Source organism: Dryas octopetala, chromosome 3 (assembly GCF_963921425.1).
Source record: "Dryas octopetala chromosome 3, drDryOcto1.1, whole genome shotgun sequence".
Taxonomy (NCBI): domain Eukaryota; kingdom Viridiplantae; phylum Streptophyta; class Magnoliopsida; order Rosales; family Rosaceae; genus Dryas; species Dryas octopetala.
Window position 1 is genome coordinate 13900693 of NC_141368.1, and position 113825 is coordinate 14014517.

At 35.8% G+C, this 113825-nt stretch overlaps 7 protein-coding genes and 7 pseudogenes across 11 annotated transcripts; 5 read left to right on the plus strand and 9 right to left on the minus strand.

Annotated features, from left to right (window-relative positions):
* Nucleotides 1-3861: 3861 nt before the first annotated feature.
* LOC147291151 (B3 domain-containing protein Os04g0386900-like) lies at nucleotides 3862-16271 on the minus strand. Of its 3 annotated transcripts, none has more exons than XM_086238338.1 (4): nucleotides 16153-16271; nucleotides 15697-15874; nucleotides 15154-15427; nucleotides 3862-3979 (listed from the first exon to the last, which is right to left on the minus strand). In XM_086238338.1, exons 2-4 carry the CDS (start codon nucleotides 15826-15828, stop codon nucleotides 3975-3977), a joined length of 411 nt encoding a protein of 136 aa, XP_086094464.1. In that variant the 5' UTR covers nucleotides 15829-15874; nucleotides 16153-16271; the 3' UTR covers nucleotides 3862-3974. The 3 variants fall into 3 exon arrangements, with proteins under 3 accessions (XP_086094464.1, XP_086094463.1, XP_086094462.1); XM_086238337.1 differs by lacking the exon at nucleotides 3862-3979 and adding an exon at nucleotides 14545-14683; XM_086238336.1 differs by lacking the exon at nucleotides 3862-3979 and having other exon boundaries at nucleotides 14890-15427.
* LOC147291152 (protein NUCLEAR FUSION DEFECTIVE 4-like) lies at nucleotides 9132-13751 on the plus strand. The gene is made up of 3 exons (XM_086236475.1): nucleotides 9132-9674; nucleotides 12011-12957; nucleotides 13047-13751. The coding sequence occupies exons 1-3, from the start codon at nucleotides 9366-9368 to the stop codon at nucleotides 13525-13527; spliced, it is 1737 nt and encodes a 578-aa protein (XP_086092601.1). The 5' UTR covers nucleotides 9132-9365; the 3' UTR covers nucleotides 13528-13751.
* A 23024-nt stretch (nucleotides 16272-39295) lies between the features above and the next one.
* Nucleotides 39296-40811, minus strand: LOC147291153 (Nucleotide/sugar transporter family protein). The gene has a single exon (XM_086238660.1). The coding sequence runs from the start codon at nucleotides 40727-40729 to the stop codon at nucleotides 39440-39442; it is 1290 nt and encodes a 429-aa protein (XP_086094786.1). The 5' UTR covers nucleotides 40730-40811; the 3' UTR covers nucleotides 39296-39439.
* Nucleotides 40812-48624: 7813 nt separating this feature from the next.
* Nucleotides 48625-54251, plus strand: AUG7 (nuclear matrix protein). The gene is made up of 9 exons (XM_086237025.1): nucleotides 48625-48971; nucleotides 49085-49170; nucleotides 50171-50232; nucleotides 50793-50884; nucleotides 51064-51189; nucleotides 52133-52223; nucleotides 52898-53005; nucleotides 53397-53495; nucleotides 53848-54251. Exons 1-9 carry the CDS (start codon nucleotides 48838-48840, stop codon nucleotides 54043-54045), a joined length of 996 nt encoding a protein of 331 aa, XP_086093151.1. The 5' UTR covers nucleotides 48625-48837; the 3' UTR covers nucleotides 54046-54251.
* A 361-nt stretch (nucleotides 54252-54612) lies between these two features.
* On the minus strand, nucleotides 54613-55352 carry LOC147291155 (aspartic proteinase CDR1 pseudogene; annotated as a pseudogene).
* Nucleotides 55353-57560: 2208 nt separating this feature from the next.
* LOC147291156 (aspartic proteinase CDR1 pseudogene) lies at nucleotides 57561-59445 on the minus strand (annotated as a pseudogene).
* Nucleotides 59446-61004: 1559 nt separating this feature from the next.
* Nucleotides 61005-62504, minus strand: LOC147291157 (aspartic proteinase CDR1 pseudogene; annotated as a pseudogene).
* A 5348-nt stretch (nucleotides 62505-67852) lies between these two features.
* On the plus strand, nucleotides 67853-69181 carry LOC147291158 (aspartic proteinase CDR1-like). Its single transcript, XM_086238610.1, has one exon. It carries the CDS (start codon nucleotides 67853-67855, stop codon nucleotides 69179-69181), a length of 1329 nt encoding a protein of 442 aa, XP_086094736.1.
* A 1868-nt stretch (nucleotides 69182-71049) lies between these two features.
* LOC147291159 (aspartic proteinase CDR1 pseudogene) lies at nucleotides 71050-72387 on the plus strand (annotated as a pseudogene).
* A 1298-nt stretch (nucleotides 72388-73685) lies between these two features.
* On the plus strand, nucleotides 73686-77759 carry LOC147291160 (Tetratricopeptide repeat (TPR)-like superfamily protein). 2 transcript variants are annotated; one of them, XM_086238329.1, is made up of 3 exons: nucleotides 73686-76158; nucleotides 76539-76616; nucleotides 77346-77759. In XM_086238329.1, exon 1 carries the CDS (start codon nucleotides 73686-73688, stop codon nucleotides 75990-75992), a length of 2307 nt encoding a protein of 768 aa, XP_086094455.1. In that variant the 3' UTR covers nucleotides 75993-76158; nucleotides 76539-76616; nucleotides 77346-77759. The 2 variants fall into 2 exon arrangements, with proteins under 2 accessions (XP_086094455.1, XP_086094454.1); XM_086238328.1 differs by having other exon boundaries at nucleotides 76539-76594.
* Nucleotides 77333-77722, minus strand: LOC147291161 (TPD1 protein homolog 1 pseudogene; annotated as a pseudogene).
* Nucleotides 77760-84446: 6687 nt separating the features above from the next.
* LOC147291162 (uncharacterized) lies at nucleotides 84447-87850 on the minus strand (annotated as a pseudogene).
* A 1834-nt stretch (nucleotides 87851-89684) lies between these two features.
* Nucleotides 89685-100480, minus strand: TIC40 (hydroxyproline-rich glycoprotein family protein). 2 transcript variants are annotated; one of them, XM_086235598.1, is made up of 14 exons: nucleotides 100155-100480; nucleotides 99272-99380; nucleotides 99068-99125; nucleotides 98948-98965; nucleotides 97777-98122; nucleotides 97479-97588; nucleotides 97332-97404; nucleotides 96077-96146; nucleotides 95268-95308; nucleotides 94783-94828; nucleotides 93624-93718; nucleotides 93006-93109; nucleotides 92470-92517; nucleotides 89685-90289 (listed from the first exon to the last, which is right to left on the minus strand). In XM_086235598.1, exons 1-14 carry the CDS (start codon nucleotides 100336-100338, stop codon nucleotides 90224-90226), a joined length of 1368 nt encoding a protein of 455 aa, XP_086091724.1. In that variant the 5' UTR covers nucleotides 100339-100480; the 3' UTR covers nucleotides 89685-90223. The 2 variants fall into 2 exon arrangements, with proteins under 2 accessions (XP_086091724.1, XP_086091723.1); XM_086235597.1 differs by having other exon boundaries at nucleotides 96077-96155; nucleotides 100155-100479.
* Nucleotides 100481-112097: 11617 nt separating this feature from the next.
* LOC147291164 (F-box/kelch-repeat protein SKIP25 pseudogene) lies at nucleotides 112098-113230 on the minus strand (annotated as a pseudogene).
* Nucleotides 113231-113825: the final 595 nt, after the last annotated feature.

Genomic DNA, 113825 nt, shown 5'->3' on the forward strand with positions numbered 1-113825 from the left:
GCCAAGAGTGTGGATTGATCGACAAGGCAAAAATTGAAAAACATTGTACTACAAATCAATTAGTACCCTTTCATCACTTTAGTTTATGATTTAGTTTGACTTTGTCATCCGCCCAAAATTTTAAAACTAAATCTTAAATCCTAAGCTCTAAAATGACATTTTTTCCCCCTTAAGTAATCAATCCAATTGAAAATGAAATTTAAAATTAAGAAATAAACACAAAAACATTACAAAATTATTCGAGTTGAATTTTCTTTTCCAAGTTTTTCTTTGTTCGCATTTTTCTCCGCATCGGCATATCCTTCTTATTAATTAAAATACATTTAAAAAGAAATAATAGTATACCAATTTTCTGTTAAATTCTCATGGGCTTAACTCAACCTTAAAAACCAACTTAAAAACCAACTTGTAAGGAAATGATTATCCAAAGTAAATGCTAGGGATGGACCCCACCACACAGCATCACAACCAAGGAGTAAAATTTCGTTTTTTAGGAGTATGGAAATTTTAATACCATACCAAATTAATTTCGAAAAATTTCGCCGAAATTTAGCCGAAATTTCAATGTAGAGGCCGGAGAGAAAGAGGGGAGGCGGAGACCGGAGGGATAGGGGAGGCAGAGCACCGTCGCCGGAGGGAGAGAAGAGATCGGAGAAGGAGTTGCAGAGCCGCGCCGTCGTCGGTCGGAGGGAGAGAAGAAATCCGGGGAGGGAGAGGAGGAAGAGAAGGAGATCAGGGGGGGAGAAGAACTTCTTGGCTGCATGAAATTTCTGATCTGTGTTGGCTGCGAGCCTGCGGCTGGGAGAGAGATGAATGAAAGAAGGAAGAAGAAAGTGAAAGTGGAAGCCAAGAAAGAAAGGAAAAAAAGAGAAAAGGAAAGAAAAAAAAAAAGTCAATGACATCATGACATGACATGACTCAGGGGAGGGGAAGGGAAGGGAAGAAGTGGAACACGGGAAGGAAAGAAAAAAAGGAGAAAAGGAAAGAAAAAAAAAAAAGAGAAAAGGAAAGAAAAGAAAAAAAAAGAAAAAAAAAGAAAAGAAAAAAAAATGTTTGAGGTCTTTGAGCAATTGGAAAGAAAAAAAAAAAATTTGGGATTTTGTTTGATTCTTTTGGAATTTCGTTTGGTTATCTTTAAACTCTAAATCATAATACATTTCTATATAAAAAATAATTAAAAATATTCTAAAGGGCATAAATCTTAATATTCTATATCATATCCTAAAGAATATAGAGTATATAAGGTTTAATGTAATATCATGGCATATAAATTATAAAGTATAGAGTTTAGTGTATAGATTATAGAGTATAAAAAATATACTAATTTTATTTATTCATTATATTAATTTTATTTAACAATATTTGTCTCCAGTGCTCATTATATTCATCACATATCACATGAAACCTACCATATAATTTGGTTTCTTCAATGTTTTTTATCAATGCAGTACATAATATGTTAAATAAACATATAGTAAAGTTTCATTCAAAATTTTAGTATTTTGATAGTAATTTCCGTCATTTCCGTCTAATTTTTGTCGAAATTTAAAAATCTTCAACATTTCCGTCGAAATTTCCATCGAAATTTCCTCGAAACCTAAAATTTTATTCCTTGATCACAACCCAATAAATGGGTATCAATTAATGCCAAGAATACACCAGTTGGTCCGAAATTCCTAAGAATAAATTAGGCTCTAATACCATATTAGAGCCCCGAGGGGCTAACTCATCCATAAAAGCCAGCTTGTAAAGGAATGATGAGATTGCCCAAGATTTGTATATTGTACAACCCAATTGTATCCTCAAGATGAAAAATATTTAACATTTTCTATCAATCCACTTTCCCTCTAACACCCTATTTTACATATGCATAACATACCGTATGATACTTCTAACGCAATTTAAGCTCTTATAAATAGACATACATTAACAAAGTTGATCAAAATGTATATGTTGTAATTATTAAAAATGTTGTACTCAAACTAGACTCAAAACCACAAAGTACTCATGTAATAGTGCTTGTCATGATCCTTTTATTTTCTTTTTTTACTAAGGAAGATGTAATGGGACTGCGGAATATTTTGGTTGCATTCAAGGTTGAACAACCAATATGGACATATATATAAGGGCTAATTACAAAATATATCTCCCAGGTTTGCTGCCATTTTCAATCCCCCCATAAGATTACATACAATTTCAATTTACGTCAATGTCGCCGATTGCCAAATTTTCATTTAGTCAACTGTTAAGCGATGACATGACATGTACGGGATCTATTTTTTTCTTATGTGAAAATTCAATTGCCACTATGTGAATAATATATATTAACCATTTTTTGAGAAATATATGTAATATTTTAAAAATTTTAAAAATGAAATAAAATAAAATAAAAAACTAAAAACCCAAAAGTTTCCCACCGCAGACACCCACACCACTGACCACTGACCACTCCCTCCTCTCCCTTGCTCCTCATTCTTCTCCACCCACCCAAACCCCTTCAAGAGTCCCTCTTCACATCCCAATCACCCATATTATCTGAATGGAATTGCCTAACACATCAAGAAAGCCTACACCAAGGCTCATGAACCCAACCCTACCACCCACTTTGAAACCTCCACTGACATCGCCACAACTACCGCACCCGAGTTCAATCACAAAGAGGCACACCAATTAATGGTTCCAACTAGTCAAACTTAACGGAAGAGTTGCATTAGCTACATTGACTTAAATTAAAAACTACATGTAGTACATTGAAAAAATTAAAACCATATGGGGGAAATTGAAAATGAATGCAAACTTAGGAGGGGTACTTTGTAATTAACCCTATATATAATGAGCATTATTACTCACTAAAACCTGCTACTATATATATTTTGGGAATCATGCTCCTTGTTAATGTTGAAATGAAATGGACAAAATATCCTGAGGGAACGTTGTATATGAGGTGAGGTTGAAACTTTTTCTTTTTCGATACAAAGTTAAGGTTGAAAGTGAAACTTCATTTTTGTAATAATGGGGAAAAGTTAATAAAACAAAGAAGAGATTATGTATCTGAAATTAATAGAACTATATTTTGTTAACTACCCTAAAATTGGATTTGTGGGAGGACTAGTCGAATATGTGGCTTAATATGATTGCTACATGCATTATTATTAGGGCACATTTATTTGGGCAGAATCCAGATCAAGAATGTGAAATGGTTTTCCATTCCATAAAGATATGTTACTGGTTCACGGATTTAGGACTTGCAAATGTGTATGAAATTTCGTTCCAAATTTGGGTAAGCACACTCTTAAGAATGACTTACCTTTTATATAGGTATGAGATACCTATGAAAGGGAGAATTTGGAATTTGCCATTATCTTCACTTGGGAAAACATTTATTATGGGATCTTATTATCAAATTATCCTTACTATAATTTGAAAATCTCATTTTACTTAGTCAAGTATAAATAATTTTTACAATAAAAGAGTATTATTGGAAAATAAGTATTGATTTATATTACTCCCGTAACCAAACAATGGAATGGTAGCATTTTCAAACACTGAAATGGAAATTATTCGTTCCCATCTCTCTGAAATAAGTATGATTATGACATTTTCAATGAATTCATTTCGTCTTCACATCTCTCTATATTAAGCATGATTATGACATTTTCAATGAATTCATTCCGCAAACCAAACGGAGCTTAGCCAAGAAAATGAAAGTGCTCCGCAGCAAAGCAATTGTGCTGCCCATGGCTCCCTTGAATTCTTAGTAATAATAGCAATTGCCTCTTATGAGTTATGATTACATGCTGTTTGTCTCAGCCAATAAAGAGAAGGTTTGAAGTTCACATTTGGAACTAGCCACTGTACCTGAAATTATATACTAAAGTAATTGCACTGCTTGAATTCTATTGGACCAACAAGGAGGAGCTGCCAACTTCTTGTGGCTGTATAAAGACCAAGGTGTTGCTCCACTTCAATTCATTTCATTCTAAGAAAAATAGAAAGAGATGAACAGAAAAAGATTTTTAGGTTTAGGGTTTTCAATATTATTTCTGCTTAATTGATTAAGACCACAAAGTGTGGTTTATATACACGGGCCTATAACTAAAATACAGAATTAATAAATTACCTAATTAATTCTAATAATTACACAATAACCACATGGGTTGACTCACATCAACACTTCCCCTCAAGTTGGTGTATATATATCGCACATGCCCAACTTGTCTAGTGAGTCCAAAAACACCCTATTTGCTACGGCCTTGGTCAACACATCTGCAAGCTGATCCTCAGACTTCACAAATGGGAAGTTGATAATCTTAGCTTCAAGCTTCTCTTTAATGAAGTGTCGATCAATCTCAATGTGTTTTGTTCTATCATGCTAAACAGGATTATGTGCTATATCAATAGCAGATTTGTTATCACAAAACAAGTCCATAGGCTTGGTAGGTGGACACCCTAAATCAGTCAATAAATGTCTCAACCATAAAAGTTCAACTACTCCAAGTGCCATACCTTTGTATTCAGCCTCTGCACTTGATCTAGATACAACCGATTGCTTTTTACTCCTCCAGGTCACCAAGTTTCCTCCTACAAAGGTAAAGTAGCCTGAGGTAGACCTTCTATCATCTGCTGAACCACCCCAGTCTGCATCAGAAAAACCTTCAACATTCACATGACCATGATTAGCAAACAACAACCCTTTACCAGGTGCAGATTTTAAATACCGCAAAATTCGCTCCACAGCATCCATATGAGGTTTACACGGGGCATGCATAAACTGGCTTACTACACTAACCGCATAAGCAATGTCAGGTCTAGTGTGAGACAAATATATCAATCTTCCAACAAGTCTCTGATATCGCCCCTTATCTGCAGGCAAGGCCCCCAAACACTCGAAAAGTCTATGGTTTTGGTCCATAGGAGTGACAGCTGGCTTACACCCAAGCATACCAGTTTCAGACAACAAGTCTAAAACATATTTCCTTTGAGATAGGAATATGCCATGTTTAGACCGAGCAACTTCTATCCCAAGAAAGAACTTCAAGTCCCCCAGCTGTTTCATTTCAAACTCTCTAGACAAGTACCTCTGCAAATTAGAGATTTCCTCATAATCATCTCCAGTCATAACCATATCATCAATGTAAATGATAAGAGCAGTAATCTTCTTCCCCCTTTTCTTTAGGAACAAAGTATGATCAAAATTACTCTGCCGATAACCATAGTTCTTCATTGCACGGGTGAATCTCCCAAACCAGGCTCTTGGAGATTGTTTAAGACCATATAAAGACTTTCTCAGTCTACATACTAATCTTGTATTATCAAATTCTGGTATACCTGGAGGAGGATCCATGTATACTTCTTCAGTCAAATCACCATGGAGAAAGGCATTCTTTACATCAAACTGAAGGAGTGGCCAATCTTTGTTAGCGGCCAAAGACAACAGAACCCGTACTGTATTCAACTTGGCCACTGGAGCAAACGTCTACAAGTAGTCTATGCCATAGGACTGTGTATAACCCTTTGCTACCAACCTTGCCTTATACCTTTCAACTGATCCATCAGCTTTGTGTTTGACTGCAAACACCCATCTGCATCCAACTGTCTTCTTCCCCTTAGGTAGAGAAACCAACTCCCAGGTTGAATTCTTCTGTAATGCCGCCATTTCTTCAGCCATAGCCTTGGTCCATCTAGAATCTGCAAGAGCATCCTGCAATCTACTAGGAATAGAAACAGAAGATAATTGCAGAACATACGATTCATATGACTTTGAAAGCCTAACAGATGACACATGATTATTAATTGAGTACCTAACTTTGGCATTTGGATCTGGCTCATATTTAGCTGGTGGTTGTCCTCGGTTAGACCGAGGAGGAAGTGTAAATTTAGAAGTATTAGAAACAAGATTTGAACCAGAATGTGAATCGAGAGTATTGTTTGTTACCTCAATGGATGAAGAAGATTGATTCAATGGAGTAGGAGATATGTCGGTACTATCATGGAGTGGTGATTCCTCAGGCTCAGAATTCGTGGGTTGTTGTCCTACCATATCCTCAGTATCATCCCCAGTAATTTCCGCAATCTCAGTCTCATCCGCAGTAATTTCTGCAGTCTCAGTCTCATTCTCAGACTCAGACACTGGGTGATCAGTAGTCTGTTCTGACCCTTCCTCAAAGAACAACATATCATCTCGATTCTGCACTTCACTAGAAACCTCCCCCTGAAGGGTAGAATCCAATGGACGGGGAGAATAAAAAAGTTGATGTTCATGAAAAGTGACATCCATAGAAACATAGAAGCGCTGAGTAGAAGGATGATAGCACCGGTACCCCTTCTGGGATGGACCATAACCAACAAAAACACACTCTAAAGCCCGAGATGCGAGCTTGGATCGCTGATGAGAATGTAAATGCACAAAAAAAACACACCCAAAAACCCGGGGTTCCAAATGAAGGATACCTGGGAGAGAGACAAAATCCGAGAGAACATCCAAAGGTCGCCGAAAGTCAAGGACACTAGATGGGGTCCGATTAATCAGATAGACGGCAGAACTCAAGGCATCACCCCAGAACAAAGAAGGCACATGACCGCCCAGAAGAAGGGACCGAGTGACTTCCAATAAATGTCGATTTTTGCGTTCAGCAACCCCATTCTGTTGTGGAGAATGAGCGCAAGAAGTCTGATGAAGGATCCCCGCAGAAGCAAAATACTGAGTCAACTCTGTATTAACAAACTCACCGCCATTATCTGAGCGCAAAACCTTAATAGGACAGGCAAACTGGGTGAGGACCATATGATGAAAAAGGCGAAAAACAGCACACACATCACTTTTATGTTTCAGAAGATAAACCCAAGTCATTCTAGTACAATCGTTAATAAATGTCACAAACCATTTCATTCCTTTATGTGTACCACACGGGGCCGGACCCCAAACATCCGAGTGGACCAAAGCAAAAGGAACATCCATACGTGTAGCACTAGAAGGAAACACTGAACGATGGCTTTTGGCCAACACACAAACTTCACAATTAAAATTGGAAATGTTCAATCCACGAAATAAAGAGGGAAATAAACGCCGAAGATAACTAAAGGACGGATGACCAAGTCGGCGATGCCACAACCAAATCTTCTTCTGATTTTCGGAGGAACCATCACTAACTAGACTCACAATGCCACGACCATCTGAAGCGGAAACCCCACTATCCAGATAGTACAATCCACCACTCTTTCTACCACTGCCAATCTTCTCCTTGGTATGAATGTCCTGGAAAACACAATGGGTAGGAAAGAATGTGGCCACACAATTATGAGTTTTGGTTAGTTGACTAACAGAAATAAGGTTACAATTCAAGGAAGGAACAAACAGCACATTATGCAAAGACAAATCAGAGGAAAAGGATACCGTGCCATCTCCTAAAATAGGAGACGACACACCATTGACATTGACAATAAATGGCTTAGAATAGACAGACGAAAAATGACTAAAAACATAACGATCAGAAGTTATATGATCCGTAGCACCTGTATCAATTATCCATGCACCATCACTAGTACAAGCAGAAGTACTCAAAACAGAGTTAGAGATACCTGACTTGACAACAGACCTGGAAGAACTAACAGAGGTCACCCTGGAATGCATCATTTTTTTTTTCTTCTTGCACAAAGCAACACAGAGCAAGCAGATCACAACGAAGGCACACGCACAGTGGGAAACCACTCGGGCAGCAGGGGCACAAACTGTTGTCTCACAGGATGTCGCACAGGTGATTGGGCGCTGTCAAGACCGTCGCACAGAGCCGAGTGGGTGCTGCCAGCAGCAGAATTGGTGCACCAGTGATCGGTGTACCAGCGACCCACTGCCAACAGAAGTACGGCTCGTGCACGAAGATGAAAGACACAAGCAAGCAGAGTGCCCAGGCAGCGGGGCAGTGCGCACAGTCAGCCGGAGACTCACACAGGCAGGCGGAGGCGATGTGCGCTCGCGGCAGGCGGGTTGACGCGGCGTCTCTGGCGCACGAGTAGCAGTCGCACGCGCAGACAGACGAGTTGGAGCTTCGCACAGGCAGGTGGGGCGGCGTCAGTGTGCGCAGTCAGTCGGTGCAGACTGGGCAGCGCACAGAGAAGCGAATGGCGTCGGGTCGGCGTCGTTGCGACTGGACAGCGCACAAGGAAGAAGACGGCGTCGTCGCTGCGACTGGTCGGCGCACAGAGGAGACTGGTCGGCGTGGAGCAGTAGAGAGGGGGGTGTGCAGCGATCGACGATGACAGGGGGTGTGCAGTGAGCGACGGTGGCAGGAGGGTGCGCAGTGAGCGACGGTGGCAGGAGGGTGCGCAGCGAACGATGGTGGCAGGGGGGTGTGCAGTGAGCGACGGTGGCAGGGGGTGCGTGTGCAGCGGACGATGGCAGGGAAGGGGTGTGCAGTGGATGGTGGCAGCGGAAAGGAACACAAACAGTTACGTACAGTAACAGAATTTTTCTGGAAAAAAATTCTTCAAAAACCAGTTCGGTAGAGAACCATGCTCTGATACCATGAACAGAAAAAGATTTTTAGGTTTAGGGTTTTCAATATTATTTCTGCTTAATTGATTAAGACCACAAAGTGTGGTTTATATACACGGGCCTATAACTAAAATACAGGAATTAATAAATTACCTAATTAATTCTAATAATTACACAATAACCACATGGGTTGACTCACATCAACAAGAGAGAGGTTGGTTTTTAGAGAAATCAGTGAGTGAGTTCAAGTGTACAGAGACAGGTAGTGGTTGAGAGAGTCAGAGCAGAGAAGGGGTGTACTTGGGTTTTTGGGGCAGAGAGGTTGAGAGATATTGTATCCTACCATTTTGTTTGTTTGTTTTTTTTTGGCCACTGATCCTAACATTTTGTTTAAAGACTAAAACGCATTGAAAAAATTTCATGAAAGGTGGTTATGATGCAAATCTTGATTATGGTGCAAATTACAAATAAATCCCTCAGCTATATCATGCTTGCAACTGCCTTTCAAGGTTTGGTCCCCTCTGTCCCCAACCACCATATTATCCTCAACAAGCGTCAACAAATCAAAAAGCTTAAAACAAAAGCCATAATAATATATGCACACATAACGTAGCATATATAGATTGATAAAAGAAAAACAAAAATGAGGGAGACAACAACTACAACAACAACCTACCAATTTGCCAAATTTAGTTTCATCAAAATTCAAGACCACCCTCTAAACCCTCTCTCTCCCTCTCTCTCACCCCCCTCAAACCCATAACCGCCCTATACCCTTTTTCCCTCCCAACAACAAATTTCAATAACATTCAAACAAACAACCAAGATTGATTCCATTGATTGATTGATCATCACAAGAATCAGTCAATCAATCATGGTAGGCCAATCAAGAAAATGGATGATACTTGTGGCAACAACATGGATTCAGGCATTCACAGGCACAAACTTCGATTTCTCATCCTACTCCTCTGATCTGAAATCTGTGCTTGGGATTTCACAGGTGCAGCTCAACTATCTCTCTGTGGCCTCAGACATGGGCAAGGCCTTTGGATGGTGTTCTGGGGTCACTCTCATGTATTTTCCATTGTGGGTGGTCATGTTCATAGCTGCCTTCATGGGTTTGTTTGGTTATGGCCTCCAGTGGTTTGTCATTCAAAGAGTCATCTCTCTGCCTTATGTTCTGGTTAGTTTGACAACTCTTTCTTTAATTAATTCCTTAATTCTCTTTCTTGAAATTTTATTATGATCATGTTGTTGAAGTGGGTTTCTTTGTTTTTTTTTGGGATTTCTATTTCCTTTTTTTTTTTTTTTTCTTTCTTTAATTTTAGTCTTGTCTTTTCTTGGGGAAACCAGTGAAATTTTGACCTAAAATTGGTGAAGCTCTAACCGCCACACAGAACTACCACAACCACAAGCATCGAGGTTGGTGCATTGATTTCCTACTTTTTATAAGTCCTATATAAGTCAAACTGTAGAAAGAGACAGTTAACAAATAGCAAGTGAGACAAAACACATCCATCAGTGTCAATCTACCAGTTTTTTATGAAAAATTTCAAACCATTTAAGGTTGTGGAGCCACTAATAACTTCTATAGATTTTTTTTTTTTTTTGGTTTTTATTCTATAGTTTTTGTTTTTTATTGAGTTTTTATTCTATAGTTGTGTGCATAAAAAATTATAAACAACAAATTATATTGAAACTTCAAAATAATCAATCACCAATAATAAATTTTAATTTAAGTAATCAAATAAAATGAAATTTAAGATTTATTTAAGATTTAAAATGAAATATAGACTAGCATATGTCTGAGGCCCCTAAGGGTGCATATTTTTTTTTAGCAGAAAGAAAAAGAAATTTTAACTAAGATGTAAATAGCTAAATTATATTTTAGGTTCCTTAGAAGGGAAGTGTCTTTATCTTTGACATTTATAGCAAGTCAGTGTCACTCTTCTATTATACGATCCCAAATGTTAGTGAAACATTATCTTATGTCCTGATGTTTTCTCGAAATTAGCATCTTATAGATTAGAATAAATTCATTATTTTTATTCGGAAATAGATTAAAGATAGGACTAAAAAAATTAGTTGCACTGGTAAGTCAAATTTTTTTATTTTCTTGGTCTGTATAAGTCGAAGTTATTAATCAGTCAAAAATCCAAAAACACAAAGAAGGAGTTTTGCTAGCTATGAGCCATCGAGGGAAATAAAAAATATTCTATAACCGACACCTACATTTTATGTGTCTATTTATCTCATTATGTACTAAAATTGATAGATATGATGAATATATATCTATATATCTGGTTACATAAAAATTGTATCTATAAGAGCAAGATACAAATATTGTAATTACTAATTATATTAGATCCTGTCTCTTATAGAAATAAATTCAATTTATCAAATAAATGAGTCGTAAGACTTTATAGAGGTGAGACTTATACATGATGTAGATTTTATTTTTTTGAGATGTGATTATCACTGTTCCTAGTAAAATAAGGTACAAATAATTCTATTGGTCATTGACTCATTGGTTGATTCGAAACCGCATCAATCAAACAATTGTTATTTGTTAAAGTTATTGACCTAACAAAACCTTATCATGAAAATATAAAAAATTAGTAAAGAAAAAAAAAAATTACCTAGAAATTCTAAGGTTTAAAGAAATTACAAGTAGGGCTTAGTTTACTGTGGTGAGAGAAGAAAGATGAAGTTGAAGTAGTGAAAAATGTTGAGGGACAAAGATATATAGGCATATATGTAACTATGTAACTTTACTAATTTATCCTAATGACTTCATAGTTCATACCAAAAGAAATTTATTCTATGGACTTGTGTGAAGGTTGCCAAATTATCCTTCAGATCTATTGATAAAACAACTAGTTGTTTTGTTAAAGGAAGTTCTTAAAATAAATTAACAAATAACGTTTGGCAAAGCTTCAAAACTTCTCTATGAATTGAATTGGTTATATATATATATATATATATATACAGTAGATAAGTAAAGCTTTCATTTTGTAGACCATTATGAGAGACTTACCTGAAAAACACCAATCTCAAATAAGTCATCTGCAATCACAACCGAACTATCATTAATTATTTCACTTCGATCATCACTCTTAACTGTATAATCTGTCTTTCATGATTTTTTTAGTTTCAATTCTCTTTTTGTTCTTATAAGAATGTGGCCACAAAACAAGCCAGACCAAGATTTCCTCTTTTCATCTTCTAAAATGGTTAAAATATATATAGTTTAATGTAAAAATAGCAACCAACATTTGGAAACAAAACAAAAACAAATTAGTGAGGCTCAAAAAACAAGCTAGCTAAGCCTAAAATTCTTAATTTGTTGCAGGATTCCTAATCTTTCTGCTTGCACCATTCACATCCCCAAATCCTTTGCTCATGTGCACAATCCATGATGTGAACTCGAGTATTATGATCAACTGGAAATACATAGCATTCATAACTAGCTTTGCGTGACCCAAATCCAGAAGGTAATGTTAATTTTTCGTTTGGCAGGTATTCCTTTTATGCTTGTTGGCTGGATGTAGCATCTGCTGGTTCAACACTGTCTGCTATGTTTTATGCATCCGACACTTCCAAGCCAACCGGGCATTGGCATTGTCCCTCACAATCAGTTTCAATGGGGTAAGTGCAGCTCTGTACACCCTCATTGCCAATGCAGTAAACCCAAATGATGACACCATCTATCTCTTCCTAAATGCACTAGTTCCGCTCTTCACATCAGGTGTTGCACTCATCCCCATACTCTTCACATCAGGTGTTGCACTCATCCCCATACGCCGCCAACCCCCTATTCACCCACTTCCTGCAGAGGCCACTCGCCCTGACTCCATCATTTTTCTTTGCCTAAACATCCTAGCTGTGATCACTGGCCTATATCTCCTCCTCATCAACTCACTATCCTCTAATGCATCAACAGCTCGGATGCTCTTAGTGGGTGCTATTTCTCTCCTGATCCTACCTTTGTGCCTGCCTGGTATTGCATATGCTCGGGAGTGGGCTCGTAGGAACATCCCCTCGAGCTTCCGCTTTGATAACTCATCAACCTTTAATTTGGTTGACCCTGATGATCTTGAGCTCCATAAGGAACTCATTGCAGAAAGTGAAAGTGTTAATGCCACAAGTAACACTGCTTATGGGCTGATGGACAAGGAAGGCTGTTTGGGGTGTTTTGCTGGTTTTGGGAAGGTGATGGAGAAAGACAAGCTAACAGCGCTAGGTGAAGAGCATTCAGCTAGTTTGCTCGTACGCCGGTGGGATTTTTGGCTATACTATGTGGCATATTTTTGTGGGGGAACCATTGGGTTGGTCTATAGCAACAATCTTGGGCAGATTTCACAATCACTTGGATACAGTTCGCTGACTAGCTCTCTTGTCACACTATACTCTGCATGCTCCTTCTTTGGTCGTTTGCTATCGGCTGCCCCAGATTTCCTGCGTGAGTATGTATCTAGAAAACTATAGCTTTTATCAATTGGAGAATGAGAAAAGCAATATGCCATAAAAGCTAACCTGCTTCTTGCTAATGCAGTAAGGTCTATTTTGCAAGAACTGGATGGCTTGCAGTCGCTCTAATACCAACACCAATTGCCTTCGTTTTGCTTACTGCTTCAGGCAGTGAGGCTATGTTGCGTGCCGGTACAGGGTTGATCGGGATAAGCTCTGGGTTTGTTTTTGCTGCAGCTGTGTCAGTCACATCAGAGCTTTTCGGGCCAAACAGCGCCGGGGTAAACCACAACATTCTCATAACCAACATCCCAATTGGCTCACTACTATACGGCCTTCTTGCAGCTCTAGTGTATGATTCCAATGAAGGAAGCTCAACAACCCAGGTGAGCTTGTTAAAGGAAGCAACATTGTGCATGGGTAGATCATGCTATCGGCAGACATTTATATGGTGGGGATGTATTTCAATAATAGGATTAGCTTCAAGTTTCTTGCTATTCCTAAGGACCAGGACTGCTTACAATCGCTTTGAGAGGAATCGGACTCAGACACAATCCTCCTCTTAGATATGAATTCATAGGTTCTATGATCAGAACTTCTGGAAAAGCTCATATATGCGTGGAATTTGAATGAGAACTAAAGATATGATAGCGTAGATACCAGTGATTAGTGTATACTTGTTTCACTGACTGGGAAGATAAAGAGATTACATGTAACGTAGTACAAATTAAGATGTCAGAAAGAAAAGTTAGTAGAAAGTTCTGTGGATGAGTTTTAATCATCTTTCACACATACTACTGTCCTTTTAAGGGGATGACTTGGATATACCTACTCTAAACGAAGCCTAGCAAACAATTCTGAATCATGGTGACTCATCCAAGACCATCAGGGATTTAGTTGGTATGTTCAGAAAGATTGTCAATGGCTTGGTAGAAAAATAAATCAAGAGAGTCAAGGGGTTAAAGGAATAGATGCTTCAAAGTTCAAAGTACAATTTACAGACGTGTGAACAACTAAAGCATGACTGCATCTTTTTTGGTACATTGGGATAGGATCTAACCTATGACCTATCATAATCCTAACCATTTTCCCTACACCCTCACCACCTGGGCTAGCCCCAGACCTTACAAACTGATTTATTTTTTACAGATTAAACTACTGACGATTAACAGGACGATTAAGGTGTTTTAAGTTTGAGCTCCTAATCATTACATTTGACCCATGTTTGAGAGCCTAAACATTCTCGTCTAAAGTTGTCTTGGGAGACGATGAAAAAGCTTAATCAAGTAAAATTTAACTTCAGAAGCATCATAATCAATGGTAACTGCTAGAATCAATGAAAGGATACAATTGTTTTCAAAATGAAGATAACTACACTGTTGGTGGTAAATTACTAAATTAGAAATCAAAGTATGGGCTAAAACAAAGGCAACCGAGAGGCTTTTAATATATCAGTGTCATCCTCTTCAAGTTACATAAGCTTCAACAGATAACTGCCTTGAAGAAAATCCAGTCTTCTAAGGCACCTAGGCAAGAGTTTTCCTTTGATTTGGGATTTTCTGGTATGTGTCTGTGTGTTGATTTATGTGTGTGTGTAATTTATATCTGCTTCAAACAATCCATCGAGGAGGCCACATAACCTCCCAAGTTCCCAACTTGTTGGAAACAGATCTTATCTTTATAATAGTAGATTATGGGATCTTCAGAAATCATTCCTCAGGTCTGTAGATGCATTTTTAGACAGCAGGTCAGTTGAATGGTAAAAAATTGTTAAAGAGAACAGTTGTGGAAACTGGAAACCCAAGGGAGTCCCCTGAAAAAATTTATGTTCACCTAATTATTACTGCCATTTAGGAGGGGTGATTTAACTAGTTTATTAGTGATATAAATATGTATAGTCAGATTATAATTACGTACACGACTGAGTTAACTATTTTAAAGGTATCCAATCATGCATACAATAGATGCTCATGTTACAAAAACATCAAGTCAAATTACATCAGAAAACCTAGACTGAAACAGGTGGACCTAAACAAACATAAATGAAGCATTCTTAAAGGGTCTACTGGAAATCCATATATCCAAACTATATTAGCTCCTGACCAGTAATGCCATTCAAGAAATGAGAGCATCCATGAAAAGGCAATATGGTATATACTAATCTAGAACAAGGGGTTTTTCTACTGTCTCACCATTGATCTTGGCTAGAAATTCAGATGGGATGCCACCTTTGAGAATTTGAACTCTAAACACTAGCCCCGTGCTGCTGCACTCCATGAGTTCGAACACACATGCATCTCCAACCTTCAAATTGTTGTCGTTGACAAAATTTCTCCAGGATGGATCAAACCTTTTATGACTGGTGTGTGATCCATTATACATCATCTCCCAGTTCTTGCCCCGAAAGGTGATAACCGTAGGGATTAAGCCAGAAGGTAGTTTCGAATGAAGTTTGGTTGGGATCACCTATTCCAAAAAATGATTATTTCAGAAAACTAGACTAAAGCTAATAAAATGATGATCCCAAATTAGAGTAAAAGTAGCACACACTAGTTAGGGGATCTAAAGCATTATTGCCAATAACTGCAAAGACCAAAAAAAAAAAAAAAAGTGGCTCAGTGGGAGCCAAAGTATCTTTAGCTTAAAATTCAAATTGCAAATTCATTGCGTTCATTGAACAAATTGTTACTTCATTGCAATGGTCTATTGACAAAAAAGTCTGATAATGTGATTACCATTTGGTACATGGGTTTGACATGAGATTTTGCAAGAACAACATCAAAAAAGGGTTTCCCGGAGAGGGGCCAAAACTCATCCCCTTGCAATTCAATGGTGGCATTTGGTGTGGGTTGGGCTGGGTTTCCCATTTCAGGATCTTCTACTTCACCAAATGGAACTTAACCAAGAAATTATCTGCAAAAAATACAAATATGCTATCATGCTTTTGATGAAACATACCCAACAGTTCAAAACACACAAAAAAAACTATGATGAATAAGAAATCAGAAACAAAATGCATGATAAAAATATGAAAAGGAAAAGCTATTAGTATAAGAATACGAGATTATGAATAAGAAGGAGAAAAGCTTACGCATTTTTCATCTAATTGACAGTGCAATGAGTGCTTAGCATACTAGGTGAACGATAAAGCCTAGACATCAGATAATCTGTAACCAACTTGAAGGATGTACCTTTGAAGATCTGGCGGGGAGTGTTGTGCTAAGGTGATAGTAGCCGAGTTACTGAGAGAGCGAGGAGGAAGAGACAATCAGCAGCCAAAAGGGCAAACAAGTGAAAAACGAGAGGAAGGAAAAATAAAAAGACAAATGATACTTTTGGTTTACTTTTAATAAAAATTTCTCCTCTGGTTTTGTTTTGTTTTGTTTTTTTTAAACAATTCCAATCGTATAACTCATTAACTCCAATACGATATGAATTAAATCAACATTGTTAACACCGTTTAAATGGTTGACATAAAACTGGATATGCATCACAGATTCACAAGTGATTGACAATTTGGACGTCTTACTCCACCTAAATTTTTTATATAAGTCCTACTCTATATTGAACACAATTAGTTTGAAAAAAACTAAGGTTTTTTAATGCCAAATTGATTGGGGTTTAAAGGTAGGCAGAGACTTAAGTAGGCATTCAGGTGGTAAGATATTCGCACTCACGTGCTGCCACTTTAGATTTTCTGTTAATAATTTAAACGAGATTTATAAGTTGAATTTAATACTATCATATTGGAAATACAAATTACTAAAATATATATATGACTAAAATAAAAATTTCATGAAAGCACATGAACCAAAAATGCTATTTGACCAAAAACATATTAGAAAATATCATGAGGGTTTACTAGTAATGTTATTTGACCAAAAACATATTAGAAAATAGAGTAAATTACAATTTAGTACCACAATTTTACATGTTGTTTCAAGTTAGTATTCTAATTTTGAAAACTTGCAAAAAAGTATCTCAACTTTCATTTTGTGTCAAAATAGTACCTCCGTTAGTTTTTCTATCAATAAGGGCGTTATCTGCTGACGTGACACTCTTGTCGCCCACGCGTGGCGCTGACGTGTATCCATGTAAGCCCTTATCTGCATCTAACTCTTGCCACGTCAGATTAACATCATAAAAAATAAAATAAAAAATTCAGATAAGTGATGTACTAGAGCATGTCGTTGCAGGTAATCCTCTCTTTCTTCTTTCCCTCTAAGATTTTCTGTATTGCTTCAAAGAATGCAGCATTCATGAGTGAAGACCCATGAAATCCAAGCACCGAATAAAAGAGCAGGATCCAAATCAAGGGAGGCCCATTCTAAATCTAAGATTTTCTCCCTCCGAAAATTCCAGAATAGGTAAGTGATGGTGGTTGATTTGAAGATTTAAACCATTAATCTTCCTCATCCTCTTTCTCTTTTGCTTCCGCTTTCTCTTTCTTATTGTCTTAACTTGGTTTTTTTGTTTCTATTTTTTCAGTTCCCGTTTGTTTCAAATGGGTTTCCTTTTGGTTTTCATTTGCAACAAGGAGGGTGTCAGTTTTGGGATTGGATGAATCTCCCCATGTGCGAGCGTTCGAAGGTGATCATACCAGGACTTTCGAGGAGGTTAACCATTATTGAAGATGAATTGAGAATTGTTCGAAGGAGGAATAAAATATTTTGGGGCGTGATGGCGTTGTCTTGGTTGATTTCATTTTGTTTCTATGCTAAATCTGATTATCTTGTAGTGCTTTTTTTTTTTTTTGGTTCCTTTGTCTGTTTTGGCTCCACTAACATAACTCTACTTGGCACTGGCAGTAACGGGTTTTGGTTGTTTTGGATGTTCTTAACCCCTTGTAACAATGTAACTTATGCAATTTCAATTGCTGCATTTTCAATTTATGCAATTTCCTCATCATTATGCAAATTGAGTTAAGCTAATTTGATACAAAATGTACAATGAAATAACCCTCAATTGCAACGTACTGCCATTTTTATGGCTACTATTTACTTTTGATGCTTGCTATTTAATTTTGCTTCTGATGGCTTTGGATTACATATGTTGCTAAGTAGCTACACATTATGTATGCCGTCACATTATGCTGCTAAATAATAGATGAAGTTAGTATGTACACAAAATGATAAAAATTCACCTAATTGCACAATTCACTATTTACTAAACCTTGAAACAAAATTAACTTAGTTTAAGTACCTAATTAAACAAAGTTCTCCAAAATCAATAAAAGTTTTCTAATCGGACAAAATTTAAGTGCACCATTACTGAAATTACAACAAAATGAAACCAAATAATTTGCATAAAATGATGGACAATATATGGGTCAACTATATCCAAATACCCTGAAATTTAATCCAATAATATCCAAATTTGAAACAACAAATTGTGCCAAAATGTCTGCTCCAAACTAAAAGTACTTCCCCAAATTGTACCAAAATGCCTGCAAAGAAGATTCATCTACACCAAAAACAGTATCTTCCATTTAACATATATCCAAAATGTCAACTTCCACCAAGTTTCTATTCAAAAATCTTTAAACTGCTGCACATATATCCAAACTATCAAATCAGAATTAGTAAACCCCATTCATTATGATGGTTGTGTTGTAGGTGGTGGATCAAAGGAGATGGAGATTTGGGAAGAGCTAATTTCCTGGGAAGCACTTGTTGCTTGTGAAGCCCTTGTATCCTAAGAAGTCCTTGTTGCCTACATAAAATGAGAGAAAGACATTGTAAATGCATTGGTGACTGGTTTATGTCAAACACAAAGGCAAGTTAATGGTAATACCTTTAATCTTTTGTTCTTCCTCTCTCTTGTAGGAACAGACGTGCTTGGTGCAGGCCTTTCTCTAGGGGGCCTGTGCCTATGACATGTCCTTGCATTGTGCCCGGTATTATTGCAATGGCTACACTTTACGGTAACTTGCTCCTGCCTCCCTAGATTTGTGAGGTCACTTAAGTTTGATGTCTGCTCATTTGCAGATTTTTTTTCCTCTTCATTCGTGGCCTTCCTGGCTGCCTATTGTATTGTGGGGGAGATATTTTAACATTGTTAGTTACTTCCCACAATCCTGACCCATTCACAGGGTTGATCAAACACTGGTACGCCTCTAAGTATCTAGCCTTAGTATAGAAAGGGTCCAAATAGTCTTATGGTTTCAATAGCATAAACTTCATTGCTGCCACTGCATGGATGCATGGGATACCAGTTAAATCAAATCTTCTACATGAGCAAGCATGTGCTTTCAAGTCAACAATGTATTGAAAAGTTCCTCCAGCCCCCACTTGGTACCTATCGCCTCCATTCCAAGTGGCCACACATGATGAGCTGCCAACCTTGTTATCCTCTACCTTCTTTTTTATTTTTGGGCAGATACCCCCCACATAATTCATCATTTTGTCCCTTCTAACCTGGATCCTTTTCATTAACATTGTCCTAATCATTTCAAGCATGGTTAGTATTGGTTTGCTCCTAGCCTTCAAAATCACAGAATTGAAGCTTTCAAAGAGATTGTTTAAAAGCATGTCACACTTGGAAAAGGTGCTGAAATGTGACCTGCTCCAATGCTCAGCTGGTCTTGCCATCAACCAATTGTATGCACCATCATCCAGTTTTTTTACATCATCCATTGCCTTCTTGAAGAATATCGGTGTAGTAGCCCTTGCACAATTCCACAGTGCATCCTTCAACGCCTTACCTTTGTACAATGCATTGAAATTTGTGTACAGATGCCTGACACAAAAACGATGATGAGCGTTGGGCAAAACATCTTGTAGTGCTGGTATTAACCCCTTTTGTTGGTCAGAAATAAATGTCCAACCATTTGTATTGACAATCCCAATATCATATGCCAGCAAGTCCAAAAACCAACTCCAAGAGTCCTTATTTTCTATCTCAACATATGCATAAGCTATGACCCATGTTTCTTCATTCCCATCTACCCCAATTGCTGAAAGGAGTTGACCACCAAATGACCCCTTCAGATGGCAGCCATCTAGTCCAACTAAAGGTCTGCAACCTCTTATGAAGCCCTCCTTGCAGGCACCTAAACACATGTATAACCTTAGAAACTTGCCTTCATCCAATATAATCTTGCACGTGTTGCCAAGGTTTGTTCTTTTTATCTCTTCACAGTAATCCTTTAGTCTTCTATATTGCTCAGCATGGGATCCTTCAATTATTTTTTTGGCATGTTGCAATGCTTTGTAACCTTTTATCTTTGATACCTTCACATTCCACTCAGATTCAACTGTCTGTATGAATGAGTCCACAAGCCATGTAGGATTTTGCTTGATCCTCTCAATATATTTCACTGTTATCCATCTACAAAAAACATTATTGTTATCATGCATTCTCCCACATACATGATGTTTGTATAATTTTTTGATCTGCAAGCTAGAATGATTATACATCTTCCCAACCCTCATTTTCTAAGGGCAACCCTCTATACACTTAACATGCAGTTTAAATAATTCATTTCTAGTGAATCGTATTTTCGCAAAACCATTTTTAATTGAGTACTCTCTGACAGCAACTCTGAACACTTTTGCATCTTTGAGTATGAGTCCAATAACAAACTGTGGGTCTGCCATATCAGTTGCAGGGTTGAACTCGGGGTATCTTCTATGTTGAACATCCTCATCATCTGACCCATGTACAGACTCAAGCTCCTCAGTGTTGTAACCCTTCTCCACATCATCTAGAACCTCCAAATTTAAATCTTCCAATATCCTTGAACTTGAAGGAATATCTTTAGTAGTTCCTCCCTGAGTGGTCCTCGCATTCCCCTCCCCTTCCCTTGCATTATCATCAATTTCACATTGCTCATCCACAAACCTTCTAAAAGTGGGATGATCATCATCTAGACCATAATCCTCATCAAAAAAATTTGCTACTTCATTTGGGGCTGCTTCACCGATTACATATGTTTGAGGGGCTTGCTCACCACTAATTGCCACTGTTTGGTCACATATAGCATCACCAGCTGCCACTGTTTGGTCACCTTGCTCACCACCAGTTACCTTATCAACATATGACTTATGTCTTAATAAATTCTCGTCTGGGGTTAAGTGCTCAAAGTATAGGTTTATAATTGAACAGTCTTTCCCCAAAAAATTACTCATGTGCACCACATCTTTATCACACTCCAGACACTTCAGCCCATTTTCAAACTCAACCCTAGGAATCTTGTAGTGGTACAAGATAACTGACCCCCCATAACCCAACTTCTCAGCCATGTCATCAATGTCTGTTAATAACATCAGGTCTTTATCACAGTTGTCAACCCATGTTATATTACCTCCTTTATAATCTGTGTCTATCAATTCTCCAGCATGGTATAATTGAATAGAGAATCTTTCAGGAATGTCTATACACAGAAAAAACAAAAAACTAAAGTTAGGAACATTTGAAAGTTTAAAGTAGTGCACTGTACACACACATGCACTTTAATCACACACACATTCACTTTAATTAATCACACACACATTTACTTTAATTAATCACATTAATTAACACTGTACACACACATTCACTTTAATCACACACACACATGCACGTTAATGTTGCCACAATCATATTCAACAACCCTTTTTTAAAGTCTTTATCAGGAGACAAAAAAGACCACAAGATGGTGGTGAATGCAACACTACTGTTTTTAATCCTAGGCAAGACTTGAAACACAAATTAACCATATTTGAATGGTTACATAAATTAACCACACACAATTTATTCTATAGCCTTTTTTGTTTTGTTTTTTCTCAAGGGACAAGTAGGACCGCAAGACAGTAGTGAATGCAACAACATTCTTGGACCACCAACCAGTCAACACCCAATTTATTAATCCAACAACAAACAGCCAAGCATTTGACATTAAAAATTACACAACCAACATGAAAATACCCAAATACCCAGACACATGAGATGCATAAAACCCAGCACCGAGAATACCCATTACCAAACAAGCAACACAGACCACAAAGAAAGTCCATTAAACCTATTAAAAAAAAAAAATCCATTTCGTGCTTTGAAATCGTAGAAAAATGATTTGCTTACCATATATAACAATTTTGTTGTCATCTGTTGCTCGAAAAGCCCAACCCATGATGCACGACAATCAATTTCGTTCTAGGGTTTTGAATCGTCGATCGTGGGATTGAATTTGGGGTTTTTGGATTATGGGTTTTAGGGAATCAGGGATCCATGGTTTTGGGGGAAAAGAAGAAGGTCCAGGCGCGATTTGGTGGGGAAGAAGGAGGAAGTCCAAATGTGATTTGGTGGGGAAGAAGAAGAAGGTCCAACGAGATTTGGTGGGGAAGGTCGTGCGATTTGTGTTTAATTAATTCTCTTTCTTTTTTCTTTGTCTGTTTAATAATTATTTATTTTCTGTTTAGTTATTTAGTTGTTTTTAAACTACTGATGTGTAAAGATTTTTGGAGGGCTAAAGGCAGGTAAGGGCTGACATGGCAATTTTAGAAGAGAACTGTGACGATACATTAGCGCCATGCGTGGGCGACAAGAGTGCCACGTCAGCAGATAACGCCCTTATTGACAAAAAAACTAACGGAGGTACTATTTTGACACAAAATGAAAGTTAAGATACTTTTTTGTAAGTTTTCAAAGTTGGGGTACTAACTTCAAACAACATATAATGTTGAGGTACTAAATTGTAATTTGCTCTAGAAAATATCATGAGGGTTTACTAGTACCTTTTCGAGAAAATATTTTTGTCTAGGAACTTCAATTTGTACCCTAAAACCTGTTACTATATCCAAAATTATTTGTTTGTAATCTCTAAAACTCAATATCACCCTTTCTACAACATTAAAAAATATATATATATATATATATATATCAGATATGCAAAAACACCAAGTGTCCGGCAAGGTTGTAGCCTACCCTTATTCTTCAGCAAGATTTACACAAAGTAAAAAAAACTTTAAAATAATAAAAAGTAGGGTCTATTAGATTGTAGGGTCCGACAACTAAATTTGTTGGTGTAAAAGACAATCAGCCAAGTAAGTTGAGCTAAAAGCTAAAATTCAAATAAGGCTATGATTAATGGGTGAGAGTGAGAGTTAGTCTTAACTATCAGTAGTTGATTAATGGGCCGGAGGTTGAGAGTTAGACTAACAGAGGGTAATATTTGAGATTGATTTATGCAAAACTTGAAAGTGAGAGTTTGAGTGAGAGTGGGGTCCACCGAATAATATCACATGCAGATGGGGATGGCTGAGAGAAAGTGGGGTGGTGAAATTCCTTCCCAACCCTTCTGTCATAAATTTATTATTGTTTTATTGTGTTGGTATTAAATTAAATGCAAGGGGTAGATTTGGAAAAATGAGGAGATGTGAAAAGCAGCCAACAAGTGACTAGCCCATGTGACAGAAGCTGATTGACGCACCATGAGAACGCGTGCGTGACACGGACGGTCAAGATCTATGCACTGTTGCGGATCAACGGTCCAGATCTTTGGACTGTTTTTTTTTTTTTTGAAAATAGCCCTTACACGTGGCGCATATCTGACCATCTAAATTAATTACCTTTGGTGATTAACGACTGCAAATAAATGACTGTTATAATTATGATTACAAAATATATAAAAAATTCAAAAAAAATTCAAAAAAAATTCAGAATAATTTAATAAAATTTCCAACAGCTATTTCATCACCTGTCCTATAAATTGAGCATTCATATCTCATTTTTTTCACACATCTATCTATCATTTTCACTCACCCATATTGTAGAAAAATTTTCTTTGCAATTTCAATCATGGTAAAGGTCCCAATTGGTCTAATGGTGAAGAGGTAGCTCTAATTGAAGCTTGGATGAAGCTTTCTGAAGATTGTGTTATCGGCTCCCATCAAAGAAATGCCGGTTTTGTACAACCGTTAGGCCTTCCACAATGGGGATATCCAAATTTTGTTACCCAAAACCCATTTTGGGTCACAAATAGTGTTGTTACCCATTTCTCACAGTAATGGTGCTGTGACCCATTTTGGGTAATAGTATCTTACACATATTTAAAATATGGCTAATATTGATTAAGTGATATTTAATTTATAATTTAAAACTCAAATAATTATAAAAATTATACCATTGGTCTTATTTTAATGAGATCTTTAAAATAAGGTCAATATTGAATATATTTAAAATAAGGAAATTTCATAAATTAGACAACATAAGCCATACAACATTGGAACTTCAACAACCATAAACAACAAGAGCAACACGATAATTTAAAGAAAAAACAACAACAACAACTGCATTCAACATAACAGAAAATGAAGCGAAGTTCTTATTCGGAGTCCGATGACGAAGAATTGACACCCACGTAATTATACCAATCTGAGATCTTCTGTTCGGTTCCACACTCGTCACATGCTTGAACGGGAGGGTTTTTCCCACAAGTGCATGGCACGGGTGGTTTAGGCTCTGGTAGGTGGTTTAACCATTGGTGGTGAAGATTTGGGTGATTGACCAAATCCTTGAGCTCCAATCTCATGCAAAATTCACACAAAGGGACCAAAATAACATCCGAACACTTGCAGAACCTCCAGTCTGGTTCTTTTGCACGCTTCATCATTAAACAATAATCGCACAATGGAGCAGCACAATTAGGGAGGCACTTACACAAGCTTTGATCGCACTTTTGTTTGGAGCTCTCACCGGCGCCTTACTTGGAGCTCTCACCGACGCCTTGCTTAGAGCTCTCATCGACACCTTGCTCAGAGAAGGAAGCCATTTCTAAACGATAGTTATGTGGATGTGTTGGCCTACTAGTTAAACCTTGGTATTTATAGGGGAAAAAAACATGATAACTTGCCCATTGGATTCCCTAATGGATTCACAGATACTCGAATCTCACATGTGAAGCAACAATGTTGTGCATGGGATGAAGTGTGAAGTAAGTGTATGGTCTTGTCATTGGTTGAGTGAATTATTTTGCAAGCATGTGATGGTTGTGTCATGTCAAGTCAGCTAAGGGAAATAAATGTCTTTATTTCATTTCACAAACTGCAATTGACAAATACAAACACACTTAAACGGCAAACACAAAGACAAGAAACAAACTTCGAAAATAAACAACGAAGATTAACCTAACATACGAAGATAAACCTAACATACGATAATGAGAACAACATTGATGAACCATGATTCTGATCTCAATGTGTTGGTGCAAGTGGTTGGTTCCCTTCTCGGATCCAATGTATTAGTTATTTTAGTGTGATTTTCTTCATATGTTTGTCGTCGTTCGTTTTAAGTTTATGTACTTGTTCCAGTTTTTAGTTATTTTAGTATGATTTCCTTTATATGTTTGTCGTCGTTCGTATTATAAAATACAATAAATTGTGTTGTGTTTACCATTTTTTTACATTTTAAACTTTAAAAAATATCAAACAACTTGAAATATATAATTTATAATTTGGGCCATAAAATTATAAATCCAAATATATTCAATATTGACCTTATATTAAAGATCTCTTTAAAATAAAACCAATGATATAATTTTTATAAATATTTAAGTTATAAATTATAAATTAACCATCACTTAATCTAAATTAGGCTTAATTTAATTAGTTACAACTGTAATACTCTCAGCACCACTGCAGCTTCAGCACATATTACTATCACTCTCAGATCACAAAATCACTTTTCAGACCATAAAATCACTTTTCAGGCCATGTATTACACTTACTCTCACTCTCACCACTGTGGATAGCCTAAGAGCTAACCTAGTACATTTAGAAAAAAAAAAAATTAGTGAATCTGTAAAAATACAACAAGTACATTTACAATAATCAATGCATTTCCCCAAAAATGCCAATACATCTGTAAAAAATACCAGAAACTATCATTTACACAAACTTATTGAGTTAAGATTTTTCACATTAAGTTTATTAGTAGTTTGGTACTAGAATATAATTTACTAATAAAAAGTAAATTATTTTTTCCTATTACACTACACTATAGTATGGCACATCCAAAGGGAAAATTAATTTCCTTAATTAAGGGAAAATTAATTTCCTTAATTAAGAGAAAATTAATTAAGGAAATTGAATGTTAGTAGACGGCAAACCAATTCTCATGGGCAAGAAAGTAACTTTGGAAAATAGATTACTGACCATTGGATTTAAGCCAAAATAATCTTAGCCATTCGAACTAGAAAATAAATTTTATGATTCAAAAAATGTTCTGTTTTATTATATAAATGGTTACTATACATATAAAAGTTGAGGTTAATATATCTATAAAATCAACCAAAGAATTCAACAACGATGCGAGAGAGAGAGAAAGGAGAAGATTGGCCCAAGATTGCTCACATCCCTCACATACTGATTGATTTGAACCGCATATGATGTATGATGTCTTCATGGCCTCAGTTCTTGTAAGAGTACTGCTATTTGCACACCCCTAAATTTCTTTTTGCACACCCTTTCCTCACTTTTTCTCACTTCACACCTCCACACTCTTTCCACAATTAACATTTCTCATATACACACCCCTCCCAATTACCAAAATATCCCAACTTATACACACCCCTCCCAAAACCCAGACAACACACACCCCACCCCGACACCTCCCTCAGCCACCCCCACCGCCGGCAAGGTCGCCGGCGGCTCAACCCTTCCCTTCTCTCTCTCCCCCTCTCCTTTCCTTTTTCTCCTTCCATTTCTCTTCTTCCCTCTGCCATCCCCCTCCCCTCCCCCTGCTGCACCCCACAACCCACCCCCACAGACCACAAACTTCCATACACAGCCCACCCCCCACCCAACTTGCACACATGCATGCAGAGCCGCCAAGACCACGCCGACCACCCAACCTACACAGCTCGCCGAAGAAGAAAACCAAAAAAAAAAAAAAATTGGAGCGGGTTCAGTGGACCAGTGCCGAACCCGGTGGTTTCGTTCGGTAGGTACCCACCGAACAATCCTATTCTATTCGGCGGGTACCTGTCGAACGAAACCACCTGATTCGACATTGGTCCGCCGAACCCGCTCCAATTTTTTTTTTTTTTGGTTGTCTGCTTGGGTGAGAGGAGAGAGAGAGAGAGAGAGAGAGAGAGAGAGAGAGAGAGAGAGAATGTGGTGGTGGCTGTTTGTAGGTGGTGCATGCGGGGAGGTGGGGGAGAAGAGGAGGGGAGGGCTCGGGGGGATGTGGTTGGGGTGGGAGGAAGAAGAAGAAGAGAAAGGGTGGAGGGTGGGGCGTGGGCTTCCACGGTGAAGAAGAAAAAAAAAAGATGGAGATGGGAAGATGGGGTGTGTACGGGGGAGGGGGGGAGATGGGGATGGGGGTGTGTGGGTGTGTGGGTGAGGGGAGGGCCAAATGGTCTTTTCCCTTGAGTTTTTTTTTTTTTTTTTTTTTTTTTTTTTTTTTTTTTTTCAGAAAGGGTGTGCAAAAAGAAATTTAAGGGTGTGCAAATAGCAGCCCTCTTCTTGTAATTGTAATTATCCAATTCCCTCTCAGGTACTTTTATGCAAACTCTGCTTCTTTGCCATTGCATTTCGTAATTTATCTATAACTCTATAGGATTTTTGCATGCCATTTTAGAGCTTGGATTAATCAGACTTCCTTTTCCCTAGTTACTGTGTTCTGTACTTCTGTTCATTATTACAAGATCCTCAAAAATATATGTATTGGGCTTTTAGATTAATAATTAGTCCTTCCTAATGTTTGGCTGTAGATTATATGTATACAATGTGGGAACTAACCGAATACTAAAACCAACAATTGAGTACAGAGCTGAAGATTACTTATTTACTATAATATATGGGTACTAACCTTGCATCTACTTTCCATTTGCATGTGCCAGCCTGCGCAATCTCTTCTTAAAGCTTCAGGATAACGTAGTAGTACTACAGTTTTCAGGTCTTCTATTGCTGGTGTGGTGTGAGCTCTGGAAGTTGCAGCTATATAGATGCTGCTATGCACTAATGGTGCATTACTTAACTCCATAGTTTTCAATTTTTGTATATATTCTGAAACTGAAGAATGAAACCTTATTGTAATTTAGGTCTTGAATTGTACTTAGAAAAGCTGGCTAATGTATCCTCTTCATGCTCTATTCTTTGCATGCAGTATCTCAGTTACGAATTTTTTTTGGCGGCTATCAACTCGCAAACCCCTTTAGGATGCCTTGTAGAGCCACGAGAAGTGTCTTACTTGGCTGCATTTCTGTGCTTCCCTGCAGCCTCTTACGTAACTAGCCGGGCAAACTTTTTGGATTGATGGAGGGATGACTGCCAAAGGCTTCAACTTCTGAGGAGATGACTTAGAAGCAGCACAAAGGGCAGTTCCCACTTTGTTGTAGGCACATGATTTCTTTGTTTTTTATTTGAATTCCTTGTTAATCGATTCTGTAAAAAATATTTGCTTCAATTTTGTCCTCTGAATTGACATCCCCTTTAGAATTGAAATGCTTGCTCTAGAGATCGACTTCTCTTTGGAATTGAAGTTTTTAACGTTCATTTCACTTGTCCTGTTGCAACTTTGCTTTTCTGATTTGGGGGTACCTTTGGATTTTACCAGAATCCTTGTAAGTCAATATATGCAAGTCCAGTTTGTACCGAAGAAAAATATATGCAAGTCCATTTTGTGCCCAAAAAGAATATATGCAAGTCCAGTAATTATTTTTGCTTTAAAAAAAAAATTAATATAGTATGAATGTGATATACATAATTCTTCTATAATCAACAGGGCAACAGTTGAAGCATATATTATGGACAGCTTTAATTACAATTTGTGAACCATGATTAGCCACAACCCTCTTGAACACTTTTTTTTGTAGGCCTCAAAAGGCTCAAGAGGAGAAAAGCTACGTAATAAGGCATTGCTTAAGTACTTAAAAATTGTTGTAAAAGTATGTGAAAATTAGGGTTTGTGGAAGAGAGGAGGCAGAGAGAAATATGATCAGTCTGTTTCATTCATGTTATAAATATCCTTATATAGAAGTAGGGTTTACTAGGTTTTGAATATTTACTAGTATGCCCCTACAACTAATTACAGGAATAGCCACACACAATAATATATTTACAACACTCCCCCTTGGATATTCCATGTCATTAGTGTTGTCTCTGCTATGCGATTCTAAGTTGCCTCGTTAAAACCTTGCCAAGTAATAAAAACCCTGTGGGAACAAAAACAACCTTGGTCGAAGGAAAAAGAGTGCAACGCGCGTGAGTGTGGAGTAGTCGCATCAGAACCTCGAAAGTAGGTGAAGTCATATCTTCTGGATTATAAGCAGATAGTATGTCAATGGGAGCGGGGTGCATTAGAGTTGCTACACCAAAACCTTGCCCGGTAAACCCAATGGGAAAAACCTGTGGTCGAAGGGAAAAGATGAGCAAATGCATATACATCAGATCAACACATCTTCAGGATGTAGTATGAGTAGGGTGACCATGCCAAGATGTGCCTCATTAAAACCTTGCCAGGTAACAAAACCCAGTGGGACAAAATAACCCTGGACGAAGGACAAAAGAGTACACGATGGTCAAGCGAGTATGCTTCGGGATACTCCCCCTGATGTCGACTCCCCCTGAAGACTACATACTAGATAAATTAGCCAATCTACGCGAACCAATACCTCGAACATGCATCAAGAACGTGGACTTTGGTAGTGACTTGGTGAAGAGGTTTGCATGGTTGTCATGAGATCGGATCTACTTGACTTCAATCATCTGATGCTCTTGTTGCTGTTGATCGAAGAAGAACTTCGGTACAATATGCTTGGTGTTGTCTCCTTTGATGAAATCTGTCTTCATCTGCTGGATGCAAGCGGCATTATCCTCATAGATAATCGTTGGTTCATCAGTGGTAGAATTCAGCCCACACGTAGTTCGAACATGCTTGGAAACTGCTCTTAGCCATATACATTCACGAACTGCTTCGTGAAGGGCTAGAATCTCAGCATGATTCGAAGAGGTAGCAACAAAGGTCTGTTTCGTAGACCTCCAAGATATTGTTGTATTCTCAATGGTAAAGACATAACCAGTTTGAGAACGCGCCTTATGCGGGTCTGATAGATACCCTGCGTCAGCATATCCAAAAGGCGGGCATCATTCCGAGGATCGAGGGGGTTCGATCCATTCCTTGATGCGTAGCTAGGGATAGAATAAGCCCATATCCGTCGTACCTTTAAGGTAGCGGAAAAAGTCTTTTATGCCATTCCAGTGGCGGCGTGTTGGAGCAGAGCTATATCTAGCTAACAAGTTCACAGCGAATGAGATGTCCGGTCTAGTACATTGAGCCAAGTACAATAATGCGCCTATTGCACTTAGATATGGGACTTCTGGTGCCAATATCTCTTCGTTATCATCTGCGGGATGAAACGGATCCTTCTTAGGATTTAGACTACGGACGATCATGGGCGTGCTAGAAGGCTTCGCTTTATCCTCATTAAAGCGCCTTAACATCTTCTGGATGTAATTCGATTGATGGACTAGAATTCCATCTGCACGGTGCTCGAGCTCCAGGCCGAGACAGAAATTCGTTCTCCCAAGATCTTTCATCTCGAATTCCAACTTCAGGTGTTTAGTTGTTTCCTTGATCTCTTCAGGAGTACCAATTGGATTCATGTCATCGACATAAACAACTACAATAGCAAAGCCGGAACTTGTTCTTAATAAACACGCAAGGGCATAGAACATTATTCACATATCTCATCCCGATCAAATACTCACTTAGACGGTTATACCACCTCCGTCCGGATTGTTTCAATCCATAAAGTGAACGTCTCAAACTAATGGAGAGCGTGTTCCGTGGTCTGGAACTATTTGCATCGGGTGTCTTAAGTCCTTCGGGAACTTTCATATATATCTCTGTATCAAGATCCCCATAGAGATAAGCAGTGACCACATCCATAAGCTGCATACTCAGTTTTTCGGAAACTACCAAACTGATTAGGTAGTGGAACGTTATGACGTCCATTACGGGGGAATACACTTCCTCGTAATCAATCCCAGGGCGTTGAGAAAATCCTTGCGCCACTAGACGAGCCTTGTATCTTACAATCTCGTTTTTCTCATTACGCTTCCTTACAAATACCCATTTAAATTCTACAGGTTTAACATGGGGAAGGTGTAGGAACGACAGGCCCAAACACCTTTCTCTTTGTCAAGGAATCTAATTCGACCTGGATTGCTTCTTTCCATTTTGGCCAGTCGTCTCGACATTGAAATTCATCAACGGAGTGAGGTTCGATGTCATCGCTAGTTATGATTTCGGTAGCTACCGCGAATACAAATATATCATCGATGATAATCTCGTTTCGATTCCAGAGCTCACTTAAGCATGCATAATTTATAGAGATCTCTATGTTCTCGGGAGTGGGTTCAGATGTTGGAGCGTCCCCCAACACCGTCTCTTCCAGGACGAACCCATAATCCGGAACTATGGTGAGATGGATCGGTTGAGATTGCGATGTCAAGAAGACTCGTTTGTGCCAAATTTATCCTCTTCCGGGGATAAGAGTCCTTCGAACCTAGTGGTCTACCTCGCTTCTGAGCAGGGACATAAGACTGGTTAGCCGCTATGGCCGTACCTCGTCCATCTGGGACGACACGTCCTCCTGGGACGACACGTCCTTTGGGGACGGATATCCTTGCAGGCACATTTGCAGCAGGTATATGTGATCTCGTCACTTTAGCTAGATCAGAGAATGCGTCTAGCATATTATGAGTTATACTCTGTAGATCTAGAATTCACCGCACTTCATTATCACATTTTGCGGTTCGGGGATCGAGATGAGACATAGTGGGGACATTCCACGTCAATTCACGTCGTTCTTCAGGAACGGTGACGTTCTTATCTCCCCCTAACGGCGGGAAGACTGTCTCATCAAAGTGACAATCCGCAAATCTAGCGGTAAAGAGATCGCCTGTCAAGGGCTCTAAAAAGCGTATAATGGATGGGGATTCATAATCGACATATATGCCCATCGTTCGTTGAGGACCCATTTTGGTACGTTGTAGCGGCGCAACTGGCACGTAAACTGCATACCCAAATACGCGTAAGTACGAAACGTCAGGTTCGTACCCAGTCACCAGCTGTAACGCGGAGTAAGGTTGGGTAGCAGTGGACCTTAACCGGACCAACATGGCTGCATGCAAGATTGCATAGCCCCACGCAGAAATTGGAAGCTTGGTGCGCATAACCAAGGTTCGTGCGATCATTTGTAATCTTTTAATGAACGCTTCTGCGAGACCATTCTGGGTGTGAACATGGGGAACTCGATGTTCAACATTAATCCCAAGGGACATGCAATAATCATCGAAAGTTTTTGATGTAAACTCTCCGGCATTATCAAATCTTCTGGACTTTATAGGATAATCCGTGTGGTGAGCCTTCTGGGCGAGAAGTTTAGCAAAAACAGCGTGTCTTGTGGACAATAGTGTAACATGTGATCACTTTGTCGATGCATCAACCAAAACCATAAAATATTTAAATGGTCCGCATGGTGGTTGGATAAGTCCACAAATATTCCCTTGTATCCTTTGCAAGAAAAGGATGGAGTCTTTACTAGTCTTTGCATATGATGGTCTAGTATTCAACTTTCTGAGCGAGCAAGTTTGGCATAATGTGTCACTAAACACAAGATCCTTATTAGTAAGGGGATGCCCGTGTGATGAATTGAGGATACGGCGCATCATACTTTGACCTGGGTATCCCAACCGGTCATGCCATAGAAAGAAACTGCTCGAATTGATTAACTTCTGGTTAACTATGTGATTGGCCTCAATCGATCTAATGGTGGTCATGTAAGACCGCTCGAGAAACATTTCGATTTCTCCAATGTACGCTTCTGGCCATACAAATTGGAGGTTATGCAAAGATATTCCACTCCATTTTCCTCAGTGGTTTCAACGTGATAACCGTTGGCTCGAATATCCTTATAACTCAACAACGTTCTTCTGGAACTTGGAGAATATAAGGCCTCATTAATGGTAATTCAGTACCATTGGACAACATAAAAATGAGCTTTGCCATGGCCCTCTATCAAGTTGGATTGGCCTGATATGGTTGTCACAGAGGTATAAGTAAGCAATAAGCTTGAAAAATACTTCCGATCTTGAAGTATGGTGTGCGTAGTAGCACTGTCTGCCAGACAACAAACTTCCTCACTAAACATGCTTATTCATAAATTTAATTCAATAGATCACATGTATGAAAATAACTTAATTGAATTAAATAATATTCGAGCATAACCAAATTTCCAAAACAAATAATCCAAATCATAAATCACCAAAATAATCCGAATAAGAAAAACATTATTCAGAAAATAAATACGGCACAAGCGCCGATCATATCCATGTCATCGAGTTTCTAGTCCTCGAAGTGTCCAGTAGCAGTCTGGAAATCAGTGACCTCTAAGGTGGTATCCATAGGAAATGATCCCTCAACGAGATTGGTCTCTCGAGTTCCGCGACTGGCGTGATACTCATTTACAGCTTGCGCTGATGCACGGCAGGTGCGGGACCAGTGATCAGTTCCTCCACATCGGTAACAGAGATCATTCTGATTCTGATTCAAGTGGCGACGGGCCGAACCAGTGTTCCTCTCATTTCGAGTTCTTAAGGCCGAGGGACCGTGGTTCCTACCACGTGGGCCATGGCCACGTTGGCCTCGGTCATATGGGTCATTCCTCTGAGAACCTTTCATTCCATATCTCGGGCGGTCAGACTTTGTGCCCTTTCCATGACCTCGGTATCCTCTTTCGCGGTTTGAATCGCGATAAACAACAGTGTTTGCTTCAGGCAATGGTGCTGCTTTAGTACCGACAGGTCGGGCTTGATCATTTCTCATTAATAAGTTGTTGTTCTTTTCAGCGAGCAACAGAGTGGTGATCAATGCCGAGAACTTGGTAAAATTCCTCTCCCTGTATTGTTGCTGCAGGACTAAACAGGAGGCAGGGAAGGTGGAGAAAGTCTTCTCCAATAGGTCAGCTTCAGTGAGCTCCTCCCCACAAAATTTGAGGAGCGACCGGATCTGGCAGATCTCCGAATTTTACTCATTCACGGATTTGAATCCTGGAAACGAATGTTCTGCCAATCATGTCTTGCTTCAGGCAAGAAAATGGTCTTTTGATGGTCAAACCGCTCTTCCAGAGCAACCCAAAGAGCTCGTGGATCCTCTTCAGCGAGGTACTCAACTTGAAGTGCTTCCTCCATATGCTTCCTAATGAAGATCATGGCACTTGCCTTAAGAGATTCTGCGACAACATTGTCTGCATTGATTGTCGATCTCATTTTCTTGGCAGTCAAATGAAGCTTAACATCTTGAGTCCACTTTAGATAGTTTCTTCCGGAAACTTCCAAAGCGACGAAATCAAGCTTGTTGAGATTTGACATTCTTTGGTTGAAAGGAACAAATAATTATGATTAGTGCTTCGGGCAATAACATCGATAAGCAATAAATAAGAACTTCAAGTTCTATAACATGGTATAGACATGTAAAATCTACTGGTTTTATCATGTATGGTGAATTTATGAAGGAAACTTCAGGTCCCTTATATGGCATTATTGAAGCTACAGGTTCAATATTTATGTATGAACTACTGGTTCATTAATTACCTGCAATTTCTACACATATATTCCAGTGCAAAAATTTAAACAAGTAAAATATTCATATACCCAAGTAGAACAGAAAAATATCACAAAATTATTTGAATAAAAGTTTCTAGCATTTATGGTATATATATTAAATGGTTTGCATACTAACAATAAACTATCAGCAGCACAGTGGTTAAGGTGCACTCTTGGTACCCAAGAGGTCCTGGGTTCAAACCCCAGGCATGACAAGAATTAACATCTCCTTTTTACAAAGTTTCAGGAGGCTCGCCATGTGTCAACGTGGGAGTGGCAGCGACGTGGCGCTGACGTGGCGCCTGCATGGCGCTGATGTGGCAGCGACGTGGCACTGACGTGGCAGCGGCTTGGCTGCCTGCGTGGCGGACACGTGGCAGCTGACGTGGCGGGCCTGGGCTGCCTGCGTGGCAGACACGTGGCAGCTGATGTGGCGGGCCTGGGCTGCCTGCGTGGCGTCCACGTGGCAGCGGCTGCAAGGTGGGCCTGCTGGGCTGCCAGTGTGGCGGTGACGTGGCACCTGCGTGGCGGGCCTACTGGGCTGCCAGAATGGGAGTGACGTGGCGCCTGCGTGGCGGGCCTACTGGGCTGCCAGCGTGGGAGTGGGCCTGCGAGGTGTTGCTAGGCCGCTGCAAGGTTGGCTGCACGGGCCTGCTGGGCTGGCGCCTTGGGCCTGGGCTGCATGGGCCTGCTATGCTGGCGCCTTGGTCCAGGCTGCTGGCTTGGTGGGCTGCCTGCTGGGCAGCAAGGCTGCTGCGGGCTGCTGCTGCTGGCAGCGAAGCGAAGCGAGAGGCTGCTGGCAGCGAAGCGAAGCGAGGGGCTGCTGGCAGCAAGGCTGGGCGCTGCTGCTGGTTGCTGGCAGCAAGGCTGGGCGCTGCTGCTGGCTGCTGGCAGCGAAGCTTGCCCTGTTGCTGGCAGGGTGCAGCGAGAGGCTGCTGCAAGGCGCTGGCAACGCGCAAGGCAGCGGGGCTGCTGCAGGCAGCGGGGCTTGGAAGCGCGGGGCTACTGCTCGGGGTGGTTTCCCGATCACCCAAAAATTCTTCCTCTTTTTATTTTAATCATTCAATCCAAGAAAGCATGTATAAAATATATAAACCCAAATAAATGAATCACATAAATCTAGGGTTCATGCTTCATGAGGATTTTTCAATCAATCAAGGTTAAATAACCATGAACATAAAATTATTTTATAAAACCTACTTGGTTGAAGAACAAATTGAAGGATGATCCTCTTTCGTTTATCGATCCACAATCCACAATCCAAAGAGCTTCTCGTGCTTGATTGATTGAAGAACGGATTGAATGATGATCCTCTTTTGTTTGGCGATCCACAATCCAAAGAGCTTTTCGTGCTGATAACGTGTTGTAAAAGTATGTGAAAATTAGGGTTTGTGGAAGAGAGGAGGCAGAGAGAAATATGATCAGTCTGTTTCATTCATGTTATAAATATCCTTATATAGAAGTAGGGTTTACTAGGTTTTGAATATTTACTAGTATGCCCCTACAACTAATTACAGGAATAGCCACACACAATAATATATTTACAACAAAAATCAGATACTCTAGGCAGTATTTTCTAATTTTACATTAATTTCTGCATCAGTAAGAGTTTGGTATATAATAAGAGCATGCAGGGAGAAGAAACATATATACCTGTTATCTTCTATTGCAAGATTCAAGCATGAAAAAGTTAGAAAGATATATAGACTAGTTATAAGTTTATCTAAGGAATCTCTTGTGGAGTTCAGTCGTCATCTACTTTTTAGGTCTCAATGGTCATCCCTACAAAAAAATTAAAATCAAAATAACCAATACAAGAAACCATATAAGTGTGAATTAGCAATTAAAAGGCAGTCCCTTATTCCCCTTCTATCATGCAATGTATATCCAAGTCTTTTGAACCCTTCTTATAGATAGAAAAGAATTGATTTGAAATCAAACTTGTGCGGATCAATTGAAAAATCCATTAATGTGTTTTGGCCAATACAAGCAAAACATCACAACGCATGAAAAGCGACAAACAGACAGACCAAAACCAAAGTCCAACCACACACCCAGACCGAATCAGAACCCTTTCAATAAGAGATTTGAACTCTCTCCTTCCAAAATTTTTTCTTTTTACTTTCTAGTTGATTTTTCTTACAATACAAGAAATTCGTAAATATCAAAAACAAGAGAAATGCATAATCCCACAAGGAGAAACCTATACATATAATAAGTGTATACAATTACAACTTCCCTCAACACATTCATTCTCTTCTGGTACTAATCACATGACAAGTTATTGTTAGAGAGGTGTTTTATGCGCTCTCGCGTACTAATCATGTGTCAAGTTATTGTTAGAGAGACGACGTACAATCCATTGTGTGTAAGAATTTTCTTCAATGGTGATTTGGTAAGTGCCTAGTTTATTCCTTTAATCTCTTAGCAAGAATCAATTTATTCCTTTAATCTCTTTGTAAGATTCAATTTATTCCTTTATTCTCTTTGCAAGATTCAATCTACTCCTTCAATCTCTTCGCAAGATTCCATTTATTCCTTTAATCTCTTTTCAAGATTCAAAGTAAAAAAAAACCAAGTATACAAGCCTATCAGAGTTGGCCAAAAAGTATCGCCAAACTATTTGTTTCCTTGATTTGTTGATTTCCATTTGGCAAGAATAAATGATAAAATAAACACCCTCTCCCCCAACAAGGATCTTTTTTGACACCATTTTGGGTTCTGATTTCGCATCCCCTAGCATTTTTCTGTTACCATGCTGACTCCTATAGCTCATCCTTCTCAATTTAAAAGATGACATGCACCAGTTTCACCAGCTCTATTGCAAAGCACTATCAGTATTAAAGTTATTGCCTTCTGTTCCCGTTTAGCTCTCTTTTTAATGGCACATAATAAGATAAGTAGATTACTAGTAGAACACAGGGTTCTTGGATACATAGAGCTAATTGATCAGGAAGAATTTACGGTTTCCCCTTCATAACCAGATCATCTTTTTTTTTTTTTTTATAATTTTTTGGTCGAACCAGACCGTCTTATTTATGCCAACCACAAATTTATTAGAAGGAAATCATCTCCTTGTGATTGTGTTGTGTGATTTAGAACACTAGCTCCAAAGAAGTGACACATAAGAATGTACTTTGTGTAGAACAGAAAATGATAGTTGGGAAAACATTCCAAACAAGTCTCCCTGTCATTAGAAGGCACAGAAACAGCCCAACATAAATGTATGAGACATAATTTATTTTCCTTTTATTTTTCTCTTCACGAGTTCACAGGTTATGTGTTCCAGTACAAACCTCATGGAGGGAAATGAATAAACAAAAGTAAAATCATAACTTAGTTTTGAGTCATAAAAAACAACTACAAGACAAATGAATTGTGATGAAAGGCAAGAATACCTGTATACATTTTATAAGGTCAGGATGCAAATTCATATATCAAAAGCAAGAATAAGGACAAGAAAGAAAAGAGAAGAGGGTCAATCTTGACATTGGAAACATCAGAGATATAAATTACAAAGTTGAAGTAATAAATATACAAGGAAGGTATGAATTAAGTTAATATATTTGTTGCCCTAACAGCAGGGAGCTACTCTCCTACTTGGAATTCATGTGCTCAAGCCTCTTTCTTATTTTCTTTCAAGTTAATAACATCTCAGATATCATTTGTTTTCAAATCCCTATATCTGATAAACTATGTCTTAACTTGTGAATCTGCAGATTAGGGAGCAATTCACCCCCACTTTCCATGGATTATGTATTTTTATTAGACCATGCATATATAATAGAGATGCAACTGCCAAACGTGTTTTAAAGTAGCAAGCTAACAAATTAATTAAGAATAAGAAGAAGAAACCAAAATCAACTTTACTAATTTAAGAAAGTCTCATATAAAGAGTAAGTACAGCTTACTGCCGTTTGGTGTTCCCAAACAATGACTCTCACTTGAAGTGAAAGAAGAATTTGAGACTCCATATCTTTCTGGGTTTTTTGGGATGTACTATTCAACAATGGCTTGACTCTATAGCCAGCCTTGTTTCTCTGCTCTGCTTTTAAAGTTTGGTTATAATCCAATTATTTCTAAAGGAAACTATGGCCTATTTGGATTGAAGATATCAGAAGTGGGCAGGACATTATCACATGGAGTTTCCTTACCAAGAAAAGGTAATACATAACCTGGTAAGATCATAAAAGGCTCCATTAAAGTTTAAGATTTTTCATGGTGATTATTATAATCAAAGATATCAACTATATAGTTTAGACAAATCAGGGTGTATATCAAAATCCTCAGTTGCAAATATCTTAGATTTTGTAGCCCATTCCTACAAGGTAATGAAACTCAAGAATGCCAGGCCTATACTATCTTGATAAAGATGGGGGATGTGGAATGATTCTTACAAGTAATCCATGTTCCCAACCTTCACATTGTCAGGTTTTTGTAAGATATAAAGCAAGACAGAATGCATTTGAAGAGTTTTTAATTTGAATTTACAAAGACTGAAATTGAATTTATAAAAAAAAAAAAAAAAATCAAAATGAACTTGAAACTTAGCAATAATATGACCTTCTCCACCATATGCCGAAAGAAAAAATTTTGCACTCAGCTTCTTAGGTGTCTAGGCTCAAATAAACATGAAGACTAAACAATTTGAACAATTTCAAGCAACACGCAGATAATGAGTGAAAAACAAAAAGAAGAAAGGCTAACAATCCTAACAGAAATTCACCGGCAAAACACACAGATAAAATGATAAAAATCAAAGTGAAGAAATCTTGGAAAGAAACCCCAGACATTAATAAAACTTGGTAGCTGTGCAATAAACCAGAGGAAAGCTATAAATTTACCACATTAAAAAATAAGACACCTAAAACAGACGAAGCAAAAGTTATATTCAATTCTTCTTTTCACCTCCCTTTTTCTTTTTAGCCGCTGTTGCCTGTGAATACAAGAAAGTCCCAAATATTGCAACGGCAGATCCAAGAGCATTAAGAGGTCTAACTCGATTTTTGAACACCAACACAGCAGATACAATTACTACCACCCTCTTCATTGTGTTTCCAACCGAAAAGGTCAAGGGGCTAATTTCATCAAGAGCTTGATATGATGACTGGTTATAGAGATGGTAAAACACTCCAGATAACAACACCCAGAAGTAAAATGTGGATGGTTTTCCCACACTTGCAATAGCTCTGTGATACCCTTGAACCCATTGAGACCCTTCAACTAAAACAGCCACAGGAAATAGATAGAGGAGTGAAACTATACTGATAAAACCATACAAATTCAACCCATCTACATCCTTGAAGCTCTGTAAACTGCGTTTTGAATAAATGTTCCTCAACACAAACCCAACATTGCTAATCAAAGCACCTCCCAGGCCTTGGAAATTGAATGACACCTCAGTAATGGCAGCTAGAGAACAACCCAATACAATAGGGAGAATCGAAAGCCAGACCTGTAAAGGGTATGTATCGCCGAGGAAGGATGAAAAGACCACGGAGAAAACGGGCTCCGAAGATTTGATTACATGGGTGAAAGAAACAGCCACCTTAGAGAGTGAGACACAGGCTGAGATGTGGCCTATTGTGTGGAACAATGCTGGCCCAAGGAGTGCAACAATGAATGATTTTGATATTTTTGGGCATGGTTGGAGTTTCAAAGACCAGAGGATGAACATCCAAACACACCCAGTAAAGAGCTGAAAAGAGGCAAGTAGCCATGGAAATGGGAAGATATTTAGTACCTTCTTGTTGTAGATGTTAAAGACGATGTTTTGGAAGTACCAGAGCCCAAAAATGAGTGCGAGCTGACCGGTCGTGGCCTTGGGTTTTGAAACTGCAGCTTCACTTTCTCCGTCTGGATTAGCTTCTGATGCAGCTTTAGTGATTTGGGATTTGGGTTTGGAAGAAAACCCAGATGAGAATGCACAGGTTTGGCTCAAGTGGCTAATGTTTGCGCTGGAATCTTTGATCTTAGATATGGATTTTGAGAAAAATCCAAATGGGTAGCCATAATTTCTACATGTTTCAAGTTTGTGGAGCAGAGCAGATGAGGTGTGTAGGCTTCTCTGGATTTGGATTGTGTTGAGAAGTGAACAGGAGGAGGCATTAATGGGGTATTGATGGCTGGATTTGGAGAAAATGACAGTGGAAGACGGATTACTGAGATGCAAGGTAGGCATTTGTTGTAGCTATTATTGAGAGAGAGAGAGAGAGAGAGAGAGAGAGAGAGAGATTCTGCAAGTAAAAGCACAAGCTTTGGAGATATTTTTTCTTTTTTGGGAAATACAAGCTTTGTAGATTGAGGACGAGGTTGGTCAGTGCCCAGTGGTTTAAAATGCCTTTTTCGTCACTTTCAAGTTTCAGCCTTTTCAGGGTGTGTTCAATTCTGATAAAAAAAAACAAAAAGGGTGTATACCGTGTATTCACCATTCAATATGAATTTCTAAATGAATTTCTATAAAATGCTCAACATACACTACACTCAAATTGTTTCAGGGGCTGGTCAGGTCGGGGCAGGCCACTCGGTCGATTTGAATCAGTAATAGGCTTTACCAAAACCAAATTAGAAATTTCGGTATTTTTTAGATTTGGTATATTTAAACTTTTGGTAACTTCGATTTTTGGTTCAATTTATGTAATGTTGATATCTAATATTTTTGGTTTATTTTTTGTTTATCTTCAGTTTATTTTTGGTTTAATAATAGTAATACTAATTATATATCTATAAACATTATATGATGCAAAACATAAAACGTTTTATGGATATATATATATTTGAGAAGTTTATGAACACTTTGATAATTAGAACTTTTACACATTACAACAACTAATTTTATGATACTATTACTTAAATATAGTACGGAACATATACTTTTAATTTAAATATATTTATATATAATTTTAATGTGATGGGATCATGGGACAAATATTTTAACAATCTTTTTTAGCTTTTAAATTTTAGAAGATCTAAGAGTCTGTTTTAATGTGATAGAATCAATTATTTTTGTTACATGTTACACTGTCTACCCATGTTAATTATGAATAACTTGTTTTTGTTGAGGATACAGGTGTCAAGATCCTACTGGTTCTAATTGTTAAAAGAATTAGTTAGTCATGACCAATAAAAGTGTGACATGTGACTTATTCTTGTTAGAAAGAAATCAGTTGGTTAAAATGCTTCCTGCCTGTTGGTGTTGGTTTTGTCTTTTCTGCAGTTGTGGTTTAATTAGTATTAGGAGTAGGGTTTTAGTCTCCAATCTTTAGTTGCTGCTCCCTAGTCTTTTTTTTTTGTTACTGCTTTGTATTTCTTTCAATGAGTTAATTATACTTACATTCTCTGAGGTTTATCGTTTTTTCACATACATCCCCTGAAGTTTCAATAATTACACATACACTCCGTGAGGTTTTAAAACTGTTACATATAACCCCCTATAATGAGACGAAAATGATGAGAAATTATGCAAAAAATCATGCTAAGGGATTAAATAGCCTAATAAAATTATTAAAGGTGTAAGGTCCAACCCGAATACAAATATTTTTTTTTTATTTATTTATTTTTTTCTTATAGGGGGTTATATGTTTTAAAACCTTAGGGAGCGTATGTGTAATTATTAAAACTTTAAGAAATATATGTGAAAAGACAATAAACATCAAAAAATGTAAGTGTAATTAACTCTTCTTTCAATTTCAAATGCGGAATGCAAGTGTGGTTTTAGCTATATACGTGGTGCAGCCAGATTTCAGCTGCCCTTCCTGCAAGTTGTGTAATGGTGAAATTTAGTTGTACGAACCTTACTAATTAAGGGATGTGCTTTACTGTGTTGACACTTGACACACTGTCTTTTTTTAAATTTCTTTATTCATTATTTCTTATAGCCTTTCACTTGTACTATATATGAGATCATGAGAATCACAAGTGAGATCGAATTAAGTGATCGATTAGAGTGGAATTACAAGAGTGATCATCAATGCATCTGTCACGCCCCCAAATTTAATGTCAATATTATAATAAAATATGACACGTGTATTTACAGCCCGGGTTGAGAAAATAAAATTTTCCCTTTTAAAACAAATAAACATAATCGATAGTTTTGAAAACACAATTTTATTCATCAAGAAGAGTTTATTTATGCATAAGCTTAAGACTTTCAAAGTGAAAATAAAACTACATTTACATTTTAAAAAGATAAAAATAGAATGTTTAGACATCGTTTATTAAATTTAAAGACAACGTTCATCTCATTTCTCATGACTGTACTTGTTACCTGAAAATAATAAATGTATAGCATCATGAGTTACACCAATTCAGTAAGTACAAACAATGATCATATATTAAAATATCTTATAAAAATATCATAATTGAGTAACAAGGTGATATTCAATAGACAATCAATAATTTAATAGATAACCAAGTAATATTAGCAAATTAATAATTCTTGATCTTATTAGTGAATATTTTAAATCAATATTCTAGAAATAAATCATAATTAAGATATATTAGTATTTCTTCATAAAATAATCATAATCATAAAGACCATTAATAAATAATCAATCAGGTATATTCTTTGGATATAATAGTACTTTACTTAATGGTGAATATAATAAATATATGTATTCTTGCAATATAATATAACACTTATCTTCGTAGTGAATATTATACATACAAGTATTCTTGTAATATAATATAATATTTTTCTTCGTAGCGAATATTATAGATATTTTTCCTCTGCTTTATAACTTCTCAATCTCTTGACTCAACAATTTGAGTCATTTATTAAGACGTTGTATAAATCATAAATATATAAGCATTTATATATTATAAATATGTAAATGATTTTTCTGCCAAGAGCTTCTTAACATGGTCAAAAGGCATGGGGTTTGAATTTTTTTCACTATATGCTCAAGAATTTGGGACACAATAATGCGTTATTATCAGTTATTCTAGAATTTTTCGAAGTTGATGGTGGCTGCTTCAAGTTTGGTAATGGAAAGACAAGTTTGGTCTTCACTATGAAGGATATGCTTTATTTTACTTACTGGAGTACTGGATAAGAAATATTCGAACGTATACCCAAGGAATAAAATTTCGGATTTCGAGAAAATTTCGATGGAAATTTCGACGGAAATTTCGAAGATTTTTAAATTTCGATAGAAATTAGACAGAAACGATGGAAATTACTATCAAAATACGGAAATTTTGAATGAAACTTTATCATATGTTTGTTTAACATATTATCTACTACATTGATAAAAAACATTAAATAAACTAAATTATATAGTAGATTTCATGTGATATAAGATGAATATAATGCGCGCTGGAGGTAAATACTGTTAAATAAAATTAGTATATTCTTTATACTCTATAAATCTATAATCTATACGCTAAATCCTAATACTAAATTTTATATACTCTATATATCCTAATACTCTTTATACTTTATAATCTATACACTTAAACCCTATATATTCTATAATCTATACTCTATATTATTTAGGATATGATATAAGATATTAGAGTTTAGGTCTTTTAGGATATTTTTAATTATTTTTTTATATAAAAATGTGTTAGGTTTAAAAATAACTAAACGAAATCTCAAAACGGCCAAACAAAACCCCAAACATTTTTTTCTTCTAATTGCCCAAAGGCCCCAAACCCCAATCAATCATAAATCTTTTTTTTTTTTTTTCCTTTTCTTTTTTCTTTTTTCTTTTTTCTTTTTTCTTTTTTTCTTTTTTTCTTTTTTCTTTCTTTTTTTCCTTCTTTTCTTTCCTTTGTTCTTTCTTTCCTTGCTTTTCCTGTTTCCTTCCTTTTCCCCGTAACTTCCTTTCTTTTCTTTCTTATTTTTTTCCTTGCTTTTCCTGTTTGGCTGTTTCCTTCCTTTTCTGTAACTCTCAACATCTCCAGTCATCTTCCCTCTCAACCTCTCATTACTTCATTAGCCACCTTATCTTCCTCTCTCCCTCAGTCAGTCACGCCCTGGACATATATCTCCTTCCCTCTCTAATCTCTTCTCTCTCCTCCATCTCCCTCCTCGATCTCCTCTCTTCTCTCCGCACCGATCTCCTCTCCCCGCACCGATCTCTTCTCTCTCCCCGACAATGACAGGCGACGAGGCCGGCTCTCCTTTTCCTCTCATCTCTCCCTCTGGTCGTTGGCTCTCTGCTCAAGCCGAAAATTTCGGCGAAATTTTTCGAAATTTGTTTAATATAGTGTTAAAATTTCGAAATTTAACACCTTGCGTATACCTCGCAAAACTTTTTGGCAAAGTAATTGATACCAGTGCGGGCAAGATTATGTCGAACTCTCTTTTAAAAATTAAGGATGATGCTAATTTTTTAGGCAAATAAGGCTCGGTTGATTATGTACTCTACATGATTGAAACAGTTTTCTTTCTTGATGGATCGTTCAATATGGTGTCTACAATGTACTTGTTTGTCTACAATATGTAGCAACGACTTGCTTTTTGTTTTGTTATATATGTAGCAAGAACTTGCTTGCAAGTGTTCATACTGTTTATGGTGTTTCTTAATTGTCAAGAAAGTAAAAAACAGACATTAATGACTTTCATGAAACTGGGGTTCGTTCACCAAGGAGCCGTAACACTGTCACAAACTCACAGTCACACAATGTAATCAATTTTTTTTTTGTCTCATTCATGTGTTATAATATAGGTGGACGTTATTATTATTATATTCTAAGATTATAAGTATTCGAACGATATACCATATTTTTGGTCCCAAATTAATTAATGCACTCATGCTGAAAAATTGAAATTTTTGTTTTATTATTGCCATGAACAAAAAAGAGTTCGTTTTAATACCAAAACTGAATTGACCCTATTTATTGTTAGGTGCAGTGAGAAAAAAAGATAGTCTTTTGGTGTAAATAAAAATACCTCAAAAAGAGAAAAACATGCCAAATTTTACTTTTGGTTCATGTAGTTTCGGTAAAGTTTTACTTTAGTCCATATAGTTTTAATTATTATAATTTTGGTTTTATAATTTACAAATCATTGCAGTTCAAGGACATGTTAGCATTTTCGATTAGGGGTGGGCATCAACTCGTCCGTCCCGCGGCTCCGACCGCACCATCGGCTATTTAGCCTTAAGCCGACCCATCTCGATAAAGGCGGCTCGGGTGGCGGGTTCTGTCCTCTACCGCTCGCCAAAACCGAGCCGAGTCGTGAAAGAGAGTGACAGGCGAGAGAGATAAAACTGCAGATGTGTGAGAGAGAGAGAGAGAGAGAGAGTTGCAGGAGGTTTGAATTTAGGAAACTTGTTTAAGACTAGGATCTATCTAATGACGTTTCATTGGTGTAGTATGCAGCATGTTTGACATAAAGTTCATTTGATGAGGCACGTATGCTTCACAACATAGAAGCATGTGTGGTTAGCTGGTGCTTTACACAGTCTTGAAGTACCTAATTTGGATCCTCTCTTCCCTCTTCTCTCTTCTCCTCAGTCTTCTCCTTTTCCTTCTCAGCCAAGTCATTTCCGACTGCTTGCGACTTGTCCCCGACAAAGAGCCGAGCCGACTCCCACCAACCCGTATAGTCGGAGATGGGTTGGGCTCCAAGCCGACCCACCCGCCCGATGCCCAGGCCTATTTTCGGTCATTAAATCGTTAAATTTATTTTGTTTTTTGTCAAATAGTTTACAAACTATTACGATTTTGATCATGTACTTTATATATTGTTGGCAATTTAATGACTAATTAATGTGTCTCTAAATTATAATAATTTGTAAACTATAGGACTAAAATCATAATAATTGAAATTAGGTATAAATTCAATTTAGACACATAACTATATATGTCATTTCAACGGAGTCCACGAACTTTAAAATATTTCAAATATACACCCGATTTATTATCTAAATTGAAAAATGGACTTCCGTTCATCGATTTGTTGAGAGATCAGTTAAATGTCAGCTTGGCTTTTGCTGACGGGAATTAATTGACGACGTGGCGCCAACTTAGCATACCTTTCCCGCCAAATGAGCGACACATGTCCACCTGACATGGGCCCACACACCCATCACCTCTTTCCCGCTCGTCGAACGCTCTCCTGACCATTTAGTCTCCAAAAAATATCACATTTTCCTCTAAATTCGAATATAAATCCCTCATCTGTGTTCGACGAGCAAGAAAGAGATGATGAGTTTGTGGGCCCATGTCAGGGGTTAGGTGGACATGTGTCACCGTGTCGCTCGTTTGGTGGGAAAAGTTTGCTGAGATGATGCTACGTCGCTAAGTAATCTCGGTCAGCAAAAACCAAGCTGACATTTAACTAATCTCTCAATGAATCAATGGACGGAAGTCCATTTTTCAATTTAAATAGTAGATCGGGTGTATATTTGAAATATTTTAAAGTTCGTGTATTCCGTTGAAATGACATATATAATTATATGTCTAAATTAAATTTTACCTTGAAATTATACAGACCAAAATAAAATCTAATCCAAATTACTGGAAATACATTTGGTTACGTACAAACAAGGTGTTAAATTTCAAAATTTTCGGCGAAATTTCGCCGAAAATTTCAATTTTTTGGGGTGTCGAAATCGAAACCTCAATTTGTTAAATTTTCGAGATAATTTCGGCGAAATTTTCAAAATTTTCAAAATTTCGCCGAAAGTTTCGCCGGGGTGCTCGATCTGGTTTTGGAGGTGAGATCTGGTTTTGGGTTTGGGTTTTTGGAGGTGAGATCTGGGTTTTGGGAGAAAAATGGGGGGTGCGGCAGGGGGGAGATCGAGGAGGCGGCGGCGGCAGGGGGAGGCAGGGGGCAGCAGGGGGAGATGAGGGAGAAAGAGGGGGCGGCAGGGGGGCAGCAAGGGGCGACGGCCGGTGGCCAGCAGGGTGCGACGGCAGGGGGGCAGCAGGGGGCGATGGCAGGGGGCAACGGCAAGAGGGGCAGCAGGGGGCGGCAGGGCGGGCGACGGCAAGGTGAGAGAGAGAGAGAGAGAGAGAGAGAGAGAGAGAGAGAGAGAGAGAGGTTGGAGTCTTGGAGAGTTCAGTGAGCACTCGGGGGAAACTGGGAAAGAAAGGACAGACCGAAAGAGAAGGAAGGAAAGGAAAGGGAAGAAAAAAAAAAAGAAGGAACGAAAAAAAGAAGAAAAAAAGAAAAGAAAAGAAAAAAAGAAAAAAAGAAAAAGAAGAAAAGAAAAAGAAGAAAAAAAAAAGAAAAAAAAAAAGAAGAAAAGAAAAAGAAGAAGAAAAAAGAAAAGAAAAAAGAAAAAAAAAAGTAAAAAAAAGAAAAAAATTAAAAGGTTGAGGGTTGATTGGAGTTTGTAGATTTGGGCAATTGTAAAGAAAAAAAAAAGATTTGGGCTTTCGTTTGGCCGTTTTAGAATTTCATTTAGTTGTTTTTAAACCCTAAATTAGTAAACTCTAATATATTTCTATATAAAAAATAATTTAAAATACTCTCTAAATCCTAATATCATATACCATATCCTAGTTTGAGGTTTTTGGGCAATTGAAAAAAAAAATGATTTGGGGTTTCGTTTAATTGTTTTTAAATCCTAAACCAATAAACTCTAATACATTTTTATATAAAAAATAATTAAAAATATCCTAAATGGCCTAAACTCTAATATCTTATACGATATTTTAAACAATATAGAGTATATATTATAAAGTATATAGAGTTTAGTGTATATATTATAGAGTATAAATAATATATTAATTTTATTTATTCATTATACTAATTTTATTTCACAGTATTTACCTTTAGCGCGCATTATATTCATCTTATATCACATGAAACTTACTATATAATTTGGTTTTTTCAATATTTTTTATCAATGTAGTAGATAATATGTTAAATAAACATATAGTAAAGTTTCATTCAAAATTTCCGTATTTTGATAGTAATTTCCATCGTTTCCGTCTAATTTCTGTCGAAATTTAAAAATCTTCAAAATTTTCATCAAAATTTTCTCGAAATTCGAAATTTTATTCCTTACGTACAAAGGACATTGAAATTTGAAAAGTCACTAATGTTCTTTTTGGCCGGCAAAAAGGCAGTAATGTGAATTTAGCAGAATGGACTGTGTGTCCTTCTAAATTAGGAATGAACCCATCCAAAAGTAAAGGATTAAAATTCTTGTTAAAAAAAAAAGGTTCAAATCTCCCTCTGTTGTTTGCCTAAACACCCCAACAAAAACCCCAAATCTAACGCACCATTCACTGACAATTTAAACACCATCAACACTCAAACAGCCCTATTGTGATGATCTTGGATCTCAGTTGAAGTCGAAGTGTTGTTGTTCGTGTTTGAGTTTAGAAATGGCAGCAAGACAAATGGAAGAGATACAAAGGAAGCTGGCGATGCTGAACTATCCGCGAGCCAATGCGCCTGCTCAGTCTCTGCTCTTCGCAGGCATGGAACGCTATGCGCTTCTCGAGTGGCTTTTCTTCCGGTACCCAACGACATGTCGTTTGCTTCTTCTTCTTGACCTTGCTGACTGATTCTCTTCCTCTTCCTCTTCCCCTGTTTGATTGATTGCCCTGATCCTGGTATATATACTTGCAGCTTGTTGGGGGACAAGTCGCCCTTTTCCCAACAGAGTCTTCAAGGGGACGCCATGGATCGTGACGAAGAGACTGCGCACATTCAGTGTAATGAAGGCTTCTCCTTGTAGAATTCTCAATTGGGTCATGCTATACTTGTTCCAAATGTGATGAAAATTATTGCCTTAGGCACACTACTCACACCACTTGATTTGATTATTGAATTTCATCAAATAATGGATCCAAATTATGCTTCCCCTTGTAGAATTCTGAATTGGGTCATGCTAAAGTTGTTCCAAATGTGATGAAAATTATTGTCTTGCGCACACAACTGTGTGTTTTTTAAATCTTTTTATTGTTTTATTGTTTCATTGTTTTTTACACTACTGGATTTGATTATTGAATTCCATCAAATGGTGGATCCAAATTATACTTCTCTATTCTAATATTAATTTTGAATGAAGGTATGGGGTTAAGACTTTTGCTAAACTAGTCTTGCAAACTTGTGAAATCTTTTTGATGATGATTAAGATTGGGCTGATTGGCAAACTGTTGTGTAGACTTTTGTTAGTATATAAGTTCTGCTGTCTACACCAGATTGAGTTAAGATTGGGCTGATTGGCAAACTGTTGGTATCAGCACTTTATATAAAGTTCTACTTGTCCACACCAAACATATATTGCTAATGTGCTGATCTCTCAAATTAAGCTAAAGGAAATGAAAATTAAGAAGCAAAATTAAAAATCTAGAATAAGCCCGTTTAGTGAACGAGGACAACAATTATCATTTCTGTATCCTAATATTGAAAAGAAAGATGAATGCTACAGCTATCATTGCGCAATTAGCTCAGTGTCACTTGAAGAAAGCAAACACAGTTATGATTTTGCTTGTGCATGGGATAACTTTATAAAAAATGCTCTACTTGATGGATTTTTTGTGATAATTTTGTGGAGCATCCTTCCATTGCTGCTTCCTTTTTGTTAAACTTCTTACCCCTTTCTATATTTAGCTGGTATATCAATGCTTACTGTTTAGTTTTCCAAATATTTATTAGTATGTGAAATTGTATATGATGCACTCTAACAAAGGATGACCTTCTTTTTTGCAGATTTGGCAGAGATTGCAAAGTTTTTGGGTATTACAACTACTATAGACACAGAAGTCATCCAAGTTAGTTGTGGATTCATGTTGATTTAGGACTATTTATTCTGGCTGATAGATGAGTTGTGGGTGAAATTTATTTTTCTTTAGTTTGGCTATACAATTTAGCTGCACTTTACTTTGAGCATATTGCCTTTTATTTTGTTTCACATTCAAAAGTCATTATTTTTTTTGGTTTTACCTTTACCCTTGTTAGAATATGTTGGGAAAACAATGCTTCATAATTATAATGGTATTATGGATTAGTCCCCCAAATACACTAGGGTAGTCAAATATAAATCTCCCTTTGATAAACCTCCGTGGAAACAGTCAATTCGAAACAATTTTATCCTGGCAGATAATGACAAACTTATTATGCAACATAAGGTAGTCTATACAGCTTAATCAAGATGATTTAAAGATTTGTTTGCAAGCTGCATTTTGTGCATCTAGTTGGCACTCTAGACAAAATAAACATAATTTTTTTATTTGAGCATCATGTACTCTGCATTATACTTGACATGAAATCTTGCAACTTTAATCCGCGAGTTTCCTCGACTTTTTCTGAATGCAATGCCTTTTTGTTGCAGGGACGAGGAAGCTATGAAGATCGCACTGAAATGCTTCATCTCATTGTAGATCTTGTGGAGGCAAGCATTTATGCTGATAATCAAGAATGGAGGTTGTTATGATACTGAGTATTACATTTGGCCTGATGAGTTGTTCTTGTTTGATAATTGAAATGATTATGTTTCTATATTTTTAAATATCATTCTGCTATCAAATTCTGCACCTGATTTGATATCTGATTTCTAATAATCATTGTTGCCTGAAATCTGGTATGAACTGTGATTTCTGCAGTGTTGATGAGCAGGTAACTAAGGATATACAACTAATTGATTCTATTGCTGAGAAACAAGCTCAAATATTCTCTGAAGAGTGCAAATTGTTCCCTGCTGATGTCCAGATTCAGTCCATATATCCATTGTAAGAATATCTATTTCCCAATTGTGTTTCAACTCCTCCCCTGAAATAAAAAGAATATTTGTGTCATTGAATTATATATATTAACCAGAAAACCTTAAAATCTGTTTTATCTATCTTAGATAAACTGAATATGCCTTAGATTCTCTCAGTTTGATGAATCCTAGTGGTTAACTAATATTACTCTTGTTCATGTAACTCAAAATATCATTGACCACAATAACTGTAAGAAATTTTGCTTTGAAATTATTTGGAGGTATTGACTATACAAAATTATGCCAACCATATATTCTGGCTAGTTAGGGTGGTTTATGCTTCTAAACTGTTAAGATGGCACATATGTTATGATATGGTTTTAAATCGCCATTATGAGATCAATTAGTGAATAATTCCATGATGGCTTACATTGGTCATGACATTTGGGGATTTGAAACTTGGACTATTCTGACATGAGTTGCCAACACACAAGGCTGGATGGTAACTGCTGCAGTTTATGTTTATTCTGAAAGGAAGGGCTACTGCCGCTATTAAGCATAGATTGATACTGTAAGTATTGGAGCAGCAAGAATCATTGTCTACTATTATAGGTTTTTAGCAGTTGGTTTCCACTCCATTAAATCATTTTTTCTTTTTCGATAAGAATTAGAAGAATCTTATTAGTATAATATAAGTACAAGTCAACAGCAGTAGAAGAGCAGTCCACCATAGGTACATTCATAACCTTTAAAATCCAACAACACAGTCAACACCAAAACTAGCTAACATTGCAAAAGAACAAAAATAACAGTCTTAAAAAACAACAGCCTTCCAATATGCTTGAATGCAGAAAAGGGTATTTCCATAATGCAGAAGAAAACTGAAGTACTCCAATTTATTACTAAAACTTCAAAAAAATTTATTTCATCAGATATAGTATTCTGTTCGTTTAATCAAAGTTTATTTGCAGGCCTGATGTTTCTGAGCTGGAGAAAAAGCTTTCAGAACAATCAAAGATACTCCTAAATCTTCAACAGAAGGTTGATGATTTGGCATCAAAGGTTTGTTTCTGTTCCTTAACTTAGATCTGCTTGCCTGTGACCATAACTGTTTATTTTTCTTGTCCTTTGTATCCTGGAACTATTCAGATATTTGATCTGCTTCACCTTGTTTTATATAATTGTGCCAATTGTTCGTTCTAGAGTTCTCTAACTAAATTGTTCAATTCAAAACAGAAAATAGATTCATCTCATTTCAATATAATGCCTTACGCCTCTTCTTTTCTCCTGTAAACATTAACCACTCTACTGTCATTACCCTCTATCATAATCTTCACAAAAGGACTTGATTTCATTAACTCCCTCCAACACCTAAAAACACCACCTCCTTATCTTTCCATTTCTTTTGACCTTCACTTGTCTGTGCTGCATTGCAGAGAAGAGATGCGTAGTAATGTCCTCTCAAGTGTCAAAGGATACCCAAAGATTCATTTATATATTTATATTTTAGTATATTTGTTTGACATTACTTTTACTGCCACTTATATTCATTTTGAATTTTCTTTTCTGATTTTATTATCTTTTCCAATACCTCCAAGTCCATTCTATCTCTGGCAGAATGCTCCCACAAATTTAAGTTGTCACTGTAAATCTTATGTATTTATAAACTTTTTTTTTCTTAGTTGGGCAGTAAATTCCTTCTCACTGTGATTTTTAATTCCCCCTGTTGCATATAGCATGCTTACAACCCAGATGAGGAGTATGCGGAGGTGGAAACCAGATTGCGTGCACATTTGGAATCTTTTCTAGAAACTGCAAGATCTTTCAATATGATTTACACTAAGGTCTGGTCCGCTCTGTCCTTTCATATAATCTGCCCTTTGACAATCTGCTGTCCTTTCCCTTTTTCCTTTTCTGTTTAAAGTACCAAATTGAAGGATTTTGGCATACTAGTTACTGAGAATTGTATATTTGCTTCCACCATGATGAACTTTATGCTTTTTGATGAATTCCATATTCACATAACTGATTTGGTTGGCACAGGAGAGTTTATTACACTTCTGTTCCAGCTCCTGGCTAATTGAAAAGTTCACTTTTTAACTACTCAAGTTAGAATGTTGACATTAAATTTGATGTGCATGAATCCACAGTACCTTTTTGTTATTTAATTTTGTGTGTGCATGTGTATGATGTATATATGCTATCTGCAACCTTGAAAAGTCATTCTATTTGCAGGAAATACGTCCCTGGACACACATGATGGAGGTACCCCAGCTCCATGGGTTTGGGCCAGCTGCCAATCGTTTGTTGGAGGCGTACAAGATGCTTTTGAAGGTATTTCATTGCTTATATGTCAATTCATTTCTTCCTAGCACATTATGAGGATTTATTAGACCGATACTTCAACATGACTTGCTAAAATGCAAATGGAAATTCAGTAGTTCTAATACCACTAATATATGAAAAGAAAGATGACACATGACATGAATAAAGCATTTTACAAGCAAATACGAATGAGAATCTTTAGGTCTTATTATGACACAGTACAAGGTGCAGAATGATGCTGCATATTTTTTTTTTTTGGGTACATTGGGCTATTGGCATATGATGCTGCATTTTTACAAGCACTACTGGCATAACCATGATTTTATTATAAGACATTTCCCTCTTTTTGCATTTATTGCAGTTCTTAGGGAATTTGAGGAATCTTAGGGACTCGCATGCAGCTCTTGCTGTTGGATCATCTGAATCGGCTGCCGGTGAGCCCTCTTCTGTCACGAGAATAATCTCCGAATGTGAATCTGCATTGACATTCTTAAATCGTGACCTTGGGATTCTCTCAGCTTCCATTGCGCGCGAGCAAGGTGAGGAGGTGAATTTATGATGAAATGGTTATAGTTGTATGGGGGAGGCCTATCAATGCATCCCCTTCCTCTTCTCCTGGAAGTAGGATGTATGTTAGAAAATTGTAGTTTCTTCGTCTAGCTTGAAAATGACCTACAATGTACTATTGATTATGTATCCATATCATGAACCATTATAGTCATTTGTGAGATGATCTCTATCCAATTTCATTTGGCTAACAGAGTACATGGATGTCATCATTTTAGTTATAAAATTTGATCCCTTCTTTGGAGGACGAAAGTCAGCCTTCTGAGTCTATCACCTGACTTCTGGTTATGGCCATTGAACATGGTCTTCCCCTATAAGTACCTTTATACATAGGATATAAGCCTAGGTTCAGTTTTAAGAGGCCATGACTCGTTTCAATTAAAAAATTGATTGAAAACTAATACTTTCATAATACTGTTGTTATTTGCACTCTTTCTAAAGGACCGCAAGAACTTTTGTAGGGAGTACGAATATCGCTCTCCTAATTTTATTGAAAACTAATTTCTATTCTTCTATATAAAAGAAGATTACAGATGGGACCATAATACACGTGACCTGATTATTGTTTAGAGCAATCAGTAGGCTTAAAGGAGACGGTCCCTTTTCTAAGGTCATAGCCTACCAAGAAATTCATCTGTGCCATGTTGCCAAACACGGCAAACGGCTGATTATAGGGACTGAAAGCAAAGCAAACATCCATAGCCACCCTTAGAAAGGTGTTAGCATTGGAAGGTTTCAACTGCACTTTTGCCCCAGTAAAATGCACAGTGATTATTGGAGCTCTGATATCTGATTTGCTATGGTAGCAAAGGCTCAAGCCACTAGGGACCTTCACACGTCGTAATCTTATGGCCTTACTCACTGTAAATTCCAGCTTATTGTAAAAGTCTTGTGGTAACAGTGTGAATGTAGTCCCGGAGTCGATGATAATGTTGCCCTTTCATGGAGCTAATGGGAGTGAACTGTTGTATTGCAGTCTCCTCCGTCCCACACTAATTGCTTCCAACCTTAGGAAATAGAAAATTTTTGGGTTTCCTGAAACCAAGGTATTAGAGATTGTTATTAACAGAAACATTGAGGGTCTAAAAATGTAGAAATATCAATCAAAATATCAATATCGAAAATTATACAAAAAATGAAATTTTATCAAAATTATAGATCATGCCTGAAAGTAAAGAAACCTACTTGTGCACCATAAACCACAGCTTCACTGTCAAAGCTCATTTTGCTTGATGAGTTAAGTCGTGAAATAGGCTGCACAAGGCAGTAGGAGAATTTGCCATCAATTGAAGAACCCATTTGGGAGATTAGGACACTGATCCTGGTCCAAGGCCAATGATGGCAGATCCATATTCATTAAAGAGGCCACTGTTGTCATGAATGCTATTGCAATGGAGAAAGAAGGGTTAGTCAAAATGGCGCCCATGGTTGTTTTAGTCATTTAGAAGATTGTGTGAAGCAAGTTCAAGTTTTCAAATAAATAGATGTACATTAAGAAGAGCAAAAACGATGTAGGACTAAAGAGAGTGAAATTAATTTATGGTTAAATCAAGAAGAGAGAATAAGATCTTCCTTTAGATTGTTTTTGACAAATTTTAATTAATTAGGATTGGTGATGGCTAGATTTGAGGTGCTTTTCTGAATGCCCAGATCCTATTAATTACGACCATATATATGGGCACAAAAATTATTACAAATTAAGTACGTATACAAACATGAAACATAGACTAAGACTGGTCTACATATATACAAACTAATTAAAAAAGTTTCTTTGGTTTGTCCACTTTCTTCTCTAATATTAAAATAACTTAAGGGCTTGACAATTCTTGAATTATGCAACTTTAATTTGATACATTCAAGAATAAGGACAACTAAATTTTATAACAATAAGAACAAATTTCGCATGCATCAGGCGGTTCTTAGCCCACCAATCGATCGTTGTAGGTATCGATTGTTGGACAACTGAAGCTCAATTTTGGTGGAAAAATTAGCACTTCCTATGGTATTCATTGCTTGCGTTGGTTTATTTCTTAGTTTTTTATGCCTACATTATTCCTTGGGGTAAATAATGGAAATACATTGAAAATCCTTGCACATGCACCTAATTTTGCATTTTGAATATTTGTATTGCTGCTACTATAACGTACTTGCACCCATCTAAAATATTAGTCAGCAAACTATAACATATAACAAACACTCGATTATGAACATGTAAAACACCCAAGCCACGTATGCAGAGAGATAAATGCATTTACATCTTTCTCACCCTCACATAGAGGTATATAGCATTTCTATTAGTCGTGACAAAAAACACTTTCAAGCATAGTAAACCTACTGTCTATAGGTAGAAATTAACATGGGCATGGCAACGTTTATATATATGTTTATGCCTCCTCAACAACCTAACCAATATGTAATACATGGTGTAGCCACTACACAAGTCTATCCTAGGTTGTAGCCCAGGTAGTTAATTTTTGTGGAAGGAAAACAAATAAATTTTATACTTTAGCCCGGATATTTATATATTTTCAAATATAGCCGACCCAACTAATTAAGAGTATCATTAGGCCAATATTGTGAGTGTAATCTTTGAGTCTATGCCGAAACCCAATTTTTGAGTCCTTGTCTCGAAATTGATGTTGAGGTATAAGATTACCTATTACAATAAAAAAAATATTTTAGTATTATCTCACAAGGATGAAAATGATGAGCTTTGATTTGTCTTATAAAGGGATAGAGGTGTATAACGGCTGGGTCGGGCCAGCCTGTTTAAAGACGGTCCATTCGTGTTGGATTTAGGCCAGTCTATTTAATAATTGGACCGGATTGGGCCGGTCAATTATTTTAAACCTTAAGTTCAACTCGACCCATGGCCCACTCTATAACGGGTTGTGTCAGAATTGTGTTAGGCTGGGCCGGCCCGATTAATTATTTTAATTTTTTAAAGTTTTTATTATTGTTTAATAAATCAAATAGTCTTTAATGTCATTCCATTTTCTATCAAATTTTTGAATTTTCTACTGCTTCATTTCATTCTCTATCCAATATCATCACCAAAATTAAAATTAAAAATTGAAATAAAGCTAATAGTAAATTATTTTTTTTAAATTAAAAAATACTAATATAAACAAGCTGGCCTAACACAAAACGAGCTCGAGCCGAGCCGGCCCAAAAGGATAGAAAATATTGACCCAACTTGGCCCACTTATTAACGGGTCGAGCTGGACTGGGTCCATTTTAAACGGGCCGCACCCGTGCCGGCCCGGCTCATTGTACACCTCTAAAAGGGATGCACTTTTCCTATTGGCATAATTATATGTAGACCCAAAACATAATTAGGGGATTTTTAAGGAAAGAAATTAAAACTACAACGACCCAAGTAAAATATATAAAGGTCAAATATTTGCGTAATCAAATTGGTTATTTTCCCTTTATTCTTCATAAAAGCATTATGCATTTTGCATAGAAGATGAATACATATGAGCCCACAAGATATATATGACCTAATTATTGTATGGTGCAATCAGTTGGCTTAAAGGAGACGGTCCTTTTTTTAAGGTCGTAGCCTATCAAGAAATTCGTCTGTGCCATGTTGCCAAACACTGCAAATGCTTGATTAAAGGGTCTGAAAGCAAAGCAAACAACATCCATTGCCACCCTTAGAAAGGTGTTGGAAGCTTTCAACTTCACTTGTGCACCTGTGAAATGCACAGTGACAATGGGAGCTTTGATATCCGATTTGGTTCTGTAGCAAAGGTTTAGGCCCGGAGGGCCTCTCACACGTTGTAATCTTATGGCCTTACTCACTGTCAATTCCAGCTTATTGTAAAAGTCTTGTGGTAGCAATGTGAGTGTAGTCCCGGAGTCAATGATAATATTGCCCTGAACTGGAGATAATGGACGTGAACTGTTGTATTGCAGTCTCTTCCATCCTACGCTCATTGCAACCAACTTTAGGAAGTAAAAAGATCTTGGGTATCCTGAAACCAAAGTATTAGAGATGGATATTAATAGAAACATCGACGTTTAAAAATATAGAAATATCGACATAAATATCAATTTCGAAAATTATATAAAAACTCTAGCTATACAGACATCAAATGTACAACTTATTAAAGAGAAATAGAAAGTTTCATATATAAAATGACCAATTTTAAAAACTTTTTTGACAACGAACACGGTAAGGTGAAAAAAAACAATTTTAGTTCTTTAAGTCATTTTTAGACAAAATTATTCCTCTGATGGTCGACTGTTCGTGGGGTTGAGACAATGATCTTGATCATATCTCAACTGCGCGACTTGACCACCATCTTGACCACCAGAATATGAGGTCTACAAATGACTCAAAAAGTCAAAATTTCATGCAAATTTATAATGGGGAAGTCAAGAAATTAAGGTTGCAGGGCACTAAAATAGGTCATTTGAGAAAAATTCACAACAAAAATATATATAAAATAGTGTTGTATATATGAAAAAGAATATATTGGTACTCGTTAAAAAAAGAAATTTCATCGAAATTTTAACCATAAAATAATGGGGTCGAAACCACTCGTGCACCAGAGACCACAGCTTCACTGCCAAAGCTCATTTTACTTGATGAGTTAAGCCCAGAAAAAGCCTGAACAAGGCAGTAGGAGAATTTCCCATCAACTGAAAAAGCCATTTGGGTGATAAGGGACACTGATCCATGTCCAAGGCCAATCACGCCCGATTCATCTGGATTAAAGAGACCACTATTGTCATGCCCACAACCAATGACAATTTGTGGGAGTGAAACTGGTTGCCCAGTTGTGGAGCCAAAAGTTACTGTGTCTGTGGCTATAGTTCCTATGCTGTATGATTTATCCCCATATGACATTTTGTAACGACAAATTTCTTCAGGGTTGGGAAAGCTAGAGGTTTCACTTACAGCTCGACATTGGCTTGAGTTATAAGGAACCTCTGTGTAAGTCTTGGAACTTTTTGGATCAAAAATTGGTGCTTCCTGCTTGTAACAATTGATGCAAGGCATGCATTGAATCCATGTAAGGTCACTACCTGTGTCTGCAACCCCTAAGAATTCTACAGGGGGTGTACCAATTGATATTTTCATCAGATATTCACCCCTATCAAGTATTATAGTAGATTGAGGCGAGTTTGAAGGGAATGAAGTTGACTTGAAGAGATTATTGGCACGGTTAATGGATCGCTGCAAAGCATTTGTCACGCGTTGTGAGGGTATTTCTGAAGGATTATAGAGAGGAGACATCGGAGAGTCATGGTGCATAAGATCCACACTGAAGCCACCATGGTAACCAGCTTGGATAAAAGAGAAAGGAAATATTAGAGAGGTGATAGACAATACGAACGCTATTATAATAGTGAAAGAATGGTTGATCAGAATGGATCCCATGGTTGTTTCAGAGGATTGTGTGAAACAAGCTCATGATTTCAAATTAATATATGTCCATTCAAAAGAGTAAAAAAGATGTAGGACTAAAGAGAGTGAAATTATGAAAGAAGAGAGAATAAAATCTACCTTTAGCTTATTTTTTGATCAATTTTTAAACAGGATTGTGATGGCTAGATTTGAGGTGCTTTTCTCTTAATGTCCAGATCCTTATTAATTACTACCATATGACATATATATGGGCAAATAAAATTAGGGATTTTAATTGAAAAACCCTTGATCTATAATTTATTCACTAAAAAATTATTACATGGAGAATTTTCACTCTTAAGGACAAAAAATATGCCAAGCATTCAGTGCCCTAACTCGATAGATAGCGCGCACTTCTAGTCGAGATAGAAATTAACACTTTCAAGCATGGTAATTAAACCTACATGTTTATAGGTAGAAACATGGGCATGCCAACTTTTATATGTCTATGCTTCCTCACCAACCTAACCAAAAGGTAGTGGTGTAGCCATTCATAAGGCTAATTAATTAATACAGAGAGTTTTAAGTGTGGAATCTCATATTTAGTGTTAAATGTGGAATGGGGCGGATGGGTCCACTATATGTAGATTTTCAACAATATGAATCATCTATTTTTTAGGTCTCTATTTATAAATCTTTTTTGCAAAAAATTAGTCAAATCTAAAATCATTTGTTTATCTAACTTTGATCAAACAAATAGACTGTTTCATCAAAAATATTTGGTTCGTCTAATTGTTTGATTAAAGTTAGATAGGCAAATGTTTTTCGATTTGGCTAATTTTTTGCAATAAATATCTATGAATAAATGCCTAAAAAATAGACGGTTCGGATTCTTGAAAAACTATATAGAGTTAGTGAGCCTATCCGTCTCATCCCACATTTAACACTAAATATGTAGTTTGACCTAAAGGGGCCTGCTAATTAATATATAGTAAATTAGTAACACTGTCATAATAGTGTTGTTATTTGCACTCTTTCTAAAGGAGTGCAAGAAATTTTCTTCCTACTTTTAGTTTTTTTGGAAAAACCAAATTTCTTGCAGTGCAATTAAGTTGGTCACTGTAGTTTGACCCCTATTTCCCTTAGAGTTTTAATTAATTTTTCAATTAAATTCTTGTATTACATTTTGTTACAATATATTAAATTCAAATTAAAAGTTCAAAATTAAAATTTCATCCAAATTTTAGACAACAAATCTTTGCTTTTTTCGACAGAGAGTGCAATTGTTTAATTTTTATGACCGTTTTACCCCCTACATTTATGACTAACACGTTGCACATAATTTCTTTGTAAAAATTATGTCCAAAATTTGGATGGAAGAATTTTTATATGGAACTTGACTGTAACAAATTTCATATGTAAATATGTAATTGAATTGATACTATGGCGCGCTGAGACCCGGCCAAGTGAAACAAGGACTAAACTAGAGAGGACCAAATCAATTATTTTCCTTTATTCTTTATAGAAGCACTATGCACTTTACATAGAAGATGATATAATGCATATGAGCCCATAATACATACGTGACCTGATTATTGTTTAGTGCAATCAGTAGGCTTAAAGGAGACTGTCCTTTTTTTAAGGTCATAGCCTATCAAGAAATTCGTCTGTGCCATGTTGCCAAACACGGCATATGCTTGATTAAAGGGTCTGAATGCAAAGCAAACAACCTCCATTCCCACCCTTAGAAAGGTGTTTGAAGCTTTCAACTGTACTTTTGCACCTGTGAAATGCACAGTGACAGTGGGAGCTTTGATATCCGATTTGGTCTTGTAGCAAAGGTTTAAGCCTGAAGGGCCACTCACACGTTGTAATCTTATCGCCTTGCTCACTGTCAATTCCAGCTTATTGTAAAAGTCTTGTGGTAACAGAGTGAGTGTAGTCCCTGAGTCAATGATAATATTGCCCTTCCCTGCAGATAATGGGAGTGAACTGTTGTATTGCAGTCTCTTCCATCCCACACTCATTGCTTCCAACCTTATAAAATAGTGAGATTTTGGGTCTCCTGAAACCAAGGTATTAGAAATGGATATTAATAGAAACATCGAGGGTTTAATTAAAATAGGTAATTTGATGAAAGTTTCCAAAAACAAATATATATAAAGTGTTGTATCAAATATTGGTACTCGTTAAAAAAAACAAAAAGATAATTTATCGAAATTTTAGACCATGCCTGAAAGTAATGGTGTAGAAACCACTTGTGCACCAGAGACCACAGCTTCACTGCCAAAGCTCATTTTGCTTGATGAGTTAAGTCCTACAAAGGCCTGCACAAGGCAGTAGGAGAACTTTCCATCAATTGAAGAACCCATTTGCGAGATAAGGGACACTGATCCTTGTCCAAGTCCAATGATGCCAGATCCATCTGGATTAAAGAGGCCACTGTTGTCATGCCCACAACCAATGACAATTTTTGGGAGTGAAACTGGTTGGCTAGTTGTGGAGCCAAAAGTGACTGTATCTGTAGCTACGGTTCCCGTACTGTATGATTTATCCCTATATGAAATTTTGTAACGACAAATTTCATCATTTTTGGGAAAGCTTATGGTTTCATGTACAGATCGACATTGGCTTGACTCATAAGGAACTTGTGTGTAAGTCTTGGAATTTTTTGGATCAAAAATTGGTGCTTTCTGCTTGTAACAATTGATGCAAGGCATACATTGAATCCATGTAAGATCACTACCTGTGTCTGCAACCCCTAAGATTTCCACAGGAGGTGTACCGATTGATATTTTCATGAGATATTCACCCCTATCAAGTATTATTACTGTTTGAGGCGAGTTTGAAGGGAATGAAGTTGGCTTGAAGAGAACATTGGCACGGTTAATGGATCGCTGCAATGCATTTGTCACCCGTTGTGAGGGTGTTTCTGAAGGATTATAGAGCGGAGACATCGGAGAGTCGCGGTGAATAAGCTCCACACTGAAGCTACCATTGTGATCAGCTTTGATATGAAAGACAAATATCAGAAAAGATAATGTGAATGCTATTGCAATGGATAAAGAAGGGTTGGTCAAAATGGCTCCCATGGTTGTTTCAGAAGATTGTATGAAGCAAGTTCAAGAATTCAAATAAATAATGTGCATTAAGAAGAGTAAAATAGATATATGTAGGACTAAAGAGAGTGAAATTTGTGGCAAGAAGAGAGAATAAAATCTTCCTTTAGCTTATTTTTGACAAATTTTTAATTAGGATTTGGTGATTGCTAGATTGGAATTGCTTTTTTGAGTGTCCAGATTCTAATTAATTACTATCATATATATTAGCACATAAAATTAATAAAAAATTAGGATTAAATACCAAATCTAAATAATTTTTTGGTATAGCATGAAGACTATATAATATTTCAATTGAACTACTAAATTTAAATGTAGTTTTTTAGATTAGATCACAAATATGTTGGCCCCTTTGATTTGAGTTTTTTCTATTTAACATTTTTGTCCTTTGGCCCAAATATGATGAGTGTTAGTTAAAATTTATACGGTTTTGACAAAATTGCCCTTAAGGCTTTTATATTATCTTGAAAATTTACTAATGTAGTCTTAATTTCACATTTAGTTGTGAATGTACGACACTCACAACTTCAAATTTAGTTGTGACTGAACAACAGTTACAGTTAAGTTGTGAGACAGTCACAGTTAAGTTGTGATTTAATTGAATTATTTTTAGAGAAATTATACTACAATATAATATAAATAGAGGTCAAAATAATACTTGTACTCAAAATAATACATAGTATAGTGGTGTGAGTTGTCTCTTTCAATTTATCAAGACAATCACAGTTAAGTTGTGACTTGATTGATTTTTTTTTTATACAATATAGTATAAATTAATGTAATATTTGTGATGTAAGTTTTTTTTATTGTAGTGGCATGTGATGTAATATTTGTAAATTTTAATATCTTTTACTTTATTATTTTATTTGACTTTTCAACTAGTACCTAATCTAAAATACTATTTAATTTTAGTACCTAAACTAAAAAGTTATTAAAATTTAGTAGTTAAAATCAATGGACCTTAAAATTAATAGCAAAGTATAAACTTAGACTACTAGTCTACATATATACAAAATAATTAAAAAATTCATTTGGTTTGTCCACTTTATTTTCTCTAATATTTAAAATAATTTATTATTCTCAACGGGTTGACCGTTCCTTATTTAAAAGGACACAAGTTTGATTTGTTACATTAAAAAACAATTGACAATTTTTGTGTACGTGTTTCTAAGTGGTTTTTAAATGCAGTTGTTGGACAACTCAGTTGGAAAGGCTGTGAAATTTCCACTCTGCACTCAAGTTCAATCTCCTCTCCCCCGCAAAAAAAAAAAAAAAAGTGGTCCTTAAACTAGCTTTATGATAGGGTTTGAATTGATCGGGAACTGCATGTAGCTGCAATATATACAACTATTTTCATTTGAACTTTTTAGCTTCTATATATGATCCTTTGATTGGAATATATAGTTCTCAACTTTTGTCTTTAGCAATATCACAAACAAGATGTTGGAAGAGCTGGGGAAATCAAAAATCAGATGAGAAACTAAAAGAGAAATGAAAATGAGAAAAATGGTTATGATGAATTAAGAGTTGGATTTAATATATTGATGTTGACTCTAATGGGTAATTATGAAAAGAGACCTAGCCGTCACCCCTAAACGCTCTCTTCTTTCTCTTTAACCCTCTCCCTCTTAGCCAAGTATTTCCAGGGGTGGAGTCGACGGTGGTTCCTGTGTTCCTCACAGCCCGATGCTCCTACCCTCGCCTCTTTCTTCACTTTTTCTTCTTCGTTTGCAGTTTTGGTTTATATTAAAGGATACTCTCCTCTCTCTCTCTCTCTCTCTCTCTCTCTCTTTCTAAGAGCTTTTTCATCTCACCATATGAGAATTTTTTCATCTCAATATATAGAGGAGAGCTTTTCTGATTGCTCTGGTTTGGTCCGTCCGCGGCGTTGTGTGCAATCTGTGCATTGTGCGGCATCAGATCCTTTTTTGACGACGGTTGGTTTGGCCCTTCGATGGTGCCGCAAAAGATCTGTGCGTCGGGCAGCGTTGACATCGACTTTGGCGGAGGATGGTCATGGTGTCGCACCTTTGTTCTGCCGCTCTCACATAAATCCGGTCTTCGAGAAGGGGCTACTACGGAAGAGAATACAGAGGGAAGATGAAATATTGTATTTCTTAGTTGAAGTTTAATGGGGATTGGAAGACCTACAAGTGTGATAGTATAGGAATAGGCAGGAGTAGTGAAGAACTCACATAAAGTGATCGGTAAGCTAACCCGAAGAGGCAAGGAGAAAGGTTTCTTTTAGGTTGATTTTAAGCAGAATGAGAAGGAGAAAGAAGAAAGCTTAATAGTAGCACAAAGACAAAGGACGCAGAAAGAAAAAGAAAAAGAAACTCCCGCGGGCATTCTGCCTGCCTGCCTGGTGGTGCTACTGATTGCTAGGTTTTTTTTTGTTTGTGTATTTCAGCCTCTACTGGGTTGGAGCTTGTATTCCCGTGTCTAAGACTATAGGTGGAGGTTCCGTGAATGGGGGAATCTCCCTGTCGCATTATCAAAATTTAGTTCGGCACGAGTTTGAGGCTACTTTGGATGCAAATTATGTTCGTCTATCTTGCTTCTGTGGCAAGTTGATGTTTTTGTATCTGATCGATGGTCCTTAATTCCTTGGTGAAGATTTGAGAGTTTGGTCGCGAATCTAGTTGGCTAGATGTTGTAACAGTGGAAGCTCTTGTAATTCTTTTTTTCACTATACTCCCACAGGACTTGAGCCTAACTTTCTTAAAAAAAAAAAAGGGTAATTTGATAATTAAGTTAAAATGACATGGCAATTAAATAACCTGATGTGGCAATCTAATAATGATATTGATTGAATTAATTTATCACATCAAGTACATACTTAATTGTAAATAGGATAATTAACTACGTGCACCATAACTTTTCCACATGCATTATTAAGAACAATGCTATTTAGCCCAATTCTTCTCTAACTTTTTCTCTCAACTTACAATGCATTCTTACATGATGTTTTCTAAAAAACAAACAATAGGAGCGGATAAGGGCAACGGCCCCTATAATTGTTAATAGGCCAAAGTTCACTTTTGGTCCTTGTAATTTGAGTTAGGTTCTATTTTGATCTATGTAGTTTTAATTGTTATAATTTTGGTCCATGTAGTTTGAGCTAATTAGGTTCCACGTTGGTCACGTAGTTTCAATTATTATGATTTTGGTCTCCGTAGTTTGAGTTAGGTTCCATTTTTTGTCCTTGTAGTTTGAGTTAGGTTCTACTTTAGTCTTGTAGTTTGATAAACGAAAATGCTAAGATGTCCTTGAATTGCAACAACTTATAAATTACATGACCAAAATCATAATAATTGAAGTTACAGAACTAAAGTGGAACCTAACTCAAACTACAAGGACTAATTAAAATTATAATAATTGAAACTACATGGATCAAAGTGAAACCCAACGTACTCGATCAAACTACAGGGATCAAAACCAAACTTTGGCCTTGTTAATATTAGGGGCAGATATAACAAAATGACGTTGATAACCGCCCCTATTACTAATTATATATAGCATCAAATTTTTTCTGCTCCTCATGAGCTATTCTTGAAATCGGATGTGTTTTCTTTCTAATTAATGCAATAATGTTCGGGTGCATAACATATAGGTTTTTTTTTTTTTTTTTATTATTATTTTTTTTTAAGTCTACTTGCAAAATAAGGCTGATAACCAATCTCACACGCTACAATAAATCTCAGCTCGGTCCACTTTAATTAACGAAATGCACGCGACACAGAACTCACTGAATGTTCGCGCGGTGACCAATGTTGAGCGCTTAATACTATTCACCACTCAACAATTGTCTCTGTCAGATAGTGGCACTTATTGCCACTGTGCAATAGTAGTTATTTAAACTACGTAAAAATAATACTTATAGATGTAACTTATGTCTTTTCTTATATAAATATGTCAAAAACTAATGAAACATAAAACACACAATTCAAACTTATAAAATCACATTCACCCGTATTATAACGTAAAAATAACTGTTATTAGTTGTCACTGTTTGATAATGTCAATTTGCCCAGTATCTAAAAGAAAAAACAAACGTCGAGCGCTCAACACAAAAAACACGGAGAAAAATATAACGTGGACATATTTGTCATAAAGTAGACCTATTTGTAATTGCAACATTTTAGGTGTGTTTGTTTATTATTAAAGACTGTAAAATAAACTTTAAAATAATTTACAATAACATATGCCACCTAAGTTAACGGCCCTATTGTTCCAATGGAGAGAAGAACTTACGATTGATTAGCTTTTCGGGAAATTTTCAAACGAACAATTTCAACAAAATCTTTCAATTACTTATTTTACTATGTTCAATTCTTTCTATTCGATCCTCTATCCATAGAGTACATTGAATGTATAGGGAAAAAATTTGGAAGAAATTATGAGATAAGTAGCATTATTCTGTTATTGATATATTTATTAAGCTAATCGTAAGTATCTTCTCAATTCTTTTCATTATGAGTTTTTATTTTAGTTTCTTTCAACCCCCCTCTGGATAGCTAATCCCGTATCTTTTCAAATATTTCAAAATTTTCTAAAAAAAAATTTCTTCCATTAATGTTCCGAATCAAATCTGAAAATTAAAAACAGTAATTAGAAATATAATTATAGACAATTAATATCACCTACCCATATATTACCGGTACTTACAATAGTTTTTCACTCTCAAAATTAGAAGTTCCATGTATTTTCTATTTCCAAATATGTTCTATATCAAATCCCATAAAATTAAATCTTACAACTTGAAAGCGTAGACTTGAGTTGACTTTATCATTTGTACAATCATAATTATGGGACAAATCCATGCAAACTCATCCGTTATATCACAGGATACTAACGGACCCTCCATGCACTTATGGTTTTCTTGTTTTTCTATTTTTTAAGTTTTTTATGTTTATGTGGTTGTATTACACACATTTTTTTATTTTAAATTATTTTAATATGGTAATTATAGTTCTAAATGAGTATGAATATAGGAGGTTATAAAAGACACGTCACACTATAATTAAAAAGTTAGCAATATTAGAAAATTAGAGAGCTTAGGAGAGGATCCAAATCCAATACGGATAAGTTTTTCTCACAACTCAAACTAAGAATATATAACTGGAAGATCCCAGAAAATCCAAGCAATTAAGGAAAAAAAATCAATCTGGGCAACGAAAATCATAGAATTGTTGACAAAAAATCATTTCATGGTTACAAATTAATGGGAAAAAAAACTGTCCTATCCTACTTTTTTTAATCTTTTCTTTCTGATGCCTATAAATGCACACAACAATAGAATGTCTAAATCACATTTAGTCATGGCAGCTTATAGTTCTCGTGTCACTCTTGCATTGTCAACAACCTTCTTCTTCCTTCTTTGTGTCTCTAATTTCTCTTCCGTTGACTCCAATGGTGGCTTCACCATTGACCTCATCCACCGTGACTCGCCCGAGTCACCCTTCTACGACCCTTCACAAACTCCCTCCCAACGCTTGACCAATGCCGTTCGTCGTTCTTTTGAACGAGTCAACCATTTCAACCCAAAAGCCTCTTCACTATCTCAAAGTCCAAACCAAGCTGAGTCCACCGTGATCATGAACAGAGGCGAGTACTTAATGGAGTTGTCTATAGGAACGCCACCGTTTCCCATCAAAGCCATCGCGGACACCGGAAGCGACCTCATTTGGACACAGTGCAAGCCCTGCCTTGATTGTTACAAACAAATAGACCCTCTTTTTGACCCCAAAAAGTCCTCAACCTACAAGACCCTCCCTTGCTCTTCAACCCTATGTGAGTCTCTAAAGGGAACTTGCTCAGAAGGCCCTTGCCAATACTCAGTGAGGTATGGTGATAGTTCACACACAGAAGGAGACTTTGCCAAAGACACTGTAACCCTAGGCTCCACAACAGGCAAAAGAAATGTCTCATTCCCCCAAACCCTAATTGGTTGTGGGCATGACAATAGTGGGACATTCAACGAAAGAGGGTCTGGCATTGTTGGGCTTGGAGGTGGTCCTGCCTCACTCATAACCCAAATGGGTTCTTCTATAGATGGCAAATTTTCATATTGCTTGGTCCCAATTTTCTCACAAACTACAAACACTAGCAAGTTGAATTTTGGGTCTAACGCTGTTGTTTCAGGCCCTGAAGTTGTGTCCACTCCCATTGTCCCAGACCAAGACCCTAAAACCTTCTACTACTTACACATGGAAGCAATAAGTGTTGGGAGCACCAAAATTCCTTTTCCCACTTCTGAAAAAGAGGGCAACATTATAATTGACTCGGGCACCACATTGACCATTTTGCCCCAGGAGTTCTACTCACAAGTGGAAGCAGCGGTTGACAAAGCTGTTGGTTTGCAACGTGTGAGGAACCCTGAGATTGGTCTGAGTACTTGCTACAAGACTAGTAGATCTGCTGAGTTCAAAGCCCCAAGGATCACCGTCCATTTTAGTGGTGCTGACGTGGAGTTGACGCAAGATAATGCGTTCGTTAGTAGTGTTAGTGATGAGGTTGTGTGCTTCGCTTTTGGTTCTTCTGAAGAGTTTGCAATCTATGGGAACTTGGCACAGATGAACTTCTTGGTGGGATATGACCTTAAGAAGAAGACTGTCTCTTTTAAGCCAACTGATTGCACCAAGATGTAATTGGGTATTATTGCATGTAGTTTACTTTTTAGTTTGTATTGCTTCTTGTTATAAATAAAAATGTTTAGTTATGGATTTGATTTTAATTAATTGTCAATTTTAGTTCCTATGTTCATCGATCCAGTTTTATCCAAATTGAAAGGTTGAGACCAAAGTGTTACATCCAAATTATCCATTGAACTACATGGATAATTGAGTTTATTTTAAGATTGTTATCTTTTATTTCTTTTTTTATTTTATTTAGGACGTATATACCATATAAGAAAATGTAATCTTGATCCCAGCAATCTTTCAGGATCGTGTAGTAAAAAGGTGAGCTATATAATCTATTTTTACTTAAATTTTTAGATTTTTTATTTTCTTATTTTGTGATGGACAATTTATAATATAATCCCTTTTAATGAAAGAAAAATTGTTTTAACCAAAAAATAAATTAAAAGACATTACTTTTTTGAATTTTTGGGTGTTTTCTAACTTAAATACCTTTTATTTAAATAAATTTAATGGACGAGATCGATTACAATCTCAACCTATTTATAATTTCAACAGTTTTCAAGTTTATTAACTTATAAATTTATAGTGTTTACCAAAAAAAAAAAAAAAAACTTATAAACTATTTATAAGGAAGAGGCTGAAAGTAAAAAAAAAAAAACAAAAGGAATAATATATGTAGGATTTTGGTTGTTGATCCGTTGCACAACAGTGGAAAAGTCCAAGGATAATATTGCGCAATTGAAGGTGTTGTACGTGCAAGTTGTAAGCCAAAAATGTCTGCAAGTAACTCTATTTCTTCTACTGAGAAGGAATCAAAGGTCAACTTTGTAGCAGAGACCACCAGCTACCCATGACTATCTAATCAGCCTCCTCTGACTGAAAGTTGTCATTAAAAACCAGTAAGGATCGCCACCTTCTATCTGGTGAAATGAGATCGATCACCTTCATCTCAAGTGGGAGAGACGTGGCAGATTGTATTTTGAAAGACACAAGTTGTGGCAGCCATTTATTTTCATAGATATACACTGAGCTATCATCACCTATTCTCCACCGCAACGTACCCTGCTGCTTGTAAAAGCTCTCTAAACCAAATAATGGATCGCCATATCAAAGAAGGTCGGTTTCCTGATTTCCTTGGTGATCAATATGCCCCAGGTAAATTTTCCCCATTGAATCATATCTCTGAAATATCCACAAAATAATTATGACTAAATAATATGTGCGTACGTTCCTAATAAAGTCTAAACTATATATCATGAGTCATGACAAGATTATTAAGATAATTTTCTTAATTAACTTAATTTTCCTGATTAGCTAGTAGTGACATGAGGAAAAGGTCTTGAATACACTAAGCTAGCTAGGGGTAGCCCCCTTTCTCTACGGTTTTGCTGAACTTAATTGTCAAGCGACAAAAGCAAACGAGCACTTCCAACGTGCATTTAACCTCCGTAAAAATGAAATGGCAATAATTCATCTTTTTCCCTAAAATTCCATGACATATTATCCAACAGTTTAAAAGTTAAAACATCTTAGTATACATAGAAAATTTATGTACCAAATTCTATTAATCAAATAATGTGTTGAGATTAAATTCTATTTTCAAAAAGTAAAATACTGATAATGATACATCATTCTATTTATGTACTAGCATTATTGTTCAAAAATATAGCGGGAAGGTACAAAACCAAATCCAAATTATGGGTCAAACACCTGGCCTGCAGCTTACGCAGCAATTAAAGGTGCACTTAAGTAAATACCAATTTTTGCAAGATATCCTCAGATACATACTTTATTACTCTCTCGTTATATAGACCAAATTCTACAAGGCAGTTTCAATTGTTCTGTGCTGTCTTCAATTCATTATTCTTGTAATAATGGTAGCTACATTCTCATACCATTCACTCTTTGCCATTGCACTGTCCATTTCTATTTTCCTCCCAATAACCCTTTCTCTCACAGAACATGATCATGGCCATGGCAAAATTCTTAGCCTTCAAATGATCCACCGCGACTCACCGGCCTCTCCCTTACACAACCCATCAGAAACTCACTGGCAACGCTTGAGCAACACCTTGCGACGATCAAATCACCACCGCATGATCAACAGTACTTATACCAGAGTCAATGCATCAGCTGAGGGCCCTTTGACCCCCAGCCAAGGAGAGTACCTGGTGAACATATCAATTGGGACTCCACCCAAAACTTTGATTGGCATTGTGGACACAGGCAGTGATCTTATTTGGACACAATGCAAACCATGTAAGGATTGTTTCAAGCAGCAACCCCCTCTATTTGATCCCATTTCTTCATCAACATACAAGCCCCTATCTTGTCTCTCCAAGCAATGCCATTTGCTAAATGAAGCCTCTTGTAAAAGTAATTTTTGTTACTATAATTACACATATGGGGACATGTCCTATACTACTGGGAATCTGTCCCTAGACACTGTCACATTGGGTTCCATATCTAGTCCTAGTACTATTTTTGGGTGTGGACACCACAATGGGGGAATCTTCAGTGGGATTGAGTCTGGAATTGTTGGGCTTGGAAGTGGGGCTGTGTCACTAGTATCCCAAATTGGGTATTTGGTTGGTGGGAAACTTTTCTCTTATTGCTTGGTGCCAATAATGTCTAATATTTTCCAAAGTGACCCCAAAAATGTTCCAAGCAAGATGTATTTTGGTGGAAAAGTTTCTGGTCAAGGTGTGGTCTCAACCCCTTTGCTCTCAAATGGGAATGAAACCTATTATTACCTCGAGCTCCAAGGCATTAGTGTTGGAGTAACCAATATTACACTTGATGAGGTTCACAATTCTCAAGCTTTTAAGGGTAACATTATCATAGACTCAGGGACTACCATAACGATGTTGTCTACAAAGCTCTATGACGGGTTTGAATCAACAATTAGAAAGGCAATTCGTGGTCTGAAGGAGACCCAAGATCCAAGTGGGATACTAAAGCTTTGTTACCATACCAAAGCAGATATTGGTGATGTTGCTCCCAATGTCATTGTCCATTTCAATGGTGCAGATGTGAAGCTGAAACCTGTGAACACTTTTGTTAGGGTTAGTGAAGATGTTGTGTGTTTGGTATTTTTGCCAACTGATGATGTGCCAATCTATGGGAATGTGGCTCAGATGAACTTCCTGGTGGGATTTGACCTTGACAACAAGACTTTGTCCTTTAAGTCAACTGATTGTACTACTGAGTAAAAAATTGTCATATGTTGCCCGGATCTTTGTTTAATTTCCAGTTCTTCAACATGTACACCTGATGTAATCAGCTAATAATAATCGATTTTGTTTTGTAACATTTAGCCTTTTTTGGTCAAACCTGCAATATTGCTTCTTATTGATTTATTGAAATTGACACATTTTACCTATTATTTACCTATTTGATTATTATCTTATTGATTTTAGTATTTGATCGACAATAGTTTGTATGATTTAACTAATTTTTTATTATTTTTTTAATGTATGATCCTTAAAGAGGACTTAAAAAATAAATCATTTGAATCATAGGACTACAATTTGCATTTAACCTTGGTTTCCATGCTGTTATTCTGGAAGTTGACGCTCAAGAAGTGGCGCGGGGTGTGACGTAGGGGGAGGAATGGTTGGAAGTCCCATTCTCATAGGACTACATGTGAGATGACCTCAAAAAATAGTCTATCATTTGGGTCTTCCAAGTTTGGTGGGGCTAAATTAGAATCCAAATCAAATAATAAGTTTAAAACTAGCAGAAAAGATGTAATTATATGTTTAATTAAGGATGAACTAAACCTCTTATAAGCTTTATAATGACGAAAAAAAATTCACATTATAAATTTATTTCAATTAAGTCTAATTTTAAGTCGAGTATCGGAACGCTATGTATGATGGTTTGAATTTTTCTTATGAAAGTTCGAACGGTCGTGTGATTGTGCATATCTCTTATTTGAACATATTTACTACTTTTAGGTTATAAGGGAGGCCAAAAAGGATGGGAAATTCGATCTCTTTGGTGTAAGAGTAAATATTCTCCACTATTAGAGCTACAAGTTTTCACCGAATGCATTTAATACTGATGCTACATAAAAATGGAAACAAATTAGACTAGGCAATTAGTTAAAGGACTTACTATTGTGTGCTTGGGCAATTTTTTTGGTGTTATCATAACGCCATGTAAAGCCATGTAACTGACTGTATAATTAATCTATTTAAATTATAAAACGTATATAATTTTAAAAATATTATATGCGGTTTAGAGTTTTAAATATTATTAATTTTATATATGTGATTATCTAAATAAATTAATCATGCCAAGTAATGTAACTGTCACATATAAAAATTTCTTATGTTGTTTGGCTTTGTTACTTTGTTCCATATAAAAAAAACGGCCTTTATCCAAAAAAGAGAAAAAAAAAATAGAAACGCAGACCCTTTCTCACTGGAAAATTGAGAATAACAAACGATAGACTTGAAGACAAATAGACAATACTGGAGCAAGCTTTCATTTCATCTTTGTACTGATGAAAACTGCAAACCAAAGCAGTTTAAGTGGTCGTACCAAAGAAGTCCTTTATCCTTTATTCTCGAAAGCTTTGTCTTCTTCTAAAAACAGGACAGAAGTACATAAAGTCCACTCATTGATTGTCACTTTAGGATTACACCAACTTGTGTTCTTCTCTGGAAAACTCATAACCAAGTATGCCCAACTCAAAGACCCCATTTCTTCTCTCGCAGTTTTCCACCAAAGTTTGCCCAAAAACAATGTCTATCTATGGAATTCAATCATTAGAGCACATAACCTTAATGGGTTATACTCAAAAGCTCTTGACCATTACACTGGAATGCATCAAATGAATGTTCAACCTGATAGGTATACATTTCCTTCAGTGATCAATGCGTGTGCTGGGTTGTGTGATCTGGAGATGGGTATGATTGTTCATCAGCGAATTTTAGAAATGGGTTTTGGTTCAGACTTGTATATTGGTAATGCATTGATAGACATGTACTGTAGACTTGGTGAACTCGTTAAGGCACGTTGTCTGTTTGAGGAAATGCCTCTTAGGGATATGGTGTCGTGGAATAGTCTGCTTTCCGGGTACAGTTCAAACGGATATTGGGTGGAAGCTTTGGAAATTTATCATCGGTCAAGAATGGATGGGTTGTTACCGGATTCTTTTTCCATATGCGGTGTTTTGCCTGCGTGTGCAGGCTTGGTTGATGTTAAAGAGGGTCAGGTAGTTCATGCTTTGGTTGAAAAGATTGGGGTCCATGCAGATGTTTTATTAAGCAATGGGCTTCTTTCAATGTACTTCAAATTTGGTTGGTTAAAAGATGCTCAAAATCTTTTCGATGAGATGGTAGTTAAGGACTCTGTTAGTTGGAACACTGTGATTTGTGGGTACTCTCAGTTGGGGTTGTTTGAAGAGTCGATCAATTTGTTTATGGAAATGGTAAATGAATTTACACCTGATTTGCTAACTATCACATCCGTTCTCCGTGCTTGTGCTCATTTACGCAAGTTGGGACTTGCAAAATATGTTCATGATTACATGAAAAGGTGTACTGTTGAATTTGATACTATGGCAAATAATATACTTATTGACATGTATGCAAAATGTGGAGATTTATTAGCTTCACAGGAAGTATTTGACGATATGGAATGCAGGGATTCAGTGTCGTGGAATTCATTGATCAATGGTTATAATTTTAATGGTTTTTATCATGATGGGTTAAAGCTCTTGAAGGTGATGAAGAGTAACATGAAACCCGACTCTTTGAGCTACGTGATGATCCTATCTATCTCTACTCGACTAGCAGATGTGGACCAGGGGAAAATGGTCCACTGTGATATAGTAAAATTGGGATTCGAGTCAGATGTTATTGTCAGCAATGCTCTTGTTGATACATATGCTAAATGTGGTAAACTAGAGGATTCATTAACAGTATTTGAGAACATGAAAGCTCGTGATATAGTAACATGGAATACCATAATTTCTGCATGCATTCATTATGAGGATTGCAGTTTAGGGTTAAGAATGATCCTTAGAATGAGGAATGAGGGAGTAATGCCTGATGCGGCCACCATGTTAGGTATCTTGCCTGTGTGTTCTGTACTTGCTGCCAAGCAACAAGGAAAAGAGATCCATGGCTGCATTTTCAGGTTAGGATTTCATTCTGATGTTCCAGTTGGGAATGCACTAATAGAAATGTACTCTAGCTGTGGTAGCTTGGAAAACTCCATACGAGTATTTGAGCATATGAACATGAAGGATGTGGTGACATGGACTTCGTTGATCTCTGCATATGGGACATATGGTGAAGGTGAGAGAGCATTGAGAGCTTTTGCTGAAATGGAATCAACCGGTGTCCTTCCTGATCATCTAGCTTTTCTTTCTGTAATATTTGCTTGTAGCCATTCAGGTTTGGTAGAAGAGGGTCTGGCTTACTTTGGCCGGATGAAGAAAGACTACAAAATTGAACCTAGGATGGAACACTATGCTTGTGTGGTTGACCTCCTATCACGATCTGGGCTATTAGCTCAAGCAGAGGACTTTATCCATTCAATGCCAATGAAGGCAGATGTAAGTATCTGGGGATCTTTACTTAGTGCTTGTCGAGCAAGTGGAGAAGCAAAGATAGCTGCACGTGTCTCAGAGAAGATTGTTCAATTGAGTTCTTATGATAGTGGGTATCATGTTCTGGTGTCAAATGTATATGCAGCTTTGGGGAAGTGGGATCAAGTGAGAAAGATACGGAAATACATGAAAGCTAAAGGAATCACAAAAGATCCTGGATTTAGCTGGATGGAGATTCAAAAGAAGGTCTGAGGATAATTCCTCTTAAGATTATGTAGAGGTCAAAAAGTTGTCGAGGATACTTGCGGGTTTCATGGCAAGGGAGGCTATGATAATTTGCAATTCATCCCACCGTGACTTCTGTGATGGATATGAAGAGACAATTGATTTATTAGCAGGGATGGGCTTGCCATAGCAGGTAATGATTTATAAATAGCCTTAGACTTTGTGGGCAACTTTTGCATTTCTTTTTCTAATTGTCATTAATATTTCCGTTGAATTGGCAAATCTGAAAAATTTAAAACTTGCTCTGAATAGATGTCTCAAAATGAACAAGTATAAGTTTTTTTTTTAAACTTTTTCTTTCTTTTATTTTCTATTTCACCTTATTTTCCAAAAAGAATGAGACTTTTTTTTTTTATTATTATTATGTCCATTAACGTTCTAGGTCTTTTCAGTGAATGTTGTGCAAAAGGTTTATCATTTATGCTTCTATAATAATACAGCCTGCTTTACTTGTTGCTCTGTTGTTTGATTTAGCATCATTAACTTTTTCTTTATCTTCATCATATGGTGTAGGTCCACTCTTTGAAGTAGAGCGGTTTGAACTTAGCACAAACACTGGAAATGTACAGGTAACAAATTCATTGATTCAAGGTTAGAGTGCCTGATACAATGTTCTTCTTTTTTTGTACTTAATTTATTCATAGCTTTAATTTGATGTATGTAACAAAAAACCGACTTCAAACTCCTAAATTCTAACGAATAATGAATTATGAAGACTTTGAGTTATTGTTCTGCAATTTTCTGATGCTACTTTAAACTCATTTTTTGTATTTCATGTAAAGTCTGCATCTTGGCTTTCTGTTTGATTAAAGAATTATAACTTTAAGATACAAGATTGATATCCTGTTAGTTACCAGTTACACAATTCTGGCTTAAGTTCTGCAAATTATGATAATCATTGGTTTGCATCAATTGACATAATTTTGGCAAGTTCAGCTTATTTTTGTGTCACGTAATGGTCTGGTTGCATGAGTAGAAATCCACTTTAGAAGTCTTCCCTAAGTGTGCGTATGGATAAGTTGCTCGAGGTCTCAGGCGAGTTGATCCTTCTACTTGTGTTGGTCCAAATTTTTGTTCAAATTAAGAAATTGTGTCTGTATATACCTATCATTTAAATTGTCTATGGGTTGTTCAAATTTACGCACAAAAACAGAAATAGATATTGCTATTGAGCAAATGTAGGACCAAAGCAAAATATTATGCTCATTTATCACTTGTTTATGAGACGAATGCTAGCATTACATAGCAGAGTACTGGCTAGTACTTTGTTTATTATCTTTGCAATAATTAGAAACTGAAAATAATTATTAATTTGAGCAGGTTAGGGACGAAACAGCAAGAGGGAACTGTGTAGTTGAGGCATAGTTGAAAGAGACCACTGCACCATTGGCAAGGGGCTTCCCATCATTAATAAGGCAGTCATTGTTGCTCAAGCGCCTCAATATATAAGGATTAATGAGTCTCTCAGATTCAAAAGAGTCACAGCTCAGATGGATTTGCTCAACACTGCATCCGGTTGGACATTCGTTCAGAATCATCACTGAGAAAATTTTTCTTCCTGAAGCGAGCGTGCCATCGGGGACTTGTATAACCTTGATGTTGCCTTTCGGACAGTTTGCCAAGACCCTGCTGATTTCGTTTGCCTTGATCCTTGCTGCAATGTGGCCACATGTTTGAAATTCAGTGCTGATAGACATTATAAAATCAATAAAAATAAAAGTTCAAAGTTTAGGGTTTAAGATTTAGAATACTGATCATAAGGCTTAGTATATATGTTCTTATATACAAAAATACAAATATATAACACATTGGCATTTTGACAATAATATTTTAAGAGTGCGTAAAATAAAAATCAATATAGAAAATTTTGTGCAAAAAGATGGGTTCGCTTAGCTTCACACCATTACTGGAAGCAAGCAGATGGAGCCAAATAGTAGTGAACATAACAAACACTAAAGTTACGAGGCTGCAGGACATGGATCTCATCTTGCTAACAGAAAAGATGTCACAAATTGGTGAATTGTAAAGAAATAAGAGAGCACTTAGTTTTGAAGATTGAAATTGCTTCAGTGAATTGCATTGAGAGACGTGTGTACACATTTATATACACCTTGGAGCTGCTTGTCTAAGAAGAAAAAATATAGGAAAATCCGGGTGTTCATCTTAGGTACTTAAATGTCAAATGACGTTTGAGGGAAAGTTCTGATATTTATTCTTCTCCAATATAGAGGTATAAATAGGGATAAGAATCCTCTACTAATCATACTAATTAAACAAAACTACGACGTGTTTTACTGTGTAAGCTCATGATCGAAACCGTTCATTTTTTAGATCACCCTTCAAATATTATCACTGCAAAAAATTAATCAAATCAGAAATTAATTTTTATTTATTAGTATGCGATCAACAAAGAAGGATTAGTAGATGATCCAAATCTCCTACCAACCACGTTATCTCACCAACCACCCTGTAATCCTTAATAATAAGAGCTGACTTCACGCTTACACTGAATAAATATAAAAGTTTATTTCAAATAGCTACTAATTTTTCTTTTAGCAGTTGAGTTAAATGGTTACTAAATATAATTTTTTTTGTTACATTAAAGGGAATCAAATCATGGACCTAACCTAATACTAACCTTTATCACACTCACTCTCACCACTTGGCTAATCGCGAGGGTTTAAATTTAAGTTTCTTTTCAATTCAGCTACTAAAACTTGTTTGGAGATGTTGAATTTTAAGTTTCACTTTTCATATGTATTATCATAAATATTATTATATTATATCAAGTCATGAAATTATATTAACTCAAAATCAGTTTCGTTAATCACGAATAGCAATACAAAGTCAAACCAAGGAGTAAAATTTCGGATTTCGCAGAAATTTCGATGGAAATTTCGAAGAATTTTAAATTTTGACAAAAATTAGACAGAAATGATGGAAATTGCTATCAAAATACGGAAATTTTGAATGAAATTTTACCATATATGTATTTAACATATTATCTATTACATTGATAAAAAACATTGAAGAAACCAAATTATATAGTAGGTTTCATGTGATATAAGATAAATATAATGCGCGCTGGAGGCAAATATTGTTAAAAAAATTGTTCACTAATTAATAATTACATAAATAATACCTCAATTTTATTTATACTACAATATTACAATTAAAAATAAACATATTGATTAATTAATTGAAAGAGCTTAATAATTGCAATTAAAAGAGTGATTAAACATATTGATTAACTTAGTTAAAAAAATGATATAAGATAAACATATTGATTAATTAATTGAAGGAGCTTAATAATTGCAATTAAAAGAGTGATTAAATTGTGTAATTAAAACAATAAAAAGCATTGACTGTTTTGGTAATATACTAATGTGTACAACTGTACAAGAAAAAGATAAATGAAGAGGATAAGAATTAACTAAATATGGAAAATAGTCCAAAGCCACTGCCACCTGGACTAATTTGGGCAACCCACTCTGCCTACCTCAATACCCTATCTTCTCCAAACATACTTTTTCATTTCTCTTTCAGACCCAACCAAGGAATAAAATTTCGAGTTTCGAGAAAATTTCGACGGAAATTTCGAAGATTTTTAAATTTCGACAGAAATTAGATGGAAATTACGGAAATTGCTATCAAAATACGGAAATTTTGAATGAAACTTTACTATATGTTTATTTAACATATTATCTACTAAATTGATAAAAAACATTGAAGAAATCAAATTATATAGTAGGTTTCATGTGATATAAGGTGAATATAATGCGCACTGGAGCAAATACTGTTAAATAAAATTAATATAATGAATAAACAAAATTAGTATATTCTTTATACTGTATAATTTAATTATACACTAAAATTTAAACCCTAATACTCTTTATACTCTATAATCCATACATTAAACCCTATATACTCTATATGTTTTAGGATATTAGGTTTTAAGCCCTTTAGGATACTTTTAATTATTTTTTTGTATAGAAATGTATTAAAGTTTAAGGTTTAAAATAACTAAAAGAAATCTCAAACCTTTTTTTTCTTCTTTCCAATTGCCCTAAGGCCCCAAACCCCCCCCCCCCCCCCTCATTTTTTTTCTTTCCTTACTTTTTTTCCCCGTGCCTCTCTCTTCAGTCTTTTTTATTTTATTTTTTATCTTTCCTTCCTTTTTTCCCGTGTCTCTTACTTAGCCAAGCTTTATCTTCGCTAAGTGTAACAACCCAAATTTTGGCTTATGGTAATTTTGTTACTTAAATTTTTCAAATTTGTTTTAAGGTTTTTTTAAAGAAATTAGAAATTTTTTAAAATTTATTTTAACTAACTTAGACCTTTGGTTGTGGTTTTAGAACTTAGTTGTGTGGAAATGAATTTTAGAAATGAAAATTCAAGAAATTGACAATTATTATTTTTTTCAGAATTAAATTATAAGAGTAGGATTTTTCATAATTTTTTTGAAAACAATTTGACTATTTTGAGGTTATAGGAAATTAGTACTCATCAATACGAGTTCGTAGAATTTTTCGGTGAATTATTTGGAGTCTCGAGTTATTTTTGGTGAATTTCTGAAGTTTGAGAAAATATGAAAATTTCGAGAATTTCGATACATTTCAGTAAATTTCGATAAATTTCTGTAAATTTTGGTAAATTTCGACGAAATTTTCCCGATAAATTATTAAACATGTGTTTCGATTTCGACACCCTAAAAAACACAAAATTTTCGGCGAAATTTCGCCGAAAATTTTGAAATTTAATTCCTTGGACCCAACCCAACTCTACTACTCTCTCTCGCAAACTATTCAATTTATTTGTATAGAAAGTTAGAAACCTCCAGAAGCTAAAATTTCTCAAACCCCCAAATTCAAAAATCCACTTGAATTCTCCAAACCCCTTTCTTTCTGTCCTTCTTTCCTTCTAACTCTCCCAAATACGTACAAACAAAACAAAACACAGAGACATTAACTCGCTCTCAAAGATATCTCAGCACCAGCGGCAGCGCCGCCTCTTGAGGCGGTCACTTTGGACTCAGACTTCGTCGTCATACTCGCGACGCTGCTCTGCACCGTCGTATGCTTGGTGGGTCTTCAAGCCGTGGTGCGCTGCGAGTTTGCAATGAGCAAAATTTCGTCGAATTTCGATTATTTTCGATAATTTCGGTGAAATTTCGAATATTTCAGCAAAATTCTCTCGAAAAATTGATGGATGTGTGATAAAATTTCGGTATCCAAAAAATCGAAATTTAACTCCTTGAGTCAAACAATATTAATATATTATATAATTAAATTGAATACTGATAAACACTTCAATAACTTATAAACGTTAGAGTAGTTCAATTTAGTAGCTGAATTGAAAAATAAGTAACTACTTAAATCTTTTTATCATATAAATTTTCCCCAAATTTGAAAAGTGAAAGAAAATCTAAATCTCATAGAACTCACAAATATTGCGCCACTTGCCACTCAAAAATTAGGTTGGGTTACTGTTTACACCCAAATTTGGCACGTATTTGTGGAAAATAGCAGAAAATTAGGATAATTATTATTGATTATTCTATGGATTTTATTGATATTTTAGTGGATTTTCCTAGATATTAATTGTGCAGCTTACTTGAGCATGAAGGAAAATCAAGAGAGATATGATGCAATAAAGAAAGAATTGTAAAGACTTGATGGCTAAGGAAGCCGATTTCTACTCACACAAGGACTACTTGGCACTAGGTTATCATATCCCTATAAATACATCTCTTCAAGAAGGAAAAAGCTCTCTACACACAACTTCAACACAACAATCAAAAATCAACAATCAAGCAATCGAATTCCTCAAGTTCTCTAAGCAACTAGTTTTCTTAGTTTTTAGGATTTTCTTAGTCAATTTCCATTGTTTTGTAGCTTTGTTAATAACGACTTTCTTAGTACTGATTCTAGTATTTTATTCAGTTTTTAGTCAATTGCCGTTGTTCTTGATTTTTCTTATATTGTTCATGCTACTAAAGTCCTTTAATTTTCATAAGCAAGAAACGAACCTAGACAAATTCTCGTTCCTTTACTTGTCGCACAATTGTCTTGTTAGAGGTTAGATTTATTTCGGCGCAATTTCTTATTTTTAGGGTAATAGTTACTAAATTCCTTTATTTAAAAAAAAAAAAAGGAAAATTGTATTTAGTGCGTGCCTAAACTGACCTACCCAAAACAAAGGTACGTGGAGCTAGTAGCTACATCGAATTTTCTAATAAAAGAACATATTTTAATGGAGGATAAAAAGTTGATAAAAGCCATTAGTAAGGTGATAAACGTCCATAAAAAAATAAGGTTATAAACGAATATGATTTTCTTTTTTGAAAAAAATAAAAAATAAAGAAAGGTTGTGGAAAACTTGTGGACCAAGAAACCCTAACCCTAATCCTAATCCTAGTAGACTTAGGTTTCTTTTTTTTGGCCGGAAAGACTTAGATTTAATTCTGAAATCACACCCCATATATATATAGTCTCTTTAGCAAGGGAACTCCTCAAGTTACGATTTATATCTGTTGTTGGGTTTTTCCTTTTAGACTTCCAAAACATTAATTGCTGTTTGATTTCTTTATGGCTTCCAACAATGGCAGTGGAAGGTTTCAAAGTCGTCGTCCACGGATTCGTGTTATGATGGCCCGTGAGATTTTTCGCTTCCCAATCCCAAAACCCGAAGATTATGAACATATGGATCATGATGATTATGATGATGACAATGATGTCTTTGAATTGGCAACAGACCCAGTTGTGACTTCATGTGGTCATCACTGCTACAGAAATCAAAGGGAGTGCCTTGTTTGTAAGAGCAAGCTGTTTGACTCAATGAATATCACTCCGATTCATAAGTACTCCAAGACACCGGTTTCAAGCAAAGACACCAATTCTGGCTTCAATGTACCACCAAAATCAAGGGGAGTTTGTCATTAATGTGAGCTATGGATGCTGCAGGCAGCTTAATTAGTACTATAACTAACATTGTGCTGCGTATCGGCAAAAGCCATGGGCTAGGCGCATTTTGTGAGGCGTGCAAGGGTACATTTGTTGCGCGCCTTAGATGCCTTCTAGTTCTAGGGACAAAATTCAATTTGTCACTTAAAGATTTGTCGCTAAAGACCTTATTTCTTGTAGTTCCACTACTTTTGTTCATCGATCTGTTATCAAGTTATTTTATTGGCTTATGTAGATGCAAGTACGTACTATGTGTCCAAAAGAAGATTTCTGTAGTATGCTATATTAAATTAGCTTTTTAGCAGCAATCACATTGTAAATATATATCCTCTCTATTAAGTTCCTGCTTTTTGTTGTTTGTGTGTTAAGGGTCCTATTATGCAATTTCTCTATGGAAGCTGGTGTATTTTGAATTTAATATTGATCTTCAAAGAGAATTTTAAATACCCTTGTTCTAGATTATTGAGAACTAATTCATAGGAATTTGTGTTAGAGATTTGCATTGAAAGAAAAATACAGGGAAGTTGATAGAAGGGGATCAAGAAATTAATAAGAATTAATAGGCAAATTAAGTTCAAAGTGTACTTCATGTATTTTTGTTTAGTATAAATGATTCATGAATATGCATGGGATATGCAACCAGCTGAAACCTCTTCATGCTTGGAACAATACTAAGGACTTAAATATTTATGAATTGGTACAAGTTAGATGAGTTAAATCAGACACTTGAAGGTTTGGCCTTCATGTACCTAACATAACACTTAAAATATTATGTATTGTTCAAACCATAATTGAAACTATACAGAAATCCCAGAATCAAGTAAAGGAAATGTCACACTACCGAGAAATTTATTGGTTGGTAATTCATATAAAACTAGGCAGATATGAAAAAGAATTGCAGGAAGAACACAAGATGGTTTGGTTAATTAGCGTCGGTGCGCGCACGCACACACACACTTATATATATGCTAGTTGTTATCAAATAAAATCATAAAAAACAAGCATATAGTCTCAGTCTGCAGAATGTCAGTTTTATAACATTTTGGTGACTCTCTAGTCTGAGACCAAGAAACAGCATTAACCATGAAAACTACCTGCTTTGGAAAAATCATGATCACGCCACAGCATGCTCCATCCGACTCAGAAAACCAATATACCAACAAAAAAGAGCATGAATGTATGGCAGCAGCCAGGAGGTTTTCTCATTCAATTCAGCCAAAGAATAAATAACATAGAAACGATTCTAATAAATTAAGCAATACTCAAAGCACCAATTATTATGCCAATGTGTCATTATCAACTGATGTGGCATCAGACTATCAGTACGTTGGTATCTAAAAATTGGGACAATAGTCACTAATAATAACATTAGGTCTTTTCATTACATAAAAAGCATCTTAGAAGTGGCATAGCTAATGATATCTATACTCTCATAGCATCAGGAGTTTACAGTCAACGATTAGCTCGATCTCTTAATCAATATTCTTGATCCATAAGTATATTGGAAAATTTCAAGGAGCAGGGGAAATTGCATCCATATACATAAGGTGACTGGAAGGCTAACAAGAAGAATGATTGGAAAAATGATCCATAGTTTCCCATCAAACATGATGACAAGGGCAGAATAAAAGGCAATTATCATGGTGCTGATAGATTGAAGAAGGGTGGTTAGGCCAATTGTCATCTTTGTGGGCAAAGATTTGAGGAAGTCATCTTCTGCATACTGTGACGTGAAGATTCCCCAAAACACCAACAATGAATTAAGTTGTTGAAGAGAAAAGCGATATAGCATCCGAAATTATGAAAACCTTAAACAAATTTTCTTCTGAAAATATGGGAATGCCTGTATTTTCATTGTTTACTCCTGAAATTGTGAATGCTGCAGCGAACGAAATAGTAATGACAAGACCGCCTAGAACAGTACAAGAAGTTGCCGTCTCTTTCATCCACTTTTCTCCCTCCTTCAATAATTCCTTATGGTTCTTGGTAAATAGTTCACGTGGTGTCATATGATCCCTGTAGAACAGTACAAGAGCCTTGCGAGGGACAATAGTCTCCAGCTCCTGCATTTGAATATTGAACAAAAAATTTTGAGATATGACCACAAAATAATCAATTTTCTTCTCTGTACCAACCGTACTTGAACCTTTGTGATTTGAGAGGCCACATAGACCGAAACCATAAGAACAACAGGGAGCTTGATGATACGAAAAATTATAGGTTATAATCGATATATCGTTATATGGTATAACCAATCCAACTTGTAAGGGTATTATTGGACGATGTATTTATATTAGTAGGGTATAGTATTAATAACATCCATTCATATTATAATACATAGACTGGTTATACTACGTATTCATATATCGGTTATACAGAATAATTTCTCTGATAATACAAGGTATAAGTAAAACTTGTGAAGATTTTTTGTTTATCTTATCCCACATTTTGCATATTCTATATGTGCATTATTTTCTTCAACTTGATTTCATAAATTTTATCATGTACACAAATACCCATTTACTCCATAGATTTTGTGGCTAGTCTATTATCTTAATAAAATTTGATCCAAAATCAACCCACAAAGATATAAACCAGGACTACATATTCAATTTAAGTTCTTTTTCTTTTCAAGGAAACCATAGCAGAGTATATGCTCTCTATTACTGGAGGTACAAACTCCCAAGGTCAATATAAGTTCAACACAATTCTTTTAAGAGTTAGACTAACTATTTGATTTAGTAAACGTATTATCTTTGATCTATTATTTACAGACAAAAAATACTGTATTGATTAATTTCATAAAATATAGAAACTTAATCCATGTTAGATATATTTTCATAATGTAAATATGAGATAGGAAGAGTATTTAGTAAAGTGGTGATTGTATAACCGCATGAAATTAACCTTTCATTGTGAAAGGGTGCAAAGTGGTCTTAATTTGTACCACTTGGGTTAAATCTGCAGAGGTATGTCTCTGTCAAAAGGTGTCTATTGAGTTTAAAGTATATATATGGCTTTTGATCAAAAGATGTCTATTGAGTTTAGTACGTGACTTTTGATCAAAAGTTGTCTAATGGCCATTAATTAATATTGACTGTAATTGACAACTCTTAATAAAGAGTGATAACCCAAAAATCTGAAAAGGTATTACACCACTTGAAAAAGGTACATCATCTCTATATAAAGAGATGATTTCCTGCAGATTAATCACATCCAAAATTCTATATTCCTTACTTGTATCTTGTGCTTTCATCTCCTTTGAGATTTCTAACAAGCTTTCACTATAGTTATTATTCTAGAAAAACATCTAGTAACTGTATACTGCAGAAACAATTACTAGGAACTTTGAGTCTCTTGAAAACCTTTATTTGAGTGTTGGGTTGGTCTTTGGTTGTGCAAAACGCAGACCAACATTAGCATATTGCTAGGCTTCATTTGTATCCTAGAGACTTATTTGCATATCGATCCTCTTTGCACACTTTTTGTGAGGGACAAATAAAGTCTTAAGTAAAGCATAAACTTTTACGTGTCTTTGAAGTATTTTTCTCTCTCTAGCCATTACCACCCACATACACATTGTTCAAACAAACCAAATTTTAGGAAGATAGTTAATTTGACCACCTGAGTGCAAGCTATGTAGAAATATTTATAGTGTGAGAGATTCTAACCTTGAACCATTGTAACTCTCTCTCCATTTGCAAAGCTGCACCCGGGATACTAATCTAAATCTTTTATCACTTCGCACATGTGACGTAGAAATGCAAGCGACTGAACATGGATCGTGAATAGACAAATATTAGTTTAGGTACCTAGTTGGGACAAGACTCAAAGTTTAGATACCAAAATTGAAAAAGACCCTTAATAACCACAAAATAAGAATTGGGTATACGTACACTTATGGACTTGTAGCTCAAATGATGGAGAGTATTTACTCTCATATCTAAGTTTGAACAAAGTCAGTGTTCAAACAAATCAAGCCTCCCCCTCGCGGTTTGGCCTCTTTTGGATAAAAAAAAAACATATAACATTTAAAACTGTAGAAGGATATATCTGAGTTCTAGTCTTCATTTAAAAAAATAAAAAAAGAAATCTGAATTCTTGTCTGGCCGGCTAGATATATTACCATAATCCTATTTGATTTCTTCCTTTTCTTTTTCTCCTCAAATTTTGTAAAACTCTTGACCATTCTTCCTACTTGAACATTCTTGTGTAAAACTCTTACCATATCTTCTGGTATAAATAGACCGGCAAATGCCAATGCTCTTTGTTGAAAGCCAAGACAACTGGAATCATGTTGCGAGCATCACCAACGCTAACTATGTTTTGGTTCTTTTTAACCATGCATTCAGCCATCTTAATTAGTACGTAATTCCCACATAGCAGCAGCAGGAGATGTTATATATGTCATAAGTTCCTTGTATTTCCAAGTCTTTCTCTGGTATCAACCGCACCAACTCCTCCACAATACGCACGTGGCCGGCACTCACTGCAGCATGAGAGCTGTCTTGGGATCAAGGGTGAGGAACTCCTGTGCAGCATCCCAATCACCATTCCGTACAGCATTAAAGAATGGTTCGTATTGACGAAAGTTATTGACATTGTGCGCATAACCTGCCAAGTTTTTCTAATTTGAATACCAAAAATGAAAATGTTTTTCTTACTCTATTATTGTTTTTCTTTTTCCATGATCTTTTTTTTTTTTTTTGGTGTTTATAACTAATTAAACTTCAACTTAATTCGGTGTTGAGCAGAAGGTGGATTAATATAGGTTTTAACCCAAACACTCCAATCTGCATAGTTATCTTCGTTAAGAACTTCATCCGGAGCAAATGCACTAGCAGAAACTACTGTTGCTGCCATGCTCACAATTTATCCAAGGTGATTTTAGGTGGAGCGTATTTGAAAACAAACCAAAAATAATAAACCTAGGTAAAACTACTCAGATATTGAATTGGGGGGTTATAATCACAAAGCTGCAAACTTGTAAATTCCACTTTGTGCATACATGTACTTGTGGTTTTCTGGTAATCTAGCATATATGGTCAGATCATTGAAGCTTTAGTTAATACACGCACCAGTATTTATACACTGAATAACACAATGCTACCACAGTGTAGCTACATTCTAACAGATTTTAATTGAACGAATAATAATACTAGAAGCACCCACTCTTATTCCAACTTTTTAGATTCCAACTAATGTGTTAATGTATATTTTGTTCATATCCAAACTCACTCTAGAACTCATTTATTTATAATAAGTAAAAAATTATCATATTAGACATCACATCAGTTTGTATCAAAAAGTTGAGACAAAAGTTGGTACCCTTAGCATTACTCTTAAACTAATCTTATACATCAGTCATGGACTGGCTTATTCAACTCCTTGGATGTGGTGCAAGCTTTGAGCTCCTGGAAATTTGGGGTTCATCTTGACCATCAGATGAACTTCCAATCCTGTATTTGTACCGGTAGAACCATCTTGCAGTATTCTTGCTTATCATATACTCATAGGTATGCCATAAAGAAAAAAAGTAGAAAAAGAAAAAGTCTTGCCTGGTTGTGGTTGCTTGGGGAGCAATTAAAGCCAAAGCAGCAAAGGATATTTACGTACAACTCCCCTTCTCTTTTTCTTATTCTATTTCTCTTTTATTCTTCCTCTTTTTTTTATATTTATTCTCAGAAACGACTGGAACTTGCTGGGCTTTGTTTCTAGATATATCATATATGCTTAGACAATAACAATATACAATAAATTTAGGGAGGTAATATTCGCACTCCATTTTTCTACAGCTACACTCCTCAAATTAATTTTAATATTTTTATATCTTTTTATTACTTTAATTTCCAAACCTATCCTTTATCCTTTTAATTTTCTATACCCGGCCATTTTAGCTCCACCTACCCGTTTTAGTTTTCTACCTCCTGTTTACACTGCTCGATCAATTCGAAAGAACATTTCTCTTGCTTTGTTGTTTGGTCTTTGAATCAATTAAAAGAAAAACCCTTTGTTGGTGATGAAGAAGACGAAGAAGCTTTCATCTTTGTGCTCATCCATTGAGATTAGAATTGCAAATTTGCAATAATTACAATTTTAGAAGAAACCTTTCTCTTCTCCATGATAAAACCACGTGCAAATGATGTTGTATTGTAATAAGAACATGAAGGACTCTTTGTTCTAAATTCTTTTGGTGCAAAAACAAAAGGTCTTTCACAACTTCTAGAATCCAGATTTCATCTTCGTTAACAACTTTAAATAAAAGATTTTTTTCCTGGATTTTAAATGAGATTGTGGGCCTTAAAAACATAGGTTCTATGTGAGAATGAAGCTCTCCCTAACCTTGAGATTTTGCTGCATCTTTTCCTTCATCATCCATGGTTAATCACTAATAAAGAGGACTGTTAATTAATTGATGAAGTGTGCAGACAAAGGAGGACTATGTTAAAAAGAGACTAAGATCATAAAATAACATTAAAGATGAAGCTAATTAAAGAATCAGATATTAAGGGTAGTTTTGGAATTTCAAGTAATAAAAAGAAATAAAAAATATTAAAGTAAATAAGAGGAGTGAAGTGAAGTGCAAATATTGCTTCCCTAAATTTATATTTATGCTTTCCCCTTTCTCATTGCATCTAAGAAAAGTTGCATTTGAAGCTTGCAACTTTAAGGATGCTTGCTAAGTACGCTAGTAAGAATCCTCCCAAATCCCTTTCTTTTATAATCAGCCGGTGAACTTCATTAACTAGAAGAGCCGAAAATACATGAATTTTTTACAAAGGATCCCTTTAAATGATGAACTTCAGAATCAAGTGGTAGTCGTTACATACATACTACATAGAAATCATTGAAAACAAAAAAGGGAAAAGTCGAAGCTTCACAATCTTGTAAACCCTATCAATTTTATTGAGTAGATTTTGCTCACAATTCTCTACATAAATTTTTAACGCAGCTACCAAAACCGACATTACAAAAGCCTGCTAGACAGATTTTCGAAACATCAATATACATTTTGTTTCCATGGGAAGTGACATGAAGCTTTTGGTTAGTCCAATAGACTACAAGGGTGTCAACTCATAACTCCAAACGGGGCAGTAATATGAGGCCTATCGCATACAATGCATGGCCATGAGAACCAGAAGCGTTTTCAGTTTTGCAGGTTTGGAAAAACTTTAATCCCCTTACTCATCCATAAAATAATGAGAGCACGGTTATCCCAGAAAACATAATCCATGACTAGAATCCAGGTGAGCCAGACACTCCAGGGAAGAGTTCGGATATTTTATTGAAAACATCCATAACCTGAGACAATTGAGAAGCCAAGAAAATGTTATAATATGTTTATTAAAAATATCCATACAGGATGAAGGGCAAATTAGCACATCAGAGAAAAGACATAACATCAATCAATGTCACATGCCAACCCTGTAAATCATATCCATGATAAGAACCAACCCTACAGTTGATCTTAGTCAAAAGTAATAGAGGAATCTAAAATAATTACATATTATATAGCTCTATATTCAGTTGTATAGAGAATTAAATAAAATCACATTCCTTGTAAATTTAATAATGGCTTAATTATTCCAATGCCCTTTGAAACATAACTTTTGTCTCACTATGCCTCCTACAACTGCATTTGTCTCACATTACCCCCTGAACTTCATTCCGTGTTTCAAAAACCCATGTCCATCAATTCTGTCAAGTATTCTGTTAGACTTGCTAATGTGGGCCTACGTGTTCAAATTTCTTTGGACATTGTCATCATTTCCACTACATTGTCACTAACTAGGACCCATAACGCACCATCAGGATTAAAAATTATTAAAAACTATTCTAAAACTAAAATATAGGAAAAAAGTTAAAACAAAAATAGAAATTCAATTACGAAAATAAAACAAAGAAAAAACACCAAACCTACTCTCCCCTTCCCCTCCAAGCCCTGCCTCAAACCACCACCCTCCCCTCCCTTCCTCACCACCGGCGGCCCCTCCCCCACCGGAAACTTACCCTCCTTTCTCTCTCCCTCTCCTCCCTCCCTCTTTCTCTATCTAATTCACGTTCTCCCTCAGAACCCTCTTTCATTGTTGGTAAATCTGATGCATGTTGCAAAGTTTTATATTTGTAATATGATTTCATTGTTGGCCTATGTGGGTGTATCCTCCAGTCCAGTGAATCAAATCCTAAAAAGTCACCATGGAGTTGGATGGACCTACTTGGCTTGCGAGCCTGGCAAAGGTGGTGGTAATACTTATCTGTGCTGTGTGAGATTGATTTGTGGATCCATCCACACACCTCCAACTGAAGCCCTTATTAGCTAGCCCATAAGGAAGAAGGTATGCACCAAAGCTTCATTTCAATAATTCTTCTGATTTGAAATATATATTCACATTTGGATTGTGAACAAGTAATTGTATGTTGGGAAGCGGAGAACCTCCTCTGCCATTTCATCAAAACCAACTGGGTTTTCACCTATATGCATTCCCAAAGCCAGAGGCTTTCCCTTTTCCTTTTCTCTTAGCTGGTTTTGCTTCCTAGAGTAAAAACAGATCTGGGTTCAGAGGGAAATGTGAATCAGAGAGAGAATAGTTTTTAAATAATTTTTGTTCACATGGGGCCCTACAGATCCCAGTTAGTGACAATGTGGCGGAAATGACACAAATGCCCAAAGAAACTTGGACATGTAGGCACCACATCAGCAAGTCTAACGGAAAACTTGACTGAATTGATGAAATGGGTTTTTTGAAACACGGAACGAAGATCATTAGGTAACATGAAACAAAGGAAGTTTCAGGGGACATAGTGAGACAATAGTTATGTTTCAGGGGTCATTCGAATAATAAGCCTTTAATAAACAATAAGCCTTAATCCTGTTTGACCATCCATGCATCCACAACCCTAATTTTTCCACCACCTAGACCACTATAAACATAATTAAATAGGTTTTACCAATATTTTCTATGATAACAATTAATATAAGAAAATATTACATATAGATTTAGGTCTCACAAATTACCCAATATTGTACTTATTATGACGTCTCATGGAATGAATGTAAATCCCCTGATCTACCTAATAACAAAATCTTATTAAATTACTTCCACAAGCTAACCAAACAGTCTTAATTAACTTCCTACTTTTAATTTAGTATTGACCAGAGACTAATAAGTTATGTGGAACAAGCAAGAGTACAATTCTAAACTTTACAAGAAAGTAGTAGAGCCATCATCTCCAATATGCTAATAATTTATTGTTAGTCTTCTCATGTTAACTAAACTTAAAAACAGACAGAAGTATAGTTGGTGAAAACAAACATTTGAAAAAGAATAGATACAAGAGAACAGAAAATACTCAACAATAATAGTAATGATTATACTAACATGATAAATTTAAATAGAAATTAATAAATAAATACATCAATTAAAAACCACATACTAGGTAAATCAGAAATCATGGTTTATGGGAAAAAAGCTTCACCGTACCTCCTTATCATTTTGATATTTTGCAATGCTCAGTGGGTTCTGTGAACACTGCAATAGAAACATAATAATCTCAAGAGAATGGATATGATGTGTCATAAATTCATTTCTATTTACTTATCCACCCTAGTTTCCCACCCCACAAACTTTTAAAAAATAATAATTTACTCTTTCCCACCCCGATTATTCCCATAATACTCTGAACCCTAGTTAAAAAGAAAATAGGGAGTGCCCCCTGATTCTCCTCCCAAAGGGCTGTTGCAGGGCGCCACATCTGCAGCGCCCCATGGTGGGGGAGAGGCCAGTCAGGCCTGCCACCCGAAGAGGGAGGCCATTTGGACTAGCCTCACCAGAGGCCAGCCACACCATTTGTTTTTTGAAATTTTCTTTCTGTATTTTTCAAACAGTGTCCTGTAAAGTCATTTTACACAAGGACAAAGTTTTAATAAGAAAATATTTAAAAAGTGGGTGGCAGATAGGAATGGAAGATCGCAATGGCACCACTCTAGATTAAATCGAAGTACTCAAGGAATACGTACATCCATGATGGCTGCTTGAACTCTTGGGTTTTGAAATGCCATGGCAACTTCAGGATTGGCCATTATTTTAGAAATTACTTCCTCAGGTGTAAGCCCAATTTGGTCTGCAAAATTTAAAGAAATCACAATTAAACAAAATGCTTGTTCTCCTAAAAAATTTTCAGGAAGGGATGATTTTCGGGCCATATTTGAATCAAATCAAATATACTCTTGAATTTCCATAAATCTCGTCAGATTAGTCCCAAGCCTTCTTACACCAGCCTAAATCTCAGTTAAGAATTATAAATCATAAGTAAATGGTAGAGTAAACTTGGATTAAATATTTTACAATACAAGAGGTGGTTATGGAGTAATTTAATGGTTTCAATAGACCCACCCTTGGCGTAATTACTAGATCTTGAACTTAGGCTTATACAAAATGATCAAATCAACCAAGTCACTAGAACGTATCATTCTGGCAAGATGGAATTGATCAAACTTATCAAATTTAATCAGTAAAATGAAGTAGCCAGAAGATTAAGATTGGAATTGAATAACATTCATCAGAGCTATTAAATCTAATCCATAATAAATTGAAAATCCAACAAAAATCAACAGACTTTTCTACTTCAAACTTACCAAACTGCTGTTTAACCTCAGGACTGCTAAGATCAAAATTTTTCAATGAATCCATCATTCGATTGTCCCATTCACTGCTTCCACTCATATTATTTCTGAGAGAAACATCAAGCATAGAAAAGCATTAAGATTGCACAAACAGGAAAATATCTTGTTTAGAAAAAGCATCAACACTGCTGTAGCCTACAGGCCCTACTCTTGTAACAAACCCCCACCCCCAAAAATAAAAACGGAAAGAAACAGGATGCAGCCTTAGAGCACAACAGAAATTAAAACAAAATGTTTGAACGTCCTAAAAATTTAGTAGACATTAGTTTTTAAATATTAATTCCGCACCATAGTGCCATAGGCATATGGATTCCAAATATCCCAGTCTTCAAAATACAGTAAATAGTACATCATATCAAGATACATGTATATAAGTAAGGCAAATGTAATCCTGTGTATATGTAACTGTTTGTAATTCACAAATTTCAAATAGACATTGAAAGATAAGATGAATAATTTAACATGGTTCCCTAACAATCATGTTCGCTTATATATACACGCGAAAGATGAACAATTCAACTAAACTTATTGAAAAAATTGCAACAAGAAGAAGCAAGATCACTGAGTAAATCAAGTTGCTTTAATTTTCAAGGTGAAGCAATGTCGTTGACCATGGTCAAAATTTTGTTACAGGAAGTGCTGACTTTATACATTTTCTGCTTACATGACAAGTATTACAGGGATGTCAAAGACTAAAAGGTCAGGTACAAAGCACATGCAATACACATGCACGGCATTCCCACCCTTTCCCATTTCCCACAAATTTAAAGGATCAAGGCTTTAAATTGATTCCAATTACATTTGATTAAAAGTGGCTAAACCCTATTTCAGGCCAAGTTAGTACATTCCATAAAGAAATTGTAGCTGTAGCAGATGGAAGGACAATTTTTCTCCACTTTCTTTTTCTTTTTTGTGAAACAAAATTTTGCTTGACTTTGAAAAACGCAGGGATTTGGTTGAGAAAATTAACAGTGCGGACAAAATCAAAATTTGGATCAACTTCAGAGACAAAAAAATATGTTCTGCCACAGCAAGGTAAAAAGCACAAAATGTTCACAATCTAAATACATAATATCAAATGTAAATAAAGAAGAAAAAATTAGGAACTTACAGCATGTCTTCTAGCTGTTGTCGATATTGTGGATTTTGTAGCATCCCTATCAAACAATGTGCATCATGATTAGATTAATGAATCAAAAGTTACAGGTTAAGAGAAACAAAATGAGTTCTCATCCTACAAAAAGAAATGTAATAGTTAAAACACATCCCCCACCATGAAACAACAAATGGTTGCAACAAACAAAAAATGAGAAGAAAAGAAAAAGGAAAAATTCCTAGGTACATATGAAATGGGACAATATATTTATGCAAGAAGATTCACACTGATATGGGGCATCTTATGAAAAAGAAGGCACATAGACATTGCTTCAAACAGGAAAAAATGATGGAACTATTCTGCTTGATGCCTCCAAAACTGACTTCTATAATACGTGCTAAACAATGAATTATTAAACTAAAGACATTATTGATTATTATGAGATCCATGAAGGCTAGAACTGGAAAATGCAGTTTTCTTAGAAAGAGATAAATTCTTACATTTGAAGGTAGTAGGATTTCTCATCTCCTCAGGTAAATACCTACAAAGAGATGAATAGAATTAATCTTCTTTTGAATAGCAAGAAAAACATAGTTCTTCTAAAGGAGTATGTCAATTTTAAGTCAGGAACAGAATCAAGTTTTAAACAAATGTTAAAAATGATATTATCATGCGTAAAAGATTTTATATTGAGGAAAAAAAGAAGAAGAAGAGGGTCTACAACTAGAAGAATATTGCAACATATAATGTACACTTAAAGAGCTATAGAATATTTAAGCAAAGAGAGTATCTTTTGATCAATAAAGCCAACTCTGGTAGAACATTCTTTATCACAAGAAATAAACAAAAGGAATCAACAAAAAAATTTGATAATGGAACTAAACATGGTGAAGACTTTTGCCCAAGGACAATCCTTTTCATATTAAGGTCAAAGTTTCTAGTAATAAATGGTGTATGCCTGTGGCAATAGACCAAGAAATGTTTTTAGTTGGAAATAGTTATCCTAGCTCAAATGAGAAGACATTACATTTGACAAAGTTGAAAAATTATTTGGCAAAGAAACCAAAATGTATTAATTTAACACACACGCCAAGTTCAAGTTGCATGCAAATTGCATTTATTGAAAATTTTGATTAAGATTTTTTACTATCCAGTCAAAGTACCAACGACTTTACAAAATTTAGAAATATATCTAGTGTCAACCATAATAATGATGTGACTAATCTTTTAGTTTCAACCATACCAACACGCCAGGACAAATCATTTCTTGCAATTAGAAAGCACAAAAAGATGACAGAAGGTATATTACGGATAAACCATCTTTTGCACTGTCGGATCTTCCAACATTTTCTCCAAAGCTTCCACTGATACGACAGAATCTGCTTTTCCTATCCATTAATAAATGAAAACATGCTTAAACTGTGTGATTAGATTCTAACAATGCAAAATTTAGAACAAAAGGCAAAGATAGTTGTGACCCACAGTATATTAATCATAGCCACATTTGACAAGATCAAACCAGGAGATTAGGATTCATCAACCATTGAATAGCTATTTCAAATTGTACTAACTAGAATTACACGGTAATACAATCAGGATAGCTTCATATCAATTTACGACAGAGTTGTGTAATCTTGAGAACTGACAAAATTTGGCCTGACCTGTAAGTGATGATGATTCACAGAATTTATTGACAATAAATCCCAACCAAAAGTGAAATCCTGCCTTAAATTTCCTAATGTAAATGCAGCCCAAGTCATAAAGTAAAGAAAAAAAAAAGCATAAGGTATCCAACATGTGGACTATTCAAAAGATGGTCAAAAATATATGATGGCATACCTTTCGGATGTTTAAGGTCCTATTTTGCAAGGTTCTACAGTATAAGTTAGTCGTGAGTTCATCTTTCCACTAAGGCCTATGATATATGGCCTCAAGTCACAATGATTTGTTAGACATGAATTTTCAATCTATAATAATCTTTCAACATGGTCGCACTGCCATAAGAGATCTCGTATACTGATTAATTTAAATGGCTGTAGTTTCAATTAGTTTTGGACAACTGCACCTGATAGAGATGTACCTATTAATTATATACTTTTTATTTATCTATCTCATGTTGTATTAGAATATACATGTTTTGGTGTGAACTAACATTATGATGTGTGAAAAATTACGCCTCATTCTAGGTTACAAAAAAAATTGAAGGGCGGGCCTAAAGGTCTGGCCCGAGGCTGGCCCTTACCTTTAGGTCAGGCCGGGTCTTTAGAACCAGGGCCAAAGACCAGACAGGGTCAAGCCCAGGCCTAAGAAAAATGTTCTTTCATGGCATCAATGCCTGGACTTAGTCCGGCCCAATTCATGAGGACCTCCATGCATGAGTCTTTACATAACTAGAACCGGAGGAGCATGCTGAAGATGAACATCAGAAGTTCAGCAGTTTTTAGATACAGATATTGTCTTTGTCATAAGAACAAGCAACCAACAAAATTGACATTAAACCTAAAAGAAAAACATGCACTGCAATAATGAGGGGCTGCAAAAGTGTTAATTGATTCTTTACTTACCAGTGGATTGGGACCCCGTGGAAGCACCTACACCCTGCTTAAAAGCAGCTCCATTTTGAGAACCCTTCATAAACTGTGCAAATAGTTAAATCTGAACATAGACTGAAAGCAACAGCATCTTGAGAAACATCAATAGAAGATACTTACTTCCACGTCATTCTGGACATCCTTAGATGAACCCATTTCAGTATCATCTTTAAAGCTACTTTCAAAAGGACTCTTTTGTTCAGTTTCATCTGGAGTAACATCTACAAAAGCTGTGAGTAGAAGATGCACTTAGAATCTCTAAAAGGAAAATTTCATAAGAAAACATTTCAATGTGCAAATATAGCCTGTCAAATATTAAGCTATAACAGAAAAAAATGTCAGATTGAGAAAATTCAGCCACAAGAAATTCCTTGTGCACTATAAAATAGAGACTATTGTAAGAGTGCTTCTTCATTACCAAATTTATTTAATTCTTTCTTTAGTTCTGTTTGCTTTTTGACATCAGTGGATGGTGTCGGTGGTGTGGCTGGCATGGCTGGCGTGGCTGACGTGGCTGACGTGGCTGGTGTGGCTGGCGTGGTTGGCGTGGCTGGAGTGGGAGGTGCTGTATCAACTCTGGTTGCAGTTACATCTGTCCAAGAAGGTTGAGAAGCAGCTGGAGAAGGTGAGGCAGAAGGCCCTGATGCTGGAGGTGATGGAAATGGAAAAGGTGATCCCGGAGAAAATGCAGCATTGTTGAACTGGTTATTTGGTGTATTCATTTGGCCCATCAAAGTCTTAAAAGCTTGTTGCATTGCATATTTCTGAAGGAAGATTAAAAGATAAAGTTAAAAGGAAAGATATGGAAAGAGTGCAAGGTTAAATTCTGTGTGAGCCACACAAAATGAACACTTTGTCTTTATAACATATGTACATGAAAACAAATTAAAAGATGGCAATTTGTGGTATTTTATTCTTCTTCTTTTTTAGTGAAGAGAGACAACAACAAAAAAAGACACAAACAAGAACACAGCTCATTTACTAAATGAGTGGCACAAAACAGGTAACACACTTTTATATTGAAACGGGAATCCAACAGATACCCATACGTCAAAGCCTCGGAAAGACCAATCTCCCGAATACGTGCGGTTCGGGTTATTTGTCATTTACATTGCTATTTCATATCCATTCCATGTCAATTTTCTACCCATTTCATGTCACTTGTCAACATTTTAACATGCACAGGCACAACACAACATTGTGCCAAAAAGATGCACATGCATCTTGTGTTAATTTCGGGCCAATTTCTTGTGGTGTTGTAGTGTGTTATGTTGTCATTTCCAAAATTGCAACCCCTACGTGAATGTTTGTACTTATGTGTATATATATATATATATGGCATGATTATACCCCTCCCCTCCCCCCCCCCCCACACACATGTGTGCACGCATGCACATACATGTATCTATACCTACTTGTCCACTACTTTTCAGTTGTAAAATGTACCAATCAAAAAAAAAATCAGGCCCATTCACAACCATTAAACATGTTTACAGCACTCAACTGAAATAGTGACTTTATTTCCAAATTATTAAAAACCAATAATGTAAATAAAGTAGATCCATAAATTGTAGGACGAAAACACGCACCTTTAAGCTTGTAGCCACCTGTCATTACAATCAACTTGTCAAACATTCAGCAGAGGTATATTTTTTTGATAAATGTAAATCTTATCAAACAAAGAGCATGCAAATAATCATTGTTCTCACCCATGAAAATAGGGCTGAAAGTCCAACACCAACACCAATCCAAAATAGAGGCGACCCTCTAAAAAAATAAATAAATAAAGGTGAAAAGATTATATGGTTATAAATGTTTGCACACAAGGGAGGAAAGAAAAAGCAACAGCAACTGCTCACAGAATGTCTAGTTAGAAAAAGGATCTGAGAAGATGCAGAGCAACATATGATTACATATTCGAGGGCGGGGGAGGTACTGAGATCTGTGGGTTGACACCAACTGAAGATGTTTCTTGACTACTTGAGGAAGAAATGCTCGCAAAACGTTCCACTTGTAACTTCGCTACAATTTTATTACAAACATACAGTAAAAGAACAATGTCAGTAAAAATATATTGAAAAACTTCACATGCAACAAGATTATAGGAATCACACCACCACCATAGAATCAGAAAGATACACTAAAACTGGTGATGAAAAAAACAAATAAAATCCTTATGAAGCTAGCTTCTTTTTTATTTCAAGAGCTAGCATATATCCTAGTTTCCTAAAGCGCCCAATTTCTAAAGTAGAAAACCCTGTTATAAACTACATTAAGAACAAATATAAGTAAATGAGCACTGTTTCTCTAAATTCAGGCGGCCATATTCAGTATTGCAGACAGAGTGAGAAGGCTATCTATTCCCAAGTACAGTCAGTTTTTACAAACAGAGAAGTTTTAACTCAATTCCACCAAACTATTGTCTGCTCTTTTATCCACTAACTCTAGAAGTTTCAATCACCCCAAATACTACAACCTTTCTTACAAAAACAGAGTTTTCCCTTTGCATCTTTTCCCAATTCATCAAAAAAATAAAAAATGAAAAAGGTTGTAGCCAAGCACTTCAAACCTATAAACCAATTCAAACAACACCAAATGAACTTAATTTTTATCCTTCAATTCAACTTACACCCACCAAAATAATGATCACATTTCATACAAGAAAGGTGAACCCTTTCTTTTCTGTACTATAAATTTGCAAACTGGAGCACCAAATTTTAACTTTAGGCAGCTACCCACATATCAAAATCACAAAATTGAATCAGTAAAACCCATTCAAAACCACAGAATTAGTACCTGGGAGACGAGAGGCATGGGAGCGGCCATTGACTCTTGAATTTTGGGAATTCATGGAGGCTCTGAGGTTGGCTGAGCATCGAAAGAGAGGGAATCGATGGAATGAGGTTGGAGCCGCTCTCCGTGGGTTTGGGTTGAGTGGTGGCAAGCGAGGCAGTGAGTGAGGAAGAGACAGTGACGCCATGACCGCTTGAAGAGAATCAGGAAAGGAGCTCTGCAATTGTATCAACAAGGATAAACCTAAGCTTTGGTAGGGTTTTTGTGCTAGCTGGAGAAGAACCTGAACCCAAAGAGAGTGAAGAGACTATCTCTAATTTTTCTTTTTCTTTTTTGTATTTTCTTTTGGAGTAGTGGCAAGGAATAAAATTTCGAGTTTTGAGGAAATTTCTGAAATTTCGAAGATTTTTAAATTTTGATAAAATTAGACAGAAACGACGAAAATTGGTATTAAAATATGAAAATTTTGAATGAAACTTTAGCATATGTTTCTTTAACATATTATCAACTATATTGATAAAAAAAACATTGAAAAAACTAAATTTTATAGTAAGTTTCATATGATATAAGATGAATATGAAGGTAAATACTGTTAAATTAAATTAGTATAATGAATAAATGAAATTAGTATATTCTTTATATTATATAATCTATATATTAAATCCTAATATTAAACTCTATATACCCTAATACTTTTTATACTCTATAATCTATATACTTTATAATCTATACTCAAGGGTTTAAATTTCGAAAATTTCACCGAAATTTCGCCGAAATTTTCGATTTGAGGAAGGGTCGAAATCGAAACCTAATTTTGTTAAATTTTCGGGATAATTTCGGCAAAATTTTCGAAATTTCGCCGAAGTTTTCGCCGGCAGCGGTAGGGGGAGAAAGGAGGGGCGACGGCAGGGGGTGGCCGGGGGGCGTGGCAGGAGGGAGATCGAGGGAGATGGAGAGTGCGGCAGGGGGGAACGAGACAGGGGGCGCGGCAGAGGGGCGAGAGAGAGAGAGAGAGAGAAGAAAAACAGTGGAAGAAGTTTTGCTGGAGACTCGGGGGGGAAAGAAAGGAAAGGGAAGGAAGGAAAGGAAAAGAAGAAAAAAAAATAAAGGAAAAAAAGAAAAGAAAACAAGAAAAAGAAGAAGAAAAAAAGAAAAAAAAAAGTAAGAAATAAAAAAAAATTAAAAGGTTTAGGGTTGATTGGGGTTTGGGGCCTTTGGGAAATTGTAAAGAAAATAAAATAGTTTGGGTTTTTATTTGGCCTTTTTTGAGTTTCATTTAGTTGTTTTTAAACCCTAAATTTGTAAACTCTAATATATTTCTATATAAAAAATAATTTAAAATACTCTAAAGAGCCTAAACCCTAATATCATATACCACATGAAACTTACTATATAATTTGGTTTCTTCAATATTTTTTATCAATGTAGTAGATAATATGTTAAATAAACATATAGTAAAGTTTCATTCAAAATTTCCGTATTTTGATAGTAATTTCCATCGTTTCCGTTTAATTTCTGTCGAAATTTAAAAATCTTCGAAATTTCCGTCGAAATTTCCATCGAAATTTCCTCGAAACCCGAAATTTTATTCCTTGTCTATACTCTATATTGTTTAAGATATCGTATATGATATTAGAGTTTAGGCCATTTTTAATTATTTTTTATATAAAAATATATTATAGTTTATTAGTTTAGGTTTAAAAACAATTAAACAAAACCCCAAAACGGCCAAACGAAATCTCAAACAATTTTTTTTCTTTTTAATTACCCAAAAGTCCTAAACCTCAATCAAAGAAAACCTTTTATTCTTTTTTTATTCTTTTTTTTTCTTTTCTCTTTTTTTCATTTTTTTCCTTTCCGTTCCTTCCTTTTCTTTCCCCGTGACTCTCATTTTCTCCTTTTCTTTCCTTCCTCCCCTTTCTTCTCATTTCTTCTTCTTTCTTCCTTCCGCCTGTGCAACTTCTCTCTCTCTCTCTCTCTCACTTTTATTCCTCTATCTCTCTCTCTGCACCTCCATTACCAATCCACCCTCACCATCATCTCTTTCTCCCTCCTCTCATTCTCCCTCATCTCCCCTTGTCGTCGCTCACTACCGCCGAAACCCACCAAAAAGAAACTGCTTCCAAGCTCTAGCCGCTCATCTTTTCCTCCCTCATCTCCCCCATGCCGCCGCCCTCTCTTGCTCCCTCGATCTGAGATTGTCGAAAATTTCGACAAGATTTCAGCAAAATTTTGAGAATTTCGATAATTTCGACGAAATTATCATGAAAAATTGGTGATTATGCGTTTCTATTTTGAACCCCCCTAAAATCGAAATTTCAAAATTTAAACCCTTGAGTAGTGGCAATATATATAGGCTCATTTCATCGAGAGATCCCTTAAATAATTTTATTTTAAAAATCTTTCATGAAGTCTTTATATTCAAAAATCATCTTAACAAAAAATTAGAAAAATTGAAAATCATTAAGCTATCAAATTTTAATCAAATAAATAGATAAACATAATATTTTCGTTAAACACTTAAAATGGTGATCGTTTAATCAACGGTCAAATGGTTTCCGATTAACCTAATTTTGTGTAAAGACGATCTTTTAAAGAAATAAAAAATATAGACGGTTTCGATCATGAAAATATAATATGGAGTGGACCCCATAAAAATCTCTTAAATCTCTTAAATAAATACGTTTTCCATAAGATAGTCTTTCAATCCCCCAATAAATTTTTTCTTGAAAACAAGTGGATAATTTATCCCCAAATTGAAAATTTGAGTTTTGTTAAAATTGTCCTAATATTGCAAACAACATAAAATACATGGACCAAATTGAGAAAATTGAAATCACGGGGACCAAATGTGGTTTCGAGCCAAAACACAGGGACAAAAAAAGTAGTTTACTCCCTGTATATATATATATATATATATACCCCTTCCATTGAAGGATCCCTTAATTAAGCTTATTTAAGGGATCCATCATGGGACCCATTTTATATTGTATTTGAACGATCCGAACTATCTATTTTATAGGTCTCTATTCTAATATCATTTATGCAAAAAAATTAGAAAAATCAGAAACCATGAAGATATCTTATTTTGATCAAATAAATAGACGAACATAATGTTTTTAATAAACACTTGAAATAGTGACAATTTAATCAATAGTCAAATGGTTTCAATTTACCTAATTTTTTGCAAGGACGATTCTTCAATAGAGACCAAAAAAATAAACAGTTTCGATTATTAAAATCCAATGTAGAGTGATATATTTAAAGGATCTATTAATAGAAGGACCATGTATATATAATAATGCTTTGAAGCTAACTAGTTAATAAGTTAATATGAAGCTAACCATCATTTTAGGACTACTATACGATGTAATCTCATAATACGAACCGTTCATTTTTTAGGCCTCACTTCAAATATCATTTTTGTAAAAAAATCTCCAAAATAGCAAGTCATTTAAATTTGATTATAATAACTATATTTATGATTTTATCAAAAACAGTGTTCATTTGTTTATTTGATCACATTTAAGGTCTCGTTCGGCACTGCTTCTTAGAAGTACTTTTACTTAGTAGCGCTTTTACTAGAAGAAGCACAAACATATTTTTATAAAAATATATTTTTACTTAATAGCGCTTTTACTGGAAGCGCTTCACCTGCTAAGAAGCACAAACTTATTTTTATAAAAATTCTAAGTGGTTCATGCAAAAGCACTTGGAAGTACTTCTTAAAGAAGGTGCTTCTCAAAAAACCCCTTAAAAGTGTTTTTATAACTCATAAGCACTTTTATTTATTTTTTAAAAACGCCCAAAAACACTTTAGATTAGTAAAAACGTTTTTTGTTGCTTGGCATAAATAAATAAAAGTGTTTCTGTATTTTAAAAACACTTTTAAATGGTTTTTTTATAAGTACCTATCAGATGCTTCCTCAGGAAGCACTTCCAAATGCTTTTGCATGGAGCACTTAAAATTTTTATGCAAATTTGTATGTACTTCTTAACATAAGCGAATCCGACAAATGTACTACTGATCATAAGCACTTTTTAAGAAGCAATGCCAAATAGGCCCTAAATGATTTCTTATTTAATTGATTTTTTGTATTTATGATTTTTGAAGTATGACCTTAAAAATTGGCATTTCAGATTATGAGATATGTTATATGGTGAGCCCAAAGAGTGATTAGCTTCTTATTAATGTGCTAACCAGTTATCTTTAAAGTGGTCCTCTATATATGTAGATATATAGTATATAGAGGGAACTTTTTAAGTAAGGATGTCCTTACTAAAAACTATTTAACCTTAATATAACTGATATATCAACTTAATTAATTATATTAATTAATTGAGCTTTTTAAGGTGCCAAAGGCGGTTAAAGCAGGCAAACGCAATATTGTTTAAAGAAAGAAGTGTCATAACCATCTAAGATGAGTTTGGTGCCATAACATTCGTCATTAAATGTAGCACAACAATTGAGGCCAACACAACTAAAACTTATGGTGAAATATGCAGCGTAAATTTGAAATATTCTTTTTTTGTATCCTCATGATATTAGCTTTTCTTTTCTTTTTGGTCGAAAAATACTTTAAGCCTAAAAGAGCGAGCATCATATACAAAACAAAAAGGGAAAATTTTAGCTAAAGGACTCCAACTATTCCTCATATCTCTATTTAGGACATGAATTTCACTTTGTGTCAACTGAAGACTGAAACTTTCATTTTGTGTCAATTAAGAATCCTATTTTTTTCAGTTTTTATCTCAACTTTGGCCTGACGTTGGACTCATTAAACCTCCACCAAATTCTGAAAAAATATACTGATTTTAAAGATATGCATCTTCTTTTTACAATCATATAAAGATCATTCAAATCAGACTTCTACAACTCTATATAATCCGCCCTAAATTAGAGTACCTGAAACTGTCCAATTTTTCAAATATTTTTCCAGAGGTCTGATTGGACAGTTTTAGGTACCCTACTTTAGGGCCGATTATCTAAAGTTGTAGATGTCTAATTTGAGTGATCTTTATATGGTTGTAAAGATAAAATGCATAGCTTTAAACCTAGTATAAGTTTGCTGAATTTGGTGGAGATTTGATGGGTCCAACGTCAGACCAAAGTTGAGATAAAAACTGAAAAAAAAAAAAAAAACAAAAACGAGTCTTTAATTGACACAAAATGAAAGTTTCAGTTCTCAGTTGACACAAAGTGAAATTCATGTCTGACATGGAGTATAGTTGAAGTCATTTAGCTAAAATTTTCCAAAACAAAAAACAAGCTAGGCCCAAGCCCAAAGAGCAAGACCAATTAGATAATTAATCTCATAATTCACTAGACATAAGCGGTCTAAAGATAACTGGTTAACAAGTTAATACGAACTAAAATTCTCAATGATCGATTTGAGATGCCCTAAGAAACAACTTAAGATTTCTTATAGAACGAGTTGAAATTCTCTAATAAACGACTTAAGAAACCCTAGAGTATGATTTTGGAAGCGTAAAAACATGACTTGAGATGTCACTAGGTGCAATTTGGAATAGATCAAGGGCATGAACATTTAAAATACCTCGATCTATGAACTAAAATTCTCAAAGAACGACTTGGGATGCCCTAAGAAACAAATTGAGATTCCCTATGGAATGAGTTGAAATTCTCTAAGGAGCGACTTGAGAAACCCTATGGTATGACCTTGGAAGCATACAAACATGACTTGAGATGTCACTAAGTACAATTTGGAATGGATCAAGGGTATAAACATTTATAATACCTCCAGCTACCAAATTAAATTCTCAAGGAACGACTTGAGATGCATTTAGGAACGATTTGAGATTCCCTAAGGAACGAGTTGAAATTCCCTAAGGAATTACTTGAGAAACCCTAGAGTATGACTCTAGAAGCGTCAAAACATAACTTGGGATGTCACTAAGTAAAATTTGAAATGGATCAAGAGTATAAATTTTTAAAATTCCTTGAGGTATGAACTAAAATTCTCAATGAACGACTTGAGATGCCCTAAGGAACAACTTAAAAAACTCTAAGGTATGACTTTGAAAGTGTCAAAACATGACTTGGGATGTTACTAAGAAAAATTTAAAATGCATTAAGGGTATAAATAATTAAAATGCATAGAGTTATGAATTGAAATTCTTAAGGAAAAAATTTAAGATGCCCTAAAAAACGACTTTAGATGCTCTAAGGCATGAATTGAGAAACTCTATGGTATGACTTTGGAAGCGTCAAAACATAACTTGAGATGTCACTAGATACAATTTGAAATACATCAAGAGTATTAACATTTAAAATACTTCAAACTACGAACTAAAATTGTCAAAGAATGACTTGGGATACCCTAAGGAACGACTTAAGATTCCCTATGAAATAAGTTGAAATTCCCTAAAGAACGATTTGAGAAACCCTAGGGTATAACTTTGGAAGCTTCAAAACATGACTTACGATGTCACTAAGTAAAATTTGGAATGCATTAAGGGTATAAACATTTAAAATACCTCGAGCTACGAAATTAAATTATCAAGCAACGACCTGAGATTCCCTCACGTACGACTTGAGAAACTCAAGGATATGACTTTATAAGCATCAAAATATGACTTGTGATGTCACTAAATATAATTTGAAATGCATTAAGGGTATAAATATTTAAAATGCTTCAAGCTAAGAACTGAAATTCTTAAGGAACAACTTGTGATGCTTTAAGGAACGACTTGAGAAATTCTTGTATATGATTTTGGAAGTGTTAAAACATGACTTGAGATGTCAATAGCTAAAATTTGAAATGCATCAAGGGTATAAATATTTAAAATGCCTTGAGCTATGAACTAAAATTCTCAATGAAGGACTTGGGATGCCCTAAGGAACGACTTGAGATTCCCTAAGGAACGACTTGAAAAACTCTAGATTATGACTTTGGAAGCGTCAAAACATAACTTGGGATGTCACTAAATACAATTTGAAATACATCAAGGGTATAAAGAATTAAAATGTTAGAGCTATAAATTGAAATTCTCAAGGAAACAACTTAGGATGCCTTAATGAATGACTTCAGATGCCTTAAGGCTGACTTGAGAAACTCTAGCGTATGACTTTTGAAGCGTCAAAACATGACTTGAGATGTCACTAGGTACAATTTGAAATGCATCAAAGGTATAAAAATTTAAAATACCTTGATCTAAAAACTAAAATTCTTAAAGAACGACTTGAAATTCCCTAAGGAAAAAGTTGAAATTCTCTAAGAAACGACTTGAGAAACCTTAGAGTATGATTTTGGAAGTGTCAAAACATGACTTGGAATGTCACTAAGTATAATTTGAAATGGATCAAGGGTATGAACATTTAAAATACCTCGAGCTACGAAATTAAATTCTCAAGGAACGAAATGCGTTTAGGAACGACTTGAGATTCCTTCATGAATGACTTGAGAAACTCTAGGATATGACTTTGTAAGCGTCAAATATGACTTGAGATGTCAGTAGGTATAATTTGAAATGCATTAAGGGTATAAACATTTAAATTGTGTCAAGCAATGAACTGAAATTCTCAATAAACGACTTGTGATGCTCTAAGGAACGACTTCAGAAATTCTTGTATATGATTTTAGAAGTGTCAAAACATGATTTAGGATGTCAATAGTTATAATTTGAAATAAATCAAAGGTATACACATTTAAAATGCCTTGAGCTACGAACTAAAATTTTCAATGAACGACTTAGGATGTCATAAGGAACGACTTGAGAAACTCTAGGATATGACTTTGGAATCGTCAAAACATGACTTAGGATGTTACTAAGTACAATTTGAAATGCATCAATAGTATAAAACAATTAAAATTCTAAAGCTATAAATTGAAATTCTCAAGAAAACAGTTTAGGATGCCCTAAGGAACGACTTTAGATGCCCTAAGGAACGACTTTAGATACCCTAAGACATGACTTAAGAAACTCTTGGGTTTGACTTTAGAAGCTTCAAAACATGACTTGAGATGTCACAAGGTACAATTTGAAATGCATCAAGGGTATAAACATTTAAAATACCTCGAGCTACAAATTAAAATTCTCAAAGAACGACTTGGGATATCCTAAGAAGCAACTTGAGATTCCTTACGGAATGAGTTGAAATTCCCTAAAGAACGACTTGAGAAACCCTAGAGTATGACTTTGGAAGCATCAAAACATGATTTGAGATATTACTAGATAAAATTTGGAATGAATCAAGGGTATAAACATTTAAAATACCTCAAGCTACGAAATTAAATTATCAAAGAACGACTTGAGATGCTTTTAGAAACGACTTGAGATTCCCTCACAAACAACTTAAGAAACTCTAGAATATGACTTTGTAAGCGTAAAAAAACTCAAAACATGACTCAAGATTTCACTAGGAATAATTTGAAATGAATTAAGGGAATAAACATTTAAAATGCTTTAAGTTATGAACTGAAATTCTCAATGAACGACTTGGGATGCTTTAAGGAACAACTTGAGAAATTTTTGTATATGATTTTGGAAGCGTCAAAACATGACTTGGGATGTCAATAGCTAAAATTTGAAATGTATCAAGGGTATAAACATTTAAAATACCTTGAGGTATGAACTAAAATTCTCAATGAACGACTTGGGATGCCCTAAGGAACGACTTGAGAAACTCTAGGTTATGACTTTGAAAGCGTCAAAACATAACTTGGGATGTCACTAAATACAATTTGAAATACATTAAGAGTATAAACAATTAAAATGCCTAGAGCTACGGATCGAAATTTTCAAGAAAACAACTTAGGATACCTTAAGGAACGACTTCAGCGTTAAGGCATGTCTTGAGAAACTTTAGGGTATGACTTTCTAAGTGTCAAAACATGACTTGAGATGTCACTAGGTGCAATTTGAAATGCATTAAAGGTACAAACATTTAAAATATCTCGAGCTATGAACTAAAATTTTCAAATAACGACTTGAGATTCTCTATGGAATGACTTAAGATTCTCTATGGAACGACTTGAGTTGCCCAGCCCCCTTGACTCTCTCTCTGAAGTTAACCACCATTTTGGGTCCACCACATGATTAATCTCATAATTTGAAGCTTTCAATTTTTAGACCCTAATTTAAAGATTATTATTGCAAACAACCAACCAAATCAGAAATCATTTAGTAATCTAATTGTGATCAAATAAATAAACATACATTGTTTTCGATAAAACCATATAAATAGTTGCTATTATAATCAAATGTCTAAATGATTTCCAATTTTGAAGATTTTATACAAAGATGATCTTTGGAACGAGGCCTAAAAAATAAACGGTCAAATTATGAAAATTACATCATGTGTTGGGCTAAAAAAGATGATTAGTTTTGTAATAACTTGCTAACCAATTAGATTTAGAGAATTTTGCTTATCTAAAATTTGATAAATAGTCTATTTATTTATCAAAGTAGAGTTTGATATGTTAAATTTAGAACCTCACCTAACAGTTGGATTTGAATTTGGACTTGTGTTATTATATGAAGTTGCAGATTCGTACGACACATCATAATTTATTTTTGAATTTTTTTCTATATTCTTGGGATTATAGGACAACCAAATATATATTATTATGTTATTAGATTTTATTATCTATTTTAATTAGTGGCTTCCACTTCTAATTAGTTTGTAGTTTAGTCTCTAGATGTTGTGCACCTACGTCCACCCTTGCACAATACACGTATACTTGGAATTTGATAAAGATTGCTAGTCTCTTCTAAGAAAAATTATTAGATATAAGTATAACCAATATATAGCCACATGGTGTAACAAATCCAACGTGTAAGGATATTATAGGATGACATGTTTATATTTGTAGAGTATAGTATTAATATATATAACATTCACTCATATTATAACACATAGATTAGTATTATTACATAGTTGTGTACGTTATTAGTTATACAAAATAATTTCTCCTCTTCTAGGCCTCACATACAAGTACTCTCATGCACCCTACGGTCTCTACCCCTCCTTATTCTCTTTCCCGGCCTATCCTGCAATATATGTAACATACATAAAACCACAAGGCTTTGTTCTTCCCACAAACCCGGCCCAAAAGCAAAATATGATGATCGTGAGTGATGGATCCCTAAAATTACGTTGCTAATTGTTGTCCTTTAATGCAATGATTTGTGTAGATACTAGTATAGTAAAACATGTCAGAATCATTATAGGTATAACAGTAATGCTAAGTGTCCCAATTTGTGTATTTATAAACAGATGGTTGATTCCATGCTTCAATTGGTCTGGCAGTATACATTACTCAAAATCTTCCTCTGTGACTCCATATAATGTAGAAACTCTAGTGTAGGCATGATCATTAATACTATTGTTGCTACCGATCACAATAACAAAAAGGCTAAATTATGATTTTGGTATTTGTTGATTTTGGTCTAGTTTCACTTTGTTACTTGTAATTTCAGTCATCTCAATTTTAGTATCGTAGTTTATTAAGTATTTGAATTGCTTAATTTCGACAAATTTTTTTTAACTTAAAAAGTCAAATTTATCCTTACAATTAAGCTAGTACAATTTCTTAGATGGAATGAACACGTAAGAGACACATGAGAGACATGTGACGAAGTAAATTGGACTTTTTAAGTAAAAAAACTCACAAAATTAAGCAATTAATAAACTACAACACCAAAATTGAGACAATTAAAACTATAAATACTAAAGTAAATTTGATCCAAACTACATGTACCAAAATTATAATTTGGCCTAACAAAAATTGTCCCTTAACATTATTTTTCCGTAAGCTAGTGTTCGTGCGTGCAAGTGAAGTTTTCTAAGTGTGGTTTCAGTATTTATAGAGGAAGAAGGTCTACAGTAGGGATGACAAATTCGATCCCCGCCCCCAAAAATCCCCGCGAAGACCTGCCCCAATTAAGCGGATATGGTAATATTATCCATGTCCCGCTTCGTATACCCGTTTAATAAAAACTCAGCATACCCGTTTAATAAAAAAATTATATTATATAATTATATTTTAATGTCTTATCTTAATTTTTGTTGTCTTTCAAATTTAATAGTGTTCTTTTTATGATTTAGTATTGTTATATTGTAATATAATGAATTTTAATGTATTTAATCTATACCATATTATGTATTTATGTTGATTTGGTATGTTATTAATAAATTTGTTTTTAAATAAATAACAGGGACTCCGAACACCCTATGGAGACTCGATTACCCGGCGGGGCGAGTATGGTATTGGCAAACCCGACATGAACCTGCTCTGTTGCCATCCCTGAGTATGCAGTTTAAAAAAGTGTAATTTGGAACTTGGGTTACATGTGGCAGTATCGTTATGGTGCAGGGATGCAGGCTAATAAAGATGATGAACTGAAATAGGGCATCAACAAGAACTTGTGCGAATAAGCTAGGTATGCATTGTAAGTTCTAAAATTGAAGAAAAAATAATAATAACATCAAGAGAAAATTACAGTTTGCACTCCAAGGTTTATTTACTTGGATTCACAATGTGGTCTTGGTTTCCTTTTTCAATATCATCCGTTAAGTGATGATATGAAAACATTGAAATAAAAAATATAATAAAGGAGTGCATAATTATTTTTGTTTTTTGTTGGTCTGGTCCTCCCAAATAATCTAAAACTACTTGTGGCAAGTGAATAGAAAAAAGAATAATAAAAAAAAAATTCACACACATATATAAGGATTCTTATAGCCATGGCACAAATCATCGAATTATTAAACCGACTCAATTATTTGTTAGTCCGATTAGAAATGTCATGAAATTATCCACTCTGTATCTAAATTTGATTCCTCCTCTCTCTAATAATAATAATAATTAAAAAAAAAGAATTATTGAACCGAAGTACACTAATTTACCTAGAACGAAATTGAATGAACACCTTTAATTTATAGTTAGGAAAAAAAAAATTAAAAGAAATTGAACCAATAATTCAAGACCAATCCGGCCTACTCATCCTAGGCAATACATGTACCGCCACAACTTGCAACATCCGCGGCGGCTCCACCACCCAAACCCTCGGCGGTGCCGCCACGACATCCACCACCGCAATCCTCTGTCCATTAGCACAAACTACACAAAGTCTCCCCTTCCCAGCACAAATTTGCTCAGCCTCTCTCAACACCATCGACTCCATCACTTTTTCCCAACAATCCCTCTCATCATCATACCTTTTCAACACTCCTTTTCTCTCATCCACCAAATACATGACACTCTCATCCATGGTGGCTGCTGGTCCATTCCACCCTTCAAGCATTCCTTGAGGCATGTCCTCCCATCTGTCCCTTTCAACATTATAAACAGCCCCTTCGTTCACACTCACCATGCAAAGCTTCCCTCTATACCCAACTGCCTCCACAGCTTCTCTACTAAACCTCACATTCTTAAGCCCTGCCTTCTTATCCCATCTCCACTCCAAACCCTCCCTCTTTATGTCCCACTCCTCCATTGACCTCGCCACATCCCCTCGGTAGTTTGACCCGAACCCACTTGCCACGTACATCGACCCACCAACCGAGCCCGCCGCGCACCAGCGGCGGGGCTGAGAGAGTGGCGGGCCGAGGAGCCATTGGTTGGACAATGTTTGGAAGACTAGTGGGTGGGAGAGTGCTGGGAGGAAGTGGTGAGTGGCGGTGGTGGTGGTGGCGGCAATGAGGACAAGGTGGCCGGAGACGGTTGTGGATTGGATGGGGAGTTTTCGAGAGAGGAATGATGGGTGGTGGTGGAGAAGTTGGAGAGGAGGGTTGTAGGGAGGAGGAGGAGGGAGGGGTGTCCATGAATTTGAGATGGGGTCAAATGAAGAGAACACAATGGAATCGAGGTTGTTTTTGTTGTTGTTGTTGTGATGGGAGAGAAGGGCATAGAGAGAGAAGAAAGGAGGGAAGGAAGGGGAGTAGATGAGGTTCCTCCATGAGCGACAAACAGAGTAGAGGATTGAAGGGTTGACTCCTGCAAGGCAGAGGCGTGCAAGGTGGTTTGGTAAGCCCGGCAATAACAAAGTCTCATCATAGGAAGAGTGTGCGTGTGCTTCTTGTACTGCTTCTTGTGTTTCAGTATGGCTTCCATGGCTACCATAGGTGTATTGAGACTCAAGCATTGCTTGGTGTGAGAAGTAGTACTACTACTCTTAATTTCTAGTATATTTTCTTCCATGGCTACCTTTTGATGCATCTTTCCCTTTTATGCTCTGTGGCCGGGTTCACTTTTCCTATCGGTGAAGTCTTTAGTGGATCATGTGTGTATATATATGATATGATATACATGTATAGATTTTTCTTTAAAAAACTATATATCTGTATAGATAGTTCGTTAAAAAATATATATATATAGCTGTATACATGTGTAAAGTAGTATATTGTGTAATGAAAATTTGGATTGAATTAGTTTTAATTTGGTCTAATTAAATTCTTGTCGAAGATTTTATTGTCATTAATCGATCGACTTGCTCTACGGCTCACTCATGAGTTATTCTATGGATCACTGAACAGTTATTGGTATATTAATAATCTCCAATATATAATTTTACACACTCCTAACCCAGATCAAGATGCTGTTCTACAAACAAATTAAGCAAACCATAGATTCCAAAATTCATACTACAAAAGCACTACAGCCCCAACTCTCCAATCAAAATACAAACTTCCCCAAGTAATTTCACAAG

Excerpts from the sequence above, each read along its gene's own strand:
- LOC147291152 (XM_086236475.1), top strand. The coding sequence starts at position 9,366 with ATGGTAGGCCAATCAAGAAAATGGATGATACTTGTGGCAACAACATGG. Across the intron at positions 9,675-12,010 it reads TCTCTCTGCCTTATGTTCTG|GTATTCCTTTTATGCTTGTT; the intron begins GTTAGTTTGACA and ends TTCGTTTGGCAG. Across the intron at positions 12,958-13,046 it reads GCCCCAGATTTCCTGCGTGA|TAAGGTCTATTTTGCAAGAA; the intron begins GTATGTATCTAG and ends TTGCTAATGCAG.
- LOC147291151 (XM_086238336.1), bottom strand. The coding sequence starts at position 15,828 with ATGGGAAACCCAGCCCAACCCACACCAAATGCCACCATTGAATTGCAA. Across the intron at positions 15,428-15,696 it reads TCAAACCCATGTACCAAATG|GTGATCCCAACCAAACTTCA; the intron begins GTAATCACATTA and ends TTTTTGGAATAG.
- LOC147291153 (XM_086238660.1), bottom strand. The coding sequence starts at position 40,729 with ATGCCTACCTTGCATCTCAGTAATCCGTCTTCCACTGTCATTTTCTCC.
- AUG7 (XM_086237025.1), top strand. The coding sequence starts at position 48,838 with ATGGCAGCAAGACAAATGGAAGAGATACAAAGGAAGCTGGCGATGCTG. Across the intron at positions 50,233-50,792 it reads TAGACACAGAAGTCATCCAA|GGACGAGGAAGCTATGAAGA; the intron begins GTTAGTTGTGGA and ends TTTTTGTTGCAG. Across the intron at positions 53,496-53,847 it reads CGTACAAGATGCTTTTGAAG|TTCTTAGGGAATTTGAGGAA; the intron begins GTATTTCATTGC and ends CATTTATTGCAG.
- LOC147291158 (XM_086238610.1), top strand. The coding sequence starts at position 67,853 with ATGGCAGCTTATAGTTCTCGTGTCACTCTTGCATTGTCAACAACCTTC.
- LOC147291160 (XM_086238329.1), top strand. The coding sequence starts at position 73,686 with ATGAAAACTGCAAACCAAAGCAGTTTAAGTGGTCGTACCAAAGAAGTC.
- TIC40 (XM_086235597.1), bottom strand. The coding sequence starts at position 100,338 with ATGGCGTCACTGTCTCTTCCTCACTCACTGCCTCGCTTGCCACCACTC. Across the intron at positions 99,381-100,154 it reads CCATGCCTCTCGTCTCCCAG|CGAAGTTACAAGTGGAACGT; the intron begins GTACTAATTCTG and ends ATAAAATTGTAG. Across the intron at positions 93,719-94,782 it reads CAACAGCTAGAAGACATGCT|AAATAATATGAGTGGAAGCA; the intron begins GTAAGTTCCTAA and ends TGTTTCTCTCAG.